This window comes from Rousettus aegyptiacus, unplaced genomic scaffold (assembly GCF_014176215.1).
Source record: "Rousettus aegyptiacus isolate mRouAeg1 unplaced genomic scaffold, mRouAeg1.p scaffold_m13_p_10, whole genome shotgun sequence".
NCBI classification, from domain to species: domain Eukaryota; kingdom Metazoa; phylum Chordata; class Mammalia; order Chiroptera; family Pteropodidae; genus Rousettus; species Rousettus aegyptiacus.
This window is the reverse complement of record NW_023416285.1, coordinates 7,393,262-7,523,145: the sequence shown is the minus strand read 5'-3', so window position 1 is coordinate 7,523,145 and position 129,884 is coordinate 7,393,262. Positions and strand designations below refer to the sequence as shown.

The 129,884-nt window shown below is 49.7% G+C and overlaps 1 protein-coding gene across 9 annotated transcripts; it reads left to right on the top strand.

Moving 5' to 3' along the window:
- The first annotated feature begins 32,495 nt into the window (after positions 1–32,495).
- Positions 32,496–119,083, top strand: PROM1 (prominin 1). 9 transcript variants are annotated; one of them, XM_036227536.1, is made up of 25 exons: positions 32,496–32,596; positions 43,882–44,302; positions 72,313–72,368; positions 78,064–78,269; positions 85,546–85,666; positions 87,546–87,609; positions 88,719–88,808; positions 92,421–92,638; positions 94,114–94,188; positions 96,164–96,227; positions 99,323–99,482; positions 101,649–101,801; positions 102,814–102,937; positions 104,310–104,413; positions 105,951–106,035; positions 107,700–107,846; positions 108,473–108,544; positions 109,568–109,660; positions 111,443–111,496; positions 113,167–113,247; positions 113,362–113,430; positions 114,461–114,553; positions 117,571–117,686; positions 118,202–118,225; positions 118,667–119,083. In XM_036227536.1, the coding sequence occupies exons 2-25, from the start codon at positions 44,080–44,082 to the stop codon at positions 118,830–118,832; spliced, it is 2,658 nt and encodes an 885-aa protein (XP_036083429.1). In that variant the 5' UTR covers positions 32,496–32,596; positions 43,882–44,079; the 3' UTR covers positions 118,833–119,083. The 9 variants fall into 9 exon arrangements, with proteins under 9 accessions (XP_036083429.1, XP_015993906.2, XP_036083430.1 ...); XM_016138420.2 differs by lacking the exon at positions 32,496–32,596 and adding an exon at positions 35,382–35,565; XM_036227537.1 differs by lacking the exon at positions 32,496–32,596 and adding an exon at positions 35,383–35,565 and having other exon boundaries at positions 118,768–119,083.
- Positions 119,084–129,884: the final 10,801 nt, after the last annotated feature.

The window sequence follows — 129,884 nt, the reverse complement described above, 5'->3', positions numbered from 1 at the left end:
CAAGAGTTTGGGCACAGTGCCGGGATGGGAGAGGACGAGCTCGTTAAACAGATGGTCGTGATATGCTCGGGTCAGCTGTCCCCATGCTGGGGAGAGAGGACAGGGCAGGGAGAGCACCCAACTTCCTGCCTCGAGCCGTGGCAAGTACTACACATTTTAAAAGTTCTTATTAGTTCGAAACCTTAAGTAACACGTGTTTATTATAGAAAAGTCAAAATACAATTAAGATAAAGGGGAGGGCGGGGAGAAGAATACCTATAACTTGGCCATTTAATCTGGTGTATGTCTCTCCAGCTGTCTGATAATGTACACACACACACACACACACACACACACACACACACACACACACAGGTTTCTGCACGTAAATGTAGCTCAACAGGACTCTACACACTGGTTTACAACATGCTGGTGGGAATTCTTCCATGCAAACAATTTAAAATACCTCTGCTGTTTTGCTCAAAGGACAATAAGCTTTTATTTGTAAGCCATCATTTAGAACTTACCAAGAGCCTGCCTCCCATTGGCTCGTTAGATGTTCAGGGCAGCCCCATGGGGTTACAACAAATACTACCAGCTTGTGTATGTGACGCGCTTCTTACCACGTCTGGGCTCTCTGCTCGCAAAGTGCTCCAGGTGCTCCCGATGCTTCATTCTGCAGGTGCACGTTTGAGCCAGGTGCCGCGGCTCTCTGAAATCTACTTTTGTCGATAAGACCCCAAGACTCACGGCAAGCTCACAGGAGCACAGCGAGCGGCAGAGGCAGGGTTCGGACCGGGCGGTCTGGCTTCAGACTCGACAGGGAATCGCTGCTCCGTCTGGCTCCTTCCGCAGCCCTGGGGCCATGTTCGCCATTGGGACGAGAGGCAGGAGGGACCAGCAGAGCAGTGGCAGGTCCGCGCATCGTCCTCTCCTTTGGGCCCCTCTGCTGGTTCAACACAGGGAGCTGACGGGGGGCAGAGAGAGGGCCCCACTTCTGTCGATGGCATGTCGGGTGCCAATGAGAGGGCCGGGTGCTCGCCACACAGTTCTAGTTCTCACAGCACAGAGGACAGTCCCATCTCAAGTTCATGAATGAGGGTGCTGTGGCGAGGGAGGCCACGCGAACACACTGAGATCACGCAGCAGGTGTGGCGACGAGAACCGAGCCCCGTTTGCGGACGCCACGGTGCCCTCGAGGCCCAGGGCAGAGCGGCATCAGTGCGCCCATCCAGGATCTGAGGAAACAGCCCCACCGGGGGCCGGTGCCCGTCGCGAAAGGGCCCATCGCCGCTGTCCTGGCCGGCAGTGCAAACCAGGCTCGGGCAGGAGTCAGCGGCTCCCTCGTGAGAACCGGCCGTGCCAGGTCATCTGCTTCCTAAGGATCAGGGGCCAAGACACGTAACAGAACATGCAGATCAGAGGAGTTGTTTCAAAAAAAACAAAAGCAAAAATCAAAAAACAAAAAACGGACGCTCACATTGACCGTGGTGCGTGTAGTCGGCCTGTCTTCTCCCGTGGGGACACAGAACCAGCACAGGACCCACTGGCGTGGCCTGGGCGTCCAGCGAAGCCGGACAACGGCACACACGAAGGGGGAGGGCCCGTTTCCTGCATCTAAGGAGGGCGAGGTCTCTAGACCCGGCTGGAGCGTTTGAAGAGGACTCGATGAGAAGGGAGACTGAGAAAGATGAGGGGCCCTGGGGGCCCCCCTTCCTCCGGATGCACTCCCATGAGAGGCCTCCCACCATTTCATTAAGGAAATGAAAGTGGCGGATAAGGCCCCCCCCCACCCCACTCCTGCCCCGGCTGCCCAGGGCCACTGCACCCCAGGCCCAGCGTGGGACCCGTGCCTTTCAGCCCCCACGCAGCTGGGCAGGAGAGGGGTGCATGAGCGCCCCTCCAGGTCCTCAGGAGGGGGTGCCCACTGCCCCCTGATTGTTGGGGTGTGAGTGGGGGCGGCAGAGGGAGAAAACCCCAGGAGCCCCTTCCCATCCTTGCATGAGAGCTAAGCCCTCTGGCTGGAGGACAGTGGGAGGGACCGGAAGGCTGGGTTCCCCAATTCTCCCCTTCCTGCCCACCATGAGGTAAGAAAGTAGACCTCAAAAGATCAGATTACGCAAGGCCAGGTGCTGGCTGCATTCTTCATGCTCTAAGCAGGAGGTTTGAAACTCCTGTGCCGAGCTCGGGGTCCCCCGAGGTATTTCGAGGGCTGCTGCAGAAGGTGGTGAGGGGTGGGGAGCCACAGGGAGGTCCAGGGACAAGGAGGTTCAGGAATGGGGGTGGGGACACAGGGGCCCCGGAGCACAGGGAGCAGGGCACGGTGGGATTCAGGGGGCGGATTCTCCTTCCACATAAACTCTTAGAAGAAGCTCCGCCTCCATCATTTTGCTCTGGGGCCATTCTCCAGACGTTGTTCCTGGGGTCCCCTCGCCTGGACACCCCGACACTTTCCCTCAGTCAAGCCACACTTGGCACGGCGAAGGCCTGAGCAGTGCCTAGGCCTTTGGACTGTGACAAATTTTCATATTACCGTTGGTTCTAAATAACAGGTTTTCTGATAAAAGGTTTCTACTGTTTTAAAACTATGCAAAACTCTTCTACTCCGCAAGCCACCTCTCTATGTCCTAGGTTTTAAATGAGGCCCGTAAGTTGACTTCGACACCCAAGTATTTTCAATTGGGGCCATCATTTGGGGCCAAAAAATCAGGCAATTTTGCATAAAAACATAATTTTTAACTCGTTCTAGTCCCACCCCTCACTTTCCAACTCAGCAGTGACCTTGAAAAAGAAGTCCACATTCCTAGTGCTGAATGAGCAGAAGGGAGCTGAAATTCTCTCAAAACGGCATTCCCAAAGAATTACCATTACTTGACCTGTCTAGGGGTTCCTAGAGGTAGACCTGCTCAGAAGCCTCGTCTTGATTTAAGTGGACTCAAGCTCACCCGGTGTAAATGTCTCTCCCACTAGGGTGGCCATCGCGAAAATAAATAAATAACTTTTAAAAATAACAGCCGTTGTCGGGGATATGGAGAAGCTGGAATCCTCGCACACTGCCGGTGGGGATGAAAAATGGCGTAGACGCTAGGTCCGCATGAAGACGTGTGCGCGGACTTTAGTGGCAGCGTTATTCATGGCAAGCGACAAGGAGACGGGGCCACGTGCCCACCCGCCTCGAGCGGGTGAACAGAATGCCATGGAACGAAATGTCATTCAGCCGCGAAACCACACTGCGGATGAACCTGGGAAACCTCGTGCTGAGCGAGAGAGGCCAGACGCAAAGGCCGGACATAATGCAGGATTTCGTGTCTAGGGAACCTCCCGGATGGGCAAATCCACGGTGACAGGAAGGGCGTTAGTGGCTTCTAGGGCTGGAGGCGGAGAAAGACTGCTTCGTGAGGATGGGGTTCCTTTGGGGGTGACGAAAATGTTCTGAAATCCGGTAAGGGGGAGATGGTCATACAACCTGAGGAGTATGTTAAAAACCGCTGAACGTGACACTTCTAACTCGTGAATCATATCTTCACGAAAATTTTTAATCAATTAGCAAATGGATAAGGAGGGCTTTGCTATGACTTTTGCTGTGTGATAGATCCAGATTCCCCTCCAGATTCCAATGGTGACAGCGGCCTTTTCTATCGGACATATTCTGACGTTTTGAGAGAAAAGAATATGGAAATTTACTCTGGACTTGACTGGAGGGAAAGTAGAAGCAGAGGCTGGTTTTAAACCGTTTCAGGAACTGGCTCTCTGGCTGGTGGTTGTTCCTTTGCCGGTTGTGGAAGCTTCTTGCTACTTGATAAGGGGACAATTTTAAAGTCTAACACTAAACGTCAATAAACAAATAATGGAAATCGTCGCGTTGCAATAAAAAAGCATGAAGCGTGAAGAATATTGGGAAATTATACAACAGCTAGGATATTGGTAAACAAATCAATAGGAAAAAAGACCAATAGAAGAGAATACAAGCATATGCAAAATCAATTCTTGAGAAAATTAATGCACGTGCCCAATAAACATAAAAATGTGCAATCTCTCAAGTAACTTAAAAATTACAAATTGAAACATTAACAAGAGACCATATTATGCCTACTAAATTAGCATAAAGATTACAAAATAAGGATTGTGAGAACTTTCTTGCATTTTCAGAGGGGACAATAATTAGAGTGGATTTTCTGGAGGGCTATTTGACAGATGATACCAAAGAATGAGAAGATACAGAAACTACGTATGTTTAGGGGTCAGAAATGATTAGCAACTCAAGTTCTAGAATCAGATAAACCTCCGCCATTTACTAGTTGCTTAACTTTAGAGAATTCATTTAGTATCTCCAAACCTCTATACTGTATCTGCAAAATGGGATTAATCATAGTACCTGCTTCCTAAAACTTTCTGTGCATTCATTTATCTTGGCAGCATTTGTAAGCACTTGACTCAGTCACTGGCTCTGACTAAGCACTCAACAAATATTCAGTATTTTATTATCATTGAGAATTTATTCTAAGAACGTGTGATGTTTAATCATAGCGTTCTTTATACTGTAGGGGTTCGAAATGAGCCACCCCAACATATATCTCAGCAATATGCAAATTATTTTGAGCTAAAAGGAGCTGACCCCCTTCCCTTAATTACTCTTTCCCTTAACTACCTGGCACTTAAATCAGGGGCCTGGCGGTAATAAGAGATTATCAGAGATCATCTTCTGGCCTATCTATAGGGCAGGGCAAACCATTAATTACTGAACATCTGCTCTTCTTATCCTCCCGAGAAAGCCCTTCCTCCTCTGAAGCCCCGAGGTGCCTCGCCTTATCCCTGGCTCAGAATGTCACATACAGACTCATTTCCCTTCTGTCTCTGAACCTCTCGTGTGTGTGAGGTCCCCATATGTTCACATGTAATTAAATTTGGTTATTTTCTCTTCTTAATCTGTCTCATGTACATTTCATTATTAGACCAGCTGGAAGAACCCGGAAGGGTGTAGGAAAGTTTCTCCGTCCCCCCTGCCCCCCACATCACTGACACGAGTTCCGATGAGGTCTGGAAACGTGGAGTGTTCACATAAACCAGAACGCATCTACAGAACGGGTTCCCATGCAGATATCTTAAAATGTAATAAAATCTTTATTGACACAGAAAAACGTTTATGACATATTGCTAAGTGAAGAAAGCCAGGCTAAAACACTGTAACATGAAACTATGTACATAAAAAATCTTCGCAACGATTCCAAGCACGTGGGTCCAACCGCCGAGTGACGTGTGTGACCAGGCTAAGTGATTTTTTTTCCCCCTTACATAATTTTTAAAATATAGGCCTTATTTCATAAGAACGGTTTTAGTTTCACATCCAGTTGAGTGGCAAGTACAGAGAGCTTCCACGCACCTCTTGACCCCACAAAGGCACAGCCTCTCCCATTATCAACACCCGCTCCTGGAGGGTACATTTGTTACAGGCGATGATCCTGCATTATCACCCCCAAAGGGCCGTAGTTTCCGTGAAGGTCCATTCTCGGCGTTGCACAGCCCACGGGTTTGGACATGTGTGTCGTGACATTTATCCACCTTTGTAATACCGTACGGAAGAGCGGAGCCCTGCTCACGATTCTCTGGGCTCAGCTTACTCACCTCTTCCTTTCCCCATCCACAGCCGACTACTGTCCTTTTTTCCTGTCTTCAAGATTTCGCCTTCTCCAGAATGTTGTCAAGTTGGATTCGTGCAGTTCGTTGTCTTGTCGGACCGGCTTCTTTCACCTAGCAACATGCGGTTCAGGTGGCTCCTGGTCTTTTCATGGCTTAATTGTTTATTTCTGGTTAGTGCTGAATAATGTCCCCCTGCCGGGACGAACCACAGTTGGTTTATTCGTTCACCATGCCGAAGGACCTCTTGGTTACTTCCCTGTTCTGGTAATTCTTGAAAAAGCTGCCACAAACATCCCTGTGCCAGTTTTTGTGTGGACACAAGCATTCGTTATTCTTTTTTTAAATAACAGCCTCATTGAGATATAAGTCACACACCCTGCAGTTCGTGCTCAGAACTGGGCTCCTCGGAGTATTGTACTGTGATGGTCCCAAGCTCCAAATGGCTCAGAGATAATCAAACGACAGGGACTTTTTTTTTCCTTCTCAAGTGCAAACCTGATGACATGATCATTGTCTGTATAGCCCAAGTTACAGAATTCAAAACAATAATAATAACGGTAGCGGTCACCAGGACCCGAGGACTTGGTCCTTTCACTCTGTAGCAGTTTATTTATGTCATCTTTGCCCTGTGACACTCAGTAGCCTCCTTGTGGCCTCCCACTCCATTCATTGCCTTCTAGAATGCCACAGAAGCCATTCCTCACCCAGCCGGTCAGTTCTGCGGTAATAAGGAGCTCGCTCTTGAATTAATCATGTCTTTGTACCCTGTGTTTTCGATGCTTTGACATCTGGGGACCTTGCTGACCTTGGAGGGACGGCCCCGTCCGGAACTGGCTACTTCCTCGGGACAGCAAGCGAACCGCTGACCTGCGGATGTGTCTTTCGCATGCGAACCGATCGAGGCAGCGCCCACTCTCCCGGCCCCCTCTCCTCCGGGGTCTCCGTCTCTGGACCACTGTCCACCTGTCATAGTCACCCCAGGGCCAGCCACCAGTCGGCTAGGGACAGCCCCTGCGCCCCAGAGCCCACCGAGAATGTTCACGCTCGCCGATCCCACGCGGAGACCACGATGAAGGCCCTGGTCCGCGTGTCTACCTCGTTCCCTCCGCCTCCTGCTCGACCTTGGGGCCCCGTGTGTGGCCCTGTGTAGCGTCCTGCACCTCCCGTTTCTAGGGCTCTGAGAGGATGGCACGCTTCTTCCTGATTGTCATTTCCACGTCGGCATGTCTTACTGTACCTGCTGAAAACAAACCCTGGCCGCTCTTCAGACACTTCTGGAATCCCAGTCTAGAGCCCCCTTGCTCCTCGATATCCTGCGGATAATCTTGTAAGCACCTACTTTCCAGCGCCATCCTCTTTGGGCCTGTTAACCCTAAAGGGGTTCTGTTTCCTGCAGTTAACCCTCATGCGAAGCCGCTTTCCCCAGACTACGGAGCTGGCCAGGAAGAACGACCCACAGTGTCTGCCTCCGGCACCCGAGCCTCAGCCAGGAAGCCCGTGGACGCAGTGGACGCGGGCCCTGGCCTCACGGGCGGCAGGCTCAAAAGTTTTCCTCTCTCTGAGTTTCTCCAAACGCGGAACGTTCCCCCTGGCCATTACGTGACCTGTTCAGCCAGCCTGCAGGAAAAGCTGCTTGCTGCCTCAACAAGTATTTTGAAATCCCTTGAGGTCCGGACCATTCCGCTGCGGTGACCAGGCTCCGCGCCGGGTTTCAGTCACTGGACAGGAGGATTGCAAGACCTCAGCGATGCCGAACCACGTGCCCCACCCGCGGGAAGACCCACGGCATGGCGGGATTCGTTCTGGTCTTTCTCAGATGATAAGAACCTCCTACTCCGATCTCGGCCTGAATGTCCTTTTTCCTTCCTCCTCCTCGTATCTCATTTGAAGAGCCAGCCCTTCCCCCAGCTCGGGCAGGACCGCGGTGGGAATGGGGACACGGGGCGTCCCTCGGCTCATCTTTTCCCTCCCCTCTGCCTTTGTGCCTTGGTGTCTGGCTCCTGCGGAGTCGGGGGGGACGCGTGGGCAGGGGAGACGGGGAGATGTGACGGCAAGGAAGTCCCGTTGGGCTCCTGTTGAAACGCCCGGCCGCGGGGACCTGCTACATGCTGGATGCCCCCAAAGTTGGTCCTCACGTCAGTTCCCTAGGGCCGCATCACTAAGTGCCGCAAACCAGGTGGCTTAAATCAACAGAAACGCGTTCTCTCACGATCTGGAAGCCGGAAGCCCCAAATCAGGGTTTTCGGCAGGGCCAGGCTCCCTTCAAAGTCTCCACAAGGGGGTCCTTCTTTGCCTCTCCGGGCTTCCGCCGGCTCCAGGCTCTCCTCGCCTTACGTAGCGTCACCCCGGTTTCTGCCTCTGCCTTCACGCCGCATTCTCTCTCCTCTGCGTCCGAGTTTCCCTTTTCTTGTACGGACACCAGTCACAGTGGATGGAGGGCCCAGCCGACCCCAGCACGACCTCGCCTTAGCTAATGACGACACGCGTCACCCCATTCGCAGATACGGCTGCATTTGCAGGGTTCGGGAGCTAAGACTTCAGCATAGCTCTCGGGGGGAGGGGCGGGAACACGAGTCGCTTGTAAGAGCCCCTCTTTCTCCTCTCTCTTTCACGGGGTGCTTTTGTGGGTTCTTCGGAGATATCCCACCGCCACACCCCGTCACCCTTGTCATCAGCTGGCGCCCCCTGGAGCGGGAAACACTCTCTTTGTCTGGCCTCTCGCAGCTCCTTCTCATCTCTCCGTCTCCTCCCCTAGGTCCCCTTGTCAACGTGCTGTAAGTTAGCCCTCTCTGAGCCATGTCCTCATCTTCCCCCACCTAGGAGGCGAGCCGGGGTCACAAGTTGCTGCAGATTTAGGCATTCCCGTGGGGGTGTCTGCCATCTCCTCCTCCGGCTTCATTTTTAGGGGCTCAGGAAAGCTCAGAGGACAAGCCACGCCTCCTGTAGCACCCTGGAGGATGGATGCGACACCTCGTTCGCAGTGAGCGCTCAGTAAATGGCAGCCTCGGAAGTCCGAATTCCAGCGCCCGCAGGTCTGGCATGCGCCCACTTCCTTTCCGCTTGCAGCCACAAGACGTCAGGAAATGCTGTTCTCCTCCAAGACGTGCTCCGTGAAACACCAGCGCCAAGTGTCTACCCCCTCCCTGTGCTGGTGCCGTGCTGCTGCTCCCAGGGCCCCCACCTCGGACAGGTGGGACTTTGCGAATGTGTGAGTGACATGGGCAACTACGACCTTTGCTCACGCAGTTGCATCCCGCAAGGGGGCTTCCTAAGGAGGACATCTCCCACACAGTCCCCGGCCCTCTGCCCTTCCTAAGTGTGCTTTAGAACAGCTCTCACTGCTGAATGATTGAATGGATAGATGGACGGATGGATGGATGGGTGGGTGGATGGATGTCTTATCCACTGCGGCAGGATTCAGCCCTTTTCTGTGGGATCTTGCAACGTGCATTGCATCTAGAGGTCACCCCTGAAGGAGGAGCAGGTCTCAGGACCACGGAGTTGAAGCCCCAGCTCCTGCTCCCGGTCCCGTCTCCCCAGTCGTAGGAGATGGTCTCCGAGGTCCCCGGGGTCTCCATGACCCACAGGAGCACCATAGAAACCGAGACGCTCCAAGCAGCTCTCTCCGGGCAGCCCCGCGCGCCTGGGGCCTGAGGCCGCAGCTGGCAGAGGGCCCCAGGTCTCCCGCCAGCGCCCGGCACAGGCTGCGAGCCCGGCAGTGGCAGCTGCCACATGTCTGTGTCTGCCCTCCCTCGGGGCCTGTGGTTGCCTTGGCGATCGCCACTCTCCCAGGACTCCCGAAAGCAGATGGGACCAGTTGGCAGTAGAGCTGGGTAAATCGTCCCCTGGCTAGGAGACAAGCCCTGTGCATTGCAAAGGACTTTACCTAGAGGTCACGGTGAGGGACGAGGCTTAGGGCAGTCACCTCAGTGCTAAAGGCTTGTTTCCCCCTGAGCGGTTGCAGGAAGCCCCTTGGGGTCGCCATGTCTCCTAGAAAGTCTGGCAGGCTCCCCAACATAGAGAAAGGGAAGCTATTTTTGGATACTCGTAAAGATCGACAGAAATTTATCCTCAAACTCTGCCTCTGTATTCTCCTGAGAATACTATTGGATAGCCAAGCCTTGGATACTTTCAGCAGGCTTGTGTGGGTTTTCAAAGAATTCAGAGCCCCAAATATTTGAATTGAAATTCAGCTGACCTCAGTCTTCTGATCATTTCAATCACTTATTCTTTCTGGGCAGCTGCTGCTCTGTGGAGTGGTAATTGTCCCTGGCAGCTGGGTAGAGCCAAAAGGACGCTGTGATGGGTCCAAGGACTTGTGAGCGCTAGGACAAGCTGTGTGACTTTGGGGAAGTTCCTAGATCTCTCTGGGCCTCAGCTGAATCATTTGGGAAACAGAGCTCACGGCATCCGATGTCGCTACCACAGGATAATAAGCGCCGTGGTGACTCCCCTGGGAGAGGACAATGGGATGCTTACACGTGGGCCTCCGCTGGACCTTCCCTCTGCCCAATTCCTGTTGCTGACTGTAATCTGTGGGGGGCTTTTGCTGTAATAAATAACGACTGTGGGTATGACAGCGTTGCAGGGTTCTTCGAATCCCTCTGATGAACTATTGAGCCTGAGGGCGGCCTTGGGGACTCCCTCGAACTTACACCTGGAGAACGGGCCACGTGAGGGAGAGCTCAGTAATGGAGAATGCCAGAGCGCGTGCCGCGGAGAGGCGGGATGAGACAGTGCCGTCGGCTTCCACTGGACTCGCTGCCGCTCCTCCTGCACCCTCGCCGCTGCCCCGGCCTCCGGATTCTGCCGCCGGCACAGGCAAGTGCCTCTAAGGATCCTGCCTCTTTGCAGCCACTTTCTTCCGAGGCTCCTGGGAGGCAGCGTCTGATTGGCTGAGCCTGGATCACATGCTTACCCCGCTGGCTGCCTGAAGGCTGGGACTGCGTTTCTGGGATGAGGGGCGTCGTGCCTCCCACCTGGACCAATACAGTGGGGAATCCTTCCAGACGGGAGCGGTGCTCCGGTGCTGAGCCTCCCAGAAAGCTCTCCACTCCCGATGACTCGGATGGTCAGACACTCTCAAAAACTCCTCTCCACCATTAAAGCACAGAAGGAAACGGCTTGGAAGGCGGCGGGCCGGCTCTGCGGTCCTGCAACCCGAGTCGTCACCAAGGGCCCGCACTGGCTTCAGCTCCGCTGTCACCGTCCTGAATTTCTTCATAATTCCTGAACGAGGGATCCACGTTCGGTTCGGTTTCGCGCCACTCCTTTGCAAATGATGCCGCCTCCCCTGCCCGGAAGGCATCGAGCATCATGCAAACACAAGGGCTGGGTATAGCCTTCGTTTTACTAGCAAATGATCCATCCATCAAAGTTATTTTCACAGCGGCCTCTTATTTTATTTTTTCAGTATTTATTTTTATTGAGACTGAATGAAACTACCGTCTGTCCCACCCGTCATGCCCCGCTGAGCAGCCCCCTCGGGGGGCACCCAATCCCGAACGCCGCGCCCGCTCGCCTGCCCTGCCGACAGTCCCGCTCGACATTGAGCTCTTGGCTTTTTCCACCCCATTTCCCCTCCGCTCCCTGGGCCCGGCTGTGCCCCGTCCTGCCCCGGTTCGCCCCTTTCTCCAGCTGCCTCTTTGCTGTCTTCTCCGTTGGCTCCATCTGCTCTACTTTTCTGCCCTTCGACCCTGGATGTACCCCCTAGAGTGAGTTCCCTGTTTTGGTCTGCTCCCCTCTCCAGACGCGCTTAGCTTTCTCTCAAACCTTCGGACAGACCTCGCCTGGGAAAGCTTCCGGCGTGGCTGCTTCTGCTGGCTGCTGTCATCAATCACCACGCGGGGACCACAGTAGTCCACACCTGGTAGCACAGCTCCGACCCTCCCCTCTCCCCTTCTCGCCCGCTCGAGTCTGCCCATGTGACCGTCGGCCCTCCGGCTTACTGGTCTCGACTGTCCTGCCTCCATATTGTGACCATATCTACCGAATGTCCATCAGTAACGCTGTTTCTCTAGTGATTTCCAATAGGGTGGTGGGTGTATCAGAATCTCTGGGCAGGGGGCTGGGATGGAAAGGTATGAAAGTTAGCAAAAGCTCTCTAGAGCTTCTGTTCAGAGCCAAAAGGGGGACATTGACTCCCTCCAATTCCAACCTTCATACTTCCAGTTCAGACTTACTGCCCAGGAGTAGGCGGACATCTGTGTATTAGTTGTGATATTTATTCATCTGCTGTAACAATGTGCGAAGTGACAACCAAGACAGACAACTGTGTCTCTCGCACAATCCAGTCTGCATGGATGCCAAATCGGGTCTGGTCTAGCCATCCCATAATTGTCAAAGTCCTAAGTTCCTTCCATATCATTTCATATCCTCAGTAAATGGCTTTCACCCCATAATCCAAAATGACTTCTGAGCTCTAGCAATTATTTCTACCTTCCAGACAGCAGGAGAGGGAAAGAAAGGTATGCCCCCTTTCTCTGAGGTTGGGCATGACATCCCATGTTTTTTTCCATTGGCTAGATATCTGAACTGCAAGAGACGGTCTTTATTCCACACAGTTATGACCCCAGCTAAAGGTGGGATGTTCTGTTTCTAGTGTTAGTGGACCAATAGCATCTCTACCATGGTCATGTAAACAAAAGTCTGGCGCGAACTTCCAGGGAGGCTCATTGCAGGGAAGGGCATGCACCCTTTGCTTCTTGCATTGGGCCTCCTTCTGGAGTCCAGTTCAGATGTCATATGTTGGAGCTCTGACAGCCTTCTTGGATCAGGTGGTGGCCTTGAGGATATGTCAGGATGGAGAATCAAAAAAATAGGAAGAGCCAAGGCCACGCTGGCCATGGAGACATTAACCCAGTTAATATGCACTTGGGGGCAGGAAATCCTGGAATATAAACAAAAGAACGATTTGTGAGCCATAAGGTTATTGTCAATATGTTCATGCTCACAGCCTAGTGAGGCTTGGAGTCATTGGGATAACAGAGGTGTGTGTGTGTGTGTGTGTGTGTGTGTGTGTGTGTGTGTGTGTTCAAGTTCATGTGCATTCTGGAGGTGCACTCAATATGCACTTGGTCAAATTCTAAATTGGCGAATGGTAAAATCAGTCTTTGGTCAAAGGCGAGGCAATGCTGGCTGTTTCAATCACAGAATGAAGTTCTGCGAGAGTGTGAGGAGTGGTGCTTTCTACCATGGGCTGCCCCTGGTCCACGGAGAGGCCACTTATCTTCCAACTGGAGCAGACTCCGCGTTATCGGTGACATGCCCGGAGCCGGGCACACACACAGCGGGGCCAACAAATACTTGTCGAGGAACTGAATGCAGGAAACGTTTCCTGCTTTCGGGGCCCCTGCCAGTCTCGTGGAGGAGGTAATGTCAACAATACGACCTGCACGATCAAATAAGAGCTACAAGCATGAGAGTCACACTTTCAGGATCAAGCGCTGCAATAAGAATTCTGAAAAACTGTTGTTCTTGTGGTTTTTAAATATATTTAAATGAAAATCTTACACAAACGTTTGAATGTAAGCACATCCGACGGCTTTTCACAACGGCCACACACCTCCCAACCTCACGCAAGCCGCGCCGTCTGGTGCCTGGCCGTTGTGGCTGCTTCTTAACTGTCGTCACCGTTATCATTCTCACTGTCTGTTCGAGGAGTTTCACCTGTGGACACTGGGTGAGGGAAACGCATCTCTAGGGTCCCAGGTTCTCTGCTACTTGGAGAAAGTCAGGAAGAATAATAAAAGGCACAAAGCCCGGCAACATAATTCAAGTCCCTGGATTCAGCCCTGCCTAAGCTGGCCCCTTCTCTTTCTGGATACTGAAGCCACCAACTTCCTTTCCATGCCTAAACCCCTTCGGAGCCAGGTTTCCGTCTCTTGCAAACAAAAGGGTTCCGACAAACGTAATTTTTCTAAGTCTCACTTCCCTCTTTCACAAAGTAAGCTACCTCCTCGGCCTGTCGTAAGGATCACGTGAACTGATATTGCGTCCTAGCTTTGTAAGTATAAAGTAAAAATATTCATTGTCACGTACCCTCCGGGAACGCTATCGGCTAGGGTGGTTTTAGTTCAAGGATGCAACCAAAATTAACTTAAGTGGTGGCTGTTCGAACGGTGGTCTGTGGACCGGCATCGGCACTGTCTGGAAGTTTGCTAGAAATGCAGATGGCCGGGCCTCGCCGCAGCCCCGCGACATCCGAATCTCTGCTTTAACCAGCTTCCGGAGTGATCCTGACGCACCAAAGTCTGGAAATCAGTGATCTAACCAATAAAGGATTTAGTATTTCGTCTAACAAACAGTACAAAGGTAGCTGGGAGCAGGGCGTTTAACTTTATTGCTGCTTCTTGGTTTACCACTTTCGTCCTCAGGTGCGTCTTGTCGTTGCTAGGTGGCCGCCTCAGCCCGCAGCTGAGCGCACAGTGTGTCTGCGTAGAGCCATGCCCAGGGACAGGAGGGGTGATTTCTCCTCACATATTCTTTTCACCAGGGAGGAACTTTTTCCCCCCAGCTCCCCAAAAGAACTCTCCTTCTCTCTCAGAAGCTGGGACCGTGTCCCGGAGCTGTGCTTGCACAGCCATGTACACGGGGATGAGGTGACCATGAGTGGCTTCGGCGAAGCCGCCTTCGTTGTCTGTGGTGGCAGAGGGGCCAGCCCCCCTGGGCACGGGAGAGAGTGGACACCCAGCCCTGGTCAGAGCTGTGCCAGCAAGCGGGGGTGGGGGGATCAGGGACAGCTGTGGGAGCAGCCGGGGGGATCCGCCACACGCAGGAGGTTGGAGCAGAGCACGGAGCAGGCGTATGGCTTTGTCACCTCCCACCCCTCAATCAAAGTGAAGTCCAAGTACCTGGAACCTTCTCTATGTCTTGGGAACCTCACCCATGGGTCACAGATGACAGAAACTTTCTGAGGTACATCAGATGGGTTTTGGGTTAGCTCGGAAGGGCCCAAGAAAAGAGGTTGAGGGGGCAGAGGCCGCTTTCGGCATCATGTGACCCACAGGTCCGTCAGCCGCGGATGTTCCAAGCCTCCGCCAGTGTCAAGGTCGTATCCACAACACCAACGGGTCCCTCGTCCACGCAACACAGCAGAAGAGTCCTACGCATGCTCGGCCATCTCATCGCCTAGTGGGCGCCTGACATTCTCAACGGATGGGTTCTGAGGCGTTTGTCATTTCTAAATCGGTGATAAGGGTTCTCCTGCACATGCTCTGGGAACTCAGAGTCCAGGCCGAGCTCCAAGCTGGAGGACACCTGGGAACTTCACTGAGGGGAGCAGCACCTGCTTCCAGACTCACCTCCCATTCGACCAAGCATGCACCCTCACCCCCAGGCCGAGCAGGCAGCGGCCCCCAGGCGGGGCCCACTCACCGGCTGGGCATCCCTGTGTCCTGGGGGCTGTCAGGACCAAGGCCACCTTGGGGGCCCCGCGTCCCAGTTTTCCCAGCGATGATGGAGCAGCTCTGGCGACAGGTGCTCTCATCTGGGAGATTTCCAGAAAGACTGAACACAGCGAGAACAAGCGTGCCCGGAGGGCTCTGAGCAGCAGCGTGAGCCCTGGGCCCCTGTAGTCCTCCAAGTTGAATTATTTATGGTGCTGCACAGGTCGGGCCGTGGTTTTAATTAGCATCCTGGGAAAAGGCTGCGGCCTCGCAGCCCTCCCGCGGCATCTCAGAGAAAGCTCTGCGGGCCCCGCTGGATTGTTTTGGTAACAGGATCAAATCCGACCACCGGGAGCTGGCGGCACCTTCGGAGAACGAGCGAGAAGCCAGACCTGAGATGTCGCCTTTGTTTCCTCAGGCCTGAGGCGTCGTCTCCCCCTGATTTTGGAGGCTTCCCCCGTCCCCGGGGCAGAGCTGAGATGGCCCGTGTGAGGGCAGGCCAGGCGTCTGGCCCCGAGCTGGCAGCAGACAGGGTATCCGGGCGAAGCGTCGCTCAAGGGCTGCGTACAGTCTCCAGTCAGGACCCGAGTGGCTCGGCGGCAGAAACGCGGGACCGACGGATGCACCTGCTCCCGCAGCGGTTTCTCCCCGCTCTGCTTTTGGACGCTCTCCACGAGCCTCTCTAGTTCCAGCCAGGATGTGACCAGAGCGGCACACCAGGGAGGAAGCAAAAAGCATCCCCAGGAAGCCAGGAAGGCAGAACCGGGCGCCCGGAACCATGCAGAGGTGAGGGGCCCTGGCCGCGTGATTCTACGCCCCGGCCCGGGGGCCTCTGGTTCCGTGAGAGGAGGCCGTGGGACACACCAAGGCTGCCCAGACTACCGGCCCTGCCCCCAACCACCTGTGTGATCCTGGACGCACTTAGCCTCTCAGCGTCTGGGCACCCTTCTCTGCAACACGCGCAGAACGGTGATGACCCGGCACAGAGGCACCTCCCCCACCCCCAAACTGCTTTCTTTTGCCTTGGGCAAGTAACTCGAGCTCCCCAACCCCTCGGTTCCTTCTTCGTTCTCCTCTTCGTCTGGCAGGGGTGCTAATCCCCACATCACCGAGCCGGGGAACATGACAGCTGATGTGTATGCGTTGACTGGCTCGCCCCATTCTCAGGGCTCCATGCATGTGACTCACCTACGCATTCTCTGAACGAGCCCGCGAAGCAGGTGCCGAAGCAGGTGCCGTTCTCGTCTCCACTTTGCAGGTGAGGGAGCGAGACACGGGGAAGATCAGAAAGCAAGGGGAGGCCCTCGGCAGGGGCAGCGGCCTCCACGCTCATCAGCAGGTCCGCGGGGAAGGTTTGTCTCTGAACGATTCGCGTCGTTATTTTAAGGAATGAGACTGGGAGCGATTTAAAGTGTTCCTCTTTGGGCTTTTCTCAGGCTCAGGGTTCCTACCACGACATGTGTAACTTTCACTATCACACACCAAAAAAGTCTCACCGAAGGTTAAAATTTATCCAAACGGAAACTGCATTTTAGTCTTTCTCAACCTGATGCTCTGCAGGCTGCTAAGAGGGGCTGGTACAGGTCCACGGACATGAAATATCCAGACTGGGTAAATCCGCAGGGACAGAAGCAGGGGCTGGGACGGGGGATGGGGAGCGACAGCTTAACAAGGGTGGGGCTCCCGCTGGGGGTGACGAAGATGTTTCGGAACTAGACACAGCCCTGTCAGTGGACTGAATGCCGGTGAACTGCTCACTTTAGAACGCTTAGTTTTGTTATGGGAATTTACCTCAATTTAAAAAATTTAAAAAAGGAGAATAGGGTTGAACCCGTAGCTCATGCCTGTCCAACGGCTGGATCTGCTAGATCTGCTGGAATGACCCCCCTCGCCTCTCTTCCTCAGGCAGGAAGGAGCTCCAGGGGAAAACTCCTCCCGAAGCTTCTGACCCTTCGGGGAGAGAGGCCAGCTGCCTAGTGTGGGCCTCAGGGCTTCCTGGGGTGGGGAGGAGGAGGGCGTATCAGGCCTGCAGAGCCTTGAGGGACTTTTCTGGATGAGCAGCTTGCCCCGCCCCTGCACAGAGCTGTCCAGATGCCTCAGGCACAGCCCCCCAGGGCCCGGCAGAGTCGTGGAGTGTGGCGGGACCCAGGGCGTTTGCCCTTTCTAGGCTCATGATGTGACGTGGTCATCCCAGGTGAATTCTTTTCCCCTTTAAGCCACCTCCATCCTTGGGATCTGAGCCCCTGAGTCTCCCCGAGCACAACCCCGGGAAGGCTGACCTAGGGAGATGAACGGGATAGTAACGAGGTGGCAGAACTCGGACGCCCAGCCCACCCCGCTCCCCGATGATCTTGGGGCCTGGAATTTTCTCCCTGCTCTGCCGAATGCCCCACTGAAGCCAGCAGGACGTGGCGGTCACGCTGGACCCGCTCAGGGGCCTTGGGGACCATCCCGAATCCTGATCTCAACAATATTGCGGGGAAACCAAGTTTCTGAGAGAGGGAGGGGGCGGGATCCTCGGAGCCTGGGTCCGCGCATCCTAGACGGGCTGGCCCCGCGATTCCTGCTTCACTCCTACCGCCGGCCTCCCTCAGCGCCGCTCCGGGCGACCTCTGCGAGAGACTCCAGAGGCTGCGCTTGAATCTCAGCCCTGCCGATAACCAGCTGGGTGACCCTGGGCCACTTTCGCTGCTTCCTTGAGCTTGGGCGGCCTTGGCTGGAAAAGGGGGACGTACCAGCAGCCCCTGCCTCCGGGAGGCGGACAGAGGCTGGCCCGGCCGAACTAGCACGGCCGGCACGTGGCCACTTCCCCCAGAGCCATGATGCGAAGGCACCAGCCAGGGAAATGGGACAGACACTGAGAGCCAAGCACTTTCACGTTCAAAACTTTGCTGCGGCCACCGTATTTAATTATTTCTTTAAAGAGCGTGGGCCTCCCAGCAAGTCTTTGGTGGGCTTTCTGATGTAAATAAGAAAATGAGTTCCTGGTCTTTTCTTCCTCCTGGCTGCCAGGAACGGGATCAAAGAGGAAGGGGTGAGAGGAGGTGTGTCGTCTCATGTGGGCACACAGGGACATAATTGGCACCTTGTCCCAGCCAGGTGCTACCTAACTGCTTAGAAAGGCAGCCAGTGGCCACAATTACAGAAAGAACCTTCTCTGCTTACGGCACAAGGGTGCAGCTTTTTCCGGGTACGGGGAAAGCCCAGAGCTCCTGACCCTCCCACTGCTTTGAGGAAAGCAGCTGGGTTCACCGAGAAACGGCTTGGAAGCCAAAACCTCTCCACTCAGGGGATGGGTGGGGGGCGAGGGGGTCATGCAAACCCTCTGAGCCTCAGCTTCCTCATCCGTGAAGCAGAGACAATGACCCGGCACTTTTGGAGGGAGGAGTAGTTTGCTAGAGCCGCCGTGGTAAACTACCGCGAACCGCGTGGCTCAGACAACAGAAACGTCCCGTGTCGCCATTCGGGGGGCTGGAAGTCCAAGGTCAAGGTGTTGGCAGTGCCGGTCTCGTCCAAACCTCTGTCCCTAGCTGGTAGGTGGCCGCCTTCTCCCTGTGTCTTTTCACATCATCTTCCTTCTCTGTGTCCACCTCTGTGTCCAGATGTCCCCTTTTTATCAGGACAGCGGTCAGACGGGGTGAGGGCCGACCTCAATGACCTCATCGTATCTTCTTATTACCTCAGTAGGGACCCTATCACCAAACAAGGTACATTGCTAGGGGGTAAGACTCCAAAATGAAATAATTTTGGGGGTGGGGGGGAGGGGGGGAGGGGCGCAACTCAATTCACAACGGGATAGCCGTGACGGCGACAGATCGGGGGCGAGGGAGCGTACCCCCTTCGCGTCTGTAACCGGGAAAATGAATCACAGACTCTGTGTCTGGGATGTGGTATGACCTTGACTCGAACCCACCAAGTTTGCACGTGTTCGACGTCTGCCCTCGGTTTTCTGGCATGTCCTCTCACGGTGCCTGTCCCGCTGCACCCCCCCGCCCCCCCAACCCCGGAAGCTCCTCTAGGTTCTGCTTCTTTCGCGTCCCTGTTGAATTTGGGGGACCGCTCTGCCCCATACGCTTTCGCGTTTGTTTTGTAAACAGAGAGCTCCTTAGCCCAATCATGATGGGTGCAAAGAGCCAGGTCCCCACCCCGAGACTCGTAGGTCTTTAGGGCACCCCCAGTGAGACCACTGTGCCCCTCGAGCCAAAGACCCAGCTCTGGCCCTGGGGGGCTCAGCAGCACAGGCAGGGTGTGGGGCAGGGGCAGCCTTGCCAAGCTCCCAGCCCCGCTGCTGGGGCTGGTGAGCAGAGATGAGATTCGGGGCCAGGGACCACCAGGTCCGTCCCTGCCCCCAGCAGCTCAGGGCAAGGACAGACCTAGTCCAGAGGTGTCAGCTGGGGCTGAGGAACCTTCCCCTTAGGAATATCTGTGACCGCCGAACGACACTGAGGGAATGGCCATCCTAAGTGACTGAGCTTGGGCTCCAAGATGCCGGTGTGCTGGGTAAGGTCTCCCAGGGGAGACTGGACATTACCGATGTCAATCAGGCGGGAAGAGGGGGCTGCTGGGACAGGAAGTGCCTTGGAAGGCGGGCCCTAGACTGGTGAGGAGCTGCCGCCGTCTCTGGGAGCCCCTGCGTGGGGGCCCGGACCTCGGGGCTTAGGGAAGGGGGTGCCAAGTGTCCCTGCCCAGGAGGAAGCTGAGCCAGGTGAGGGACAGTCGTGGGCGGCCTCGAGGGTTCTGAGGCCAGCCATGTCGGTGGCAGTTGTCAGTTACTCCGTTTATGTTCCTAGGGTGCTTCCAAGGCCCGTGAAACCTCGCTCACAGCCCAGCCGGGCTCCGCCGGGCTGGGGAGGGCCCAGGGAGGGGGTCTGCGTTCGGGGCGTAGGTCAGAGAGCGTAAAGGACACGTAGGGCCTCGTGACGCCCAAGGTGTGAGGACACCAGGAAGGCTCTCTGGCCCCCCCAGGGAAGGGGAAGTCCCAAGGCAAGCCTGCCACAGCTCCCCCAGGTGGAGAAGCCCCTCCCCACTGCCAGCTCTGGAGAGTCAAGGTGAGGATTTAATGAGGACGCTGGCGGGCAAGGCAGAGCCACCGAAGCGACTCGTTCCCTTCTCTGTGGTTTTCCTGCTCGGTGACTGGTATCCAGAACATTCCCCGGGGGGTGCGCCTGTGGCAGGGGTTCCCATCAGGGCAGAGGGAGCCAGTCCTGGGCGGAGAGAGCCTGTCCAGGAAATCTCAAGTTCAAACACCAGGAGGACCCAGCTGCGAGGGTCACAGCAGAACTGGGGCGTCAGGTGCAGAGTGCGGGACTTAGAAACCTTCATCCGTGTCTTCAAGGCTCCCTGACCTCACTTCCCAGCACCGCCCCGAAGCCCCCAGGCTCCCCGAGGATCCCCCAGCAGGGCCTCTGCACCTGCCTCCTCCTCCCCAGAACCCGCCTCCCACAGAGTCACTTCATCTGGGTCTCTGCTCAGGTATCATCACCTCAGAGAGATGTCACAGAGCACCCCGCAGAAAACAGCAACTCTCGCCCACCCCTTGCGCCTCCTTTTACTTCACGGCTCTGGTGCCCTAAGATTAGCTCCCCCCCCTCACCAACATGGATTTGTTTACCTGATGGCCCCCTGTTCGCCCCAGTAGAATGTCAGCCGCATGAAGGCAGAAATCGTTCTGTTGACTACGGCCTCCTGAGGGCTCCGAGCAGGGTCTGCACAGAGCAGACAGACTCAGCAAACGATGGTCGCACTGATGACCAAAGGTGACAGGTGTCTCCTGAGCTCCTGCTGGAGTTCTGAGACTTCACGCTGGTTTAAAGGGGCGGGAACGTGGCAGAGGCAGTACTGACAGGGACAATTCCTTCCACCGGGCCCTCAAGGACTCTGTCACCCGCCTCCCCCAAGGAGACCCAGCCCTCCCCGCGACCCGGGGCCACTCCACACACGCTCTCGAACCTCGCCTGGCTCCGCTGTAGCCTGTCAAAGTCCTTTCCTCCTCCTCTGCGCTCCAAAATCCTGTTCCCCTTTTCAGGCCAGAACGGATAACCCTTCAAGGGCTAGCCTGAGCTCTCAAACCTTTTTGTAAAAACCCTTTTGTATCGAACAAAATTAATATTCCTTTCCCTTGAAACCCAGAGAACTTTTTTTTTTTCCCCATAAGGAAACTAAAAGCAGTTTTCACAATGACAGCAGTTTTCACAAACAAGGCTCTGTCCACCTTAGGGGTTGGTGAGATTCTTACAGGCGTGAACCGTGTGGAGGGGGCGGGGGGTGTTGGCATCTCTAGGACTCTGCATATACTAAGCGCTCAGTGAATGTTTACTTAAAGGAATAAAGCCGACATTATTCTCTGAGAATTAGCTGGGGAAAAGGAAATGAATTACCAGCACTGGGGTAGGAATGCTGTCACACACTTTATCTCTCCAAACACACATTTCCTACCCCCACCCCCCCCCAAAAAAAAAAAAACAGTAATCTTACAGGGCGTGTATTACCATCCTCATTTTATAAATGAGAAGCCGGGTGAAGTGCCCAGGGTCACACAGCTAGTTAAATACAGAACCAGGGTTTAAAAGTCAGACTTTTATGTATTTAAAGACAAAAGTGGCTTATATTCAGTTAGTTATTTCACCCCATAAATTCAGTATGGAATTCTAAAGATGACACAGCTAGATATATGCAGGCGTGGATTTGTAAACCTGATTCTGATAAGCCGAAGGGCAAACAAATAAAAACAGCATGTCCCTTTCCCACGGGAGGAGAATAACTTTCATGTCGTCTTCTTGTTTGAGGAGTCTCTGAACAACATAGACATCTGCCCCCAGATGAATCAAAACAATTGGCCACAATGAGTTCCCATAAATTGGTGATGGCTGATTAATGTTTTTCTGGAGGCCAGAGAAGCTCACAATCAACTACCCAGAGCTTAAAAATGCAAGAGTTATTTATAGCACGGATAACAGCTGATTGCAAGTATTCGTATGCCCATTAAAGTGATTCTAGAAAACCTTAAAAGTACTGAGTTCAGTAGCTATCACATCGGGCTCGACGGCTAAAGCTACAGTTTAACATTTATGTGTTGAAAACTTCCATCGAAGCTAAGAATAGAAAAAGTAAGAGGATTGCCCTGGAGTGATATCTTAGCACAAATGTAGCTCACTGAATTTAGCTGAGTGCCTAAAGAAATAAAACTTTACAATAGTTTAAATGAAATAAAAAAAAGCTATCCGTAAAAAAAATAAAAAAATAAAAAGCGTCTTCAAAATAGGGCACTCTGCCATTTAGAGGTACTTAGCAAACACGAAAATTGTTCTCTAAAGTATTTCCATACACTCCTCAAACTACGGGCTTCCAGAGTGAAAACTAACGCATTCTCAAACTGCTGTGCTTCTTTGCAAAAAATCAGGTAAACAAAATGCATCACCTACAAACCCGAACAATAGAAAGTCTTTCAGAACCTAAAAAATATATAAAAGAGGGGTGAGATGTAGATATTTTACACAAGTACAGGATTTTTTTCCCCTTCAAAGAAAGTTTTCTTCTTTTAATGACAAAGGACAAATGCTTTTTAAATAGAAATTTTGAAAATATAAAAAATAAAAATGAAAAGAACAGAAAAGAAAGAATTTTGCCTCACTGGTCCCAGAGATAGTCATGGCTAACGTGTTGGTGTATTTCCTTTTGCTTTGTGCTGTTTCTTTTAAGTTCGGTTTTTATTGTTTCTGTGTTTGCTGTTAGTTATTTGCATTCCCTCCCCCCTTTTTTCTGTCCTAAACAGCGCTGGTGACCTGGCAAACGGAGCTCAAGGGATGGGCAGGAGGCTGAGCTGTCACCCACGCCGTGATCGTAGGTGGGTTATTTCTCATCTCCGGGCCGGATGTTTACACAGATCGGTTCTGAGAATCTGAAAAAAAAAAAAAAAAAAAAAAAAAAAAGGCAACAGACCCTCCGTCTACAAAACTGCACAGAGACCCACACCACCCCACTTCAGAGTTCAAGGCCCTTGTCCAAACCGCTTAGTCAGCCGAGAGCCTCGGGCGCAGCACCCTGAACTAGGTAATGCGGCGTACAGATAAGTTTTAGTTCTGTCATCAGCTTGAGCCAGAGAGGGAGGGACCTTTCTGCCAGACAGGGTCGATGGGACCCCAGATAAATTCCAGAGTCCAAATACTGAGTCCTCAGTTCCGCATTCTCTGCCTGTTAAGCACCTTTTTAATGCAATATTTTAAATGAATATCACCAAGTTCCTTAATCTGACAATGCTCCAGCATGCAGTGGCCAAAACCACACTGCCATGACAATCCCTGTGTTCCTTTATCTCTCCATCCTGATTTCTTATTCCTCCTGATCCTCGGGCTACCGTTCACTCCCTCCCGACGGTCACCATGTGACATGCCACAGCCAGCAGGGAGCCTCAGGTTCAGCACCCCGAACTGGGCGATTTTAAAGACGCCCCGGTAGCTTACAGCTCTGCGGGCTCCGGGCGGCTCTCGCATGCCGCCGTGGTTATTTAAATCCCCGTGCGCTGTGAGTCAGAGGTGGGGAGGACAGAGCCTCCCCAGGACCCTGCCCGTGGCCACCCGCCACTGCAGACCGCTCTGCCCTCGCACCTCCGGCAGCCGGGCCGCGGGAAGAGGGGCGTCGGCAGGCTCGGTGCACACGCTCTCGACACTCCGATGAAAGCCCTCTCTCGCCATGCGCCGCGTGACGCCGCTTTGGTCAGCCACAGACCACACGTGTGCCCGCGCGGGGGCCCATCACGTTGTCGTGGAGCGGTTGGTGGAGCCGCAGTGGCCGCTTCCGGGCTCCGTTTCTGAGCCTGCCGGGAAGAAGCAGTGTCGGGCTCGCGGGGCGGGGCGCGTCAGGTCCCCAGCGGCCCCGGGCCAGGGCCCCGGCCTTCACGGCCCCTCTCCCTCGGCCCGCTCGCCCGCCCCGCGCGGCTTTCTGGTCAATGTGCGGCCTTCTGCCTTTCCTGCCGTATTTTCACTGTGCCTTTTCTATGCTTAGATACATTTAGATACGTCGATGCCGTGGTGTTGTGGCGGCGTTGGCATAGTGACCTCTCCTACGGGCGCGTGGCGGGGGCGAGGCAGGCCGTGCGGTCGGCCTAGGTGTGCGGCGGGCTAGCCGTCCAGGTGTGCGCAAGTGCCCTCCTGGACATGCGCACAACAAAATCACCGAAAGAGAAAATCTCCTGTTTCTCAGAACATCGCCCCGTCGTTAAGCGGCAGATGCCTCCTGTATGTTCGTGTCGGGTCAGGATAAAAGAAGCCATCGGTCAAGGCTTGGGGAAGGCTTTGTTTCTTCTGCCCCTGCAAAATGGTCCCGATTCACGACATGCCCTGGCAGGCACTCGATGCCACCTGGGTGTGACGGCCACACCCAGGCTCTGACCACACAGGGGCCAGGGACAGCGGGGCAAGGACTAGAGCCACGAGTGGCCAACCTCCAAACCCCTCGGACGCGGCGTGCGGTAGCTGCATCCCACCCCACCTCCTGCGCCAGGGCGGGGGGGACCGGGCAGGCCCGTCAGGGGCAGCCTAGCGGGGCCTTTGGGGGCCCCAGGATGAATGGTGCCCTGGGAAGGACTTCTAATTGGGGGTCCAGGAGAATGGGGACTGGGGTAGAAAAGGAGCTTCCGCTTACTAAGTACTTACTGCACCCACGATGGCGGACACAGGAAGCCTGTCATTCGACCTGCTCAGTACACGCGTGTGATGCTTTCGCAACGCGTGTTATGGGCTGGTGGCTCTGCACCAGACCCTGGGGAGACAGCAGCGAACAAACCTCCAGCCCCCCCTCCCACGGAGCTCACCTTTTAGTCGGGGAGCAGACCAGAAAGAGCCGGAAGAATGAGTATGAGGTGACAGGTGAAAGAGCCCCCCCAGAGAGAAACTGAGCTACTTCGCGGGGCAGCGCGGGGTGTGGGCAGGGAAGGCCGCTGGGCCCGAGTCCCGTCTGGGCTGAGGGCACCGTCAGGCACAGCCGAGGGGCCGTGTGCTTGGCTGTCTGGGGGCCGCAGAGAGGCCACGCTGGGTACTTCGGACATTGTTCTGAGTGGGGGTCGACTGGGGACTAGCAAAGCTTTTAAGCAAAAGAGTGAGAGTCTCTGGCTTCCGTAGCTCTGGCCTCGGGGTAGAGAATCAGACCACAAATGGGCAAGAGAGATCGGGGGGCACCTCTGAACCCTCGTTGCCAGATGACGATTTGGAGACTCAGGAATGTGCCTCCGAAATCTGAAGGCTCCCTGACTGTCCCGAATCTCCGTGCGACTTCCCTTGCCGTTCAGGTCGAGCACACGCTTGCGCATGAGAGCCTGCGTTTCTGCTGTGGCCTCCCTCCCCATGTCCCCAGCCCCCCACTGCCTTTGGGCCTCTGTTTTGGCTCCTCGAGGGTCCCACACTTAAGACCTTTGATCCCAACTTCCTTGGTGCCTCAGAACTTGGACTCAAGTGTTGGGTCGGTCCCAGCTCGTGGCGGCTCATGAACGAACCATTTTGTTCTGAACTTCAGTTTTCCCAGCTCCAAAAGGGATAGTCGAACCCTGAATGTCTATCCAGAGTTACGTGCCCTGCAGGGGTCCCCCACGTTCATCTGACCACAAGAAACCTGCAGGCCCTGGAGCTTCTTAAGGATACTTATCCCTGGCCTCACTCCAACCTGCGGAATCACACTCCAGAAGATCGTCTTGGGGTCCCGATTCTGTTTGTTAGTCTAATTAATCAAGAGCCCCAATTCTCATCACCAAAATAAGTGTTGGAAACACATTTCAGTGGGACTTTTTCTCAGAGGAGGCTCTCAAAAGAGAAGGTTAGGCAGGAAGTAGAAACATGATTGCAATATTTTGACAACGACTTCTTCTCAAATGTCTCCTCTGTTCACACACACACACACACACACACACAACTCTGCAACAGAAACCTGATATTATTTATGCAAATTATTTTGAGGGCTTAAGCACAGGTTCCTGAATGTCCACCAAGGGTACCATTTCCTGGACAATTCTACATAGCACTGGCCTGACAGGCGTGAAGTCTGAAGGGGGGAACCCTCACAGGGAGCACAGTCAGAGGCAGGGGAGCCCGCGACAGCCCTGAAAGCTGATGTGGAAGCCCAGGGAGGTAGAGCCGGCTTACCCGAAGGTAGTGGCAGAATCAGACCCAGCTCGCTGCGGCCCTGGCTGGCATTTTTCCTTCTGAACCACAAGAATGCACCAAGGCAACATGGGCTCTGCCCGGAAACTCTGAGGCTCACACTTCAGAGCAGAAGGTGCCCCAGAAACACCACGTCAGTGAACCGCGCATGGCGCACAGTAGGCGTGCAGTAGGTAGGGGTTAACTGGTTAACAAACCCCACTGTCTTACCGGCCTGACCTGGGAACAGGGCACACTGTTCATACGATTTCGTTCTCCGTCTTGTTAGAGTAAGTCTGTGAAACACCTAAAACCAGTTCCCACCGGTGAGATAGAAGTGCGTTTGATGATTAAAAAAATAATAATCAATGCAGGATCAAGAGAGGCAGATGGATTCTCACTCTGCCGCTTTCTTACCTGTTAGCACCTCGGTCTCCTCCTCTGGAAAATGGGGATGGCGCCTCCCCCCTCACGTGGTCGGCGAGGATCAGGCGAGAAGCTGCATGGCACTCGGCACGGAGTCGGCCAGTGTCGGCCAAGGACAAAGAACGGGCGGACGGATGACTGGGAGGAAGTGGTTTGTCCTGCCCCGGGTTTGGCGTTTGCCCCGCATCCTCCCGGCCACGTCCTCTCTCTCATCAAGTGTGCGGCACCTGTCTTGCTGCGTCTTTCCTAAAGGGAGAGTCTGTGGTTGGGGCGAGAGCGCGGGTCCAGGCATCCCCTCCGAATAACGGCAAAAGTGGAGGGCAGAGACGTCCCCACAGAATCCGCCGGCTTTCGTGGAACGCGACGTGTCGGCATTTGGTTAGCCGTGAGGCAAGTCGGCCGCGAGTGACAGAAAAGCCGGGAGGAAGTACCTCTGAGCACGAGCCGGGCCCGCGCGTGGAATCCTCCCCATAGCTGAACCGAGCACTGCCGTCCCGCTCTGTCCGGGGCGGAGACCACGCGGCCAGACCACGCGGCCAGACCACGCGGCCAGACCACGCGGCACGCTGCACGTGTGGGCTCTGAGCCTAGGTCTGCTTGGCCCCCCAAGACCATGTTCTTCCTTTCATACCTGCACCCACATTTTCACTTGGAACTGACTCTGCAGGGAACACACTTGTCATAACAACAACAACAACAAAAAAAAAAAATAGAGGGGGAGGTGGGGCTTCTAGAACCTGCCCCTGCAGAACGGTGCCTCCCAGAGTGCGCGATCATTACTCCCGAGTTGTTTGGAACACCCCACGGTCAAGGTCGTCTCTTGGGCTGTTGCACGGGGCGTCCAGAAAGCTGGGGCAGAATGAAAGCCGACTCGAGAGGGAGAGGAGCTGGGAAGCTTGGCCTAGGCTCCTATGAACCTCGTAACGACAGCCAGACACCAACGCCGAGGGACACCGCGGGTCTCCGGCCTTTCGTTAAGACTCGGGGTGGCCTGGCTAACGAAGCCGCCCAGCTACCGACGGCGTGTCTATGAACGAGCAACTTAATGGTTGCTTCCTAAAGTGAAATATCAAGCTCCCTACTGATCGCGGACTTGCTTAGACACGACGACGACTTTGGAGGGAAAAAAAAAAAAATGAGTCACAGACGGTGGGAGCGTCGGAAGACTCTCAGAGATTCCACTCGCCAGGGAGGAAGCTGAGGCCGGGGGCGATTAGCTCCCGAAGTCCCTGCCTCTCAGCAGAGCGGAGACAGGCCTGCAACGTCCAGCTCTTGACCCCAGTTGGCATGTAACGTGGGCCCACAGGCTGAGAGCAAAATTGGTTTCCACTTAAACTTAATCCGCGCGTGACCTCAGAAACACTCCCCCCGGCCTCCCCCGTCTTTACTTTCTCCGGTTTGATTTTCCTCATAGATCCTAGCAATGCTAAGAGTGATCTGCCTGGCTGGTTTGGTCACAGATTTTTCTGTCTGTCGCACAAACCAGGCAGCAAGTTCTGGCCCTCCCCCGCCTTGGTCCCTGCTGGGTCCCGAGCACTTGGGGTGATGCCTGGCACGCGGCGAAGGTAGCCAATGAATATTTGTAGATGAAAAGGTGAGAGGGAGAAAGAGATGGGAGAAAGGAGGACAAGAAATTAGCGTCTTCTAAGCGTTAAGCACTCTGTATATGGTGACGTTTCATTTTCTTTGTGTTTTATGCTTTTTTTCTAAAATACCTGGAGGCCGCTATAAGCACGGCAAGGCCCATTTCCAATGAGGAGACTTAGGTCCAGAGATATCAAGTGATTAGTCTAAAGTGACTCGATCACCATGTGGCAGGGCAGGATCTGAACCCAGGTGAGGGTGCTCGTACCACAGTCATGCACTCCGCGTGCATTTATCGGGCTCCCACTCTGTGCCAGGCACAGGTCTAGGCTTATGGGGTAGTCGAGTGAACAAAGCCGATCGCGACCCCCACCCTTGCAGAGCTCACAGTTCGTGGGACTCTGAAATTTCGGTGACATGTGAGGGACGGAAGGGCAGCAGGCCCTGCCCCCTGAAACAGGTGGGAGGCGCACCTAACCGGGCTGCCGTCTAACAGGGCCAAGCCGCACGGGGTCTCCACTCACCCTTCGCCGTACGGGGCGGGGAACTGGGGGCCCAGAGGACAGTGGCACAGGGCCTCTTCCCTGTCCACTCGCAGGGGAGGTTTGAGGGTTTACGCCCTTCCGATCAGATCTGGAAGCCGTTCACAAGACTACTCTTAACAATCCCTAGGAACGGTCACAGCTGTTTTTGAGTTTCAGACTGCGGTCCAGATTTGGGAAGGAGGCCGTTCTCCCCAGATCTGAGCGGCACCCCCGGAGCTGCACGTTTTGAGGCCCCGTAAGAATCCAGAGATGGCGGTGGCAAGGACATTGTTGTCTAGTGGGGGGCTCTGTCGGCCCAGGCACAGAAGGGCGTCCTCAGGTGGCTTCGTGGGCCATGGGTGCCGGAGCAGGGTCTGAAGTACACGCTGGGTTCTGGGGGATGCGAGTGACAGACTGTGCAGGAAGCACATCTCTGGGGACTCCCACAAATGCCCCATAGGCGCTTTAGGAGGCATCTGACTTCCTGCTTCAGGAGGGGGAGGCAGACAGGGCCTGGAGTCGTCCTGACTGGGACACAGTGTACATGCGGCCTTATCTGTAGACGCAGGACGTGAGGGCCAGCGGACATTTGCCGCATGGAATAATTGCACTTTTATTGACAGCAACTGGCTAGAGAGAGGTAACACAAAGAGAAGTTAGGTCTAAGGGACCGTTCCAAAGTCCAGGACCCTTCAACCTTTCGGAAAAGGCCAGACTCCTGAATAGGATACCACGGCCTCATGGACCAGGCCCTGAGCACCCACCCTGGGTTGTCCCCTGTCGGGGTCCCCTCTCCACACGCCTTTGTCCTCCCCAACCCTCTTTCCGGGGCGAGCTTCCTAACATCACACCGTTACCCCTCCACCCTACAATCGTCGATGGCTCCCACGCTGCCCTCAGATGGTCCGAACGCCTCACGCGGCGTACAGCCCCATCGCATCCTGACCCCTGCCAACCTCCTGCTCTAGGGCCATCTCTCACTACCTGTCTTCTGCGGTGCTATGCTCCAGCCCCACGATCCCACTGGCCGGATCCCACTGGCCAAATCCTCCCCTCGGAACGTCCCCATCTGCTGGACGTCCCCATCTGCTGGACGTCCCCATCTGCTGGACGTCCCCTCCCAAAGCACTGGCTGGAGCGGCACAGCCTCTGGGAGGCACTGGCTCACCCGCCCGCCCACGGCGAACTGAGCGTCCCTTCCTGTCCTCATGCTCACATTTACCCTCGTCCTCTCCGGACTCTGCTGCTTGCTGCACCTAGAGTTCGGAGTGGCCTTAGTTTCCCCCACTGGCTGGTGACGTTCTTGTGGGCTGGACTTGGGGCCCATCGCCTCTGCATGCTCAGAGCCTCGTATAGTCGGGCGCAGAGCGACGCCCCCACGAACTTGCTGAGCGAGCGAAGGGAAATGTGTGCGGATGAGCTCTGGGCTCGGCCAGCATTACGCAGAGCCAGGCAAGGGCCAGCACGGCATTGACGGGAGTGTCCCAAAAGCTCGTTAATTTAAAAAAATAGGATTTTAATGCCACATGTATATAAGTGCATATTGATGCCCCGAAGTACGTGACGAACAAATCTCAAAATGTTCGGTAAAGACAGAATCTATCCTACGCTTGCACGGCTCCCTTCCCTAACCTCCGCCGAGCCCCAGCCCCAAGCAGTTTGCAGCGGGCACAGCTCCCAACGGCGCGTGCAGAGTGGCTGAGTTCACGCCGCTACCATGAGACCGCAGAGGAGGGCATGGGCTAGAAAGCCAGGCCCGGGCGAGGGAGATGGTGGCGGTGGCGTGTTTATCCATCAGGCCTGGACAGAAAGCAGCTCCGGCTAAACCTCAGTCCGAAAAGGAACCTACCGGGAGGGTGTCTGGATGGCTCTCGGCTTTGTCAGGAGGCCAGAGGACAAAATCAGAACCGGGAGCAGTGGGCCTGGCTAGGACGCGGCTGCTGGCACCCGGTCCTGCCCAGGCCGCCGCCACTGTCACCCCCACCCCACCCTGCCCCCCGATAGTCTGATCGGCCCTATTTACTGCATCACACGTTCGTTCCAGGGTCAAAGTCACGGGCAGAGCAAGCAGCCTGCCAGCGGGGGTGGGGTCACGCCTCGGGGTCATGACAGGTGAGTGGGAGGAGGATCGTCTTTTGCCTTTCGTGGTGGCAGGTGCTGGACTATAAGCCACTACTTCCCACAAGTGGGAGTTTGTCCCAGCTAGAAAAAGGAGCTGCACGTTGGATGGCTAAACACGGGACAGCCGCGTAATACAGACAAGGTCGAATTTCTCTCTTGGGAGACTGCTTAGAGCTATTAAGTAAGATGGGGAACCCTGGAGACGCGACTGTTCTGTAATTTTTTTTTTTTTTTTTTTTTTTTTGGAAAATGGCAAGAGGAAAGTGTGAAATTGGTGCCACTTTCCGACGCGCGTTCTGGGCCCTTCCGTGCACGTGAAGGCCAGCGAGACACGTCGGATGGTGTGCTCTGGTTGTGATAAGTCATGGAGATGATATGGCCCTTACGCTTTCCAGCACAGTTTTACGGGGGAGCTGTCTTCTTGGGGTGGGAGTGAGGGATGGGTTAGGGTAGCAGAGCCATTCTATAACCTGTAGCTTCGGTGACTTTGTATCGCGTGATCCTGCTTCTCCAACAGCCACGGACCTGCGGGACGGGAGGGAAAAAAGCAACGGTTTAAAGTAGGATCACGGTCCTGCCCTGTTCGCAGGACCGTCCTGCCAACGGTGGTGGCGTGGTCAGGAGGAGAACCAGCTCTTGCTAGGATCGTATTCGCCTCACCTCACCGAATGCTCTCAACAGCCGTCGGCACTGCCAGAGTCAATTCCATTTCACAGATGAGGAAACTGAGGCTCACAGGAGTTAGGTAACTCATCCACAGTGACACATGGAGTCAAACGTGCCAGAGTCAGATTCACACCCAGGCCGGTCTATTTCAGAGTCCCTGTTCCTGTCTGGCTCGTTCCCAAGAGAGATGTAACTTTACATCCGTCACTGGCCCTTATTTACTAAACTTTTGAGGAATTTGACATTTTCCTTCCACGAGAACTAATGTGATAAAAATCACCCAACAGACTGACGGCAGACAGAATCTCTCTCCTCACTCAGTGATTTGCTGTTTTGGCCCAGATTCTCCTCAACCCTAGCAGCCACCAGGCTGTTCCTGCGGCTCGAGGACAGGCCCAGGGGCACCTCCCATGTCCCAAAATTCCAGCCAAATCAAACCCTTGATTGAACACTTTCGGGTGTCACAGCGTGTACGGGGCACTGCTCACATGTGGTGGGTGGAAGTTAGGGGTGCCGTGGAACATCCCACTGAGAATGCTCCAGCCCCCAATGTTGGGAGTGCTAAGGTTAAAAAGCCCTGGCCTGGAAGAGTCGTCTCCCTTCGTTCGTAAAAGTTTTTTTTTCCCTTCCATAATGAAAACCGTTTGGGAAATCTCCTTCAGGTCCGGCCCAGGTCATTGGAAGGGATGAGGCCGTTTCGCTCTTCCGTCCGGTCTCCAAGCACTATTGGTGTACATACCCGGCCCTGAAAGTCCTTCCTCGCCGTTCCCCAATTCTTCCTGCGTGAAGTCATTCCCCTAGAATTCTGAACATGAAGGGGAGAACCGCAGCTTGGAAATATTTCATCTGCATCTCAAGCCACTTTCCTTGATCTTTAAAAACCTCGAGGCTGTTCACCAAAAAACAACACATCATTGTGTGTTCTCAGCGGTCAAAAGGACTTTGTTGTAACCTAACTTCTAAAACATCTCCCTCTGTGCCTAGCAGTTCCTTGGAGCCTCCAGTCGTAGATTGTTGCAAATGGGATTGTCGTTGAAAGAGCGTTGGAAGAAAAGCCGGCAGGAACCTTCTGCGTGAGGCTTGCGGCGTCTCTGTCCCAGCGAAGGGGCCGTTATTACAATATTAGAGTCTATTCAGAGGTTCAGAGGTAAGTGTGCGTTTCTCGTTTCCAGCACTTATTCACATTTTAATTAAACGATTAATGTTTAAAATTTGCCGTTTGCCTCCCTAGAGACCGCAAGCTTCATTAGGGCTTCCACATTATAATTTTCTAGGAATTAAAAACATGATTGCCATGCAAATATATGTGAACACATGTCAAAGATTTTGCACAACTCGTTAATTAACGAGGGAACCAGTAAGATGTTATGACTGGTTCAAAGGATCCTCTGAAGAACAGACATTTATATAGCCAATCAGCAATTGCTGACATGAATGTTTGCTAATCGTCGCCAAACTTGTCGCTGTCCTATAGGGCAACAAAATGTTATGTTTGGGATCATCTTTTCTACAGAGTAAAAATCAAATGATCTCTCCTAGAGAATATTCATTTGCATTGCTATCGGATTTCTACAGTTTAACTTCTACCCTTACGAGTTGTAATATAGCCTAGTCAATAGAAATATTGTCAAAGACACCCGCATCTGTAGAAACCTATAATTCCTAAAAGGTCCGTCCGATTTTGCCCCTCACTCCACCGCAAGAAGCCCCAGGCTTCCGCTTTGTCTATGTCAAGTCCTGGACGATGTCTTCCTCAGGACAGAGGTCAGAATATGTCCAGCTCTTTCAGCCTTTCCGGCCTGGAGCCTTACAAATCCTGGGGATGGATTCCGTAAATATTTGTGGGATGAAATAAAAAAAAAAAGGTGGAGTTAGGGGTGAGAGTTGATAGCGAAGCAGAACAGGAATAATATCTCCATTTAATTTATCACCTACTGTGAGCAGGTATGTTGTTTATATCGTTTCATTTATATTTGCAAAATCTATATTTTGTAGGTGAGAAAAATCACAGTTCAGAGAAACGAAGTACTGATTCGGTGGCTTTGTTGCATGTTCTCTCTAAGGGTGTGAGCTCTGGTAGGGCGAGGGCCTCCTTTGTTCTATTCTCTGCCATGTCTGAGTCTGGCCCACTAAGGTGCTCAATTAACATTTGTCGAATGCATGTACGAATGAATGAATGAATGAATGAATGAATGGATGGATGGATGCGGAAATGGAGTGGCAGAGCCAGGACGCGCCCTCGGGTCTCCTCACATCTCCTCACATCCCACACCCTATGCTTCTTCTCTATACCTCAGAACATAGCTGTTCCTTTTTCACTCTCTGGCATAATTAATTAGCTGGACAGAACGGTGATTTTTTAATGTAGCATTTTTTATGTTGTCCAGTTTTATTGAGATATAATGGACATATAACACTGCATTAGTTTAAGGTTTACAGCATAATGATTTGATATATGTATACATTATGAAATGATTACCACAGTAAGTTTAGTTAATATCCGTCATGTCACACAGTTACACAATTTTTGCTTCCACATGATAAAAACTTTCAAAGATACAATTTAGTATTTTTAACTATAGTCACCATGTTATCCATTATATTCCCAGAACTAAATTATCTTATAACCGGAAGTTCGTACCCTATTCCCTGGCTCCCTAAATCCCACCCGTGGCAACCATAAATCTGATTTCTGCTTCTATGAGTTTGGTTTTATTAGATTCCACATATTAGTGAGATCATACAGTATTTGCCTTTCTCTGTGTGACTTTTTTCACTTAGCATAATACCTTCAAAGTTGGATAGACCTATTATTATCTAACCCCTTAATTGCTCTGGCAAAAAAAAAAAGTGTTTTAATTAGCAGAAAGTTTACTGGGTTTAAAATAAATATCTGATTACAGTTTAGGTAGCAGATAAAGTATGAAGCGAAAGAGAATTTTGCAGAGAATTCTTTTAAAAATAATCTCCCAATGAGAGACATATGCAAGGCAGTGTTTGACAAAAGGTTTGTTTTTCCATGAGTTCTGGAGACTAGTAGGCGCTGAGTAAATATTACTGACTGACTTACTAACAGAGGCCTGAGAAGTCCTTTCAGATGATGAGAAGGCAAAGTGCAAATTAGTAGTCGTATAGAAGAAATTAACACTAGCAATTATTCCCAGAGGGGTAAAACCCTGCTTAGCAAAGATGTAAGCTTTGCTGTTGTATCAAGTTCAAGATTCTAGGTGGACCTTTTATGAAATATGATTTTAAAAACAAAAAACAAACCCTGAAAACTGTAGAATCATAAATTATGGAATTTTCCTGTCTACCTCCGTCTACAATCTTTCAACAGCGTGTAGATGGGAAGAACCTCACCTTATTTGAGAAAATGAGACGGAGTACCCGAATGCTTTGCAATCCTCTTACTTCTGGTCCCTCGTGTTTCCCACGTAGCTACTAAAGGCAAATTATTAAGTCCCGTTTGAGTTCATGCATGTTGAAAACAGTGTCGCCAGGAAAGGCACAGGTGAAAGCCAGGCCCGGGGATGAGGCATCTCTTTGAAACGCTCGCCAGAAGACAGATTCGGCAGCGAAGTGTAAAACGACCCCACACCGACCCCCACTGAACGGTGACTGAGTTTTCCAACTTCTCCCCAAGTTTCACGTTAGGATCCAAGCTCTGAGGCACTGGCCTCGGGCTGGCCTCTTCTCTCTCCTTCCTTCCTTTTGTCCAATCTGGACTGAGGTACCCTTCCTCTACCTTGGGAGTGTATGTGGTGGGGGGCGGAGCGGGGAGGGAGTTGCGGGGGGGGGGGGGGGTCAGTCCGGGCAGGTCTGAGTTGGAGCCGGAGAGAGGAGGTGTTTGCAGAAGGGCAGCGGCGTTTCAAGCGAAGGGCGCCTCTGGGTGGAGGGGGCGTGGGCGCTGGAGAAGGGCGTGCTCGGGCGAGCAGGACTCGCCGCGCCGCAGGAAATGAATGCAGTCCAAGTCCTGGGGGTGCCCGGGGGGCATCGTGGCGAAACTGCCTCGCCGGTCCTTTGGGAGCGCGTCCAGAACCCCGGGCTTAGCTCGCTTTGCAACACCGAGCCGGGTCCCCACCGGGCACCTGGCCGCGCTCCGCTGTCCCGTCGCGGGTGAGTGCGTTCGAGGAAGCGTCGCCACGCGGGCAGCTCGGGCCGCAGGTCGCGGCCGGCGGGCAGGGGAGGCCCCGGCTGGCCCCGCGGGGCCCCGGGCCTCGCTCGCGCCCCTCGAGGGCAGGCGCCGTCCCCGGCCCGCCGCGCCCCGGGGCCCCTCCGGAAGCCTTCCCGGTGGTCCGCGGAGCCGGCTCATAAATCATTCATGAGCCGGGGCGGGCGAGCGGCGCTGCGGGGGAGGGGGCGGGGGCGGCGAGGACCCCAGCGGGAGCTGGACCCCGCGCCCGGTGAGTGGCGGCGTCCCCCGCCCCCCCCCCCCCCACCGCCCCTGCCAGCGCGGCAGGCCAGAAATCAGGGGGCAGGAACGCGGAGCAGAGGGGCGCTTCCTGCGCCCGCGCCCCACGGCAGGTGGCGAGCCCCGATAGCGGCCGGGGAGCCAGAGGGCTGCGGGGCGGGAAGGGGGGTCCGGGCGCGCGGCCAGCGGGAGTTCCCGGCGGGGGAAAACTTTGCGGGCGGCCTGCTGGGTGCTCTGCCCCCCCGTCCGCTGGCGGTGGCGCGCCGGGGGGCAGGCGAGCCGCCGCCGGGACCCCCGAGGCCGCGGGCTCGCGCTCGGGGTGGGGTGGGGGGCGGCGGGCCGAGGCGACGGTCGGCAGGGCCTTCGGGCCAGTCCCGCAGCGCCGCAGCGCCGCGCCGGGTGGCCCCGGGCCGCGAGGCCGAGGCCCCGGGGCGGCGGGGAGGGCGCTCGCCGCCCCCTGGTTTACCGAACGGAGTGCACGGCGCCGGCGACCGCGGCCAAAGGACGGGGCGCTGGGGGCGCAGCGGGGGCCGCCTCCCCGCGTCCGCGGCGGAGCGCGCGCAGCCCCGACCCGAAGCATCCCCGCCGCCCTCTCCGGGCGCCCGGCGCGGGGACCCCCGGCTGCCCGGCGCCGCCGCGACAACAAAGGACGCGCAGGAAGGGAAGGGCTTTGCAGCGGGAGAGGGTCTGGGGCCCGAGGTCAGTTTCCCCGAAAGCCGGCGCCGAGAGGGGCCGGGGACGCGATCCCGGCGGCGCTGCCGCGCTCCGGACCCCCTTCTCCCCGGCAACCCCCCCCCCTCGCCCACGCGGGCGGCGGCAGGGGACCAGCGCCGGCGGCTCCGCGGGCCGCCTCGCCCCCCGCCCGCCCCGCCGCCTTTTCTTTCGTGTCCCGCAGCCCGGAGAGGCTCCTGTCGCGGCGGGAGGGGGCGGGGGGGGGCAGCCTGACGGCCCCTTGGAGGAGAAAGTCGGGGAAGCCGGCGCCCCACGCCCCCTGCAGCCACAGGTTGCGCCTGCGGGCTGCGGAGGCTGCTGCTGGCTTGGCAACTAACTGCTCGTCCGGGGCAAGGTTTTCCAGGGGTCCCGTGGGCAGCGGCTCACCTTGTGAAGACAAGGGGTGTGATTGGGGGCCTTGAACGTACCTCTCCTCCCTCCACCCCGCACCCCAACCTAGACCCGCTGGAGAGGCAAACAGCTGCAGGTAATGTTAGGTCGAACCGTATGAAACTGCCGTTTCTGTGGCTCAAGACTAGACCACCGGCAACTTCCTATGATTCAACTTGCGTGAAGGTATTGCTTACATTTTCTTTTCCCACTAGCTTGTGGGTTTCCTCTTTCAGTACTCTCGGGGCTGCCCTGTCCTGCCAGGGCGAGGGTATGGGCGTTCGCAATGGGCAGTTCGGAGCCTTTCTGGACTGCCGGCCCGTGTGCTAGGCGCTGTCCCCGCCCCATCTCAAAGCGTCCGGCACTATCCCAAACCCCATTTTAGAGATGAGCAAAGGGAATGCAGCGGCTCTCCAAGTTAACAGGTGGGACTGGAGACCCCTGCCGGGTCGGTTGTGTGCTCAGCAGTGCCCTTGAGTTCTGCTTTGCTTTCCTAGTGCGTCCCATGTTTTTCATGAACTTCCTTATGACTGTTTCTGTGCCCCTAGAAGAAGGACACAAACAACGGCTTCAGGGGACAGGCTGGAAACAATAAAGCTTTAAACCAAATGCTGTTTCGTTAGCGCTGTTTAAACTACGGAGGACACAGATTTTGCAGGGGCGGGGGGTCCAGAGCTGCATCTGAGACTTGTTAAAAGGTCAGGATGCTTCGTTACAAATGACAGAAGCAGCCAACTCCGGGTAATTCTCGGAGAAGAAGGACGGGGCACTGGTGGCTTAGAGAAGTGACAGGAAGGCCGGCTCTCCGCGCTCAGAGTGCGACTCGAGACATGCCGCAGGCGCGATTGGTGTACGGCCATGACGGCCGCCATGAGACGCTGGATGTGGCCGCCGCCATCATCGCAGGAACGAATCAGAAGCAGTCTCTGCCTCAGTGGGTCTCTCCATGCACAAGCCCGGGAGCAGGCATCTGATTGGCTGAGCTAGCGTCACCCCCACTCACCCCAGGGCACGGTTTGGGCACCTCAGCTGGCCTCACAATGAGAGGCAGGGCTGTCACCCACAGAGTCACGAAGGTGGGCTCAGAGCTTGGGCAGCTCCCATCGCGCCCCGCCACAAACCCCGGATGACAAACATCCAGGATGAAGTTCCCCTTAAAAGAAGTTCCATCCAAAGAAGAGAGGAAGTGAAGCCGGATGGTCACCATGCTTGCTTTTAACCCAGGATTTGTGGGAGCGCCGAGCTCTGGGCCCCAGGCTCAGAATCATGTGAGGTGTTTGCTTAACATTCACGTTCTTGGGCCCCCTTCCCCAGTTTGAAATCAGTGCATTTGAAATCGGAACCAGGAGTCTACGCCCCATAAACCAGAAAAATTGGCGACATTACTTTACTGATTCGTCTGGTGACTATATAATGAGATAACCCCTGAGGGAACAGTTTCCAAAACCTGCAAAGTTGGGGGGCCCAGCAGAAAGCGAGGCCCCCAGGCAGATAGACCAGCCGTTCTGCAGTCAGTGCCCTCAGTGAGGAGGCAGGTAGACCAGCTGTTCTGCTGTCAGTGCTATGTGTGGAAGGAGGCAGCTCGGATCAGCCCTGCACCCCTCTGCCAGAGACCACAGCACCGCGCCTACACCAATGCTTGATACGATTTCAAAACGGCCAAAAATGACCATTTTGTCAGTCCACCCCTCTCCCCCCCCCCCCCATCATTTGGTTTCAGCAGCCCGTATCGAGTGCATACTGTGTGCCTGACTCTGGGGGCACAGAGGTAAGTCAGGGGCCCCACACTGCAGGTGGGCCGCTAGGTCAGTTCAGTGCCCTATGAGAAGGGCGATTCGGGCGGCTTTGCCTTAGTTACTGCTCGCGTCCTGCGGTCCGGTCTGGGAAGCCTGAGATGTCGTTGGGATGTGTCACGAATGAGCCAGGTGGCGACTCCGGGACAGTGCTGTTTCTCAACCGTTAGGGTGTCTTAAGGGTCAGTCACCAGGGGAGTGCGTGACAAATGCAGGCTGGAGCTGGGGAACCTGATATAGATGATGGAGGCTCTGTGCATCCCTCTGGCCGCCAAATCAAAGTTGTGACGGAAACGAGGAGCAGCAGCAACAAAAAATCTCCTGGGATGTAGTAGAACGAGCCATACAACTAAGGAGAAATCCAAGAAACGGCCGAAGGTAGGACGGGGCGAGGACGCGGGGCTGCCCAGTCCCGAGCAGCGGAGTGAACAGAGGCTGCGGCAGCGGCAGCGGCAGACGCCCCTTAAAGGGGCCGCGTCTGAGAGCAGATTTTCGCGGTGACGGCCCTGCTTGCTCTGAGCGCCAGTGCCCGATTCAGCTGCGCACAGGGAGCACCAGGGACTTACAAGGAGACATTGTCGGAGTGAGGGCCGAGGTGAGACTCGCTCCGTACAGAAGTGCAGGCGGTATCCATTGTTCCCCTTTGAGCCCTCACACATACCGGTGTGCCGGACACAGAGCCGCCATAGCCGTGAGGTCATCAAACTGGATCCTCCGCCCAGAGGAATCCCTGCAACCCCGCCTTCCCCAACTCACAGCCCCACCCAAGCCACATCCAGGTGTATCCTCAGCGAGTCAGGTGCTCCTTGCTGAGACTCACACTGGTGGCAGCTGGCCTCGGTTTTTGGTGTGGCCTTCTTCGGCAACGCTAAGCACAGCATCTGTGGATTGTTCACTGAGTCTTACCAGATGGCCGCAGAGAGGTAGAATTTGGGCTAAGTTTGGACTGCAGCTGAACCCCTCTCAGGACTGTGCCACTGGACAAATCCCCATTAATAAGACCAGGAGACTTAGGAGCTTTGCTTAGTACATAGAAACCCACGGAAAGGCAGCCAAAATGGAAAGACAAAGAAGCAGAAACCATATGAGAGAACAGAACAGAGATCCAGATATAATGGAGTCAAGTAATCTAACAGATGCAGAGTTCGAAACACTGGTTATAAAGATGCTCAATGAACTTTTAGGAAGTGCAGATAAATTCAGTGAGAACGTCATAAAAAACATAAAAATGGAAATGGGAATTATTAAAGGGAACCCGTCTGAAATGAAGAACACATTATCTGAGATGAGAAATATATTAAATGGAATAAACGAAGTAAATAAAGTAGAGGGTCAAATGCCCTACCTAGAGGATGGGAAAGCCAAGGACACACAATCAGAATGGCAAGAGATGAGATGCCAAGACTATAAAAATAATTTAAGGAGCATATGGGACACTATTAAGGGTCCAAACATTCATTTGATCGGCGTAACTGAAGAAAATCGAGATGTTGAACAGCTGTTTAAAGAAATAATTATGGAAAACTTCCCTAACCTGGTGAAGGAAATGGACATAAAACCCCAGGAAGCTCAGAGAATTCCAAAAATCAGGGATCCAAAGAGGCCCACACCAAGACACGTCATAATTAAAATGCCAAAGGTTAAATACAAAGAAAGAATATTAAAAGCAGCAAGAGAAAAGCAGGTAGTTCCTTATAAGGGAAAACCCATAAGACCGGCAGCTGATTTCTCAAAAGAAACTATGTAGGACAGAAGGGCTTGGCACAAAATATTCGACAGGATGAAGGCCCAGGATCTACAACCAAGAATAAATCATCCAGCAAAGCTATCATTTGGAGTCGAAGGACAGATAAAGAGTTTCTCTGACAAAAATAAGCTAAAGGGGTATATCACCAGCAAGCCAGTATTATAGGAAATGTTGGAGGGCTTCTTTAAGAAGGAAAAACATGTATCAAAAACAGGAACAAAGAATGGTAACAACTACATTCCTGTCAATGAGTACTGGAAATAGAAAAGAATTAAGTGCTCCAACTAAAAGACAGGGTGGATGAGTGGGAAGGGAAACAAGACCCCTACATGGTGCCTGTAAGAGACTCGCTTCAGTTTAAGAGACACACACAGACTAAAGGGAAGGGGGTGGGAAAAACATTGCTTTGATGGACCTAGAAGGTATTTAAGTCGGAGAAAGACACACACTATATGATGTCACCTATATGTGGAATCTAAGGACTAAAAAGAGCAAAGTAATCAGAAACAGACTCACAGATATAGTGGACAATTTGGTGACGGACAGAGGGGAAGGGGGTTGGGGGGGGCTGGGAGAATGGGGTGAAGAGTTAAAGAAGTACAAATTAGTAGCCGATGGATGGTCACAGGGATGGGGAGCACGGCACAGGGAATGCGGTCAGCATTACTACGTCGGCTAGAGGGAGGGTCAGGGGAGGGAGGGAGCAATCTGGGGGATTGTTTTACGAACTGTATAGATGTCTGAGCAATTATCCTGCATACTCAAAACTGACTAAAATAATAAATGAATTTGTAAAAATGCAGATTACTCGGCCTCACCTCCAGAAATGAGGTCGGGTGCGCCGCGTGCTGCGTGAACGCCCCATGCTGCGCGGATGCAGCTGCTGGCCCGCGGGCGCGTGCCCGGGCTTCGTGCGGGCGGCGGCGGCGGCAGTGAGCTGCTCTCTGTGTGGGGTTTCATAAGCGGCGCCCACACCTCCTGCTTTGGCACAGTCAATGAAAACAACCGAGACGAAAAGCTCTTCCTCTTTGACCTGACTTTTATCAATCGTCTCCCTAGTAAAATCCAGTGAGATTTTAACGTTCTCTTAAAATTTACTCTGAACCTCAAGAGGGACAACCCCGAGGAGCGCGAGGTAAAGACATCCCGTCTGGCCGTCTGGCCGTCTGGCCGTCTGGCCGTCTGGCCGTCGGGCCGCGGGGCTCCAGGGGCCAACTCGGCTGACACCTCTCCCTTCACAGAGGTGAGCAGCCGTATCTCCTCTGGGATTTCTCTTCCCCTGCCGTTTCAAAGTCCGTTTATCCATAGCTCTCCCAGGGCCCTCTGCCACGTCTCTCCTGTCCCTGGCCGGCCGAGGCGTGGCGGCGGCGGCCTTCGCGGGAAGTCAGCCTTTCTTAGCCGCTGAGCCTTTAATCCTTCCAGCCGTTGTGCGCCCTGCCTGTCCTTCCGCAGAAAACAGGACGAGATGCCGTGCGGTGTGAATGTGTGTGCGTGTGCGTGTGCGTGTGTGTGTGTGTACACGTGCATGGTGCGCGTGCGCCTACCCGCCTGCCGCCGCCTCAGAGCTGCCCTGTCCTACCTACAGGCATCTCTGTCCTTTCTCGTGCCTTCCTGCTACCGTGTGCAGCCCGGAGACCTGCAGAGAGGGCTCTGTACGAGCTGGCAGGCTTCGTTTTCTTCCGACTTGTTCTCTCTGGAAATGACCTGAGGGCTGAGCGGGGCACTGGTTTCCTATGAGAACCAGGGAAGGGCCGGAGCCCTCCAGAGCCTGAGGCCAGTCGTGGGCAGCAGCTGTGCCCGGCAGGGGACACTGACTTCTGGGAACAGTTCCCAAGGGTCCTGGCGTGTCCGTGGGTGAGACCTAGAGCCGACGCAGAGGCTTGGGGTTAGTGAGGTTGGTACTGGGAGCCACTGGGGAATCTTAAAAAAAAAAAATAAAAAACGACCCGTGATTTAAAAAAGGGAGCGTTTCGGGTCATTCTCTTGTTAGCTGTGTACAGAAGTCATTGAAGTGGACGGGACTTAGCAGATGAGGCCACACCTAGGGGAGTTCAGTATGAACTCGCATCTTCGTTCAAACAGCCCGTGGCGTCCTGCCTCCTCCTGTGACGCGGTGGGAAGTAGGCAGTGGGCTCCACCGCCCTCTCGCACAGGGCGCCGCTTGCTCGATGGTCCCTGTCCCCCCTGATCTCGCAGTGTGTGTTTCAGGAGCACCCATGTCCTTATTTTGAAAGCTAGTGTGCGTCTACTGTATAAATGAGACCCGGTGTACCTCGACGCCGGCTCAGAGAGGACGGGGCAGAGCTCCTCGGGCCCTCTGGGAGGCTCTGTTTCGGCTCGCGTGGCCTCATGCGACGGCGCGAGCGGGTCAGCTGTTTTCGCTTACTTACTTTTATATTCAGCAGCACTTACGGAGCCCCGAACCGCCTGCGTTTAGTTCTGGGGACAGGCGCATGGAAGAATAAAGGTGCACATTGGGCGTCCTCAGTGGACACTGGACTGGGAGCTGCTTTTAGGATTCCTGTTTCCCCGTCTCCCCAGGGCTAAGTGAGAGCTCTCCACTCTGCCCTGCCTTTCATCACCGGGACCCTAGTTGTCCAGGTGGTTGGTTACCTGGGGCGAAGGCTTCCATCACGACTACCTTCTGGGCAGATGAGAAAGACAGATTCCAGTGTCACCTGGCCTTAAAGAGTTTGATCCCTGCCCTGGAGGCATGCTCTTCTAAGGCTGGCTTGCTGGTGGGGAGAGTGGAGGAGGCGTGTTTGAAATGAGATCAGTAAGCAAATGAGTAGAACAAAGGCAGAGTGAGATACAGCTCTAGGTGCCGGGGCAGCAAGGCAGCCTGGGGAACAAAGAAACCTCCGCACCTCTGCCCGGAGCCTGACGGGGCTCTGCCCAGAGAGTGGCCTGGTGTCTACAGCGTGGGCTCCGGAGGCAAATGGCTGGGTTCCAAGTCCGGCCTCCTCATTAATCAGCTGTGACCTCGAGCAGGCCTCCGAAATCCTCTCTGCATCGCTGTCCTCACCTGTAAAATGAGATAATGCCTCAGACAAGGTCCTACCCATAAAACAGGTACAACGGTGTCTGGAATATAATACATGCTCAATAAATGTGGGTGTCCACGACCTCACAGCCGTCTCTGCACCAGCCGGTGTTTCCTGTCCGGGTGAGCGTCCGCGGTCTGAGTGTGGCCCCACGTGGAGGGCGCCGTCTGTCGTTCACGTCCCTGTGGCTCCAGGCAGCCCGAGTGCTTGCTTCCCCGCCCCCCACCGGCTTAGGCTGCCGGACTAGCTCTGACGCTTTGCAGCCTCCGGGGACAGCTCCCGGGGCAGGCAGCCTGCTGCTGTGTTAGTGACCGCTGCCCCTTCTCTCCCCACCAGGCATGCTGCCTTGAGCCGCCGACCCCCCCTGGAGATCCTGCATGCCAGCCTGGCCTGAAAACGGAGGACTCCACAGACCCGGTCCTCCGCACACCTCTTCTGCACGGAAGCACACCCTCCTGACTTAGCCACGGCTTCCAGAACCTCTGAGGCAGGAGGCCCCCAGTTCTACCTCATGTTTGGGGCATCTTGCTAGCTATGGCCCTGGTACTCGGCTCCTTGCTGCTGCTGGCACTGTGCGGGAATACCATTTCAGAGGGGCCACCGTCGTCCAGAAGGACTTCTTCCAATGTCCTGGAGTTTGAACTCCGGGAAGTGGACTATGAGACCGAGGACGTGTATAAACCTGGACCCATCAGCATTCTCTTTCAAATAGTGCACGTCTTTCTCCACGTGGTGCAGCCCCATGCTTTCCCCGAGGGTAAGTGCCAACCGCGGGAAAAGATAGAGTTTGCCTCCGAACACGCTCACGGGCACGAGCGCAACTGTGTCTGTTAATGACAGAGGAGAGTCAGTATTCTAAGGTGTGAGGGCCAAAGCGACTGAATCGCACAAGAGCAGAAAGTATTTAGACAGAAGTTACGAAAACTTGTACCGGATTGAACAGGTCGTCAGAAATGCGATGATCAGAAATGAAATCGAGCTATGTTGCGATGTCGGCTTTCCAGTTCTTCATCCTCCTCTCCCTCCCTTTCTTTAGCTTGCTTGCTTGCTTTCTTTCTTTCTTTCTTTCTTTCTTTCTTTCTTTCTTTCTTTCTTTCTTTCTTTCTTTTTTTTTCTTTTTTTTTAGCTAGAGCCATACATTTATTCTCAAGTACATACCAATGATAAACATTAGGGTAAAAATGCAAATTCTCTCTGTCTTCCAAATAAGAAGTTAATCATTGCCTCCTGGCTTCAGAATTTAACTCTCCTCCATGCACAGGGAAGTGCACTTCTCACATTGCTCAGGGCAAGGACAAGCCTGGCCGAACTGACTTGCCTGAGTAACTAGTCATTTCAGCTCCGAGAGTCTGTGAGGAAAGGGGAGATGGCCAGATGGCCGTCTGTCAGACCTCCGTGGAAGCGCGCTGTTATTCTTCCTGCGTTCGACCGCTGGCTTGGCTTTTGTGCCATTTTTTTACTCCCTCTTCTGTGCTTGGATCCCTCAGGGGTTTCCAGGAAAAAGAGTATGAAAATGAAAATGGTCTGTGAGAAGTGTCTGCTACTAGGGTTTGGCCGTCTAAATTTGCACTGGTTTAATGGTAGAGCTATCCTGAGCTTGCTCTTCAAGCTACAGAGATTGAGCCCTGTCATGTTTACTAACAATTATAGGATTCGTAGCAATCTTTATTATCTTCCGTAGCTGCTCAGCTATTGTTAATAAGAGGGATGTTCTGTTGTGTGTGTGTGTATGTGTGTGTGTGTGTGTGTGTGTGAGAGAGAGAGAGAGAGAGAGGGAAAATTTAGTGGACTTCAGCATTTGTTTACATTATGGGCAGTTTATACGTTTTCATCAAAATATATTTATATTGAAGTTTTTTATATTCATTTGTCTGAGGTTAAGCAATTGAAACAGTTTGAAGTGTAAGTTCTCAATTTTGTGTGAAGTTTAAATTCTCATTTCATGAAATATATCAGTCTGGGCCCTATTGTCATAGAAGAAAATTCTGAAGACTACAGCTTACTGTTTGTGTCATTTCTTCCAAGACTAAATTTGGAACTCCAAGAAACAGAAATAGAAAGAAGGCTCTTTTATTTATTTACGTTGAATATAAGTTCAGTTTTCAACAGATACCTCTTTATTTATTTGTGGTCTCGATACAAATATTATTGAATAAAGAAATACCTACTTGTATTTCTACTTGCTCTTATTTATTTATTTATTTATTTATTTTTTGGTAAAGCATAGAATTCAGTCGTTTAATATGAATTTACAGTGACTTCTTCAAAAACTTTGTGAGGCATCCAGGTGTCCATCTAAGGCATTTCATGTAATTAGTTAATCCTATAATCTCTTTCCATATGTTGTTTTATTTCTCTTTCTCTGGATTTCAGAGAAAGGCATCCTTAGACTTATTATATAAGGGAAAGCATTCTTTTAAAAAGTCTTCATTCAAACGGTCAGGTTAAAAGATATCTAGCTCACAGTGCATTCTGAGATGTTGAACGCCCACATCATTATTAGTCTAGAAGGAGGTGTCAGCAGAATTTAAACCCTAATGTAATCTGAGCGAATTAGCCTTGCATGTCCCTTGACCTTATTCAATACTTATTACCTAAGAGAAAGAAATTCTCAAAAGTTTTAGCAGTAGACCAGAGCAGACCAGCACTACCTCTTTCGAAATAACAATTGTTAGGTTGCTTAAAGAATATAGTATTGAATTCAGCAGGTGACATCTAAGGGTGTTGTTTTGTTTCCGCCATCCTATTTTTTATATTCTTTCACCCAATTACTAGATTTTATAACAGTTCCAAAGTAACTATTAGGTGCTTTGCAACATAAAAGAAACATAGGAGACAAGCATTGGTTTTTCCATTTGGGGCCAGTGCCTTTCATGAGCATCAGATCATGGGTAGGTGTCTGCACAATTAAAGATGAGAGAAAGAGAGAAAGAGAGGGACTCCTTAACTAAATTAATACAGTAACCCAAACAGAAGACTTTAGGATGAGCCCTCCCTGGAGCAACACGAGGTATGTCTTTCATTTGGAAGACTGGAAATGTTTCGAATGTGACGTCTCCGTGCAGGATTAGGAGAGCGAGAGAGGGCCTTGGTATCTGGGCTCCCTCTTTCCATGCCATCAGACTGGGGAGTTCTCCACTTTTGCATCCTGTGTTCAATTAAAATGGTATCCCGAAGTTTTTTCGGCACTTGGAACTCTCTAAAGAGAAGCACATGTTGTATCCTTATAAATACAAGACGGAAAGGTCTCGTTTAGCTGAGACTTGAGGACAAAGGCCTAACCTAACTTCCTGGGAGAAGAAAAGATTAGCTGAGAAAAGACCAGGGAGACAGTCGGCTGTGACAGAATGTGCTCTAGAGCCTGGCGAGGGTGTTTCATAAAGACCCGCCCTGGTCTTCAGGCTGCAGGGGTGATACAGCGTCCGGGGCCTAGGATCTCCGAGAAGAGAGGGATGGCTTCCATTTGGGAGGAGTCATTTGTCCATTCGTTCCGTTTAGGAAGGGCGTTGCTGGCAAGACTACCGCAGGGAATCGAGGAGAGGCTCTTGTGGGCACGTCCAGGGAGTGGAGGAGATGGTGGCCCCCTGTGGCCCCCCGAGGTGGGTGTTCGTGGGAGAACACTGCCAAAGTCGGGCAAGCAGAGCTGGGGGACCCTGCCGACAGCTTTGCAGAGGGAAGGACGCGCAGGCACCGTGAGCAGAGGTTCCATTCATTTGACGAGCATTTACTGAAAGCCCCTGCCTAGTGTGCTGCACCTTGCTGGTGCCGCGAGCCAGGACCGGAGCGGAATCGGGTTTGGGGAAAAGAATCTGGCAGTAGCTGGTAGGATAGGTCACGGGGGTGGAGGCTCCTGCAGTGGTCCAGAGGGAGGTGGTAACGAACGAACTCGGAACGAGACAATGGCAATGCGGGAGGCGGAGGCAGGATCCGTTTTACATCCAAAGGACTTGGTTCAAGTCTTAGCTTTCGCCTACGACCCACCTGGCGATTTGGCCAAATCATTTAATTTTCAGAGCCGCTGTTCTTGTGGATACAATGATTATAATCATAACGTACTCGATAGCTTTGATCTGTGACGCTTAAATGAGACGACGTGTGTAAAGCCAGTGTTTAAAACCGTGCCTGAAAGGCACAGAGAAAAATCTTCAGTAAATGTGGCTGCTATTGATATTATTTGAGAGGAAGAATTGGCCAACTTTCATGCCAAGAATGGTGTCAAGAGGGGACATGGGGAAAAGGAGGCGTCTCTGGGAAGGATGGTTAAAATGTCCTTGCTGCTGCTCCCTGGAGAACATCCCACATGGAGCTGCCTCTTAAGAGGCTGTTCCATTACCTTGGAAGTGAAGTGGGCTGCGCCTCCCGGCAAGCCCCGCATAGCAGGACCGGGTCCAGAAGCCCGGGCTCGGGTGTAATGCCCACGTTCTGAGCTGTCTTTCCTCCTCCACCAGAATATTACATCTAACGAGCTCTCGTGTTTCTCCGCCTCTTCCTTGTCCCCCGCCGTCCCGAGTACCTGTCGTAAGGGGTCCTTTGCTAAGTGTTAGCTCTTTGGCTCTCCCAGCACCTTCGAGAGGTCGATGATGGTGGTGGTTGGTGGTCTTATTTCTACTTGTCATTTCCCCCTTTACAGATTGGAACACTAAGTCAAACAAGGTTACATGTTCGAGGTCACAACTAGCCAGTGGCAGCTTGAGGACCTGTCTCTAGGACTGGCTATCTCTCTTATATTCCACTACTTGGTCCCCTCCCCCTCCCAGCTTTCTTTGTAGATAATTTATTTCCCTTATAGTGCTTTCAAAATGACTGTGAGTTACTATGAAAATAGTAACTTTTGCAGCATTAAAAGTGTGCATGGCAGAGGATTATCTGGTCTGGATGGTACACAGTATCTTTTTGAGTCCAATGTATCTATGTTGCATTTGGCAGAAATCACGACTCAGATCAGAGCCATCCTAACGGAAGAAGCAAAGAAAAGTCTCTTCTGCTTTTATTTTTATAGAAATTCTCTAAGATTATTCTCTTCTCTGTTGCGGTACGTTTTTAAATTAGATATCAGGATGGTTGACCTACTTCTAACAGCGTTTGAAGCTAATCTGGTTTGCTCCTTGGGTTTGGTGGGTGTGGGAGAAGAGTGGGGTAACGTGGGGAAAAGGAAGAGGTGAGCGTGGTTTCTGTGGAATTCGGGGCGCCATCGGAATGTTCCATCTTGCAGGCGTTCCCTCCGGTGCAGCTAACAGAAACCTATTAGCTAAGGCAATGAAAAAAAAAAAAAAAAGAACTTGTCATCAGAAATCCAGGTTTTCTGAGGGGTTGGCCCCCAGGGGCCGGACCTCGCTCGCTGCAGCCTCCGCCTTGCACTGGGCTCCTGACTGCACGGAACCCCATTGTGCCTCCTCCTAGCTCTCCGCGCCCCGCACCCCGGCACCTCCACCCCTGCTGTCTTCGGGGTGGAGAACCAGGCTCCCAGCGTTATAGGTTTTAGTCCGGTTTCCTAGAGAGCGGCGGGGCGTTCTTTCTCTTTCAGTGCCCAAGCCCGACTCCAATCCTTCCTGGGCCAGTCACCAAACATGGGGCCCAGCGAGTAACCGGCCAGGGTCACGATCTGTGGGCCTGACGCCGCGGGTCCACGTCTGTCCACATGGCATCACAGGCAGGGAGGAGGTTCCCAGGGAAAAGGTGGCCGGGCGGACAGCCCGATACGTGTGTCCGTACCAACGTCCACGTAGAATCAGGATGTGATGCCGCATCCAACAGCAGCATGTTCTTAGTTGGGACAAAGCCGGCGTTGTCCTTTAGATCATGTGACTGATGCAGACAGTGGGCCTGGCCATATAAGGTCAGGGAGGGAAACAACCAGCATCTACTGTTCCTCTCTCCGCGATGTCGCTCGCACGGGGCAGGCCACGACTAGCATCCCCTTTTCATCCTAACGGCTATAACAGCAAACAGCTATTACGTGCCTGTGCGCAGGGCTTGGAGCAGCTCACCCTGTGCGGGCTGGGTGTTCTTATTCTCATTTTACGGGAGAGGAAGTGCAGGCTCCGAGGGCCGGCCGACCTGGCCGCGCTGGTCAGTGGCAGAGGCGGGGTCTGAGTCCAGGCAGGCTTGGCTTTAGGGTCCAGGCTCACAACTGCTGCTTTTATTTTGCTGGTCAGAAAAGGGAGACTCAGGGTGGTGAAGGGTCTGTTCCAAGGCCACACACACCGATGGCTAAGTAAGTGGCCGAGCCGGGGCTTGGCCAAGAGCCCCGTGGCACCCAAGCCCGGGCTCACCCCCCGCGCTCCACGCGCCTCCCTGGACATCTGCTGCCGTACTGATCGTGTTTCTACTCCAGCAACCCGTGAGTGCGGGGCGGGGCGGGGCCGGCCGGCCGGTGGGGTGCACACGGGTTGTAACGGGCACCTCTCGTGCTCCGTGCTCGTCTTCCGCTTCACGGTACGGTTTTTTTCAGCTGACTGAAAAACCGGTCCTGTCAACTATACCCCCATGAGCTTGTCTACAAAGTCCTGCCGAAATGCGCCTCTGTCTTCCTATAAGCTGCGTACTTCTGGGAAGGGCGCACCTGACCCGCTCTGAAAAGAAACAAGAAGAAAAGCCGCCTGTTCTCCTGGTCTCCAGCAATGACGTCCTTTCAGGAGGCCTTCCAAGACCGCAGGAAATGAGAGATTAAGTATAACTGTAAGTGAAGGGAGAGACCGCCCCCGGCAGCTGCTGGGCGAAGCCAGTGGTTATTAAGCACCCCTTGTCCACCGGGGCCGAGTGGAATGCAAGTCCAAAACTTTGCACTTGGAGAAGCAGCTGTATTGTGTGGTCTGCGAAGGGCAGTGCCAGGTCAGGACCACAGAGCAGGATGGACGTTGCCGGGGAAGATGGCCCTCGGTGGGCCCGGCAAGGACCCTCAGCCTGGCTGGGGTCCAGATTCGGAAATGGGCCCAACAGCTGAGCGGCGGAGAAGGGCTCGCATCCTGGAGCCGCTGCCTGCGGCCGAATCCCGGCTCTGATGGTCACTCGCTCTACGATCTGGGGCAAGTTACTTAAACTTTCCGTTCCTTAGTTTTCCTTCTGTGAAATGGAAACGATATTAATAGTATTTTTGGAGTCATCATAATACTTAAATACACTAGATGGTTTAAAACAACAGAAATTTATCCTGTCATAGTTCTGGGGGCCAGGAGTTCCGAGCTCAAGGTACTGACGAGGCCATGCTCCCTCCGAAGGCCCTAGGGGGCCATTCCTTCTCCTTCCAGCTTCTGGGCTCAGGCGTCCCTGGCTTGTGGCTGCATTACTCCAACTTCTGCCTGTCTTCACATGGCCGCCATCTGTGTGTCTGGCTCACATCTCCCTCTGCCTTTCTCCTGTAAGGACCCATGTCATTGGATTAGGGCCTTCCCTACATCCAGGATCATCTCAGGATCCTTAATCACATCGGCAAAAATCCTAGTCACAGGGTCTCAGGTCAGGACTTAAGCACATCTTCTGGGATGACACCATTCACCCCACTACACGTATTACATAGTTCTTTAATCTTCCACAGCAGCTCAGAGATATTAAGTAATGTGCCCAAGGTCCTATTTCTGAAAAGCGATGGGACCAGACCCAAACCTGACCGTTAGATTCCGAGTGCGCACATTTCAATCAGTATAAATGTGTAGTGACCTACTGGGCATGAAGCCCAGTGTTGTTTGGCAGCAATGGCATTGACTGGGTTTCCCTGTTCTCAGAAGGCTGATGTTGAGCGAGACCACCTCATCTCCATGGTGGGCTGCGATGCAGGGCAGGCTGGTCCATGCTCACTGCCAGGTGTGAAAAGTTTGCTCACAGCTGTCCAGAGGAGGGATTAATCACGATGGAGCAATCAAAGAGTGCTTTGTGGAGGAAGCGGCATTTGGACTGAGCCCTAAGGGTGTGGAAGCATTCAGGACGCAGAGGAGTGTGTTCCAGGTAGCTCGTTCCAGGTGCACAAGCAGAGGCCTGAGCGATGCAGGTTGGGACAGGGGCTCGTGGATACAGCAGTGTGGCTGGAGCTGCACGTTGGGGAGGTTGTCTGGCCACGAGCTGGGGAGGAGCTCGTAGGCAGGTGGGAGGCAGGCTCTGGAATGTCTTGCCCACAGGTCTGCATGGAATTCTGCAGGCAGTGGAGTGGACACCACTCAGTAAACCTACAGCCCTGACCAAAGCCACAGGAAGGAGGCCATGGGGATTACGCATTGCCCCCTGAGCCTGTTCCTGGAAATTCTCAGTGCTACTCCAGGTGTGGCTGCTGGACCAGCAGCATCGGCATCACCTGGGAGCTTGTTAGAAATGCAAATTCTTAAGTCCCACCCCATATCTACTCAATCAGAATTTTTTTTTAATTTAGAAAATATTTAACATTTTATATCGAAGAATAATACGCATACAGAAGAACGGACCTAAACCTACAACTTGGTGACTTTTCACAAACAAACAGCACACACCTGTGTAACTAGCCCTCAGAACAAGTCCACAGAAGATTCTCTTATTTCCTTAGAACCTTCTATTATTGCCCTTTGGTTTCTGGCTTCTTTCGCTCAACATTTTAGTTGTGAGATTTATCCATATTGTTGCCTGTAGTGTAAATATTCATTCCCTTTGTTGTATACTATTCTACCCCATGAATATACCCTAATTTATTTATCCAGCTTTCTGAGAGGTTTTCAGTCAGGGTCTGTTTTAGTCAACTTGGGCTGCTATAAAAAAAAAAAGAACACTATGGACTCTGTGGCTTATACGACAAACATTTATTTTTCACAGTCCTGCAGGCTGGAAGCCCGAGATCAAGGTGCCACCAGATTCGGTGTCCGGTGAGAGTCCTCTGCTGGCTTGCAGATGGCTGCCTTCTTCCTTGGCAGACAAAGAGGGGGTGCGCTCTGGTCTCTTTCTGGTTTTCCCAGAGTGCTAACCCCATCGTGGGGGACCCACCCTCATGACCTCATCTAAACCTAACTACCTCCCAGAGGCCCCACCTCCAAACGCCACTGCTGGTGGCCAGGCCTTCGGAATAGGCATTTGGCGGGGAGCACAAACATTCACTCGATAGTAGGGCGATTAGGTGTAGCGCTTCTACGAAGATTTTCGTATGTGTCCCTTAGTGACTATATGTAACAACCAAATCCTTAAAAAAATTCTTTTACTGTCCAGAATTTCAAATAGCTTCCAAAGTAGAAGTGCCTGAGGATCCCTTATTCCCCCATCCTCAAGCTTCGGCAGCCTTGTTCTATTCCTCTACCTACTCCCCCGACTCAGCCCCTACATTGTGAACTAAATCACAGTCTTTCTGTAATTTCCTCTGTAAGTATTATAGTACCTGTCTCTAAAAATAAAGACAGAATACTATTGAACTATAGGAAGTTAATAATAGTTCTTCAATATAATCAAATATTCAGGAAGTGTTCCGATCTCTTGGTTGTCTTTTAAATGCAATTTTTTAAACAGTTTGTTTGAATCAGGATCCAAATAATGCCCGTATGCTGCAATTAGTCAGTAAGTCTCCTTACGTCTCTTTTTAATTTATAGGAGGCCCCTCCGTGTATTTTTTCCCCTTGCAATTTATTCGTTGAAGAACCTCCTTTTCCTGTAGCGCATCCCGTAGGCTGAACTTTGCTGGTTGCATCATTGTGATATTCTTAACAGGTTCCTTTGTGTTCTGCATTTCCTGTCAACTAGTACTGAAAAGATCAGATGCAAGATCATTTGGGGGGCAAAAAGAACTTGCAAATGGTATTATACACTTGCATCAAGCAGATGTACGCTTGGTTGTCTCTCTCTGTGATGTTAACAGCGCTGATGGTCACTGTTTGCATTTATTTATTCATAACGGGTTCAGGCCTTTCAAAATTGTTTGCAGACATGCTCTCAACTATATTGCAACTCTTAAGAAAAAAAATGGGGTACTTTGCATGTTTTGTAACTTGAATTTTTCCCTTAACGTTACATTGTGAGCTTCTCTCCATGTCTGTTCCTAAGAGAGTGTTGGCTAAAACAAAAAGGTTTTTAAAGCAAAAGAACCTACAATATCCTTTTACTGATCTTTTGATGTAGGGCCAAGGCTTAAGACTGTTTTGATTGTGAGTTAATTGTTTGAAGTTTCACGGTTAGCGTTTCTGATATAAACAGCACCCAAAATCCATTCTCTCTATTTTTGGTTCCTTTTGTCCATTTCTTTGAAGCGGAGCGAAACACTTGGAGCTCAGTGTTCTAGACTTGTGGCTTGTAGTTTTCTCCCCAGACTCTTACAGTTCACCCACGTGTAATTTCATCTGACTGACTGGCTCTTATGAAGTCTTTACAGAACTTTCGACTTAGTTTTCAATGCTCATTCTCTTTATGTTCCTATTTCCTCAGTTTATGTACTATTTAATTACGTATTGTACTTATTATACATAGAGGCAGAAAGAGGCTTGGGAGTAAACACAGTGTCATGAGTCGTTTCTCCCTCAAACCTCGTATGTTGAGGTCCTAATCCCCAGTACTACCGAATGTGACCTTATTTGTAGATAGGGTTGTGGCCGATGCAGTTATTTAAGATGAGGTCATCCCGGAGGAGAGTGGGCCCCTAATCCATTATGACTGGTGTCCTTACACAAGGGCGGATTTAGAGACCAATACAGACAGAGATGACTGCCATGAGAAGATTGGAGTCATGCTGCCACAAGCCAAGGAACCTACCAGAAGCGAGCAGAGGTCTGGAACAGATCCTGCCCTGAAGCCTTCAGAGAGAGCTTGTCCCTGTCGACACCTTGGTCTTGGACTGCCACCTCCAGAACTCTAAGATCATACGTTTCTGTTATTTAAGCCGCTCCACTTGTGGTACCTTGTTACAACAGATCCGGCAAACTAAACCCGCCCCAGAAAGCAGATGAATGAACAGAGGACAAGTGTGCAGGGCCAAGGGGGCCCTCCAGCGGTGATCCACTCGCCTTGCGGGGGACGGCGTGGCGCCATGTTTTCTGAGGGAAGGGACTTATGGCTGGGTAAGCCGCTCAGCCGGAAAGTGGAGTTCAGCTCCCCGAGTCTGTACTGTACATGGATACGTGTGTTAGTCTCATCACCCATTCATTTAATTCATGGATTCAACTCTTATGTGCCAAAGAGCAAAAAAAAGTGAGAGAGAAATCAATACTACCAATGGTTTTCTCCACCTTTCTGTAACCGTGGCATGTAGTATCCACTGCGCCCCCGGCCCGACTCAGCACCTGACTCCTCAGCAGACACCACGTTCTGCTGCCTCCCGCCCTCCCTCAGCGCTTCCTGGCAAACTTCTGCTATTTCTTTACAACTCTCCTCTTAATGATCCAGATCGCGAAATCTGGTTCCTCCCATCTCATCGTTTTGTCTCTACTATCTCTGTCTTATTTATACAATTCTACTTTTGCCAGCCACGCCTGCACTTCGGAGATCTTCATACTCGCTAGCTTTTGTTTTGGTATTTTTGAACTTTTAAGGAGATTACGCTCCCCTACGCCACCAGATTTCTTTCTCTGAGCAAAGGTTGACTATTTGCTCTCTGTACTTTCCTGAAATGCCCTTGAGTCACCGATACCACTGAGCTATCAAGCAGTGCTACCCTCAGGGTCCGCTGGCCTGCCTTTAACTTTTCTTCAGGAGCTCATCCCCGTACCGTCAGGTTTTCAATTTTTTTCCCCCCCTTTTTGTTCCTCTGTTGGCAGCTGTTCATGCATCTCTGCTTTCTTCCAGTCCTGATGTCCCACGTTACACACTTCGCTTTACATGACTCTCTGGGTGAGTTGCCGTGGGCGACCCCGTTTGTTTCTGTAGAACCCCAAGTGCATGGACTTTGCGGTAGCGATGCATATTTCAGAGACCTGAAACTTCACTTCCAAGATTATCATTGTTTACTCTCATGGCAAAAATTCAAGTGTGTAACTTTTTTTAGCCAACAAGGTCTCCAAACTTAACAAGAATTAAATATCTGTGACCAGTTCAAGGGCACGGGACGGCTGTGACGCGAAGACCGCTTGTACGAGTCACACCAAAGACGTCAGGGGCTCCCGTGGACACCGGAACTGGGAAAGAAGAGTTTTGAGTTCAATCCAAATCGTCAAATGAGTCCGTTTACATGCATCGCTTTCATGCTCAATATTTATTAAAATAATTAAAACTAAGCGTATTTTTACTTTTAAATATAAAAGCGGGATATGCACATAAAAGGCAAATGACACTCAAAGGGAACGATTGCTAACGAGTGTTCTGCGTAGTCATTATTCACTCATTCATCCAGTGGGTACTCGGTGAGTGCTTCGCAAGTGCCAGGCTCTGTTCTAGGCTTTGGGGGATAGACATCCGCAAAACGTTTCTCACACACACACACACACACACACACACACACACACCACAACACTCACACACACGCGCAGCACTCACACACACATTTTTCGTTTTTTGAAAGGAATTATTTGACACCGTCTTCTGCTCCTTGCTTTGAAAACTTAACATGTCTGATTATTCTAGATATCCATTTCATTTCTCTTTAATTTCAGACTTAAGGGCTGGATGGCCTTTACAGGCTCCTAATGTGCCTTTAAATGAACAAATTAAGTTCATTTTGTTTCATCCATTATTCATTATTCTCCCCTCTCTCCCTGGAAGTCTGTTTAATTTTCTTTCTTAACTTTTTGGGTTAAACATTTGGTGATCTCATTTTTGTTCTGATTTCCTACTAAATTCATTTAAGTCTATCAAATTTGTTCCGAGAACAGTTTTGGCTTTATCCTGTAGATTTTGAAATGCGGTGTTCTCATGTTTAATTTCCAATAGTTTATCATTTCCATCTTGATTTCCCCTTTTACCCGGTTTGACTAAAGTCAATTGTGTCGATTTCACCTTTTTGAAAAGGATCGAATGACAAAGACTAAATATGAGTCATTATCGTCTGTTTACTGAAAAATTTCGTGCCTTCGGCTGCCTGTTCTGCCGCCCACCTGGGCTGTGTCCTGAGCCCCGAGCCGTGCGCCCTCGGGACTGCTAATGAGCCCCTCACACACCTCTCCTCCCTGCTTCCTGGAACTGCGCAATGACACACGTTCCGTTCCTTTGGCGACTGTTGGGATGTCGTTGAAACGGTCGTTGATTATGTCTCGGAATTTCCTTTTGGAGACAGCACACAGACAAAACCCCACCCAGTCTTAAGTTTTTCCTGGACAACTGGCCCGAGCCATTCCAGGTGGCTTCTAGGGAACTTTAGAAACGTGGCTCTCCCGGTAAGCCACAGGCGTAGGACTCTGGGGTGCCCCTTGCTTCACATGCTCCACTTCTCCAGAGGCGTGCGGGTGCAGGCTGTGGAGACGGAACCAGGGGTCGGGTCACGTCCGTCTGTACAGTTTGAGGATTTTCACCTATGTCCCTGGGCTTGGCTTGCTTTTCTTTCTTTCTTTCTTTCTTTTTTTTTTTTTACTGATGTTATGTTAATTTTATATATCATCTCGTTAACCTAGGTAGAACAGGAATAAAAATAAAAATCCTGAAGGTCAAATTTTTATTGAGTGGGATTTAAAAAAAACAAAAACTATAAATAATTTAAAACTAGAAGAGAGAAACGGAGAACACCCCGCGGCAGCAGTCGGGGTGAAAGATGTCTCTTTAGTCTTGAGGGCAGAGGGGTGATTAGTTTACAGAAAGCGGCTTGAGACACAAGGCTTTTATTTAGTCATTCTGCTGGGAGGAACAGAATTACTGTTCAACCCTGGACGCCAAAAGTTGGTGACATAAGTGTTTATTCGTGTTTGGCATTTCTTTAGCATTTTTACGATCTCATGCAGGAACCCATAAGTGTCTGAATTATCATTTTAAAAGATTTTAATTGGATGGTGTCACTGATTCAATAGGACATGTTTATTAATTGAGAGGAAGGCTCTCTTCAAACCTGATTGAAAGTAAATAGCCTTGTGTCCTGGGCAAGAGCAGGTTGTATATGTTTTAATATCCTCCTGGAAATTGGCTGACCCAGAAACTCAGCCTAATGAGATTTGGACAGCAAGCTTCTAAGAGGGTGATTGATTGTGACATGCCACGTTTAATACGGCCAAGCCTACCGTGGTGTAAAATGAATGGCTACCCAGGATGCCCGTGCCGCAAGGAATTGCATTTCTTTAAAGAGCCATTCGAAACGTAACTTGTGCGATAGACATAAAGCCGAGTGAAAATGAATAGCTACTCTGAAATTCAGTTAATAGGGGTCTTCAGAAATGAGTGCTTCCCAAATAGTGCATCGCAGTAACGAGGAGCAGACGCGTCTTCCCAAAGACCAGTTGGCTCGCAGGTGCAGCCAGATGTCCTACTGTGAGTGTGTATGTCACGTGTGTCCGCATCTCTTGGTCAAGACCGTCCTCCCCGTAGCTGCGGCTGCCCATCGCCTGGGCCATCGCAGTGACCGCCTAACTTCTACAGACAACGGGGAAGGGTAGACATAGAAGCCCCTCAAGATCGTGATAGTCACGCCAGCTGGCTGGCCTCCCTGTTCTTCCCAAAGCAAGCCACGTGATACCCTAACTCAGACCCTCAGCATCTGACCGTTCTCTTTGCTTGGACCATTCTTCCGCCTGGTTTGTTTCTCATGCCTTTGCTCAGATGTCATCTGCTCAGAGAGATCGTCTCTGACCACACTGTGTAATCGAAGACCCCTCTCCCCCCCCCCCTTACCTTGCTTCATTTTCCTGTGTAGCACATATCTTGGTATTATAGTAAATATGTGTTTGTCTTGCTTATGAGACTCTAATCGTCTTAGGGGTGAGACTGTAGTTTGTTCGCCTCTTCGATACTGTGTCCCCAGAGCCCGGAACGGTGCCTCGAACGTAGCGAGTGCTCAATAAATATTTCTCGTGGGCATTAATGACACAGTCTTGGACACCCTGCCCGCTCACGGTGCTGCGGTCACATTGGCCTTTCCGTTCGTAGGAACCCGGCCCCCCACCCTGAGCTCCTTTCTGCTCTGGGCCCTCTGCACGGGCTATGCCTCCCACCTCTGTTCTGCGTCCTCTCAGCGAGCAGGTGTTTCCTTGGTACCTTCCAAATCTCGTCCCCTGTTTGCTTCCTCAGATGGTGGCCGTCGCTGACCAAATGTGGCAAGCTGCCTCCTCGCTTACTCGTCTCTGGCTCGGCACCCCCCGATCGCACCCTCAGAGCCCCCCGCGTCTTTGCTCTGCCAGCACCCGCAGCCCGGCGTTCTACACGCCCCCCTTGCCCTCATCCCCACTGCGATTCCCTTCGGCAAAATCCCAAACCCGCTCGCACCGTGTCCTGGTTTATTCTACGGCCTCATCTCTATGCCGGAGCAACTGACTGCTCCTCGGCCTCCCTTTCGATCCATATTCATGGATCTCCAGGACGCTCAACAGTCCTGGAGGTTCTGACCCGTTGTTCTCAATAAATCCCCCTTCCCACTTCTTACCTACCTACTTCGTCGTCTCAGATTTCTGCCCCGAATCCTCCTCCAGCCGGCAACCTCATGCTTCACAGCGAGAACGGACGGGACCACACGGAAGCTGACTCGTACCTCCCTGTTTTTATTTCCAGTGTTGCACTAAGGCTATTCATACATTTAGAATTCTTTTCTCTGGGTAGAGTCCTTAACCAAAAGGTAAGATCATTTTCCAAGGTTTTAAAAGAATTATCAACTTCCTAGAAGGCCCGGTAATGGTCTATGCCTCCACCAGTAATGTGTCGGGGATTTTTAAAAAACGCATAATTGCAAGGAACATAACATCTCGTTATCGTAACGTATATTTTTGATTGCTAGTGAGTTTGGTTGTTTTCCCATCGGTTTGTTTCCTCGTTGAGGAGTTCGCGAAACACCTTTTGCCTAGTTATTTAGCGGAGTCTTAGTTCTTTTAATATTGATTCTGTGACATCAGCTTTGTACACAGACACCCTTGCCCGACCTGTTTACTGTGAATTGACATTAGGCCATTTGGTTTTAGGGCAATTGTGATTTAGGGAAGATCGTCTGGTCAGAAATAGCCTTTCAGTTTTATACCTCCATTTTATAGATTTCGTAGAACACCACCAAGACCCAGAAATAGGAAGCTGTTCATTCAAGACCATACAGCCAAATGAGAGCTGGCAGGATTAGAAGCAGGAAAGAGGACAGAGAAGGTAGGAGCTCCCTGGGAGCTTTCTCAGCACCCAATGGGGCCTCCTTCCTTGTTCAAAATTGGATTCCTGCCGCTCGGAGCATAGTAGGAGCTTTTGTTGGATAAATGTGCTCTTGTCGACTAAGAAAGCACACTCATTGTTTTTTGTAATGTTATTCATTACAAACACAACAGATATACCTTCATTTCCATTTTACAAGTAGTGCGTGTTGATACAAGATACACAGAAACAGAAATTTTTTAAAAAGGTCCATTTTTCATGCAAAGATAACCTATATTTACATTTTGGTCTGCTGCTTTTCACATTTTTTTTCTAGGCCAAGGGTTATTTTTGTTATTGATTTTATGTAGTTAAAATTACACTCTGTCCCCACATAGAATGTATTCATAAAAGTATGACCTAGAGCAAAAGCAGAAAGATGTTTAGATCAGCTGGTTTCAAACCATTTACCCACTGGTCTATGTATGCAGATTCTCTAGGACGAATGTGCTTGAGGGTTTAATAATATTTCATTATGATAAATGTAACCAAAAAAAATTAAAAGGTTGCCCATTTAAAAACCAGACTGAATTAAGGACTTAGAGCTGTAGGAAAAATCAGATTGTGTCTGATATTTACTGTGCCATTAGAATAGCTGGGGTTTTAAAGTTCAACAATAATGATGATTTGGGATTTTGTTTTACTTTGTAAGAAGTCTGATTTCTCTGCCTCAGCCACTCTGAGGCTTGATAAAGAAGCCGAGGAGAAGGATGTGCAGGAACTTCTTAAAATAAGACAAGACAAAATTTCTTAAGAATAGTACCGTGTTTGATTTCTAGGTTTTTTTTTTTTTTTCAAGGACCATATTATTGCCTAGAAGAACGTTAGCTTCTGAGATCTCACTTAGTTGCCTTGTTTATGGCATGCAATTTTACTGAACTCTTGCCACAGGTGCGTAGCACCGAGTTAGGGATTGTGAGATGGACGTGGGAGAGAGAACAGCTCCTACTTTAAGGAATGAACAGTCTCTAGTTGAGGAGACAAAATGTATTTACAGAGAATAAATAGTCCAGGGAACATGCAAGCCAGTGGATCATTTAATGTCATAAGTGAGTGATGAGTTAGCTGTAAGGTTTAGCAATGAGGGAAGTCAGCTGAGGACCTCGAGTTTTAACTTAAAAGGGTAGAGGGAGGGTTTTGATAGGTGTTGAAATAGCATTGGCGAGTCTCAAAGGGGTCGCGGGCAAGTCAGGTTTTGTTGTGTGTTTAGGGGGCCAGGGAAGAGATCTGATTGGATTGGAGGTGTTTTGTTTGGAGGGAGATATAATTATAGCAACTGTCTATTTATTGCTTAGTATGTGCTGGGCATCTTAATGATGTGTATTCTTACCTTTATTTTATAATCGAGAAAATTGAGGCCCAGGGATGTTAAATGTATTGCCAAGGTCACAGCATAAAATATCAGATCTAGAATCCAATACTTAATTTACCATCTAAACCAAGACATTGTAAGAGCAAAAAAGGGAACATGGTAATAATTAGGCCAGAACAGCAGGTTCTGTCTGGGCAACCAGGACTGTCTGGGCAATCCAAAATATATGTGCTTTTTTTGGTTTCAATTGGAAGTATAGGGTTATATTACAGATAGTTTAAAAGGTAATCAGTGGATAATCAGTGGAGAATAAAAGAGATCGTAGGCTGATTAATCTGACAGCTCCGAATAGGATGTAATGGGGTAGAAGAGAGATGAAAGGCCAAGAAAATAGTGAGAGACTTCATTAAAAGTATGTTAAATGTGACGAAGGTCTGAGTTGGATGATGGAATGTATGGAATGTAAGGTTATTTATAATGAAAAATTTCAAACCTACCCCCCAAGTGGAAAAAAAATAATGTAATGAATCCCCATATACCAGTTGCCCAGGCAAAAAAAATTATCTGCTGCTGTCTTACTTCACCTGTTCTTTCTTTTTACTTGGCATTTTTCTTTGCTACAACATTTAAAGCAAACTCATCCATAACACCATTTCCTTTTCCACCTCAGTGTGTATTTCTAAAGAACGTGGACATTTCTCGCTACCCACAATGTCATTACCAACCTACCAAAATTAGTAAGAATTCTAATTTTTTTTTACTGTTAATTCTTATCATTAAGTTTAATATCCACATTTCCACAATTATCTTTTTACTGATTCCTTTCTTTCCTTGAATCAGAATCTCAAAAAAGAAGAAAGAAACCGTAAAACACTGTGACTCTTTAAGACTAAGTCTAAAAGTTTTGAGCTTAATATGCAGGAAAATAGGTTAGCTGGCTAACTGGGTATTGAAAGGACAGTTTGGAAAAATGAGTTTGGAAAAGTTTACAGAGAAAGGTGAGAAGAAATCCAGGAATATTTTTCTTTTCACATTTTTATTTGAGTATTTTAAAATCTTTAGAAATATTCTAAGATTAGTATAAATGAACACCTGTATATCCTTTACCTAGATTCATCAATTATTAATATTTTCCCACATCTCTAAATACTTCAGTATGCATCTCGTAAGAACAAGTCATTCTCCTACAGAACCACACGCAAGGATGTCACTGAGGACTTTCAGTGTTAAGATAACACTTTAGTATATAGTCCATATTTATATTTCTCAAAATTTTCTCGGAATGTTCTTTATACTTTTTATTCCCGAGAACTAGTCAAGAATCCTGCTTCTCCTGTGCAGATTTAGTCTCCTCTGATCTAGAATAATTTCCTAACCTTTTTGTTTGTTTGTTTTTATGACATCTAAACAATTTTTTTGAAGAGCTTAAGCCATTTTCCCCAAAAAATATCTCTCAGTTTTGAAATTATCTTGATTTCTCAGGGTGAGTGTCAAATCAAATATTTTTTCAGGGGTACCACACCAATGCTGTACCTAGTCAGTGGATCACACCAGGTGATTGTCAACTCTTCCCATTGTTGGTGAAATTAAGTTTGATGATTTGGTTAAGGTGGTGTCTTCCAGACTTTTCCATATCCTATTCTGTTTCCCAACAATCATTTTCCTAGTGTTTTTCGCATCCATAGATTATTCTTGCCTTAATAAATCATCACTATTGGTTATAAAATGGTAATTTCTATCATTATTTTCCCATTCATTAGTAGGTTTCCTGCTGTATTCTGGCACCGTTACAGGAATAGGGAAAACCCATATACTCTAGTGTTTCCCAAGGATTTAGTGGTGATTTTGTGGGTGGCCTGACCAGAGCAGAAGGATTTGGATTGTGGGGGAATGCAGTGAATATATGTTTCTACGTACAGCTATAGAAACAATAGAAGAGGAAGGCTCTGTGTTTCTTTCATTACTGAGAAGGCTTTATTGAGTGTGGGGTTCTCAGTGGGGACCCACCGGGGCTCAGGCTGAGCTTTCACGAAGCATCTCAACTGGCTGCCCGGTTTCTGATCCCACAGACAATAAATAGGCAGAGACAGAGACCCTACCGCGAAGCTGGTTTGTTTTACGTTGAAATTCAAAGAAGGTGGTGGCCTTTGGGCATTTCATCCCTTTTTTCTTTGTTTGGGATTTTGACAGTTAGGAAGTTGATTTAGGAGAGATTCGAAGCTAATAAGCAGGTGTGTTTGCATTGGGTTCGAGAAGTTGTCTTTAGGGGTCACTGGGTTCTTATTAATCCTGGTCTCATTCTGAGTTTCATGTCATCTCCCATCCCTTGCCACGAGGAATAAATAACCGGAGGGCTATGTTCAAAGGCTGGGCTTGCTCAACCAGAGCCAGGAGTCAGGTCTCAGCTTACGTGGCTTAGAAAAAAGAAAATCCTTTTGTGATCAAAATTAGCCCTGGGCCTTGGCCACCTGACCAGTCAGCCAGTGTGGGTCTCCTGTTGATCACAAAGGGGAAGGAATGACCAAAGCACATCCCGTGAGGTCTTGCACCCCACTTGACCCACGGCCAAGCCAGTGCCTCCCGCTCGGCATCTTATAACCTAAAATCAGCTCATTCGGGGCTCAGTAAGGGATTGACACACAGTAGGTGCATCCTTTACTCAGCGGAGTGGTGGGTATTTCGAGCTTTTAGGGAGCTCAGAGCTAATCGTTTGTTCATGGCCCCCCAGTTTCCAATAGGATCTTACTGATAAGGTTGCTTAACATGTACAGTTGAGGAAACCGAGGCACAGAGTCGTTAAGCAACTTGCAAAAGCCCACCGATGCGGAACTTTGCATGACCTCATCTTCCCACACAGCCCGCCTATTTCATCCCGGTAGACAATGAGGGCCCCAAAGGCGTGGGTTTTATCTTTTCGTCTCTGGATCCTTAGCACCCAGTCCCGGGTCTCGGACATGTCCGGGCCTATCAAATACCTTTCTGAATGTAGTCCGACCATGTCATTATACACAGAAGAAAACTTGGCCTCGAGAAAATAGGGGAACAGAATATAATGGAGCCAACCAATGGAGAACCAGGACTAAGACCAACGCCTCTCGTCTCCCAGTCATATCCTCTTATTTGCCATTGGTAGATGTTTTGCCAATATTCGCCTTGGATTAAAAAGCCCGGAGATCTGTCTTTTCATAAACTAACACCACAGCCACCACCACCTCCACCATCAGCACCATCAGTACCGCCACCTCCTCCTCCACCACTTGGGGACATTTATTTTGTGTGCGTCAGGTACGGCAGAACTGTGGAAACTGGGGGGCATTGTCTTCATACCTGTACGTGGACGCGCCTCCTCTCCCACAGGCTGTTGGTGTGGGAGCCCGAGTCCCTCTGTTAGGACCCGAGCTGGATTGACCAGTTTGTTGCCTTCGTCACCTTCAACGTGCCGCAACTGTAAACTTCTCCGCCAGTAGACTCGCGTGCGGTGTGGGGCTGGCCGGCAAGGGGGTTTTACCCAGCGTTTCCGTTCTGCCCTATCAGCTTCTAGCAGTTCCTGCTCACCTGTGCCGCAGAAGACCCCCTCACCTGCTCTCGCTACTTCCCTCGTGGCGAGGTGCTTGTCACCTGGTGCCAGGCACATGCGGGGAGGCATCAGGGGTCTCTTATCCTGGTCCAGCCTCAGGCTCAGGCGGACCCCGTGCCGCTGAGCTGGGGAGAGAAATGGGGCTTTCTCAATGTTCCTACACTTCCTCCCGTGGCAGCTAAACTCTCGCCTGGAATCCCTGTTGGTTTTGGGGAGGCGTTTTCTGCCCTGATCCCAGTGACAGCATGACGATGAGTATTTTTCTTCCCCAGAAGCAGACGGGTTTCTCTTCCTTTCTGTCTCCGGTGGCGGTGTCCTACAAGCAGGAGGGTTTCCAATCTCTTCCCTCCAGGCAGCCAGCTTTTGCTTGTACCCCCACCATAAAAGCAATGGCGTTTTGCCTTGGCCAGGGACAGAGAGGGCCCACTGCCTCTCTTCCAGACACCTTACACTTATGCTTCCTCTGAGGGACGGGTCTAAGGTTGTAGGCGGGGCTTCGTGCCTGACCCCCAGCTGCAGCCCTTACAACTTTGCCACTCAGGGGACTTTCTCCAGGCTCCTGTCCTGCCCTAGTCTCTCTCTTGAGTATTGATTGATTGGGGCTCGCAAGCAAATGCACATTCCCCATGGTTTCTGGGACTTCCAGAACCTTCCACAGGGACATGCCAGCCAACATAAGGCCTTTAAGAGCCTGTGAACATTTTCAGTGATTTCTTCTTACCTGCTTCAAAGGGAAACCTGTGTCCCTTGTCTCTCCTCCAAGGGACTTAGCGCTCTTTGAAACGGACTGATTTGTAGCCTCAGCTCTTGGGTGGGTCCAGGAAAAGCAATAATGTTGTGTGTCATTTGGCTAGTTCTGCTTGCTGGTGCAGGGGACGTTGTTTTTGCAGATTCTTACCTCCTGATTCCCCACCACGCAGTCTTGACGTCAGGTGCCTCTCCTGATATGAATTTCCCCAGCAATGCGACTTTTGTGATGTCTAGTCTGAGTTGTATTCCAGTAACAAGAATTTATGGTGTAAACGTAGGCTGATTTTTTTTCCTAGGTGTTTTTTTTTTTTTTCTTTTACCGGTTTTCTCTCAGCTTTTCGAGTTGCCTCCCCCACACCGAACCCAGGAACTCTTTCTCTTTTTAAAACGATGCGTCTTTACGGAGTTTTTAAAAACATTCAACTTAGAATTTATGTAAATGACACATTTTGCTTTTTGTAGTCACATTTTATCTGTTTCCACAATATTTAATTAAGTCATGTAATCACATCAACAAGTACAAGTAGCAGAAAGAGAAGTTTGGGGACACACAACACACTTACAGGACACACAACCACAGGAATGCTGGTTCTGCTGCGTTATTAGCGACATTTTATGTTTTGCCTGAACCAAATACTTGGCTGGGACAAAACCGGGCTTTTCTAGATCTTGAATATTTCATTATTTCTTTACCGGGCAGCATCTAAATTGTTCAGATTTCAGCCTTCTTTCTTTTCAGGTTTTTTTTTTTTTTAAATGACAAATACTACACGCCTAAATACTGTAAAAACGGCTTCAGGTCACATATGCTACACAGGATACTGTAAAGTCTGTTTTAAATTTATAGGAAATACAGTTTTTAACTTGACAAGTGTTAAGAACTGGGTCTTTTTATTTGTGCGTGGGGGTGGGGAGATGAGGTTCAAAAGCATCTCCATAAAAGTACCGTGTTTAAACCGTTTTGTAAATTCTCTACAAGATTTTAAATGAGCTCAAAGGACATACAGGGGAAAAGAAGGTCCCCCCTTCACGCTGCTCCTCGCCCCACTTCCTGTCCCCAGTTGGAGGGAGGCGGTTGTCAATAGCTGAGCCTTGTCGTTCAGCGTAAGGAAACGGGGTTTGGCTGATGCGGATTCTCACAGGAGCGTGTGTGAGATCATGTGGGCCTCGGGCACAGACCGAAAAATGTGATTGGAACCGCATTCCGTAGGCATTCCTTCAGCGGGAAACTTTGCGCAGAGACAAAGGCTGTAAGTGGAATTACACTCTCCAGGAATGTCTTCGGGGAGGAAACAGACCAAATGCCTCAAGAATCCACAGATATGTGGGCGGTGTTCCCTGCCCCCTCTCCCCGGATTTGTCAGTGGTGGTGTTAGGGCCGCCCTGCTTGTCCCGGGGAGCCCAGGGGCCCCTTGCCAGCCCCGCCCATCACTAGGGAAGCCTCGGGGGCCCCCCCCAGCCCTTACAGGACGCGCGCAGCTGTGTCAATGATCCTGTGCTCCAGGGGACCCCAGAAGCCTCTCTATCGCCTGTGCAACCTGAGCCCCTGCTTCCTCCAAAGGAGTCCGAGATGATTTAAGGGCCAGCCGGGGCCAGCGACAGGTTTGGCTGCCTGCGGCTTCAGTGAGAAATGAAATCTCCGTGCGTGGGTCGCAGTGAGCCACGCCTGGGGGAAAGCTCATCGGCCCCACGTGTCGTCAGGAGCACGGCTTCCCGCGCATGGTTTTTTCTTTCTCACAGGCAGATCGTCAGCGCCATCATTAACTCTGACAGTCCCCATCAGTTGAAGGAGAAGCTCACAGTCACGTGTCGGCAGCTGTAAGGAGGGAACAGAGCTCGGCAGGGGTGCCTGGGTTGTGTTTTAAATACACGAACAGGGGCTCGCCTTCCAGAGCACCTGATTGTGTTCTCGGAGGCCCGGAGGAGGATTCGATCGATAAGTTCTAATAAACCAGCCTGGCCTCTAAGGGTCCAAGGCATCAATTCCTTCATTAAAAAGAAAAAAATCAAACCAAAGCCCTTTAGCCATGTTGACAGAGGCCCAGAGGGTAGAAGCAAGTGCTCCCTGAGGGAAGACTCATGCGCACCACCTGGGTACTAGACTCCGATGGGCACGCGGCAGCCCCTCCAGCAGGAAACACGCCCCTCGAGGGGTTTGCGGAGCTCCAGGACCCAAAGCAGTTGCATCGTCTGGGTCCCCAAAAATCTCTTCTTTGCACTCAGCCCCAGCCCTAGCAGCCAAGGAGTGGGCAGAGGGTGTTTGCCCCAGTGGCAAAGGACAGCGAACCGCGCAGGCAGCCAGCCGGGGCAGCTGGGAGAGGAGCTTCCTCGGTGAGTTCTCCAAGGACGCCACACTTAACCTGACAAGTAGCGCACTAGTTTAGTTCTGTCATTTTAATCCACCGCAGACCAAGCATGTCGGTTTTGGGGAGTGGTTCAAGGCCATCCTCCAAGGTTAGTTGTCCTCAGAGACTACTTGCGGTCCCTGACTGACACTGTACTAACTGGGCCCCTGTTGGACCCTTTGCTTGCTTGGCAGGGGCTCACGTCGTCAGGCGTGGCCCTTAATGGTGGTGAGTCTGCCCCATCTGTAGGTGACGAGGATGCTCGGCTGTGCTCTGCGCCAGCCCTCTTACGGGGCGTCACCATTCTGTGGGTGGCAGAGCCGGCTTGGGCAGAGCGGTGGTGAGTCCTCTGTGTCCGCTCGGCCAGGCTGCAGTTCCCAGTGACTTAACGAAACGCTAATCCGGGCGGTGGTGCAGAAGGCTTTTGTAGATGTGGTCAGCACTGCCAATTAGTTGACTTCAAGTGCAGGGGATTAGTTTCATGAGTGTGGTGGGGCCTCGTCCAATTGGCTGAAGGTCTTAAGAGCAAAAACTGAGCCACCTGGAGGAAGAAGACTTTCTGTGTCCGCACTGTAGCTCAGCACCTGCCTGGGGGCCCAGCCGGCCGGCCTGCCCTTAACATTGTACCCCCAACAATTCTTTAAGATAAATCTTTCTATATATATCTCTCTATCTTAGCTCTAGCTCTAGCTCGAACCTGGGCTGTATCTCCATCTCTGTTTCTTATTGCTCCTGTTTCTTTGGAGAACCCTGATTGGCACAGTTACCCCAATGTTTGCGGTCTGGGGCGGGGAGGAGTGTGTAGTTACAGGAAAGCCTATCCCTCTCCCCTCCTAATCACTGAGGAATAAGTAAGCCGGGCCCTCACCTATCTTGAGGCAGAGTCTAGGATCACTGAGCACCTTCTCTGAAATCCCTGCGCTGTGTGTCGACGGTGTGACTTAGTGAGCCAAAGATGCCATTTTCTTCAACCCTAAGTGTGTGTGGCTTAGAGGTAAGGTGGTTGGCACGAGCTGACCTTCAAACAAGGGAGGAGCTTTATTTCACCGTAAGTGCCATCCTAACTTACTGCCATTCCAGGCAGAGGACTCATGCTCAAAAAGGGACCCCAGCATCTCATCAAATGATGGGCAAGTGTATATTTATCTGCCTTAAGTTAAAATGTCTAAGTCACGATTCCCTGCATTTTCTTTTTTAATTAATCTCTTGGGTATCAGAACTGATCACACCCACTATGCCGATGTCAACGTAGATCAAAACATTTTCATGCAATGAGGTGGCGCCTCAAACCTTTTTTCTTGATAAAAGGCAAACCACATCCAATGATCCCAATAGCCAGAAAGGTCTGAATTTGTTTGAATTAATGAGATATATTTTTGTTGAGAGAAGAAGCACGTTTTCATGTTGGAAATCTGAATTGGGAATTTCTCAAGCATAAAAATGAAACCCAGAAAGTCTAGACGGATGAGGGAGGCTGGGTTTGACTGCGCTAATGACCTCCGGTCGTCATCTGAGACCCCTGCCACTTGGGAGCTCAAGGAAAAGTGTTGGCGACCACATACAAACCACATGAGTGTTTCTGCGTCTACCTACACTCTTTGCATCTTGATTTAAATCTTCATTCTCCTCCAGAAAGAGCAGCCCGGGCCTGGAGGATGGCTCCCAAGCCATCTTAGCAGCCATTCTCTGCGCGCCAACTGAGTCCTAATGCCTTTTTGATGCACATTTTCCAGAACCACACTGCAACCCGAGAGCGTTTTCTTTCAGTATTTTGGCAGTAGAGACGTGCTTGAATTTGTGGTTGAAACTGGTCATGAACATGTGTTTTGTAGATTATGAAAACTCAGTTGGTGCCGAAGCTTTGGAAAGGCTTCTGTGGACATTTAAGACAGGCCTGCGAATGACTCCCCAAGCTTCGCAGACCCATGAATGAGAGCAGGAAGAGCGCTTTATCTGAGCTGTACTGCACCGTGTTTGCCAGGGGCTTTTCTGGGTTCAAATGCATTCTCTTGTATGAAGAGAGAAATTTCAGTCTTTTAAGAAGACACCTTTTAAAGTCTCAGTTTACGTCAGTGCCAAACTATTGGCTTCACTGGGTCTCAGTCTGCTGTGTGTGTATACCCTCTCATAAAAAATGAATGAATCTTTGTTTGGTCAAAGCTGGGAGGATAGACTCCAGGTAGAAAATGCATAGGACAGAAAAATGCCAGGGGTCTCAGTTAGCTAAGGCTTTTTCATTAGGGTAAGCGACACCATGTGCTATAGCAAGCAAGCCCCAATTACAGTGGAAAGTGCTGATCCCTCATGGCTCATCCGGTGTAGAAGTGATGGAGCGGGGGACTCCATCACTGCGTTCTCTCTGGCAGATGGTTCTGCCATTCCCCGGGGCTTAACACTTCACCACTGGATCCTCTATATTTGTGTGGGAGATGGGTAAAGAGGCCAGGTACAAAGGGTCGCGCGGGAGGTTTCGGAGGCCGGGCCCGGAAATGGCATGCGCGCACCTCTGCCCACGTGACGGTGGCCAGAACTCGAGTCACACGGTCCCACCTAACTGCAAGTGTCCAGAGAATCACGCAGCGAGCCGAGGACAACGAGGCGACGCACAGGTTCTGCTGAGCACTCGGATTCTGCGCCGCAAGCCGAAGGCCTGGAGAGGGCAGAGCGGTGAAGGGCGTGCGGTACCGGGCCGGGGGCGAAAGGGGGTACTGCTTTCCCGTTAGTTTATTACGTACCGAGCACGGCCCTCAACACTTTCATCAGGGCGAAATGCCGCTTGCTCGTCGGCACGTCCAAGGAGTTAACGCTTCCGGAGCTGTCTGGGGTCGTGTTTTCATGGACATGTCCCGCATTCTGCCCGGTTCGCCCACCCGCCCTCGTCCCCTCAGGAATTTATTTGGTCTCGACAGGGACGAATTGTCAAATTTATTTTTAAGATCTGTGGAAAGACTTTTATGTTTGGAGAAGAAAAAAAATGCAATTTGAGTTGCGATCTAATTAATAATATACGAAAGTTATACATTTACAAAACTTGTTTTTCTAAGACTCCAGATTGAACTCGAATATCGTTTTATTCTGCTTGGAAAACTAATACTTTTGGCAAAAATCTGAATAATCTCTTTCACTTTGGTCAGTGTTGATTTAAGGCAGAAATTGGCAGATTAAGTCATTCTCAGTAAGGAGACCCTCCACACTCTGTGAGTTTAAGATGTCCTGGAAGGGTAAAGAGGGACACTATGGGTATCTTCTCAGAGTGACACTCGGCACTGTTAATGCTGTTGGTTAATCACATGTCCACGCCAATACTCTTGAATGTCTGAGAGGGCTAACCATGTGTGTATGTGTGTTTAGTTTTTATTAATAAGAGCTCTGAGTACAAGTGACAAATTTAACCTGACACCTGAAAAAAATGCTTTACTCTCTAAGGCTTGTTCCTAAAGAAAAATCTGTTCTGTACATTTTAATCCCCCATTTTAATGCTTAACGCCACAATGCTTCTGTAACTAAATTTTAGGCTTCATTTGAATAATTCTGTCCTGTTACAGAGACTGGAAAACGTCAGATAGAAAAAAAAAAAAGCGGCAGACTCATTAAAATGCCTGGCATACAAAACCGTACTAAGATTTTTTTTAAGAAAAGCTTTTAAAACAAAGCAAGATAAAATTAGAACATTTTCGGCAGAAAAGATTAACAGCGACGAACAAAATTAACCTTTGCATAATACATTTAGACAAGTCACTCTCCCTGTCTGTGCCACACTATTGCTGGGTGAGAGGATCAGAATAAGAGGTGGCTGCTAACCAATGTGAGAATTCAGAAACGCCCAGAATGAACATGCGTGAGAACAGCTCCGTTTTGTATAACGTTTCAGGGTTTTCAATGCAGTGTCTAGGGATGGGAAGGGCGGGGAGGTCTCGTGTGATTGAGAAACTCTTGGGTTAAGTTAATCGTAAGATTCATTTGTAGAACATTATATAAGCGTGAAATTATTAAAGCATAAATCAAATTTCTGGTTTCAAATAAATAAAAATTACCCATTTCAGTGTCGCGTTTTGTCAGTGCTCATTAATGCAGTACATGTGGTTTCCTGGTATATATTAAGGTGTATTGTGAGAAACCGAAAACTTTTAAAAATGGCAACCTTCTGATTCTGCCACTGGCAAAGCTGTACATCAGAAATATTTGTCTTCTAGTCTTCGCTTTAGAGCAGGGATCCCCAAACCCCCGGGCTGCGGATCTGTACCTGTCTGTGTCCTGTTAGGAACCGGCCCGCACAGCAGGAGGTGAGCGGCAGGTGAGCGAGCAAAGCTCCATCTGTATTTGTAGGCGCTCCGCAGCGCCAGCATCACCGCCTCAGCTCTGCCTCCGGTCACCAGGCATTAGATTCTCACAGGAGCACTGGTCTCTGGTGCAAAAAAGGTTGGGGACCGTTGCTTTTAAGCCTCATTAGCTCAATTATTTGCCTACAGTAAGAAATGGGAATAATTCTAAGAATAGTATGTAGAGGTACAGTAATTTGTGAACATATATAGACTTTATTTTCTAAATGTGCATTTTATATTTTTACTGAATAAGTAATCTTGCTATTGTTTTGTGGCTTTTTTTTCCCCCCCCAGATATTCTCAGGAATGTATTACGCAACAAGTTTGACCTCTCAGCTGATTACGAGAAGGTAATTTTTATTGATTATTTATTATTAAAATAAGTATGAGCAAAATTTTGGCTGACTTGAAAGTAGATCTTTAAATGACCAGTTATTTAGTCTGTGAATTTAGTAATGTTTTTTGACTAAGAACTTCTATGGAATATTGAAACACCTTATAAATCCCATTTGAACTACAGCAAAATTTCCAAAAGTAGCATTTGAAGAAACATTCACCTTTCAAGTTATATGTTATTTAAAAATGAAAATTTTCTCGAAGGAAGTATTATGCTACTTTTTTTAGCTAAGTACAGTTGACCCTTGGACTGTGAGAGTTTGGGGCACGATTGAAAATTTGTGTGTAACTTTAGGCTCCCCAAAAACTTAGCTACCAATGGCTGTCGAATGCGCTCAAAATGTGTCTAGAGGCTTTGCTAGAAATAAATGACAAAGATTGATGCGTGGGTCTTAGAGTTTGCAAACTGGAACACAGCTAGGCAAAGCTCGGAAGTGTTCCAATGAAGAAAGAAAAACTTAGAGTTGTTTAATACTAAAGTTGCATTCTTGAGACTCATAAGTCTTGCGTTCTTAACTTGTGGATTGGTTCGAGACAGCGGGCCTCTAGATGACCGATGGTCTGAGTGCTGGCCGTCAGGTGGCCTGGATACATGAACGGTCAGTCCCTTCTAAGCTCTTCAGTGGGTAATGAGAGGGTTACCTGGAGGTCTGATGTATATCCAGGCGTTGACGTTGAACTTGCAAGTTTGAAAGTTTAAGTTCCAAGCTCATTAAAACAAGAATTCAGCTGTTTCCTCAGGCCTTAACCTACTCGATTTTAGTAATTTAGCAGCTTGACTGTACTGACTCCATTTTATTTCTTCACTCCATCATTACTCAAGGGCCACTGGGGGTTGGGGACAGTGTTAATCCCTAGGCATTTCCAACCTCCTGTGGTTCCAGAAAATGCCTTTGAACACAGAGTTCAAGAACCAGAAGTTAGACATCTGAGGAGAATCACCAAGATGCCCAAGGCCTGAGGGACCTGGGCAGGTACTAGCAGCATCTTCAATGCCGGCCAGTGCTCAGTGGCTCTTTCATGAGTGCAGTCCCACAGGTGAGCTCTGCCCTGGGCAGTTGTTTTAGCTGTCAAGGTCCCGAGCTCAGAGTTTCATCCAGTGAGTGCTAAGATGGCCGAGGAGCCTGAGCGGCCAGGCCAGCGTCTTCTGATTGGGGCTCCACTAGGGAACTTTCTTCATCTGGAAGCTCAGGAGCCTTCCGAGGTGCAGGCCTTTCGTGCCCCAGGTGGGGCGAAGGGGGGGGGGGGTTAGCGCTGACCTTGGAAGGAAAATGACTCCTTTTCACAGAACTGCCTCCTTCCTGGACATCAGCTGAAAGTTAAAAATAGCGCAATTTGGATTCTTGGGCGCCCTCTCCTCACTGATGTTTTTCTTGACACTTTCTCTCTTTTGTTTAATGTATTTGTTTAATCAATATTTGCAGAGTACTCTCGGGGAGCAACACACAGTAGCAGTGTAGACATGAGAAAGTGTGGCCTTTACTCCCAGATCTCACAGTTGGTGGCGGGGGGCGGGGGGTGCTGCTGTGGGATACGGTACATGCACGGACGCGGTGGACAGAGCGAGGTCCGAAATTCACATGTTAACGTCCTGATCCCCAATACCCCAGAAGGGCTTCGTACTTAGAAACAAAGGCTTTCTAGAGGGGTAATCAAGTTAAAACGGGATCGTCGGGGTAGGCTCTAACCCAGCATGACGAGTGTCTCATAAGAAAAAGAGGTTAGGACACAGGCAGAGAGGAAAGACCACGCGAAGAAGGCGCAGGGAGACAGCGGCCGAGGAGAAAAGCATGAGAAGAAGCCAACCCTGCCAGCACCCCGCTCCTGGACTGTCCTGCCTCAGAGCTCGGAGAAGATGCATGCATGTTTCTCAAGACGCCCCAGCCTGCGGCGTGTTGCCATGGCAGCCCTCGCTGGCCGATGCGCTCAGCAACTAGAGAGCAAGGTGGAGAGGGATATGCACCATACAAGACCTCGTGATATGAGGCTGCGAATGTTCAGGTGTGAGGGGGCGTGCGCTTGCACTTGGGGAAGTCAGCGAGATTCCGCGGCAGAGCCGGCATGTAAACTAAGACTAGAAGGCAAGTAAATGAGAAATCAAGTCTTGCTTCCATTCGTAAACGCTTGGCTCAAAGCACAAGGCTTCTCCAGTGCCCCTGAAAGCGTGTTTTTAAACGCCATCATCTTCCTCTGCGTGATAACGGGAGACATCATTTCTTAGCTGCTGTCTGCCACGCGCTGGATTGGGAGCTTCCCATTGTCTCTGTCGTCCACAATGACACTTTTCAAGGCAGAAGCATTGTTGCCCTGTAGATGCAAGAAAACCTGTAGTCGGAGAGGCCAGGGAACTTGCCCAAGGTCACCCAGTGACTAAATAGCAAAGCCGTGATTTATACCCAGACCATTCTAACTCCAAACCAACAAACATACTGCCAACAAAAAGCAGGCTCCTTCCAGGAGACCGTGCTACAGTCCCATAGCGACGAATTTAAAAGAAACAATTCCCCCGTTTCTTGATCTGTGGGCAGAGTGTGACAGCCTCAGAGCTGCCCCTCTCATCTGTTAAACCATAAAATATGAGAGCAGGTGACTATCTCTGGGAGAAAAAAGTTCAGGCAGAAGTGAAAGTCCAGGAGGGAAATAGGATTTGGAATTATGGAGCCAGAAGGAAAAATGGGGCCCAGACAGAGGAAGCTATAGAAATCCCAGAAACAACTCTAATAATCCTACTTTCCTAGTGTTTGTATTGCACACACTATGGCGCAGGCATCCTCATACACGGCTTTCAAATATTAACTCATTTAGTCTTCACAGGAATAGTCTCTTTGCCAGAGGTGTTAAGGCAGAGATTTCATGGGCAACACATTTATCTATTCAGTTTATAGGGCATTCCTCGTGCCCAGGGTTTATAAGCCCTTAGTTCAAGATTCAAACATGAGCCATGCCAAACAAGCCAGCATTGCAGAGCACCTGAATACATCCCCTTGGGGGTCGGAGAGTGTGGGTCACCCCTTTCCAGACTCTCCACATGCCGGCTGACTATAAACAAAGGGAAATATCATCGCCCGCCTCACGCACTCACGTGGGTTTCTGCAGAGAGAGCCTCTCAGCCTGGCTCATCAAGTCCTACCCTCGAAGAATGCATAGTTTGGAGCAGTTTAGTGTATGACTTGTGATCGCTTCCTGCTGATAACCCATAAGTGCCACCCGTGTTTCAGGGAAGTTTCAGTTAAACATGATGGGAAGCCGTGGAATGCCGTTAGGCGAGGCAGAGCACCGTCGCGTTCATTTCAGAAAGGACGCGTGGGAAGATGTTGCCTTTGGTTCTGGTGTTCTGGGCAGCGGCCGACCCTCTGTTTTATGAAGACTACGTGGTTCGTGCGTTAAGTATTTGTGTCTTTCTCCTTGCCTCCTTCATAACTGATCGGCATACTGGTTAAAACCCTTTCAAGAAATCCCAAGTCCCAGAACTCGCTCCTACCCAAAGCGCTGTTCCTCTATCAAACGACGCTGAGGTTCTGTACTCCTGTCTCACGTTGCTCGCTCTCTCTCTCTCTCTCTCTCTCTCTCACCTGATTTTCTCTGCGTGGGATGTTAATGTCCTGACTGTGGCTAATCACTCACGTAACTCTCTCTCTTTTCTTGCCGCATGCTGCCTTTGCTTTGCACAAACTCCTCAACTGCTTTGACTTCCACAGCCAGAAAACGTAGTCCTGATTCTGAAGGTAAGGTCTCTGTCCGCCCCCCATCGCTCTGTCTGCCCCCCGGTGCGTGGTGTAACGCTTTTGCCCAAATTTTATGCAGTTCGCCGTCCTCTCCGCTTGTCATGGTCTTTAAGTGATGTGTCTCGTTTTGGTTTCTGTGATCGTCTTTAGTCTTCTCTTTCAGCTTTAGTAGTTTGCAGAAGAATAGCGGCCCATCTCCGCAGATTTAACTTCCGCTCTTCCCTCCAACGTGATCCGCAGAGCGCTCCCGAGATCTCAGTGTTTCAGAAAATAATCGAGGTCTCGGCCAGCAGGCCTCGGCGAGACTCGGGCCTAGAAGTGACCCCTTGAAATGACATACCTTGTTTCCGATGCCGTCTGGCATAGTATTTAGTAACTTTAGAAAGGCTGCATGTAAAACGTAAAAAGTTGTATTCGGAGCTAAAGGGGGCAGCAAATTTGAAACATTTCAGTACACCTTCTGGGTTTGGGTTTAGCGTTTCCTAAGACTCAAAAAGAGTTTTATATTCCTTTAAAAACAATAATTAATTCAGAATAGTTGCTGAGAAACGATAGCAAAATTTATGATTTCGGAGTATCTGGGGCTGGTTTCTCAGTCGGCCAATGACGTGGGTCCTCTAGGGAGTGTGAGAAGTCCCAGCCGGTCACGACGCTTCCTGGCCATCGGCGGGCCAGATGACACAGTGCCATGTGCCCCCGACTTAATACTCTCAAGCATTCGCACTCTTTAGCACTGAGTTAACCGACATTAACTGGATTTTGGCTGTAGACTGGGCACTTAACTAGTTGTTCCCACATTAAATCGCGTCATTCTGCGTCCCTTGCAGTATGCTTACGCGGTGGGTGCTGCTGTGGCATTTCGTCAGTTTAGGGCGCGGGGAGCCCCTGCTCAGACTGAAAGCGAGCCTGCCGACTGCGAGCTCAGCGTTCTCTCCCTAAACCCACGCTTGCTCCCGGGAACGACACCTGTGTTTTGTTGTCCCTTTCTCGGCGTGGCTTCAGAATCCATTGCTAACCAGCCGGCCCGTTAGTTGGGAACGGCCAACCCGCAGTTTTCTGCCGTTCTTTAAAAAGGTCATGCTTCGCGGAAATGTGAGTCACTGCACACACGAATTGGAACGAGGTCAAGTTTCGTCCATTTTTACTTGTCCCGGACTAAAGCCAGGAGTGATTATGGAAGTATGTTTAGGCCGCATGGCTGTACCTGCCGGTGTCTGAGGATCAGGCCGCCGAGCCCAGCCTCCCCGGCACTGTGCGAGAACTGCTACTCATTAAGCGTCTCCTCGGTGCCAGGGACTTCACTTGGCTCAGTATCGCCAATCATACAATATCTGTGATGTTCACAGTGACCTTCCAAGGTATGTATGTTGTTATTCCCAGGATACGGATGGGGACACTGAGTGGCCCTGTCTGACTCGAAAAGTCTGAGCCTTTTTTCTACATTTAGATATGTTCCAGATTCTATTGTACCCGACTATGAACGCACTTGCCACTCATTGATCCAATCCAAACTGCTTTGAATCCGTAATAACTTCTACGGGCTTACGTTTCTGGTGAAAAATCCTCCTACATGGAGGTTCTTCATCACGTAAGTGCCTCCGCCAATACCTGTGACGCTGCTTAAAAACAAACAGAATACCTCGGAGGCGGAAATGAAACATTTGCAACTCGACCCTGGGAGCTGAGAGAGAGTGTTCACCGCTTGGTCCCATATTCTGATCTCTTATCTCTCCCCGCCCTCTGTTTCAAGAAGGAGCTTCAAAACGGAAACTACAGGTGCACGCGCACACACACACACACACACACACACACACACACACGCACGGCGACAAGCAGGTTCAAGAAGATGGGCGAGCGCACCGCGGAGTGGCCCGCTGGTGACCGTGTGTCACAGGGTCCGCCGTTTCGTCTGCTTGCTCCACAGATCATCCACTACGAGCTGGGGATCATCATCTGCGCTGTCCTGGGGCTGCTCTTCATCATTCTGATGCCTCTGGTGGGGTTCTGCTTCGGTTTGTGTCGTTCCTGTAACAAGTGCGGTGGGGAAATGCACCAGAGACAGAAGAGAAACGGAACCTGCCTGAGGAAATACTTCGCGGTCTCCCTCTTGGTGATTTGTGTGTTTATAAGGCAAGTCCAAGCGTGGGCGACCGTTAACTGGGTTTACGCTCGAGGGGGAATGTCTCATGTTTTAACTGCTAAGCCCTTGAGTTTAAAGCAAAACAACGATAATAACCCTGCCCCCCCTCCCAAAAAAAAAAAGAAAAGAGAACAAAAATGCTTTTCCGGGGTGGCTCAAAAAGAAGCCACTGGAACCAAAGTTATCATCGTAATCGAGCAGCCCTAACTTAGGTGACAAGCCAGCCTTTGGTATTTTTCATCTTGGAGCCATCCCGATAAAGGTTAGACTATGGGAAGCACTTACCTCCTGGGACAGCAGCTCCCGCCTGCAGGAAGGCAGAGGGCGTATCTGCTCTTTGATTTGCAAGTCCAAAGGGCTCGCAGAGGATGGACGCAGTCCCTGATTTTGGACATTTGCAAGTATTGCAGAACGGAATTAAATTTCTAATAACATACTCAGTTTTCTTGAATTAGCCATTAAGCCGCTGCCCTCTCTTGAAGTCTGGAGCACACGCCAAAATTTAGGGTGTTCCTTCTGGGGCTCCTGCTGCTGTCAAACGTTTTCCAACTGACGGGCAGCTCGGAAGGACACCGCTTTATTTATTGAGCCCGAATCAGGTTTGTTGGCTGAGGACGGCACCCCGTAACACTGCCACGCCCCCCACCCCCACCCCCGTTGTGATATTTGGTCATGTTCCACATTTCCTCACTCATTCAACTAGTGTGTCATTTAGCCACAGAAACGACACGAACCGTGCTAGACCTCGAGGAGTCGCGGGGGCGACAGGGGTCAGCAGTCGGCATCCTCCTTGCCGTTTCTCCGAGCACCGCATTTGCCATGAGCACGATTTTTCAAGTTTTGCTAAATAACTGATATCTGGGAATTTAAGCAGAGGACAGAATTACACAGGAACTAAGCAGAATTAAACAGAATAACGTCGGCTTGCCTGCCAGGTGAAGTTCTAGCTGCAAATACAAGAAAAGTTCTTTTCCTGTGGGCTTCAGTAGGGGCCAGGGGGAGGTGTACTTTGAGCTATCCATCCATTGAAATGAAATATACCCATCTGAAGGGACTGGACAGCTCTAGACAGGCTGATACCACATGGTCCCCAAATGAGGTGAAGTGAGACAAACAGGTTGCACGCCACGTATAGAACATGCAGCAGTGATGAAAACAGGACAAGGAGGGGGACATGACACTTGGTCCCATTGGCACGGAGCACACGTGAAGGGATTGCCGAGACCCTGGCAGCCGCGGTGGGAAGGAAACTGGCGGTCCTGGAGGCAGGAGGCAGTGACCTTGCTTCTTACTGCACAGAGACGTTTTGTCTCTGAATTAATTACCTACCATGCTCAGGCATTACCTGCCTGAAGTAATTACACTAAAGGTTAGACTCAAACAACCCAATCGTCCCCACAAAACCCGAAAGCCAACGCATTACCACTTACTCCAGAGCAGTGATATATATTTTTTTAAACAAAGACATACTTTTGCTGAAAGTAGTGAAATAATAGACTTTAACAGTATACTTGTCAACAAGATCCAAGTGAATATGTTAGGTAATTTCATGCACCATGTCTGACCTCCAGGGTCATTTGGGGTTCTCTCTGAGAAATGAGGGTGTGGGCATCTCTCCCCCTCTGTGTGTGTGTGTGTGTGTGTGTGTGTGTGTGTGTGTGTAAACGACTTGAATCTGTTTCTTCACACTGAACCCTGAAAGGTAACAGAATTGAATCAATGGTATTTCCAGATGTCCATCTTTGCTTTGCGTTTGAAGTGTTTTCGGGAACACACAGCCCTCACAGCTGTTCCCTCTGCCCCAGCTACCCGAAATATGTCACTTTTAGTCCAAAGACCTGTCAGATCCTTGTGCATGTCCTGTAAGGCTGTAACTTACATCCTTTATTCATGCAAAAACTTGGGCAGCCAAGCTTCTCTCTCTTAATATACCCTGGACAGCAAAAATGAAGCTCACATGAGAAAGTGTTTTTTGAAAATATTTGCCCTGATGGCTTCCTTTTAACTGAACAATTTACTAGTTTTCACTTGATATAAATACATATGATATAATTTCAGGAAAATTCTTTATTGCATATAGTTATTCACTTACCCAAATAAATCATTTTGTTTTGTTTTGTTTTGCTAGGGTTAGGGTTGAGGTTAGGGTTTGGGTTAAGTTTTCTGAATAAATATTTCATGTGTGACAATGGGCCTTCAATTTTGGGGGGAATGGAAAATATATCTTGTATTTTTTTTTTAATTAAGTTTTTATTTGCATTACATATATATTATGGTTTACCATGAACTTATTGAATTATTTATATTTAAAATGCAAAAATACATAAAAAATAAAGCTACAAAGTCAGCTTTCATTTATATATAAAATAAATGCTATAATTGTTTTTATTCTTGAGAACTCAGACCCATCAAATTTAGATAATTTTTTTCTCAAGTATACAGCTACATATTTAGTTAAGATATTTTTCCTCACCCAATTAAGACTTATTCATTTGAAAAATCACAATTTTCAATTTTAATATAATTAAATCAAAGTTGATCAATCATTTGAGACTAAATGACAAATTTAAAACAAATTTATTTCACATAATACACTGAATTTTTGTATGAATTATAAAGAGGTCTGCATAAGAATAGTATTTGAGATTCTCTTGTTTACTTTAAATTTAGACCAGAAGTTTAAACTTCTTTGCCTTTAATTTTAAAAATTTAGAACAGCTATATCAATATCCTCTTTTTAAAACCCCTACTGGTTTCAAATATCTTCAACATCACAGATTTAATAATAGCTATGTATTGTTTGTAGGTAATCACCATTAGGCCAGAAGAGTAAATACTAGGGGAAAGCAAAGATTTCTATGTTACGATTGGGTAGAAAGGAGGAGAAAGTATGTGTGCAAAACCAGAAGATGATTCAAAATGAGAGGAGGGTGCGTGTCAACAAAACTAGAAGGCGGAAAGAGAAAGAGAGGTTGCCGTTAGCCTCCGGCTGTATGACAGCAGAGGTTGGATCCTGTTGATACATAATCTTTGTATATGATATTTAAAAAAAAAAAAAAAAATTTAGAAACCCAGAGGCGACCACGTGCCTTTCAGGGTCAGTGTTAGGTCTCATTTCATTTTGTGGCTCCACACCAAGTATCGCCGTTAAAAATGACGTCGGTGCTTGACTCAGTCTTGAACACTCTTATTTTTCATGTGCTCTTTTCTTATTTAAAAATGTTTAAATCTTTTGTTTTAAACCGAGAAAGGCAGAGGCGTTGAGGAGAAGGGCCCTCTAGTGCATGCGGGGTGTGCGTGGTCATGCTCTTTCTCTTTCTCTGTTTGAGCGTTCCCAGCGGTAGCCGGGAACGTTAGAGTCCTGCAGACGTCGTAGGCACATGTTTAGGTAACTCTGACCATCAGTAGAAGATTGAATTTCCACCTCTCACTGTAGACAGTTTAAGCAGACGTGTCTTTCTCCAGAGAAAGCCAGATTTTTCTCCTTTCTTTCCTTTGCAGTTGTCATCGCTGCATTTTTCAGAATTTTGAAAAGGTTAGAAGCAAGAACAGCAACAAAAAAAAGGAACAGCCAAGCCTTTGTTTATCCATATATGTCTAAGTTTCTGAGTATGATAAGTTTTTGCCAATCACCATGGTGAAAATTGAATCCCGGCAATTTTCAGGGAGACTGTTTTTCAAAGTTCATTTTTTATTAGATGTGATTGTCATTTCCTGGCTTGGAAGACACGAGTTTCCAGAAAAGAAATCGAGCTAGCATGCCTGAAAATCACGAGACCTTCTTAATGTAAATGAGAGGACTAGTTCCTTAAAATTTAAATTTAAATTTAAAAATTATCTTTTAAAAAATAAGAGATCAGTTACAGACTGAAAACATTTATTTGGCTTTATTTCATTAAATTACTGGCAATTGGTAGAAAAAAAATTGCTACAAATTTTAAAGGTTTAGCCTTATTCTTTAATAGCTTTAAGTATTTATTTTTAAGAGTATATGTAAGAAAAGTAGGCGGTCCATAATAAAATACAGAAGGTGTTGTAATGCTAACATGCCATAAAATTTTAAATTCTTATCTTCTGCTAAAAATTTCAGGAGATTCTGCGGTACTGCATAAAAGTGCATTGTTTTTGATAGCTTCTGTGTTTCTACACAAGTTTTAAATTAGAGATTGCAAATGGAGGCCCACTGGTTTGCATGGCATTTGAAGTTCTTTTTTTTTCCTATGATTAGTTGCTAATATTTGTAAATGGGAGATTTTAAATAAGAATCCAGATTTCCAGATTTTGGTGACTGCCATCATGGTGTCACCTGCCAGAATTGCAGAGGAGCTGACCACACCCCCATCTCTACCTCCCGCCCATCATCGTCATTGTCATCGTCATCGTCATCGGTCCAGGACACACACTGTGCCCTTCTGCTTTCTGCCCTGCCCATGGAGGCATTTGAATTTTCCATCCTTAATTTAAATATAAAATTTAAAATGTGTTGTGGGTTTGAAAATCAGCTTTGACAGTTGCTGAATTGTATTCCAGAATTCTGTTCAGAACAGTTTTTTTTTTTTTAAATGATCAGTGCTTTCATTTTAATTGGATCCATAATCGATTAGCAGAAATGTGGGTCTTTTTAAAAATGTTGCATCGAAATTCAGTGTCATGTCCCAGCTCACTTCACTGATTGATGAACTTGTGAGTAAAGGCATTTATTCAATAAAGGAACAAAGATAGCTTCTGACTTGGACACGCCAAACATATGACTAATCTTCTAAATGGACCAAATGAAACGAAACCCAAGTCCTTAAAACCACCTTCACTGAGCGCCCAGCGTGAGTAAGAGATCCCACATTATGCAAAGTTGAAAAAGGAACAGTTTCCACCTCTTTTTAGAGAAATTAAGCACAGGTGTAAAAAAAGACAAAATAGAGTACGAAGTGAGAAAGAGCCCACCAGAATTTCAGGGAGAGCCCCCTGGGAGTTCAAGGCAAGGAAGTTTTTTTTTCCCCAAAGTGGGGGAGGCAGGTTGGGGGCAGGGTCAGCAAAGCCCACGTGAACGTGCACTTGCTGTTTGATTCTCAAGTTCACTTTGACTTTCTGTATGACAAAATGGGTCTGGAGCACAATAAATAACAAATAACATGGACATGAGAGAGAGAGAGAGAGAGAGAGAGAGAGAGAGAGAGAGAGAGAGAGAGAGAGAGACAGGAAGGGCCCCCAGTGTGAGATCTTTTGGGCAGGGGTGTCCAGGTAGCCGTCCTGCCTTGTCATGAGTGTTTGAAACTTGGAATGGTCCATAAAGCTCCAGATGCATTGTTAACGACACAACATTTTTTTTTTCTTCTGGTCACACTGCTCCAAAGTTGTTATTTTGGGTCATTTGGCCTTATTTGGTTGAGCGCGTCCCTTAATAACTACTATGGCTATGGTACAAGGTCTGTCTCGCAAATAGCAGTGCAGACTTAGACGGACAAAAAATAGACCATGAGGAAGGTGCTCATTCAGAATGGCACAGAACAGTGGTAATATTCATTAAAAAAAAAAAAAAAAAGATTAGCGGGCCCGTGCAATCCTCTCTCTTGCAGCTGGAGAAGCACACCCTGACCTCATTTTCCGTTTGGTGGCACTAGCTGAGGCTCTCAAAAGGAAAGCGACTTGGTTTACACAGTGTGATTTACTGGCACAGTGGCCGAATCTGACGTTTCTACCCCAGCACACGTCCCACTGGAGCTTGTTGAACGTAAGGAATAGCGTTCAACACCTTGTGTTACGGTCTTTTTTTGGATTGGTTTGAAAACCCTAGTGCACCTGATGTGCTGTCGCTGTGGGTCTACACGTTTTTAGAGAGTGATGAGCTGGTGCTTCTCGGAGTGAGTCATATCTGTAAACGGGATGAACGATCGTCCCCGTTTCCCCGAGACTGAGCCACTACCTCGGGACGTGGGACTTTTGGTGCATAGATGGACACTTGGCCACCCTGCCTGTAAAAACACAAATGCATAAAGCCTAAGATGTTGCTTTTGGTGCAAAGCAGTGATATTCTGTATCAGAATTATTTTTCCCAAAGTGCCTATTATTTGCAAAAAATCTTCGTCCTATTAAAACCTTGTTCTATCCACACTTTTCTTTGAATGAGTGGTTGGTTACAAACTAACCATTTTGTTATTGACTTCCGTTGGTAAAATTTTGTGTTGTTATGAGTTTATGTGATTCCTTACTGCCATCTAGTGGCTAAATCCAACAAAGCCTTGGTAACGAGCAATTCTATATTTAACTTTTTAATGTTTGAAGGCTTTGACACACACAGAAAATCAATCGCTCGAGTTAATTTAAGACAGGAGATTCTTAGTAACTAGTCAACCTTAAAAAAGAACCCTGAGAATGATTCAATGTAGACTTTTTTGGGCTTGAAAAATATGTTTTTTGCTTTCGCATAGAGGAGCCTTTCATGAGAGATGACTTTCATACGGTGTTCTTGAAACTCTTCACTAAAGTGTGTTTTCCATGGAGAAAAATGCCCTTGTCATAAATGCACACACACGAGTTTCCATGAAGTGAACACACCGATCACATCATTAGCTACCCCTCCCCAAATAGAACCGCCGACTCTTAGCAGCATCATTTTGCGTGATTTTGTGCTTCATATGACATGGAAGGATACAGTGTGTATGCCGTTATCTGCAGCTTTCCGTATAGCATTTTCACGTTACAGTAACTCATGTTTCTTTTCCACCCAGACATACAGCAACTAACAAAGGCCATTAGGGAAACCAAAAACGTCCGAAAGCCCAAACCAGTCTTACCGTTCTGATGTTTTCCCAGATCATTTTCTCCGGGGGGGGAGGGCGGGGGCGGGGGCGGGGGCGGAGGTATGTGTGCAGTGGTGTGTTCGTGTGTGCGCTGCCGGGGAGGGTGTGTGCCTGCATTCAGTAGCACATACTGCCTGGTAACCTTCATTAGTTACTGTTTCCTCCACACTTTATCAAGAACTTTGGCCCATTTATAAGATTCAATATTTGACAGAACAATGTATCTTTAGTGGATATGTATCTTCTCCCAGAGGACTGAGTCCTGTTCCCTGACCCCTGGGTTGGTGGCAGGTGGATTATGGGGTCTCTGAGGGCTGCAGCGGTGGAGAGGGCAGGTGGGAAAGAGGGTCCTGTCCCCCTCCATCCCCCCACCCCGGGCATCTCTCAGAAGCCCTGCTCCATCCTTGTACCCGGCCAGTCCGCCAAGGTCACACAGGTAAATGCTCCTCTTTCTTTGCTTTTCCTGCAGTGTTGGTATCATCTCTGGTTTTCTGGCAAACCACTACCTGAGGACCCATATCGAAGAGACTCAAAAACTGGTAGACAGCAACTTCAGAGACCTGAGAACTCTCCTGAACAAAACTCCAATGGTAAAAACCACGACCTGTGTATCCCATGATGCTCTGTGTTTGAGACCTTGCAGAGTTCCTGTGTATCTCCTTAGGTCCTTCTAGAAACCCAGTGCCTCGATGTAGATGGGTGCTATCTTTCAATTTCATAGATGAAGGAATAAAGGCCCCGCAAGTGATTTCCAAAAGAGCACAAAAGCGTAATTTCCAAATTGCTGTCATTTTATTTTATTGAGGTGTAACATGAAATTATCGCACATCTTATAAAAGCACTTAACCATTTTAATGGTCTCATGAGTTTTTGGGTGCCATTATCTTTTCCTTTTGGCAATATAGTTAACTCCCCATTGTTTGCATGTAGTTACCTTTGTAATGAAGTCTTTCTACTTTATAAACATCCATGCACTAACAACTGTATAGACTGGGAAGGGGACGCGCGTGCACACACACACACACACATGCACGCACACACACAGACACGCGCGCGCGCACACACACATGCACACACACACGCACACAGTATCTTTGAGACAGGGGAACTGGATGGCCTGAAGGCACCTTTTTACTATGTCCCAGAAGCAAGTTGCTATCTTGCCTGTTCAGAATATCGTTTTTTAAATGTCTGAGCGGAAACCAACCCCAACATGCGCTGCTGAGCTCACGGGCACCAATGTGGAAGGAAGGGCAGCCTCCCGTTGGGTTCGCAGATATGAGCCCGCCGGGACCCACGGGCCTCCTCACACAATGTGTTCTTCCAAGTTTATCACGGTCTGAGAAACGCTAACGCTTTAAAAATACTGGACTACTTTTTAAAAATGTGGTTGGAACTAAAAGAACAAAGAATGCAGGCATTTTCTAAATATCAAGGTTAGAAAAGCTAATTTTATCCATAGTTCTATAGCCATACAGAGAGGGAAATGTTTCATTTTCCCAATCTGTGACTAAAAATTGATAACATTTTTACCTATCATTCTAAAGACTCCAAAGGGAAACCCTTCCCCCCACCCCTAAAATGTTGGCAAAATTAAATTCATAGCAATCGTGGCTGATGAACTTTGGAATTGTTCTCATAAACTCAGGAAGATACTAGATTGTTATGGCTTTAGGGGAAACTTACCTACTTGAAAATATATGAAGAGCTCTTAACAAATCTATAAACAATTAGGCAGAGAATGTGAATCGTCATTTTACAGAGGAAATATAACTGGCTCCAAACGTAGCAATATATTTAACCTTACTCTAGTAATTGGAGAAATGAAAAAATTAAACGACGACACATTTTCACTGAGAAGATTAGCAATAGTTACTGAAAAATGACAGCACCAGTGTCGTTATGGGCGCTGGAAAGCTGCCAAGACACAGCAGACGGACGGACAGGTGAGCAGGCGGCCCCTGGGGAGGCCGGCTCAGTACCAGCCCCCGAGTAAATGGTCCTAGCGCGGCAGGTTACAAACAGCCTCAGACAGAGTCCTCGCAGCTCCGCCTTTCGCGAAGTGGATCTGTTTCCGGCCCCTTCAAGCTGGCCTGTCCCTGCGCCTCGCTTCGACCATGACCTCGCACTAGTTTTGAGCGTAGGTGTCCAGAGACCTTACAGCGTCCGCCCTTGTCTTCCGGCTGCCAGGACCCCACGTGGAAACGCACCCCGGCTGGCCGCTGGGAGGATGAGAGGCCATGTAGAGACGGGGGTCCATTTGTCCACAGCCAAGCTGGCCCCAGCCAATCCATGTGGCCACTTCATGGAATCCTGAGAAATAATGCCTCATGTTTCTTAAGCCAACGAGCTTTGGAGTATTATTGAGAAGTCTGGGTGCCAGCAAATATAAACATCTGTAAGAACCTGCTCGCTTTTAAAAATGTTCTAATTTGGGATAATTTTTTTTTTTTTTCTTCTTAACCCCAGCAAATCAACTATGTAGTGGACCAGTATAACACCACTAAGAAAAAGGCATTTTCAGATCTGGACAGTGAGTAAAATTTAAAGTTGCCTCAGACTTTGCGTTTGTTTTGGTGGGACGTCGCTGTGGCCGCCTCGCTCAAAACGTAGGCTGAGAAACGAAGTGTGCTGTTTTCTGCAATTCCATGTGAATCGTAGGGGAAAAACAGAAACGTAGTTCCCTGGAGTTACTGGCGACTTACAGTTCGTTACTCGGCAATTAAAACCCAGCGTTTAGTGTGCGAATGCTTTTGCTTCCTCGCAGTCACAAGAGTTTTTGTTCTTCGTGCCCCATGTGGGGGAGGAAATCGGTCTCTGTCAGGTTCACCGTTAAGACAGAAACAGGCCAACCGAGAGACCAGTGGGTTTCGGAAATAGAGGGGTGGGCTTGAACGTCGGCTGTCACTGGGGGGATGGGACGGGGGGCATCGTGAGGTTGGTGTGAGGGCTCAAGGGACTATTATGTGTAATTACAATCTCTGTGGATTTTGAATTAGAACGTTGATGGTAAAAGGAAAAGAAATGGAGGGCGGGCAGTGCTCGTCCCCGCGGGCTTGTGGCCTGCGTGCAAGGAGCTCACGCACAGCCCAGCTCAGTGATTCACGCACCGGGACATTCCGCCCTCGAGGCAGCATTTGGCAGCATCCGGGGATCTTTTCGATTGTCCCAGCCAGGTGAAGGTGGGAAGGCAGAGATGCTGCGTCTGTGGGTGGAGACCAGGGAGAGACTCGGCTAAAACTTGGACAGTGCACGGAACAGCCCCATGACAAGGAATTACCCAGACCCAAACATCGGGCACCCCTTGGTAGGGAGACTCGAGTCTAGCTGAAGCCATCAGGGCCACAGAGGTCATGGCCCAAGGTGAATGACATTGTACAGTACAATTAAATGCCGAGTCCCTGGTGATTGATTTTTTTCACTGGGGCACAGCCGGTGTGGGGACTTTGAAGAGCAGAAAGAAATCTCCTCACAAGAGCCAACGCCTCAACAGGGTCTAGAATACAAATGGGATTTCGTGGCAGGAGAGACGAAAGATGGCTTGCCAGGCGGCGGCACCCTGAACAGGGAAGAGCGTGAGTGGTAAGAGGGGAGAACTCCATGGAACGACCCTCACACTGCCTTGTGCTTCTTTGAATTTAGATATTAAGTCATTGCTAGGAGGCGGAATTCTTGATCAGCTAAGACCTACAGTGATCCCTGTTCTTGATAACATCAAGACCACGGCTGCAGGTAAGTTCTGTGCCGGACAGGGATGACCGAGAGAATGTTCCACCCAGAAGTCTCCGGCTTCCTGGGTCCACTCTCCCTTTTCTTGGTCTCCCTGAGCGTTGGCTGGGGTGAGAGCCACAATCTGCAGTCATGCAAACAGGCCAGGTAAAGGCACACTGTGTCACAATAGCTTTTTCTTTCTTTTTTTTTTTTTTTTGTAAAGCTTGTGTCAGAGCTGTCATACCAATGGTCATAGTGGCAGGGTTTGGCAGGGGCCCACCGCCTGTGTTTGTACACACAGGTTATTGGAGTACAGACTTACTCATCTCCGGAGATGTCATATGGCTGCTCCCGTGCTTTCACGATACAGTTGGTTACAGCCGGGGCCTTGTGGCCTAATATATTTACTGTCTGGCCCTTTACAGAAGAAGCTTGTCGACTTCTGCTATAGAAGATGAGTAACCTATAGAAGTTTAGGCTTTGGGATCTATTGATTATTCTTTCTTCTTCCCTTGAAAGGACAGCTTCCGGACAGTAGAAATACACATACTATGTTTGAAGCCACCATAAGATATATTGATCTTAATAAACTTCATATATAAATAACTCCAATGACAGAAAGCTCTCCCAGGCCCTTCCAAACGTTGGGAAAATGTCTGCGCTGTCACCAGGCGCTTCTCCCGTGTCACATTCGGCCATCGCTCGCAGCAACGCTGTGGGGTGGGTGCGGTCACCTGCATTTCACCAGCTCGAGACGGCGGGGCTCAGAGATCGTGTAACCTGTCCAAGCTTAGGCTGCCGGGAAGCGGCGGAGCTGAGGTTCAGACCCCGGTCCGACTATCAGGCCTACACCGCCTGGACCGTACCAGAGGACGTTAGGGTATGTTCGAGAGTGTGAAGATGCAGGGTGCGTCCATGCCACGGCAAGACGGCACAGTTAACCCTGGAGGGAGAGCGAGGGTCGTGGGGTTCAAGTGCTGGCTCCTCGCCGGCCAGTGTGGCGGGAATACTGGTCTACCGCTGTCTCTTCCGGCTCCGATACTGTGTAAAGGAAAAGGCTGTGAAAAAGCAGATGAATGCTGCAGTGTGGTCGGCACAGCCCTGTGCTTTCTGCCCCAGGGTTTGCCCGAGTTTTAATCTTGGAATTAAAATTGCCCCTGGATTAAAGGCAATTAAAATCCATTCTGATTTTCTCTTTCGTACTTCACGTATTAGTGTTAAAGTTCTATTTTTCTTTTTTAAGTCAGCCTGAATAAGTTAGAATTTAGCCTCCGGTGTTGTCAGGGCTTCTTAAAATGTGCTTACTAAACCGCTTCGGTGATTTATTTTTATTTATTTATTTATTTATTTTTGCTTAAAATTCTTTGCATTTAAATTCTTATGTGTTTAGTGGCCTTTGGAGATAACAAACACATGTAAATTTGTTTGTGCAAATCGTAGTTGAGCCGCAGGCCAGGACCTATAAAGGAAAGGTGTTATGAGCTGGTAAAATGTTAATTAACTAAAATTGGGAATCTTACATGTCTTTCCACTGACTTCAGATACGTAATATATATGATCTTGGCAGGCCTGGAATGACTCCCAGAGTTATAGCTCAGTACATATTTTACAGACATAAAACACTTTGAAGCCTTTGGGGAAATGTGTTTACTACCTCCCGGTCCTCGAGATGGGACAGATTGGTCCCCGCAACCTAGAATGTCTCTAGACGGTGCCCAATTGCACACACAGTTTTCTAGGCCATCAATTTATCTCATCGTCCATCATTCTTTTGTCACTGTTGTTCGTTTGTTGCCTTAAAATAACTCATCTCGAAGTCAGAGTGGACCGTGAGAGGAAAGCCACGCGGCACGAAGGTGTGAGGTGTGTGCCGGGAGCCGCGAGGTGCCTGTCGGCATGTTGCTTTGCGTTCTCGTGTGTATTTCTAGTTGCCGCTCTGTTCTCTGTTTCTCGTTTTGCCATGGTAGATATTTATTGAGGCTCAAATATAAATGGAGCACCAGCTCCATTCTTTGTCGATGATTCTGGTAAACAGGTGGAAGAGATGAGAAACTGAGGCCCAGAGCGACTCTCTAATTCCGAAAGTCGTAAATATTATAATAGTCTCAAACATTGTTAAGGTATAACTGGACCAAAATTCAGGAGAAAAGATCGTTTGAAGCAGACTTTAAGATTTTCTTTTCAGAGAAGATCATAGAATTTGGGACCAACGGTCATTCCGTCCAATCCCGGAAGCCTCCCCAGGTGTCATCAAAGCCGAGGTGCTGAGGTGCCATCTTGGATGACATCGGTAATGCCCTCTCCTAAGAGCAAACCTGCCAGGACACAGTCTAGACTTGCAGACCCTCCTGGTAACCAAGAGATGACCCCACCAGCTTCCTAATTTACAGAGGAAGAAACTGAGGTCCCAAGAGGTGAAGGAGTTTGCCCAGGGCTCCGTTACAAAGCAGTAGCCGAACTGGGATGAGACGGCAAACGGCTTTTGACAAAATTCCACAACACGGAAGCATTAAAGTGTGTGTGTGTTGGGGGGGGCATGTTGTTGTCGTTGTTGTTGTTGTTGTTGTACCGCTGCAGTTGTACGTGGTTGCCCAGGAAAGGTGAGGAAACCAGTTTTTAAATACATTCACGCTTTTCCTGGCAACACCCAAATGTGGCTCTCCCATTTGTTTTGTGAGCCTGGAAGACTTATTTGCTTAACAAAAAAATTTTTTTAAAAAAAAGCAAATGCCCTCTAATTTACATTTTACATTGCTTTCTGCTGTGGCTTTAAGTCACCTTAGAAAAGAGTTGTAATCTGCTACCTCCTTCCTCATGAATGCAGAGCTCTGCACCCCCCAGGAAATCAGGATAGCGAACAATCGAACAATCGTTTGGGATTTTCTGATACAAGAACGTGTTCTAGGCTGTGGGGCTCCCAGGGTAAAACAGATGGGCTCACTGTCACTGAGGAGTTTCAGTTCGATTGTTACGATCCCCACATTTCATGAGCAACGTGGTGGTGGTGGTTTTGCCATCTCCCGATGAGGAAATTGCTAAAGAACGTGCAGGAATCAGCCTCCGGCGGCCCGGCACACAGGGAAGCTCGGATCTGCCCATTGACCGGCCCGAATCCAAAACTGTGCGCATCACCATTGCTCTGTGTTTAAATCCAGCTCTTTGAGTATCCATAGCAGAAGTATGTCCGGGTGTGATCAGTTTTCGCTGTGGAGAAAACTGCTTGGGGCCGAAGATGCTAGCTTGTTTGGGCTGACCTCTTCAAAGCTGGGCAATTCTAGGGTGGTGACACATTTTCCTGAGGCTGCTACCCCCATGGCGGCCAGTTCTGCCAGGCCCAGATGGCCACACGTGTCCCTGGGTTGGTGCCTGCCCCAGCTTCTTGTTTGAAAGGGTTCCCAGGTAGGAATCACCTAGGTGACCTGGTCGGAGTGGAGTAGCGGGCAGTGGAGGCCAGCAAATGTCCTCGTATTTCCCTCTCAGACTGTCCCTCACAGCAGGCTCCTCTGGTACACTTCCAGTGGCATTTAGAAGTTCACTTCAGGTTCATTTAGGGTCCTGCCGTAGATGAGAAGGGGTTTTGCCACTGGCAGTCTAGCAGGTGCTGTGGTTCTAAAGCGGACTGTGTTTCTACAGTAATCAAAGAGACCAAAGAAGCCCTGTTGAACACGAACAATGCCTTAAAGGACCTGAGAAAATCAATTGCACAACTTGACACCAGCCTGAGTGACGTGAAAACGGACCTGGAGCAGTCACTCAGCGACCCCCTGTGCTCTGTACCTCCAGTGACCACCACTTGCAACGAGATCAGAATGGCTCTGAACCAGCTGGATAACAACACGAACTTGGGAAAGGTGAGGAGGGGGGCCTTGCTGCGGGAGGATGGGGGGTGGGTGTCGTCGGGACGGCTGGGCTCACCGATCGGGCACAGGGGCCCGGGTCTCCGCCCGCCTTCCTCGTTATCCTATCGCGGCAGGAGAGAAGGAATAATGAGAAACCCTTTCTCGAGAGTTCTCTGTGATCGATTGGGCAAAACATATCAGAATAAATTCACCTTTTAAAATACACATTTTAAAAAAGAAAAAAAAAGGAAGCAGAATGCATGTTCGCAGACCTTTAAAAGTTAAAATATATTTTGAAATGATGTGCCCGGTTTATTAACCACATACGCCTTTAAATTGTTTGAGATCAGGTTCTTTTGGGAGTAACATTTGATTCTGAGGTACTTTTAAACATGCATAAAATTCGCAAGATTATACAAGAAATTCCTGTCTGTCTATACCCTTCACCCGAATCCATCCGTTATCAGCATTTCGCTCCATATGTAAACCATATCATTTTGTCCATTTTTCCATCTATGTATCTATCATTATATATTTCTATTATCACCTATGTGCATAAAATAATACACATTTTGCTCTTTTCTCGATCATTTGGAGGTAAGTAGCAGACATTATATCCTTTACTCCTAAATATTTCCTAACTTAACAATAACCGTTGTATGACTATCAAAATTAGAACATATAACATTGACCTAATAGTACCAGCTGAACCACAGTTTCTATTCATTTGCCAATTTTTCTAAAAATTCCCTTATAACCGTTGTTTTTTTTTTTTTTTTTACTCTTCCCAGTCTAAGATCGGGTCCAGGATTACACATGGTCATGTCTTTTTAGTGTCTTTAATCCGAAACAGTTTCTTAGTCTGTCTTTTTATTATTATGACATTGGCGTTCTCGAAGACCACAGGCCGTTTATTTTATAGAACGACCTTCGATTTACGTCCGTCTGACATCCCCTCGCAGTTAGACTGGAGTCGCACACGTATGTCGGGGATGGCACGAAAGGGTCTTCCTCGGTACAGCGTGTCAGGAGGCCATGGTATTTGTCTCAGCGTTGGCGAGACATGGGACACGTTAGATCAATGTATGCTCTAAAATGGAAAATTTATTTCAAAGCACTCGCCAGTAGAACCAGTGACCACATTACTTTTAAATGTGTTTTTAAAAAGGTTGTTTACAACTTTATTAACAGTATTCAGTACTTGAAATTGTGAGGTCACGCATAATCAACCTGTGTCTAATTCCTTTCCCTCATTTTTACCTAACTGTAGTCGGAGACAGCCAAACATCTAAAAATGGGTGCTTTTAGTGGCCATTCTAAACTGAATGTATTTTCCCCAAACAATAGTCTATTGTTCAAAAGAAATTTAGATCATACCCTATAATATACAGGCCTTGGAACTTGGATGTAAGATAACTCCCATTTTTATGACAAATAATTTTTGGGATCACTGCCTTGACTTATATTTTGTTTTTATGAATTTTCAGATTCCATTGTTGGATGAGCAACTCGATAATGTTAATAATGTTCTTCAAACAGATTTGTCTAGCCTGATCCAAAAGGTATGTTTTTTTTGGAAAAAATACAGTAGCTTTTACATCATTTTCAGGAGTAGACGAAGAAAATTGGTAACAGCCAAAAAAAAAAAAAAAGCAAATTCTGGAGAGGGATGCCAAGAAAGGTAATAACTGTTAACTTCCGAGTAATTTCGTTCGTCATTTCAATTCAAGATATTTTTATTAAGCATCTGTTATGTGCAAAGCACCATGCTAGAACCAAAAGAGATTTAAAAACAAAACAAAACAAAACAAAACAAAACAAAACAAAACAAAACAAAACATGATCTTGTCTTCCTGGGGCTTGGACCTTGATGGGCAGGGTGCTGGGCCCCAGACTGACCCTGGGGTAAGCTGCTCTCCCACTCTGCCTGCGAGTCAGCCATGTTGGTTTTCTTACCTCCCACTTCCCCGCATCTGCCCATGCTGTGTGGGGTGCCCAGCCCCCCTGGGTTTCTTCTCCTCTCCAGCCTAGGTTTAGGCTACTGGGTGCTAGCTCTTTAAGCTTTGCAGTTTACAACATAGCAAGTATTTTTTTGCTGCTGTTAAGTTCCTCGTAACTGTAATTGCTGCTTTAGTGTCTGAGGTGTCCCACCGACTTCTGTGATAACCTACTAATTATTGCTGTTTATTCAACCAGGATACTGAGTGCACAGTAAATACTTCTTTGTAGATTGTAATTCAGGAAGGGAGTGAATATTTTTATTCTGGATCCTGTGTCTTTTAGCACAGATATAAAAATCATCAAATATCTATTAAACTCATTTACACATAGACAAAGCACATATCCCCTTAAACAAGTCATTAAAAACTCTTAGTTTTTTGAACTCTGGTGTCACCAGGTTTGTTAAATAAAGGAATTGGGAGATCCGTGAGGCTCCTTCCAGCCATGAAACCTTTTTGGAGGGAGGGGTGACCTCCACAAGTCCCAACACAGGTAAAGGTAGAGGGGTCAGGTGTCCAGAAAACCAAACGAGTTCCAGTGTCCTGGGCGGCTTAGTCCCCTTTGAAAAATACAGAAGTTGGGGACATTCTTTACATGGCATCGCTCTCGCCAGGCTAAAGTGGAACCTGCCTGGCACCATTTAACATCATGAAGTTTGCACCTCGGATCGGGCTGCTAGAAAAGAATATCGTAGGCTGGATGGCTTATGAACAACAGAAATTTATTTCTCAAAATTCTGGCAGCAGGGAGTCCGAGCGAGATCAGGGAGCCAGCGCAGCCAGGTTCTGGCCAGGGACCCTGTCTGGCCATGCAGGGCGGAGAGAGCGCCCTGGGGCCTCTCTCGTCGGGGCCCTCATCCCGCTCACGAGGCTTCACTCTCAAGACCTAACTGCCTCCCAAAGACTCAGCCTTCTAACGGCATCCCTTTGAGGGTTAAGATTTCAACATATGCATTTTGGGGGGACACAGACATTCAGCTCAGAATGGGTTGTAATTGCTACGGTGTTCCCTCACAGATGGCTATACACACCAGCTGACAGTGAAGAAACAGACATTAAACCCCTTCCAGAGGAGAGGCTGGATGTGTAGCCGAGTCACTTGGAGATGATGACAACTTGCCTGTCATGAATTCAGCCCCAAAGTGCTCTAGCCTGGCACGACTATATCTTTGTTTTCATTGCAGCCACACTACAATTTGTATGTTTGATAAGCTGCATTTTAGGACGTTATCGTTTCCTGTGAGACTGGATCCCCGTTTATTTTGTAATTGCATTGGAAAATAAGATTCTGTTTTTAGAAATTCATGTATACGAGTTATGTATGAATTTATATCTGCACGTGGTACACTGTACAGATCAGGGTTTCTCAACCTCAGCACTACTGACACCTCGAACTTGGTGATTCGTTGTGGCGGGGGCTGTCCCGTGCACTGTAAGATATTGATTAGCATCCCGGGCCCCTGTCTGCACCCATGAGTGCCGGTTAACTACTCTTCTGCTTACTATATCCATCCATTTATTTTGAACTATTTTTTAGGGCTATCAAGCCTTTAATGGTATACCTGAGATGGTGCGAAACCAAACCACGAACCTAGTATCAGGTAAGAGTCACAGTTTGAAATGACCTTGTATTTCTCTTCGGTAAGAATTAGAATGGTTAGAGCAAAGAAATGTGTTCCTAAGAATACATTTTCTTCTTAAAAAAAAAATTCTCTCGCCAAAACCTAGAAAACTGAATCAATATCAGAGCTTTTCAATTGTGCCACCTTCATACAGTGATGTAAATTTTAAAAAAATAATAATAATCTTCCTGTCAAACACAGATTAATGTCACCCTGCTGGCCGGAAGCTGTGAGGCCAAAGGCTGTGCCGTGGTGGCCTCACTGTGGTGGCCTCACTGGGGTCGCCAGCCCTCATCGCAAGCTTTCAGAGCCCACAGCAGCCATAGTTTGGAAGGTCATGCTCTGATTGTTTCCACTGGGGCGGGGGGTGAGGGGGTGGGGTAGGAACTGTAGGTTATTGTATTTCCTAAAAAAAAAAAACAACAAAAAAAAACTTAAAATTAATTTTTTAAGGAATGCTATGTGCACATTCTTATTTTGTCATTCGAGGACGATGTTCATTTGTCCTCTGATGCTGACGTAATGGTATGTTAGGCTCTTAAGGTCGCTTACGATTTTGGAGACAGAACTGATGCTGAGTGAGTTCTGCTGGTCCTAAACGATCGAATCACGTGTTTCGGTTACGGTACCCGGGCTGAACGTGCAGAGAAAGAATGCAGTAGAAACAGTCCTTTGTGGGGGAAGGGGGATGAATCGGGGTTGTTTAGGAAGAGGGGAAATCTCTGAAGCTATGTAAGATTGTCTTCTCTTTTTTAAAAAAAAAAACATCATCTCGGTTCTTTTTTCTGTTGACCAAGTGGTTTTAAAATACGGTATCAGAAATATTTGCTTCCGCCGCCCCTAATTAGGGATCTTTCACTCTATTAAGGAGTGAAATATCTATTGGGTAAAAAGTACTTTATCCTGCTACATAGTGCTTTAGCAGCGTTATGGGTCCCCTTTTGTTTAAGGTCCCACTGGAAAACAGAAAGGTGTGAAAGACGGAGTCCGCGCGCCCCTACGCTAGAGTCTGGAGGCTAACACGTGCGGTCTGTCTGGCAGCCGCCTGCTTACTAACCTCTGTGTTTGCTTTCTCTGTCTGCCCTTCCTGAGCCTCCTCCACCGGTCCGTGCAGCCCTCCCCCGTAAGTCCGGCCAAGCGAGGCGTGCGGTCTGCGTGAGCGGGGCCCGCCGCACACCATGTCGCTGGTGTCGCTGCCTAAACCCAAGCCAGAGTTTTCCCAGGTCCGGCCGAGCGCCGCTCCGCTCCGTCGGCCTGACCGTCGCTTATTTCCATGTCCTTCCAAAACGGACAGAAAGAAACCCTTAGCTCTCTCATGATTCGATCGCTCGGTCTCCCTCTGCACACGCACTTTGAGTGCCTACTGTGTGCCAGGTTCTGCTGGGCTCTGGGGATGGGAGATGAACGAGTCGCCACCCCTGCCTGCCCTGCGGCCGGGCGTGTACACAGATGCGATTTATGCCACTCTGGTGCCATGTCGAGGTACGTGCCGGGGAGCGAGGTGGGGCAGGGGTCATGGAAGGCTTCCCGGAGGAAGCGGCATCGAAACCGAAGCCTGAAGAAGGTATTTGCTGGGAGACGGCGCCAGGCGCCAGACACATACAGAGCCCCCAAAGCTGCCAATGCCGGGGAGCCGTGTCGTGTGGGAAGGCAGGACGGCCCGAAAAGCAGAAGGGCCCGAGTCTGAGTTGAGGGAACTGTACCTAGGAGAGGGGGGTAGTCTCAAACGTCTAGAAATCCCAGAGTTAAAAACAGGCCCATAGAGTCGCCTCGTCAAGGATCCTGGGCTCCTCCAGCACACAAGCTATTTGGAGGGGGCACTGGGCCACTGTGTAAAAATAGCCCCCTCCTTAAAACTCTCGGGATTTCCTATCCCGAAAATGCCACTCTGCAGAAGGTTCCCCCCTTTTTACATAGTTCCATTTTGGACCACGCCGCCATCTGTGGGTCATGCCGATGTCAGACCTGTGTCAGTGTTGGGCTAGGTGACCAACCCCCCCACACACACCCTGGGTAGCTTCGATCCCAGGACCTGTCATGATAGGCATGCACTTTCCAGAAAACTAGAACTTATTTCCTCTCTGAAAGATCAGGATGCATATTAACGGATCAGCTCGGCCCCTGGGAATGCTGTTGCGTTTTGCACGTAAGAGACACGGATGTACTTTAACAAGCATCAGTTTGTACGCGCCAACAAAAATCGAACGGAAATGTCACCCGGAGTCGCTGGTGCAGACAGTTCAGTCCTGGAGAACCACTGTGCTCCTGAGTGCCATGTCTCAGACAGAGGAATAATTCGTCATGTTATAAAATTATTTTTCCAAAGTCATTTAATGGATGACTTTTAACTTTAGAGTTAGAGAAACCCGAGTTTCAATCCCATTTCTAGTGCTTTCTGAAAAGGAGACATATGGGCAAGCATTTAACTACTGTGAGCCTCAAGGTCATGGCTAGTCACATGGGAGTAAGAATATCTACTTCAGTGGACTAAATGAGTCAATACTGATAAAAGTGCCCGGCCCAGGGTAGGTACACAGTCCATTTTAATCAACTGATTTTTCTTTTCTTCCTTCCTTCCTTCCTTCCTTCCTTCCTTCCTTCCTTCCTTCCTTCCTTCCTTCCTTCATGTAGGCATTGAGGGAGGCGAGTCTGCTTCTTTCTGTATTCTGGCTTTTTCGGGTTCTGGTTGATTTCACTTCCTTACTCACCTCCTCCCCCCTCCCTCCTCTCCTCTTCTCTTCTCTTCTCTTCTCTTCTCTTCTCTTCTCTTCTCTTCTCTTCTCTTCTCTTCTTTTCTTTTTTTTTTTGTGAAATAAGCAAAAGAAAACTCTGGCTTGATTTCAGCACCATGTCATTAAAGTCAGCACTCATAGCTTGCTGTTTTGTTAAGTGATTGCCTTTTGGTGGTCTTGGCTACTACACTCATGGCTTGTCACAGAACCTTTTCATATTTTAAACGCATACATTATGTGGGAAAATCTAAAAGCGGTTCAAGTTTTTCAGATTGAATCCAAAACCAAGTGTCTGTCTCCTGTCTGTTTGAAAATGCATGACTGAGGTATCCTTGCTTTCAGGTATCAAAAGTACCTTGAACTCCATAGGTTCAGAAATCAAACAAGCGCAAGAACAGATTTCTATTCAGTCTCTGCTGTCACGGTTCATGGATCCCATTGATTACATCGAAACTTACATCTACGACAAATTACGCAAGTTGAAAGAGTACGACTCCTACAGGTGAGTGCCTCCTTTGAGCTGGCAAACTCTGCGAGTGAGCCGTGCTATGGAATGGGGGTAAAAATTTGACATTACGACCAGGATAACCTTGTGAGAGCAAACTGTACAAAGAGGCCATAACCCGATGTGTGTTCAACCGTAGTTCGCGTTCATTAAGAAAGTTGAAGTTTTCGCTTCGTTAAGACACAGACTAAATTTGAAACTATGTGAAAAAAAGTCAGCATCGCCGCTGCACGGGGATGATGTGCAAAGCTTTGAAATTTTTTTTTAATATGAGAATTAAAAGTTCTCAAGCCACATTTTCAATAATTTGTAATTTTGATGAGCTTGGTGGCTTCTAGAAACTGAGTTATTTTAGTCCAAAGCACATAACAGGATTTTAAAACTTAAAAGCGATTAAGGACAAGGGCATTTGGGTAAAAATATGCTTTTCATCATTGGTTTATACAATAAATGCGGAGAGATTGGTTCCTACAGAAAGAGCATCTTTGAAACCAGTAAATTATTCAAAGAGCTCAGGTTTGGCTGTGGGAGATGCTGGTGGATGTCTCAGACAGAGTCCTAGGGAGGAAGGATGTAGGGACTTGACGTATTTAGAGGATCGTGTGAGATGTAAGAGTCACTCTTCTCTTTGAAGGGCTCAGCCCCATGGCCTACCAATGGAACTATTCTCACTGCCCAAACCCATGGAGTTTCGGAGACTTTCATTCCCATCTGGGTTATTTATTATGCAAGAGCACGAGATAAATAATCACAATAATCGCTAGCATTCAGGGGACAGTGGCAGTGTGCCCAGCAAGCACTGCACGCTCATTTAACAGTCACAAAAATCCTCTTGGTTGCATTCTATTTGTAGCTCCGTTTTATAGGCCCTGGGCAGTGAAGTGACTCACGTAAGGCCAGTAACCACATGGCAGGGGTGGGTGTTCAGCCTCCCTCTGCCTATGCCCTTAATTATCGCCCTGTAGTCAACAAGCCACTTTCCTACCGCGGGACGAGGCCACCCCGGTGGATATTGGCACAAACATGAAGACAGACCCTTTCTCAACGAATTTACAATCTCATTAGAGGTCAGAGTGTCTCAAATGGAAAGAACGGTACAATCATCTGTCACATGTCAGCTTCTTCCTTCCACCTGTCCCTGCCTGGAGCTCATCAGCTTATTTTAAAAAGAAACTTCACTCAGCAGAGGAGGCCTGCATTAACTGTAAATGACTTCTGAGGCCACGTTCCATGGCTTATTTTGTTGTATGTCCCCAGTATCTGGAACAAAATGCCACAGTGGGTGCAGGTGGCTATTCTTATAAGGATCAAGATCACTCTTAATGGAATGAAAAGTTTTAGTGGAAGCTTTTGTCCCAGAAGTTCCCTCTCTTTCTTTCTTTCTTTCTTTCTTTCTTTCTTTCTTTCTTTCTTTCTTTCTTTCTTTCCTTCCTTCCTTCCTTCCTTCCTTCCTTCCTTCCTTCCTTCCTTCCTTCCTTCCTTCCTTTTTTCTTTTCTTTCTTGTGTTTTAAACGAGGGGAAGCATTTCAGGAACTCCAGGAAGACTAACTGAGGATCCATTATCCTCGAATGTCACATGGGACCATTACAAATTGAGATTTGCATTCTGCAGGCATTTGCTTTAGGATGCTCATAAAATTCTAAAACATTCAACACACTCACCACGTAGAGAGTTTCTATTTCCGTAAAGAACACGGTGTCCCCCAAGTATTCCTGCAACCACAGAATATTTCGGAGAAAGACCAGGGAAAAGAGCCCACTGTCTCTCTCTCTCTCTCTGTTGGCTAATTGCTATCTGTTCCCACCTCATCATCATCCTCATAAGCAGTTACAGCATCAGGAACCTTCAAAGAACATAAGACTTATGGTTACCAGCAGCCTTGAAGTTGAATTTACTCAACTTGATGCTTGCGAGCCCCACGGGAGTAAAGCAAAGGCAGTAAGACATAATCCCATGTTCATGGAGCGACAGAGCTTTGAAACCCAGATAAAAATCGTTGGGTGGGTTGGGAGACTTGGGGTGCGAAGGCATCTTCTCGCAACAACGTCGCCCTCTGAGGAATTTACAGAGGACTCTGATGTTTCATCGCTGCGTGTCATTTAACGGCTCCGGCCCTCGTATGACAGCTTTTGTGTTATCCTTCATGTGTGATCTTTCACCAGGTGGCTGAGTAGCTTGATTATCTGCTGTTTTCTGACTCTCGTCACGACTTTTTATTCCCTGGGCGTATTATGTGGCATTTTTGGCTATGACCGGAACGCCTCCCCAACGAGACGAGGCTGCATCTCCAACACCGGGGGCATCTTCCTCATGACGTGAGTTTCTCTCTCTCTTGCCATGTGGAGGAGGGGGTGGGGGGGGGTTGGAAATTCAGGTGACTCTGGTGGGCCACGGATCCCGTGGCCTCTGGGCTGGGCACTCTGGGTTGCAGTGGAGCAGGCGTGTTGATATGACTATACTTTTGTCGGTTCGGGAAATTTCATCATGCATAAAAAAATAAAAACTAAATTGGTCGCACTTTGATTGACGAGTTTAAACACACTGTTTATCTTTAAAGCAGCTATTGCGGAAATTACTTCCAAGTCGGCTTTCTCGATTCCCATTGTTTTTTTTTTCCCCTATATCTATCCCTCCCCCCTCCCTCCCCCCACCCACCCATCCACCCAGCTATTCATTCACCAGATACTTGCTGAAGACCGACCTGGTGTCAGACACGTTTCTACATGCGTTTCTAGCCTGTCCACTCTGAAACTCTAGAACGTCGATGCGGAGCAGAGGCTGACTGTCCATGCCAGCCTTCAGGCTCTGCCCAGAGCGTCCCTCAGAGAGAAATGGGGTTTTGTTCCCGCTGTGCTTACAGCCCCTCAGTAGCTTCCCTCCCCTGAACCCACCGGGCCCCCACTGGTACACCGGCAGCCGCCTGCCTCCTGAGCTGCCGCGCACCCCGCCCTCCGCCCTCTCTCTGGGTGCAGAGCCACGCCGGCCCCTTTCAGACTCTCAAGGGTACAGAACCTCCCCCGTCACTGTGTCCTCTGCAGAAAGCCTTGGGTCACTTGCCTGACTCAGAGCCCTGTCCGAACCGCAGTTCTGGGCTGCAAGTAGGCCAGGGACTGAGCCGTGCCCATTCCATAACCGTGTGCTCGGGACAGAAGGTGACCGTGCTAACCACTCTCTCTCTCCACTCCCGGGGAGCTGACCCGTTTAACCCACACACAGCTGAAGACCACAGGTCCATTATTTTTTTTTTACGTTATATAGGTGAAATCAGTAAGTATTGGCTCGTAGAATTCTTAACTTTATTTCTACTTTTTTTTTTTTTTATTCTAGCGGGGTTGGAGTCAGTTTCCTCTTTTGTTGGCTATTGATGATCATCGTGGTTCTCACTTTTGTTATTGGTGGAAATGTGGAAAAATTGGTCTGTGAACCTTACCAGAACAGGAAGTTGTTCAAGGTAAATGTGTTATTTTGTGAATGTTGGGGGAGGGCTTGAGCCAAACCTTTTCATTTCCCCCATAATGTGTGGGTTTCCTCAAGAGCAATGCAAAAAGGGGAGCACTTTGGTTTTTATTCAGTTAAGTCGTGATTCCTTCTATCTGTCAGAACAAACGCATGTAGGAGTATCGTATTCTTTTATCCTTTTTTTTATGTACCGGATCAGTAACCACGAATTAAGACCTGCACATCAGTGGAGGTGGTCATATTTGGGGAAGATAAAATTCTTCTGAGCAGTAGCCCTCAAATATGGCTGGAGACGTCAGAAGATAAATTCCTGGGTTCATCCACACTCCAGGAGGTTTCTGACATTTTAAAGAGTTTCCCAGACGACAGCTGCCCCCGCAGGTGGTCTGAGGCCCTGGATCTGAAGTGAGAGAGACAGGTGCATCACGCAGGTCCTCTGCTCGGCTGCCGTCCCCGGCGGATGTCTGACGAGGCAGTCAGGAACTGAACTCAAGCCTCACGTCCTCGCTCTAAAACCAGCTACTGCAGACCCTAGGGGACCACTTTGCGGTTCATCTCCGTTAGTTAAGGAGGACGTTTCGCTCAGCTTGTCTGTCTTCTAACTTTGTTTCTCAATGTTTTTTTTGCAGATTCTGTTTTTTTAAAAATATATATTTCTGTTTTCCTGCCTGACCTATTTTCCACCTCAAATCTGTTATAAAATCAAGGGAATGACTATTAAAGTAACCATTCGTCGTCATGGTATTTTAATTATTCAGTTGGTTGAGGAAAATTAAATGCGAATATCTGTTGGCCAACCTCTCTCCATTTGGCCTGTTGATAAAATAATAATAATAATAAATAATAATGATATAGTAAGCCAGACTTCATTCATACTGCGTTAAATCATTAAAAGGGAATTCTTTAAAAGCAGAGCATATTTAGAAACCATTTACACTCCTCAGATACACATGCAGTCATGTAATTCGCCCATCCTAAATATATATGATGCGAAGTCAGAGGACGTGTGAGTTTTAATTCATTTTGTCTAGGGAGAGTAAGGAAGAACTGGATCGCCTGCCTCGTGGCTTTCTATTGGCTATTCCGAATCAAATTCTCTAGTCTCCCATTTCTAATGTATGTGTTTGACTAAAAAGTGTTCTCCAAAAAAAAAAAAAATTTTTTTTGCAGTAATTTCCACTGATGCTACCCAGTGGTCAATGGATTAATCCAATTACATTATTATTTTCGAGTTTAAAACTGAAAATCAGTGAGGAAAATCATGATATGTAAATCTCCCAAATATATTTAACAGAACATTCATTTCATTCCATGTATGCATATTAGTGCAAAACTGTCTTTAAAAGTTTTTAAATTTGTCCTAGGTTTTGGATACACCGTATTTACTAAATGAGAATTGGAAATACTACCTCTCGGGCATGATATTTAACAAACCGGATATCAACCTTACTTTTGAACAAATATACAGGTATAAATAATCGCATACTTTCTATGCTACTTCAAATGTTGGTTTTCCAGAATGAGAATTTTGCTCTCCAAGTGTCTTTAACCTTAATGATAAGACTTTCCAATTTCAGAGTTAAGGTGTTCTCTAGTCTTAGCAAAGAATTAGTAGAAATAAGACCTAAAAGATAATCCTTCTGAAAGCCTTCTGGACCTTGAAATGGTGATGTCTCAAGGTCCCTCTGTCCAGTGATCCCTAGGACTCACTGGTTAAGGTGACCCTAAGGTGCCTTAATGGGATCCTATGAAAACTCTTGCTCAGTAATCACCCTACTGCCAAGTAAATGCCATGTGACAAGAATTCAGTGGGTGGGTCCGAGTCACAGATATGCCAAAGGCCGAGCTGTGCAGCCGGGCTGCCTGGGCCCCAGTCCTGGCTTGGCCACCAGGGGCTCTGTGATCCGGGGCTATTCCGCTTCCTCTCTGTTTCGATGGCTCCCCGTCTCTTCTCGCAGAGACAGCAAACGAGCGGCACACGCGCCCACCTTTCTCACGCCTCGCCGTCACGGCGGGCATTGGAGATCGGCTGTGGTCTTCTGCTCAGCCCGGAGAGTCTCCAGATTCTTCTCAACAACGTGTTCTGGGCAGACATTATCAGTCCGTTGGCGTGTCTGTGCACGGCTAAACCGTCCTAGCTCTTGGCGATTCTGGCTCCGGTAGAACTGTCCACTCTTCCCCCCATCTGTCCGTGCATCGAGCCCTCTGTGGCTACAACGCCGGCCTACTCGGGTTCCCTGGACAGGAGTGCCACACCTCCTGGAGGCGCGGGAAAGCTGCTTCTCCCAGGCACCCCTCAGGGCTGGAGGGCTCCGGCTGCAGGACTAGGAGGGGACACCCCTGAGAAGTGGTAGAGATGTGCATCAGGTGACACCTGCCCTTCTTAGCTCAGGAAAGGAGGCCTTGTCCTTGTTTTAGAAAAGGACAAAGAAGTGAGGCCAAGTTAGGATTCTAGCCAAGGGGTCCTGACCAGCTGGATGTCCGTAGCCCCCGTCCTTGCCTCCGTCGGCCCTCAGAGGCACATCCGACTGTATGTAGAGCAAGTGGAGCTCAGCCCCGGAACCACGGAGGGAGATGGTCTGGGAGGCGCTCGACGGAATCTTGTAATGAAGCCCATGGTGTGCCTCCTAACGCACCCCTTCTTAGCCAGTTTCGTTATGGGTTTCTTTAAATGAGAATTTATTTCTTCCCAATTTGTAAACGTGTCACCCCCCACAGCACGGGAAAGAGCACAAAGCGGACGGATAGAACGTATTTACTCCACCTCCTGGATCTGTTCCCCAAATTGGACTTTTAGTAAAGTGGGGGACGAAGTGGGGTGGGCACTGGGCCAGGCGGGGGCGGGGGCGGTTCATGCGGCCCCTGGCGACTGCCTCGTACCCGGTCGCGCCATGTTCACAGATTAAGCAAAGACGGACAGTTAACTTTTCTCTTCATACTCAGCGATGGGCAGAGGCAGCCACGGCTGCCTGTCTGGATCGTGATCGTTCTATTTCTTCCCATAGTGATTGCAAAGAAAACAGAGGCATGTACACCACACTGAAGCTGGAAAACGAATACAATATCAGTGAACATCTCAACATTCAGGGGGTAAGTCATGAGCACCAATCATGAAATCGATGTGTCTCTTTATAAAATCCAGCGCGTGTGTTGTTTTAAATTGAGGTGACATTCACGCAAAATTCGCCATTTTAAAGTGGCATTTTCTACATCCACAAGGTGGTGCAACCCTCACCTCTGTCTAATTCCAAAACACGTCCATCGGCACCACCCCCAACCAGTTGTCTTTCCTGAGGCAGGAGCTTCTCTGCTACATCGTGCAAGATACCCGAAAGGGGCCTCCGAGGACACTCGCTAAGTGCCATGGTTCCTAGAGGAACAGACCCCACTTGTTTCCCCGGGGACGTTGTCTCCCAAGACCGCCTCCCCCCTTTTTCTGCCAGGTCCCCGAAGAGGGGACGAGGTGCCGAGAACTGTGGCCCACGCCATCACCATCCTTACAAACGGTGGCTGTGGCCCCGGGACTCCGGGGTGGGCTCTTCTGAGCTCCGCGGGGCCTCGGCGAGGGACAGCACAGTGACCGGGATGGAGGCAGAGGGAACGGAGCGACTGACCTCCCCTGCCCCTTTGCCCAGGCCCACACCCAAGTCTTGAGCCCTAAGACTCCGAGGAGAGGCTGCTGCAGAGCCCGAAGCCTGGAAGAAGGAGCGAGAGCGTTTCCGCTGCCCGGGCCTCGGGTGCCCTTAGCCTCGCCGTCCCCACGGCCTCCTTCCCGGAGGCCAGCTGGCCTTCTCAGCGACGTGGGAAAGAATCGAGGGAGCCTGCTTTCTTGTGGACTTTCCCAATGGAAGCAGATAACGAGGGACACCGAGGGAGGAAGTTGTCCCCCAAATCCAACAGCGTTCCCACTGAGGTGTCGCAAGAGTCTCCCAGAGGTGCCGTGCCTTCATGACGGCCCGATGAGTCTCATCTGTGAAGAGGCTTATCTGAAAGCGGCGTACAGATTTTCCGTAGGATAGTCTCGCTTAAACGTTCCTCGCACATAGGCGTCAATAAAATACCGTTTCATGACCGAGCCCCAAGAGGACGCCGTGTACACACGGTGCCCGTCACGCCGTGCATCATGTTCTCTGTCCGCCGTGATGAACGGGGCTGCAGAGCCCGGCACGAGCTCTGCGCCGAGGCGCTCGGTACAGCCGGAGCCGGCGGCCGCGCTCCCGCGACCGCGCCTCCCCGCCTCCCAGGGCCAGCGCCCGCCGCCGCCCCCCCTGCGCTGCTCACTGCCGGGGCCCTCTCCGCGTCTCCGTTTCTCGAGACTCACTCAAAAGCCATCGATCTCCCCTCTGTGGCCTTCCCCCAGTTTCCTGCCTGGGAGGGTCCTCCCCGACCCGCACCCCCACCCCCGCCCCGTGTCCCGACGCCGTTCCTGCGCCTTTCTCACGGCGCCGCCTCTCCTCGTCCTTCTGAGGTCTCCGGGAGGTAGAGGTGCAATGTTAACCTGCTTCGCACCCCACCTCCCCGCATAGTGCTTGGCGCAGGGCGTAAGGAAGGAGGCGGGGAAACAGGGAAAGAGCCACGGCGGGGGAGGCAGAGGAGAGGATGACACCAGGAAGAAACGCCGGTCAAGCGCACGTGCATTTTTTTGTTTGTTCGTTTCTGTCCTGTGTCATTTCATTGCTCTTTTAAAACATTAAGCGTGTGACATCATCGGAGAAGCATGGACGTATTCGTAACTCTCCTTTTCAATCACACAGTACACTGGAAACATAAACAGTTATTTCGACAATCTGCACGTAGAGATTGATGACATCGTTCTGCTGGACGACGCGGGGAGAAGAAGTCTCACGGATTTCGTGTTTTCAGGAGTCGATGGAATAAATTACGACGCTTACTTCGCTGAGGTATGGCTTCCGTGCTCACGCTTGAACTTCCAGGGAAAATTAGAGCACGGATATGTGTTTCTTTTTTTCTGTTTTTGTTTCTTATGGAGATGGAATTCGCATAACGTCAAAGTAAGCATTTCAAAGGGAGCAATTCCCTAGCGTTTAGTACATCGACAGTCGCAAAACTGCCACCTCTGTCGAGTCCCAAAGCGTCCTCGTCCCCCCGAAACAAAGCCCCGTCCCCGTTAGGCAGTCGCTCCTCATTTCCCCCCTTCGAACACCAGTCCGTGTTCTGTTTCTGTGAATTTACCTATTCTGGATATTTCATCCGAGTGGGACCATCTACTACACGACATATTTGTGTCGAACGGCGTTAACTGGTCCCTTTCATTGCGGCCTAAAGTTTTCGAGATCCGTAAACTTTAGAGCACGTATCCGTCAGCACTTCCTTTGTTTTTATGGTCGAATAATATGGTTTTCTGTGTATAGATCAGGATGCAGATGTTGTCCCCCATCTCAGAGCTCCTTCCACCTTGCTGTGTGGACCCGCGTTCACTCTGTTGCCTGTTAGATGTTGTTCGGGTTTACAAATCCCATATCCATGACACGTTTCTTCTCCCGCCCCGCTCCCATCTCTTTTCTAGATAACTAAAACGCCCACAAAAGTGAATCTTCTATCATTTGCAGATGACCTACAAGGAAAAGCCAACAAGTTGGTGAGTCCCAACGCTGGTTAAACGCGGTCGTTGTCGCAGGTGGCAAACGTCAATCCGATTCTCGGGGCCGCCGCTGGAGCGGGTGCTCACGCCCCGAGCAGCTCCTCTGGTGCCCGTTTAAGGTTCGCGCCCGCAGCCCCTTGCCACGCGGCCCATTCATTGGCCCGCGACGGCTGCCAGGGCCGGCTTCGGGGCGCACGCAGCCCCCCCCACCCTGGGCTCGGTGCTGCAGCTCTGAGATGCGTTCACGCCAGTGTCCCCGCTCCGGCCCACCCCTCCACCGCAGCACATGCACCCCCTTATCCCCGCGGGGTGGGAATGGTGCCCGCGGGCAGGAGAGGGGACCCCCACGCGGCGCTCTGCGGCGCCCGTGAGACGTGGGGAAGGAAAGGCAAAGGCGCCATCCCGGCCCCGCAAGCGCCCCCCTCATCAGCTGCTCTGCCGGCCGGTGACTGAGTGGCCGCAGCTGGTCCCTTCCGAGAAGCAGCGGAGCACGGTGACCAAGACCCTGGGCTCCAGAGGGAGAACGGGGTTTAAACCCGGACTCAGCCGCTTCCCCCCTGGGGGGCCTCGGGCCAGACGTGCCACCTCTCCGGGCCCTCGTTTCCTCGTATGGGAGGTGTGGGCAGAGGGCTTGCTATGCATTCGTATTACCAAACACTACTGAAGTGTGCATTAAATAAAAATTGTGCAGTTCAGCCTTGGTTTCCTCGATGTAAAGCGAGGGTATTGCCACAGTCAGGTGGCTTTCCAGTGGCCAGAGTCTGGTCAGGTGAGGAGGAGGGAGCAGCCTCTGGCGCTCAGGAAGGGCTGGCGCATCCGCGCGGGCTCTTGCGGACAGGTCGTGGTTCCGTGACTTGGGGTCTTGGCGCAGCCCCTCCCGGCGGCTCCCAAGCCCACAGCCCGCACTGTACCAGGAGTGCTCACGTTGTGACTGCCCTGCCCAGAGATCCGGGGCTCAGAGAGGGTGCTCCCGGGCCTGGGACAGTGGTATTCACTTTGTTCGTTTGATTCTCTTTGCAGACCAAAGGAAACTTGAGATCATCCCTGATAAGAAACGAACAGAGGCTTAGAAAGATTTACCATGATCAAGTCGTACCTCTGGAACTATTGATGGTAACTATCAACAACCTGTGACCTAGACGCGGTCCACTACACCTCGCTGGCTTTCATTTAGCCTAATGATGCGGGCGCATCTCACGTGGCTCACATCCGAGTGGCCTCGGGGTCAGACACTGAGCTATTTTAAAAATAAACGGTAGTAGCTGGCTGGGCGCTAAAGGAGACAAAGTGTTCGGCTTCACGCCTCCTTTTCTGCTGGCGTCCCCGCTCTCGCTCCGTCTGAGTGTGAACACGTAGATGGGGTGCTCTCCTGCGTTCACAGCCCTCAGCAGCCCCCCTCCCCCCGATGCCACACGCCTGGCCACGGCGCTGAGGTTTGCGTTCTGGACTCACTCTGACTCGTGCTTAAATTCGTTTCCTCCAAACCCTGACAAGAAATGCGTGCAGGCCAGGGGAAGTCCTTCCAGCTCCGCCTCCACGTCGCTCTGCTCACTGTCCCCAATGGGGGGCGGGTGGGTGTTTCCTCCCGCCTCTCCCCCATCCTGTATTGACTGACTTGCCTTCTCCTGTTCCCCTCCCCACTTTCCGGCTCCTTCCCTGAATGCCTGGAAGGCAGTTTGTAGCAAAGAGAGACACAGGGGCTCTGGACTCAGGCAGGCGCGGTCTCGAACCCCGCTTCCACCTCTCCAAAGTCAGGTCACTTCCGGCGCCCTCTTCGAGATGTGGCGGAACTGGTCCCTGCCTCGCTGCTGCCTGGCACCTGGAGATGAAGGATCTCGCATGCCAGAGGGGCTCTAGATGGGGGGGGTTCTCATTACGCTTGTAGGGGTCACGTTTGCAGCTGCCAAGGGGAAGACTGAGAAACAGGGTTACAGGTCAGCTTGCTCAGGTTCGGAGAAGCTTATTAGCCTGCTTGACCCCGAGTTCAGAACCTTCCAGAACTAGTCTCTCTCTCTCTCTTTTTGTCTCTCTCTCTCTCTCTCAATTTCTCTCTCTTTCTCTCTCTGTCTCTCTTGTTTGCTTCCAACCTTCTACTTTATTATTCACAAAGTCCTATTGAATTTTCTTAGTCTGTATACATTGCTCACCACCATTCTCTGCTACACTGATTTATGCCCAGCACAAACTTGTTAACATTCTAAGCTGGTGTCTGCATGTTCCTTACATGCCTTCCTTCAAGTAGACACAAGACTCCTTGGCCTTTTCAGAGCTGGGGAGCCTGTCTACAAATAGGCAAGTTGCTGTGCACAAGTGACCTGCCATCTAAACCAGGGGCTAATGCACTGTGGCCCCGAAAACTGCAGCCTCTGGGCCAAATCTGGCCTTCTGCCTGATTTTTTAATGCATGAAGTTTATGAGAGCACAGCCGCGCTCATTTATTCACAGGTGAGCTGTGGCTGCCTTTGGCTTCAAGGTCAACATTCAGTGGCTGTAACAGGGTAGGGCCCGCGAAGCCTGAAATCTTTACTAGCTAACTTTTAACTGGTCAACTTGGCCAGTGCCTTAATGCAAATTAAACCGCTCTTATTGGGCAGGCTTTATTTTAAGTAACATCTGCCGTTTGGAGCAAACCCGTCACCTGGCCCGTGACGCGTCCCCCTTCGGAGCTCTAGAATACGTGTCCCGAGTTTCTTCCAGGGTTCTTACGCCCGGGGTCTGTGAGGTCCACATTGTTACTGTGTCTGTTGTTTTTTTTTTTCTGGAATGCCGTCATCGCAGAGTCCAGTTGGATTTGATGGCTGACTTGATGGGGGACACTTGTAGGGGGGCACGGGGCATGTGATCTTGCCGCTTGATATAATAAGCTGGAAAATGTGATCTCTGTTTGTTCACCAGAAAGGTGTCTATCAAAGCATCCGGGAGCTTCAAAACAGAAGCAGCGGATTGGGGGTAAGGATTCGTTTCCTTTTTTCTGTCCTTTTCCCTTTTTCCGCGTGTCGTGAAAGCACACACAGACTTTCTGAGATGTGGGTTTCGCAGGCGCTTCAGGTAAAACAGAACAAGTGGCAGTCAGTTATCCACCCGTTTAAATGCCAGGCTGGGTTTTCCTGCCGTTGTCTTTCTAGAAGGGCGTCTGTCAATGCCTGCCTCATCTCGGCTCGCTGCTAGGTGCAGAGGGGGAAGCCACGTTTCGATGGGGGGGGGGGGGGGACGCGGGCTTCGAAGGTGCCCCAGTCACCTTCACTGAGAGAACGCTGCCTGACACACAGCCTCCAGAGCTCCACGCCTCCGCGGCACAAACCTCGGTCCCCACGACTGGGCCCGCTGCGGGCTTCTCGCCCGGTCGCTCCTCCTGGAGACCCTGCCCGAAGGAGCGGTTCTCTCCCGCGCATCCTGGGTCCTCGGAGTGGAGGACGGGAACCCGGAGGATGCGTGGAAACACAGGTGGCTTTGGAGGCCCCCGCTTAGAACCAGCTCACTGCCACTTCGTTTATGTCCCGTCGGCCGAAGCAGGTCCCAGGGCCAAGACCCGCGCCTTCGGGTGGGGAAGCCTGCGCGCCCCGGGCCCCGGGGCCCCTAGGCAGGTTTCCACGGTCACGAGCAGCCAGCAGGGGGCGCCCCCAGGCCGCAGCTCGGGGGCCCCAGGGACCGAGCCCGGAGGCTGCGCGTTGCGTTCAGCTCGTGCCCACTGTGCCAGCGGGCGGCTCAGGGAGGACTTCCTCGGCCATGCGGCCCATGGGAGCGTTTGGCTGTCAGCCCTGCGACGGGAAACCCCGTGCCCCGCCCTGCGCGTCCCGCGGAGCCCCGGGCTCCCCCGTGTCCTGTCCCCGCCCCGATCGCCGTGAGCTCCGCTCCGCGCGCAGTGGTCGGCGCTCTCGCTGGACCGCGCTGCGGCGTCCTGACCCAGCTCCTCCGAAGACTGCTAGGCTTACTCTGCTCCAGGGCTGGCCCCGCACCTCGAGTCACGGTTGCCGTTTCGCAAGTGTGTGTCCCATGCCAAGGGCAGCCGGCGACAGGCGGGTAACTGCACGCAGGTCCTGCGCCACCCCAGCACACCTCGGCGGTCAGGCAACAGCGTGCAGCTACGCACTGACCTTTACGGGGGGCGAGTGGGGGCAGAAATCAGCCCTTGACCCACGGGCCAGGCTGTGCGCCCCGAGGTCTGTGGGCACCTTTCCCAGCGTGCACCAAGCTGCCGTGGGGGTTGACAGTGGCCTCGTCCGTATTTGTGTGATGGTGCAAAGGGTGCGGACTTTGGAGTGAATGAAGAAGTAGGCGCGAACCCCAGGCCTTTCTGCGTCCCAGCGTGGGGACCGTGGGCAGGGCCGGGCCCCTCATGTGGGAAGGGGCCTGACGATACCCCGCTTTTGGCCTTGTGACCGTTCTGCGCTGTGCTTCAGGCGCAGGAGTCAGCCCAGCGTCCCGCACAAAGCGAGCGCTCGCTAGTACGGGTCCCCTCCCCCCGCTGCCCTCAGAGGCCCGGGCCCATTCTGTCGTCTCCTGAACCGGCAGGCTGGGGCGGTGCGGGGCCTTGGCCACCGCACGCATGTCGCTAAGCAGACTTTCCAGTGAAAGCCTTTCGTCACTTGATGCCTTGCGGTGGTTGCTGTGTCTTCCAGGTGACTGTAAGCAGCATCATTTCCTCTTTGGATTCAGCTCAGCGTTTCATCGTCAATAACATTTCCTCTATTATCGTTATGGTAAGTTTTTAAAAAAAAAAAAAATCTGTATGCCAGTAAGGGGTATGTGACGCTTCAGTAGAGTCAGGTGTAATCATCTTAACGATTTTGCTACTCTGACTTTTCTTTTCCCAGCAAAGTAAGAAGTATGGGAACGCGATACTTGGATACTTTAAACTTTATCTGCAGTGGGTCAAGGTCTCGGTAAGTAGTTTTCCTTCTATGAACGGGAGGGAGCCGTGTGTTAGGATAGACATAATGCGAGGAAAAAATCGGGGGGAAATAAGATTAAATCCCCAGTCACTGGGTGGGAGATAAGTAAAAGGACCTTGAATGTGGGAACCGTGACCAGAGGTGCCAGGAGCCTCGGCATGAGAGTCGTCCACACCTGGCGGCTCGTCAGGCCTGCCCGTCAGCGGGGAGGACACGCCCCTCGCGGGCTCCCCCAGCCACCTGTGCTCACCTTTGTCACAGGGGATCCTTGCCACACCTGACCGTGTATCCCCGAGTGAACCATGAGCTTCTTAAAGAGTCCTTCTGAAACTGCGATTTGCGCCCTCCCTGGGCCGCACTCGGCCCGCCGCACTGCCGGCGTGTTAGTGTGTAGGTACGGCTTCACGCACAGAGCTTTCACAGTCCGGAGGCTGGAAGTCCGAGGTCGAGGTGCCGGCAGGGTCGGGAGCTTCCGAGGCCTCTCTCCTTGGCTTGCAGACGGCCGCCCTCCCCCTGTGTCTTCACGTGGCCTTTCCTCAGTGCACGTCTGTGTCCCGACTTCCTCTCCTTTTACCAAGACACCAGCCATACTGCATGAGAGTCCACCCTGGTCACCTTACTGGATCTGAATTGCCTCTTCCAAGATTCTCTGTCTAAGTACTGTTACATTCCGAGGACTTCGACATAGGAACTGTTGGGGGGCACAATTAAGTCCACAATGTTTGGGTCTCCGTGAATGTATCAGAAAAGTTGAGGAGCAAAGATTCCAGTGGTTTTAAGGTGGCGCCTTGTCCCCAGCACCCGACTTTTTGTGGAATTATCTTGAAAAATGCGTTTTGTAGTCGGGCTCCATCCCAGCTCCCCTTTTCGGGTTATTCCATACAAATCAGCTGTCAGGTCTCTATCTCGGAAGACAGAGAGATCCTTCGTGTGAAAACAGGCCAAAGGTGAACCCCACGGCGAATTCTTGCGGAGTTTTTGGCTGTCGCTCAGAGTTCACCTGCGTCTCTTTCCCCCTTAGATCACTGAGCGAATCGCAGCCTGCAAACCTGTGGCCACCGCCTTAGATTCTGCTGTGGACGTCTTTCTGTGCAACTACATTGTCGAACCCATGGTAAGAGTTTCATCTTTCAAAATAAAGAGACACAATAAACTCATCATCTTCCCCCCCACCTCCCCCAGATTGTACTACACACTATAATATAATATATATTTCCTGCTTGGGCCTGTTACATTCAGACCTAAAATCTAAGTTGTAGATACATGTGTTCTGACTGGAAAAGTCAAAGACCTTGCTGCGTCTTCATTCCTTATTAGAATTATATTAACGGAAGTCAGGGGACCCTCACGAAGAAAACCATGTGTCCAGAATGATTGGAAAGGAAGTCACTGGTGTGCAGGTTGCCAATGTTCAAAGGGATTCTTAGTGCGGCTAAGTGTACGAGCCAAAGCTACAACAAACTTCGTATTTGAATCGCAGTCCCCTTGAATTATTATCGAGTCTGTTCTTCAGCTCTATTCCATCTGCCATCTGTGCCGACGGTCTCCACAAGCCAGTCCTCCCGCCTCCTCCTCTTAAAGCGCTTTATGGGCTTCCGTTGCTATCAAAAGAAACATCGGGGTCCTTAACAGAATACACCAGGCCCTGCGTGATTAGGTCCCTGCCCACGGAGGCCACATTTTGCCCTATCTGATCACCTGTGCTAGAGACATACTTGTTTTCTTTCACGTCTTTAACTATATCTCGATTTCCTCCACCTCGGGGCCTTTGCACGTGCCATTTCCTGTCCCTGCTCTAGAGACTGGACACAGGCTTTTTATCCTCCTCTCATTCGTCCCTTCCACACCCACGCCCCACCCAGCTAACTCCTCTCGTAATACAGCGGCGGAGAACACAGACGCTGAATTCAAATTCCACCTCTACATTTTCCTGAACTCTGTGACTTTGAAAAGTTATTGAACTTTTCAGAGCTTCATCACCTAAATGGGGTTGTTTTGAGGGTTCCGCAAGAGGTCGCCTCTTAAGAGCCCTTAACACCACCGTTCCTGGGACGTTAACGCGCCCAGGAAACGCCCGCGACCATCGGCTGTTGTTCAGCATCCAGGTCTTAGCGCAAACGTGCCTTTCTTCCCAGGAGGCCTTTCCTGACCTTCCCAACTCGGTCAAGTTCCCTTTTCCACACTCCCATGGAGCGCTTTGCTTGTTCCTTAAAGATGTCACTGCTGTTTGGATTGCGCCTTCGTGTGGTTCTTTGGTTAAGACGTGTCCCTCGCGACACGCAAAGCAGCCTCTGAACCCCGTGAGCCCTGTTGTGTCCCTGTCTTCCGGCATACCGCCTGGCACGGGCAGCTGAATGAGTAAAGGATGATCCGATAGCTGTTTGTCATTCGTACTGTTCCATCTGTCCGTCTCCCTGCCTCATGCCCACATGTCCATCTGTCTGTAGCATGGACCTTTGAACCTGCACTTCCCCAGCCAATGCAGACCCCAGTCCTTGGCTTCCTAGCTGCTTCTTTTCTCTTTCAACTTCTTACCCTTTTTGCCTTGCTGCTTGGAGCCCCTGGTGATGGCTTTGGTTGGAGCCCTCGTTGGCCAGGAACGTAGGGGTCCCAGGTTGATTCTGGATTGATCTCCTTGCATGCCGTGTTTACCACGCCACCCCAGACCAATCAAATTGCCCAACCACCAGATGCCTCTCCACAAATTAAAGAGGAGCCAGTGGAAGCGGAGGCCTGGGGGCCATTCAGGAAGTTTGAGGGGTGGAGCTTAATAACAGGTGGTATAAATAGTAAGGACCAGCTCTGGGCTTCTGGCTTCACTGGCAAGACAGACTCCAGGCTGTTCTCAAAAGGATCGAGGCAGCTTCCAGTACACAGATACAGTTGTCACAAAGCTCCAAACAAGGTCGAAAGCGTAGATTCCACCAGTGAAAGAACGTAAGGAGAAAGGAGGAACAAACTAACCGGAGATTCCAGGCCAACCGGTGCCCCTGCCATCCAGCCCTAAGCATGGCCAAAAGCAAGGCAGAAATGCGGGGCTGAGCGCAGAGGGTCTGGGCCTGCGCCTTTTGCTTCAGGGCGGTCTGGGGAGGGCTGTTCTGGTGTTAATACAGCACTGTCCTAAGGCAGAGGACGCAGACTTGACCTCGTACAGGGACCTGGCGGATTGCAGGCTTAAAATCACTATGTTGTACACCTGAAACTAATATGATACTGTATGCCAGCTAAAATGGAAAAATAAAAAAACATATATTATTTTTAAAAATCATGAGAAAGAAGCAGGCCAAGCGTAAGACACGGGGTGATGCTGGTTGCTCACAGCCATATCTGCGCCGATCGGCGAATACGGTTGGATCATGCTGGACATCACGCCTGCCCAAGTCAGCGGCGTGGCCAGGCCAAGCTGAGGACAAATGACCCTCTTGAGGGAAGAAGCGACAGTCACCCACAGCTGAGGTTGCCTTGTGGGACAAGGGCTCAGCGTTCCATCAAACTTTTGACTTGTGGATTTTGGCAGCTATTTAAAAAAATATTTTAACAGGGCTTTTTAGACAAAGCAAGATTAGATTTAGCCCAAGATCTCCCTTAAAGATGGGTGAGGTTAAACAGGGCACGTCGGTTGAGAGCCTTCCATCACTCAGCATCGCTGTGTCTTCTTCACACAATCACGCTGTGGGCTGAGGACGGGGCTGTGTCGTGCTCAGACGCGGGACAGAGCCACAAAGGTTTACTAGGCGCCCTACTACCAAAACGACTCGTAAAAGGGATTCGGGCTCAGGCCTGCCAGCCGTTCATGCTCTCTTCGTCAGCAGCAAAAAGAGACCATTTATCGGGATGGTAGACAAGTGTTTCGGAGTCTCCTAGAAGCAAACCTGGGCTACTTCTGTTCCTATGTATAAAATAAAGAGCATAATAGAATTTAAAAAAAAAGAGTTAATGAATTATAATAATAAGTACCACTTCACACGGTGGCTGGTTTGTATTAAGTTCACAAATGGTTTCAATGAACAAAATTAGAACTCATTTAAAAAAAAAAAAACTGCAACATAAAAATTATTTTTCCCAAGCGACTGCTGTTTTCCATTTCCCACCTTCAAACACTTGATCCTCCTGATTTTCCTTTTCCCCTAGAATCTGTTCTGGTTTGGCATAGGGACAGCGACCGTATTTTTAATTCCGGCCATCATTTTTGCTGTGAAGCTGGCCAAGTACTATCGTCGAATGGATTCAGAAGATGTGTACGATGAGTAAGTAAGTAGGTGTCTTTCCCCAGGGGCCCGGGGTTCCTCTTCTAAGTGGGCTGCCCACCGAGAGCTTGCTAAAGACCTCTGATGAGATAGAACTTGACATATTTTTTTTTTCCCCCTTTTAAAGTAGTGGGTCCTCCCTGTTCAGGGGTTCTCTTTGTCCCGATTTCCTTAGGCTCGTTTTAACTCTTTGTTTTTCTCCGGCTTGATCTCCTCGGCTTCCTTAATCAGACTTCCGTGTTTCTCCTTTGCAGTTCCTCTGTCTCGGAGACTTGGCGCTTGACTCTCTAACTGTTTCCGCTAGCTTGTGTCTTGACTCTGCAGTCTGCCCCCTCGCTCTGTGTCTGGTGAACCGGTGGGCTTCGTTTCCACCTCGCCGTCTCCTCCTCGACCTGTGTCTCTCCTGATTCGCTCTGTCAGCACACGTAGGAGAGCAAACATGTGCGGGGAGCAGCTGTCGAGTTGCGATGATAATTTAAGAAGTAATTGTATTTTTTTTTTTTTGTATTTTATAGTGTTGAAACTGTCCCCATGAAAAAGTAAGCTTTTTCTTTTTTTAAACCATATTCATAAGATGGGATGGGGCGGGGGTGGGGGAGGCTCTTTATTATTATATGATGGACTTTTTAAACGAGATTGATACCATCTTAAAATTATGTAACAGCGGTAGGCGTGCCCAGATAAAAATAAATGCTGATGTCTATTGGAATAAGGACTGGGGTACATAGAGGGCGTTGAAGATGTATTTGTTGAATTCATGAAAATTTTATGCGTTAAACTTATTAATATACAAAAGGATTGTTTTGATATTTGACTTTTAAAGGGAACGAAATGTAAATATGTCTTTTTTCCTTTTTTGTGTGTATTTGACAAGGCGTCAGATAGTCTTCATGACCCTTACATTGTCTTTGTAACCCACGATAGCAATACTTTGTCTCAGGAATAACATGGTGTTTGTGACGTATTTGTTTTTGTCACAGTCTGCGAAAGGGTAATGTTGATTTTAATAGACATCAAACCACTCAGACTGTTCCAACAAAGTTTTTAAGCCCACCCGACTGCCCGAGTCCTTCCTCCGCAGCGTCTCTAAATGTTGGAAAGGAGACCCGCCCTTCAAGAGATGACAGACTTGGCGACGCGGTCTAGAATACTCACGCCCGAGAGGGAAAAGTATGCCCACCTCTCTCTCCCATCTGTAGAAGTCCGGCTTGATCATCCGAGCCTTCCATGCAAGTCGAAACATGTAACACGTTCATTAATTTTCAGCTTTGCCTTTGGAAGCAGAAATGAATTTTGTCACATGTCATTCATTGTGTGGGAACTTAGACTTGTAGTTAGAGAAAGTTCAGCAAGTAGCAGATATGTATATAAGCAATAAAAGAGTGATTTCAGAAGTATGACTCCAGCATCTCATTGGAAAGTATGTCTGTACCGTAGTTATCATCTAAGTCATCGTGTTATTTTCTTGGGGTGCATGTAACAAAGCCCACAAACGGGATGGCTTAAACGCAACAGGAATGTGTTCTGTCACAGTTATAGAGACTAGAAGTCCGGAAGTAACATGTCGTGTAAGAGTTGGCATATGGATTTATCACTCCGATCTCTGCCTCTGTCATCACTTGGGGTTCGGCATTGTCCTTCGTGTGCCTGTGCCCAAATTTCCCCCCTCTTATAAGGATCCATTGGAGCAGGGCTTGTCCTCATCAAAAATGAGCCGACCTTAATTTCATCACATCTGCAAACGATCGATTTCCAAACACTCACAGGTGCTAGGTGGACCCGAATATTGGCGGGGGAGGGGGGAGGTGCAGGGGGGACATTTTTCAATCCAAAAGAGTCACCCAACAGCAGTAACAGCCAGAAAGATAGCGGAGGGGACGTGAAAGAGAGAGCAGCCCTATACACAAAGAAATTAAACTACGTTACCGAAATCAGAAAGGCTAGAAAATAAAATATTTTGTTACACATATGCAAAGTAGTGACTCACTCCCCTCTTAATTTTATGTGTCTTTATCCAAAAACACGTTAAGAATCCACTGATCAGGGACATAAAATTGATGTCTCCATTTCACCCAGTGATGCCCAGCCTGAGACACAGTAGATTCACCCCGGGGGGGGGGGACTTTTTTAAAGTGCTGACACCTGGGTCACTCCGCACGACATTCTGATGTAGTTGGTTAGGGATGTGGCCTAAGAGCGTGGGTTTTTAAATCGTCCCAGGTGATTCTCATGTATAGCCAAGGTTGAGAATTACTGCCCTAGATTAATTAAATCAGAATTTCTGGGTTCTATCCCAGGTAATACGCATGGGCATCCTGGGTTGAGAACAACTAATACAGCTTCTCCATGTTTTTTTATTCAATTAATATGTGTTTACTCATCACCTACTATGTCCCCGTCACTATGTAAGACACTGGATGGGGGAGGGGTGAGCTAAGAGACGAGGTCCGACCTCCTAGGAGCTCTGTGTCGATGGCGAAAACCACAACCTCACATTCGACGAGTGTCTGAGAGACACAGAAGCTGGGAGGTAGGAGTGAGACTGGCAATTTGCTGCCACGGAGTTTCTAAAAAACAGGTACGTCCAGCCTCCACAATGGCACACTTATCCGATCTGTTTCTTACGAAGGCTCCGTGCCTTGTCCCCTCCTATAATCCTCGCCGCGTCCCTTTGAGGTCATTCTATGCTAATCATATGCAAAGTGACCTGAAGCTGACAGAGGCCAGTGATCCAACATCACACGGCTCATAAGTGTTCCAGCCAGAAGACTCCCCCCGGCCCCGCCCCCCATTCTACAGCTCCTGGTTGTCAGTACGTGCACCTTAGAGGCTAGGGAGGGTTTGGGCACTGACCATTTGCCAACAGCTTTTCAAGCTAAAATCGCCATAGAGCTGTGCAGCGTTTTCTAATGATGAAATGCAGTGAGAATCAGCAGCGCACGGAGCATCACCTGAGGACCAGGAGCATCCGGACCACCTGGGGAGCCCTAGAAGTGCTCGGTTTCAGGCTCCAACCCAGACAGGCTGCATCGGTCTCTGAGAGTGAGGCCAAGAAGCGCATATCTCAACGAGCTTTCCAGACAAAGTCCCAAACACAGTAAAGCTGGCCAAGCAGTCTTTCGAAACACCGTAAAGGAAAAGTTCTCGGTCCATGTGGAAAACAGCTTTTGCCCAAGAAATGTGGCTAAGCCCCATCACAAACAACGGACTTTGGGCAAAGCAGTCTGTGCCGAAGTCACCTCTGTAGGAGGAAAGGGAGAAAGAAGGTGGAGCCAGTCCTGAGAGTGTGTCCCCGATGGGTTGTACAGGGCCAGCCCTCCATCAGTCTGGAGCGCCACCCCACGTGGGGAGGACCCTCTAACCTGTTTTTCATAGTGGCTGTACCAATTTGCAGTCTCCCCAACAGTGCACAAGAGTTCCCATTTCTCTACATCTTCGCCAACACTTGTTCTTTGATTTCTTGATGATAGGCCTTCTGACCAGTGTGAGATATTACACTGTAGTTTTAATTTGCATTTCTCTGACGATTAGTGACATTGAGCATCTTTTCACATGTCTATTGGCCATCCGTATGTCTTTTTTGGAGAAATATTGATTCACATTCTCTTAGGCAAACTGATCTTTGATAGATTGTGCCAAAGAAGTTGAGGGAAAAAAAAAGCATTATCTGCGTCCAGGACAGACAGAATATTGCCAAAATGTATAATCGATTTAGTTGCAGTCGCAAAGTCCGACAAGGCTGGGGCTTCAGAGGCAACAACTGAATTTCGCCGTGAGAGTTCACCGTGGAAACACCCATTTCGGACTTCAGGTCAGGCAGAAATGACCCTCCAGCGTGTTTCCCTAAGTTAGGGCTTTCTTCTTATAGCAATTGGCATTACACAGCTGTCGCACTCTGCTACTTTATCGTCCCAAGGACCTCGTCAGTGACACGTACCCGGTCTGAGCTTCATTTAGGCACTCAGTAAATATTTGTTAAATTAATTACGAATCGATCAATTTAAACCGATGACATTAAACTATATCATCTCTAATCCATACTCCTCCTCTTACATCCAAAGACCGAAAGGTTATTTGCACGTTGGGCCAATTTGGGCATTTGGCCAATTATGGACCTTTTCAATAACCATCCTGGTATCTGGCCAGAAGGGTTTACGAAATACCTGAGAGATATATAAGTTGTGGTTGGGGTCAAACTGCTTTCAATAAATGAGTTAAGAAAAATGTGGGCATGAACCTTTTCTTGCTGTGTGTCTAGTCACAAGCACATCCGAGTCTCTGAGCTCCAGAATGATTGCAGTTCATAATCGGCATAAAGAAACTTTTTAAAAGACATTTTTTCTGCCTGCAGAGCTTAAGTGTGATGCCGTCCTAGAGGCTGCTGGAAGGTCTGTGGCTGATCCTTTAACAGCATATTTTTCTGTTCCCTGAAGTCATTATATACGTCTGTACTGACGATGAGTAATTAGAGTTGCAAAAGAATTCAGACCGATTAAAGAGAGTGACCAGTTTTATAGTCTTATGCAAATGCACGGTCCCCACCCCTCTCTTGGGATTTCTCACACTACACCACACACCTCCCCCGGAGCACCTGCTCCCTTTCTTCCTGGCCCACTCTCCCAGCATCCTCTCCCCACACTCCTAGAGGCCAAGCCGGCCCAGGCTGAGCTGAGGCCTTCCCAGAGCTTTTCCTTCTGGAGTCTTCCCAGCATCCTGGACTCTGCTGCTGTCAGGCTTAGCTTTGAGTTGTCAGTTTCATCTTTTCTATCGGCGGGGCGGGAACCCTGGCCTGCAGTAGGAGATCTGAGTGCAGTGGAAGAACGGGCTCTGACGTCAGGGGAGTCACTTAGGTCGGTGTTTTCATTTTTATTTGGGGCGTAGATAACTGTCACTTTTTGTTGCTAAAAAGTTCGGATGTCATAATGTACAGGGAAGGCTTTATCAATAAAATTGTGCTATGCGGATGTGCAGTATGATTGCCAGGTAGAAAAGAGATGGAAATATTCAAAGAGGAGAAAAAACATCATATCCCAGTCAGGTCTCCCAAAGCAAGTCACCACATAGTGGCGATACAGAGTCACCGATGCTCCTGAAAACTGGGACCGCAAATTTCCTGGTCACGCTGAGAAGGACATAGGACTAACCCAGCCCGAACACAACCCCTAACCGTGAAAATACATCGTAAAAGTTAGTGCGAGTTTAAGTCTAAGACAAATGAAATCATTGACGTCATTCAGAAGATTGTTTTAAAGAGAAGCTAAGACAAGGCGACGGACCCTTTTTCTGCTTATAGATCATTTGAAGCTGGAAGAAAAGGGGAACAAGTTACTGAACCAAATCTTGCCCCCCTAGAGGCTGTTGAAGAGTGAGAGGTTCCCCAAGGAGAGGTCGCGGAGGCTTGGGGCCGACTGGTGAAGGAAGGCGTCCTGAAGAGAGTGGGAAGCTGGATGTGGTTTCCCTCGCGGTGCTTCGATGGCGCCCAGACGGATCATGTCACCTGCAGCACCGTTGGAGCACCAGCAAGGCCACCCCGGAGGGCACGGAGCTGGGCAGCGGGCCCCAGGCGTGCTCCCTGACGAACGCCGTCCGTCTGTCCCTCTTCCGCGGTCCCTGGGAGGCTGACGTCAGCTGTCAGTCCGCTGCTCGCTGCCACCTCCTGGAGACGCCTACGCGATTCCAGCCCATCGGTCCTGGTTGGCAGCTAGTAGCAGGTGCGCCTTCCCTATGGAAAGCCACGACCGCCCAAATGCTTACGTGGCTTGAAGAGCAAATCTCGTTGCCGGCGCCTGCCTTGCTGACCTCATGATTCATCGCCGGACCTGGTGGGGCAGGAGGGGTCCCATCCTTAAAGATCGGTGACCCAATGCTTAATGAAGAAGGAAAAGAGGAAAAAGCTTTAGGCGCCTGCTCCTCCTGAAACACCTGAACGTACGAGTGGTTGTACATCTCCCGCCAGCGTGCTTGCCTGGGCGGCCCTGCTCGTCGACATGCTGAGAGCCTCCTCTTAACGCAAAATCATGGAAAAATCAGGATGCCGCGGCTGTAGCTTTTCTGGATGTCCACCCCAGCCCCTCTGGGGTTGACTGGGACACCCCAGAAAGGGAGGCTGCCACTCACAGCAGATGCCACTCAGGGCCACAGGGAGCTTATCAGGACAATAACGAAAGAAAGAAAGAAAGAAAGAAAGAAAGAAAGAAAGAAAGAAAGAAAGAAAGGAAGGAAGGAAGGAAGGAAGGAAGGAAGGAAGGAAGGAAGGAAGGAAGGAAGGAAGGAAGGAAGGAAGGAAGGAAGGAAGGAAGAAAGAAAGAAGCCAGGTGCTGACAGGAGTCCTGGAGCTACACATTCTAAAGATCTTCTTTCAGAGAAAAAGTGGGAGGAGGGGGAAAGGACCGGATTAGGCCGCAGACGGGGCTTCCGTAGAAGCGCTTCTCTCCCTTCTTCTCCTCTTGTCAGCCAGGGACAGAAACGAAAAAAACTGTGACCATAGGCAACTAAACGCCTGAAACAGAAATAAATACAGAGACAGAAAATCCTAAATACAGGAGGAGAAAATAAAGGCAATTAAATAAGTTATATATGTTAGGAATTATACATGTGTGTGTATATAACTAAATTAAAACTCCATAATTTGATCTAAGTAGACATCCAAAATTTATATACTAAACATTAATATAAAAATTATACACATAATTATATATACAACAAATGTATATACGAAAAGAATTTAAATAACAGGGACCAGTTGGGTCTTCGTCCCCAGTTTCGTGTGATTAGAGGGTTGGAACTTCCAGCCCCAATCTCTCGCATCCTGGGTGGGGAGAGCGGGGCTGATGGTTGAGTTAATCACCAAAGACAAACGAGTTAATGCAACGTCCACGAAAACCTCTGCGCAGCGGGGTTTGGAGAGCGTCTGGGTTGACCCACAAAGCTCACGGAAGTTCTACCTTGCCCTCTGCTCCTCGTCCGTTTGGCCGTTTCCCGCTCGTACCCTCGATGATAGAGGGGTGATAGTAAGCAGAGCACCCTCCTTAGTTCTGTGACTCCTGCTGGCAAATTGTCACGCGCGAAGGGCGTGTGGGAACCCCAGAACGCGTGGTCATCCCAGCGCACGTGTAGGCAGCCTCGGCACCGCAGTCAAAGCTGACGTTTAAAAGGAGGGCAGTGTGGGGCTGAGCCGTCAACCTGTGGGGTCTGCGCGACTCCAGGTAACGACAGAACCGAATTGAACCAGGGGTGCCTAATCCACGTGGGAGACTTGGAGAGGTGGTATTCGGTGTGTGGGAGGAGGAAGCTCTCGATCACAACAACGACAACAAAGATTTTTAATAGGAGCTCGTTATCTCTTACGCCTCTACGTCATAGGTTCCAAAATAACTTTTGGCATTGGCTAAAATTCACCAAATGCCAAAAATCCATGGATTTAATCAATACTGGGGCTCAAATTATAGTTCTGTCTGGAGTTCCACTATATCCAACCATTGTACCCCCTGCAATCTAAAAAAGTAACTGAACATAACACAGGAGCCAAACAGACACGCCTCTCTTTACCCGTAGACCCGCCTAAATGTCCCCCAGTCATAGCCCCATTGCCCTGCAGTAGCCTGATTGGGTACAGATGCTCTAAAGCAGGGGTCCCCAACCCCCGGGCCATGGTCCCGGTCCGTGGCCTGTCAGCAACTGGGCTGCACAACGGCTGTGTTTCCACCGCGAGGGGCCTCACGCCCCAACATCCAGCATGATTAAAATTACCGACTATCCAACGACCGGTAGTTTGCTCTTATCGATGTTGCCGTAAAAATTGTCCGCACCTGTAAAGAATTTTTATAAGTGATTTTCTGAGCCAAAACTAATGACACCTGCCAGGGAGCAAGATCTCAAATGCCTCGGAGAATAGCAGTTTGCGGTTTCTTTCGTGCTGTTGAGATTGAGGAGCAAACGTGCGCGAGATGACTTTAAGGTGGGAGAAAGCGAGGCGGGGGTCGGATCTCGGAGGAGTTAGCAGGACTCCGCGCTTTTTTGAGGGTGGTCCCGCTTTAGGAGAGGGGTCTGAAATGAGGCATTTCAGAGGTGTGTTAGCCTCGATGCACAGAAACAATGGGCGCGGCTTGCTTAAGGCAAAGATAAGCCTCTTACTGAAGACACTGTAAGCCTGGGAGGTGACCCGCCATGACCTGCTGGCTAGGAGTTTACGATCAGATCACCCTGTGAGGTTACTGTCCAGAGAACCCCTTTTTCCTCCACGTAGATTTGGCTCACGTTCTGTTCAGAGCCTCTCTCAACAGCATCTCATCTTCACCTCTGCAGGGACAAATGCATCTTTCCCAGACCACCCCTGGAGTACCAAACAGCCTTGTCATCACACACGGTCTTAGCAGGCAAGATCTCCACTTCCCACTTCATCCACATTGTTCCAGGAGCACAGGTACGACGTGACGTGGATGACATCCTCCTCCAAGGAAATTCGTTTGACATACTCGTTACAGACATACGAGTCCAACAGCTTTTCGTCCTTTCTGAATTCTGGTGGCAATATTCATTTACAAATTCTACTTCCAAATTAAGACCAACAGGCACTCCTATTAGTGACCTCAGAGACTCCTTCACTTAGAGGCTTTAGCAACCTCCTCTCATGTCCCCCGGAGTCTCTGGACCATTTATGAAGGCCGTAAGTAAATCAAGGACCCTGATGCGAGAAATTGCCCCTCTCAGCCTCACACTCTACACCACTAAAACGAAAAGTGACTGGCTACCTCCTGGAGCTTCTGGAAATACAGGCTTTCACAGACCCTGAACCTGCGACCCTCCACATCCACCTGCTTATTATGGTTTGGGTCATGGAAACAGCACCCCCAAGCTCAGCCCAGCTACCAAGGCTAGGATGGAGCCAAACCAGGTCCTTGGTACATTCCATCTGCAGGAGGAATGGCTTTTCCTCTCTCTGGTCCCTTGCCAGATGCCTTGGTGCAGAAGCCACCCCTCCCCCAGACTTCTTAGCTACCTGAGAAGCCCCTTGAGATCCACTGAGTGAGTAGAAATGGAAAGTCGTAGACTTTGCATAGAGTGCACATCGTGGAACTCGATAGAATGTTGCTGCTTTCCATCCCTCAGCCAGGTTGTCCCTGATAAAGGACCGAACCCTAGAGACAACACAGTTGGCCAGACCTCAGATGGTCCTCTCAGCCTTGGATGCCTCGGGCAGCAAGTGGCCCCTCCTTTACGTGACTATAAACTGCCTGTCACCTAAAGTTATCCTCTTCGGGGTAAAGAACTCTGGCAATCTCTTGCCCTGCAGAGATGAAAGGCTAAGAATATAGTGAGAGACTTCATTAAAAGTATGTTAAATGTGACGAAGGTCTGAGTTGGATGATGGAATGTATGGAATGTAAGGTTATTTATAATGAAAAATTTCAAACCTACCCCCCAAGTGGGAAAAAACAGTATAATGAATCCCCATGTACCAGTTGCCCAGGCAAAAAAATTACCTGCCGTTGTCTTACTTAACCTGTTCTTTCTTGTTACTTGGCATTTTTCTTTGCTACAACATTTAAAGCAAACTCATCCATAACACCATTTCGTTTTCCACCTCAGTGTGTATTTCTAAAGAACATGGACATTTCTCGCTACCCTCCCATGCCTACAAGGAAGCCAGGTGGGAGTGACCTCTGTCCGTGCTGCCCCAGAAATTAACAGAGTATTGCCTTCCCCAGGGGACACCTGTCTCATGTCAGTCAACCCCTTGACCTCCGGGGCAGAGGTCCACGCACTCCTCAATACCTTTGCCTCCTGCTCTCCCCCGGCTGCCGCCACGAACTCCCACCTCGCGTCTCCGATCCCAGACGCCACAACCAGTCCTTCAACCAGTTACACACAGTACCACCCACCTTTACAGATGCTTTGCTGACCTCAGTTCACGTCCTCGACGACACAACCGCAGGACCTGCCCCTTTGACCGAAGGAACACCCCAAGGCTTTATCATCAGACTTCCACTTTTAATCGTTTCCAATAATTGTTAGAGCCCTCCCAAAATTCCAGCTTGATTTTCTTGGATGATGCTTTATGAATAAAACACCTGCATATGGTGTCTACGGCCATGCCACACTGAACAAGTACAGTCCTGTCTGATCTTGGCTGCTAAGCAGGGTCATCCTAGGTAGTACTTGGATGGGAGACCACCCAGGAAGACCAGGTGCTGTAGGTGTAAAAAATAAAAAATAAGGGATTGTAAACTGATAAGGTCTTTGCAATCTGTGAGGTTGCCTCGCCTACTATATATATATATATATAATTTTTAAAAAGCTGTTTACGGGCTGGCTTACCAGAACTCTATACACTTCTACTTGTGTTCCTCCATGTTACTTTTAGAATAAAATGCTTTCTTTGCTGTTTGGGACAACTCATTCCCTGTTCCCTAAAAGTTTCTATGATCATCACACCAACTATTGATCACATGACATCCAAACATCAGAGGGCAGGTTGAAATGATCATGTTTTTAATATTCTGTATTTTATGTTTTGACTTCTTAGGGAGCCTCACAAACCCGAGGTGAGACTGCCCCTCCCAGGGCTAATTAGTTAATTGCTAGCGATAGTAAAGAACTTCATTGGGACCACACCTCTCCTATGCATATTAAGCCCCTCCTTCATCCAACGGTCACACATCAAGCCAATATTCCTTGTTTCCTAAATCTACCCAAGACAGAGGCCAGACAGCTAGGGCACCCTATGCTCCAAAGCCCACTACAATTATTCGAACTGGTCAGTCGAAGACCCGTTTACTCTGCCTCCCCTCATCTCTCCCTTGGGAACCCCAATAAGGGCTCTGGCCTAGGCTCGCCACTGCCTCGTGATTCTGCCTCCTGACCAAACCAGATGCTTCCTCTGTGGCTCTGTGTGAAGTGACATGCCCCCCTCTCTTGGGAAACGTAAGTTATAAGTTCTTCTTTCAATGGCATCAGCATCTCCTCTAGTCACTCAGTCACCTCTACAAATTAAAGTCCCACGGGTACGTTTAGAGACAGTGATCCTACATAATCTTTGACTTACATGAGTTAGTCTAAGAAAAAAAAAAAAAAAGCCTCTTAAAGTAAGAGGTAAACAAGCCTTTATTTGAAAGCAGTAAGAATAGCTTTTCGGGCAAAAGCCCAAATAATGTTTTGATTAGGAGACAAAGGCAATGGGTATTTATGAGGAAAGGCGGGGGGAACCATTACATCAAGAGAAGAAAGGCATTACTATTGGTGCAGATAACAGAGTGATGTTAATAATTCTAAAGACTGTTCTGAATTTTCAGTCCAGCAGCCATAATATCTGCTTTCTTGATCTCTTTGACAACAGCTTTTTTTAAAAAACACGATGTTGCATAGATCAGTCCAAAGTCTACTTAACTTTGTTTTTAACCTTCCAAAGGTTTGAGGCCTAAGACGGACAAAGCGCTTCCTCCGGGATCACAGCTCCAGGTACATTTTAGAGCGTCTTCATTTATATTATTGCTTGCATGTGAGATATAATAAATTTCCAATAAATTCCCAATTCTGTTTCTTTTGTTTTCAGCTTTCTTTTTCCTATTCCAATCAGAATAATCTTCATCAATACAAAAACTAATTCGGTCAAATAAATATTTGCTAAGTGCTTTCTAAGAAGCTTCATACTTGAGCTCTGGCGTATAGATGTCTCTACCCAGGGCGATGCTGGTGGCAAATACATGAATGATCCACAACAAAGTGGCAAATCAACTGTGATAATGGCGAAGTCTGTACGAATGTGTGAAAACCCAGCGTAGGGACAATGAATATTGCCATGAGCACAGGGAGTCAGGTAGGTAGAGAATTTGTCACATAGATAAGGATGGGATGGAGTCTCAAGCAAAGATGACAGTTTGGCAGAGGCAAAGTGTCCGGCCACAGCCTGGCATGTGGGGACGCGATGGAAAGTAAGATATAGTTGGAGCCCAAGGATACGGGTGTAGGGAGCGTTGGGTGTTGACTGTGAGGATGGCTGGGATCGAGAGGAGAAAGTCCTCATACGTCCCTCAGGAATCTGGACTTAATTCTGTAAGCAGATGAAAATCATTAGAAGATTGAGGCCAGGAAGTGACAAAGTGTCACCACGACGGCAAACACCAGATCGCAAGCCGGAGCCGAACCGGCCGTCTCGCGGGCGGGAAACGAAGCACTTTCATCTTCTCGTTTCCGACAGTG

Excerpts from the sequence above, each read along its gene's own strand:
- PROM1 (XM_036227536.1), top strand. The coding sequence starts at position 44,080 with ATGGCCCTGGTACTCGGCTCCTTGCTGCTGCTGGCACTGTGCGGGAAT. Across the intron at positions 109,661-111,442 it reads TACCTCTGGAACTATTGATG|AAAGGTGTCTATCAAAGCAT; the intron begins GTAACTATCAAC and ends TTTGTTCACCAG. Across the intron at positions 111,497-113,166 it reads ACAGAAGCAGCGGATTGGGG|GTGACTGTAAGCAGCATCAT; the intron begins GTAAGGATTCGT and ends TGTGTCTTCCAG.